Raw genomic sequence first — 137,005 nt, forward strand, 5'->3', positions numbered from 1 at the left:
TTTATTTTACAGTTGGAGAAACTGAGGTCCAGAAAGGGGAAGAGACTTACCCAGGCATAAGTTTTTCAAAAGTGTAATGACTCAGGATTAGAGTGATTGCAAATAATTTCTCAATCTAATGGTCTTTTGCTTTCACCATAATATTAATGGGCCATTCTTCTTAAAAAATGACTCACCAAGAGTAGGGCAGACTGACCAGCAGCTTTCAGGACAGCACTGAAGCCTTCCCACTCCAACCACAGCCAATTTATAACCAGTCTGTCCTACAGACCACTTAAGAGGAGCCATACCACATCAGGATGGGATAACTGAGTGCAGCCACCTGGCACTGCCCTCTAACCTGCCATTGACGGGGGGCAATCTGCCGCCTTGTCTAAGAACTCCCTTCTCTTTGCCTTCCTTCTCCATAGCCAGCCTGGAAAACTCAGGTTAAAAAGGATGACCCTAGAGATGAAACAAACAGAAGGAGCTAACTTAGAACACAACTTAGGCACCCTGAGTCCTGGTCCCTTACGAATTCTAAATTGCCATGCATTCCTTTGAATTTGAAATCAGGTGGAACAGAAAAAAGAAGTCATTTCTTTTTAGAAATGCCTTGCCTCTTTCTTCTTCTCTGGTGGCATCAAAGATGGTGAGTTTCATGAACAGGAGACAGGAGAAAGAAACAGAGGCTGTGTGTTGCCTGTAAAAACAGCTCTAACTCCTCTCTAATAAGCAAGGGAAATACTGGACCTTCTGATTTCCTGGATTGGTTGTTTCTCACCCCCAGGATGCAAAAAGTACCTAGATCTAAGCAGGTAGATCGAGCCTTTAGTTGGGCCCTTCCAACTCCCACTCAGTTGGGCAGGGAAGATTCAGGAATGATGCAGCCTCAGGCAGAAGCTAAAATTCAGGGCCCTTTGGGTCTCTGGTTTGGGTTGGGGAGGATTGGAAGGAGGTGACCAGATAAAGTGGGTGAAAAATTGTTAAACATGGAGGAAGGCAGGAAGCAAGGTGGCACTGTGATCCAGCAGTACTTCCCAGACTTTAGTTTGCCTGTAAGTTACTTGGGGATCAGCTAAATTGAGATTTTGATTCAGTAGATTTGGAGTGGGGCCTAAGAGTCTGCATTTCTAACTAGCCCACAGGTAGTGCTGATGCTGCTGGTCCATGGAGCAGCAAGTCTCTTAGAAAACTGGAGTCTCAGAGGCCCCTGAGTATTACAGACCAAGCCATGATTCCAGGAGGTGAATTCTCTCCAACGGAGCAGAGCCTGTATTTTTGGCATTGATGAAGTGTGCTCTCCTTTTGACCAAAGAAAGCTGAAAGGTGGGCAATTAGCAAGATCCTTCTGGTATTCTCCATCTTTGTAAACAATCTGCTATAGCTGAAAGAGCATTTTTAATTAGACCAAATTATCGTTTGTCCATAGAAATCAAAACCCCAGCTGAAATGTCTGTTTTATTTTGTTGGTGTAGAGATGGTTATGTGCTGTGATTTTAAAGAGGTTAAACACTGCCTATAGGCATATTTTATGGAGAAATAAACACACAGCCCAATGAGATGTATAGTGTGGTTTTACTATATTATATATTCACTTATTTATGGGGAAAATAAACACATAAGCCAACAAGCTGTATTATTACTTTAATATATTGAAATTATTTCATATGTATATATTTTATGAGGGAAAATAAACTAATAAGATACATGATATTATTATAATAACACATCTAATTGTTCTATATTAATTTATTTATGAAAGAAATAAGTGCAATTTAACATGGCGTAAGATTATTTAATGCAGGAGATGAATTCTATATTAAGACAGTTTAAGGGATTAAATTCCAGCTGAATAAGTTGTGTGTACTGCCCATACTGAAAGACCAGATTTTAAAAAAAACATGCAGGGGTCTGTTTAGTCCTGTATGTCACGACCTGTGTTGGCTCCTGGCTTTTCCTGACAGTTGTTGCCTTTGAGTGCCTGGTACTCCAAGTCCCCATCCTGCTGGTTCAGGGGAAAGTCTGGGAGGTCCGGGAATAAACTGCTTTTCAAGAACAGCAGCATCTGCTGGGGAGGTAGCCCTGCGGTGTCTGTTTCTGAGCCCGAGAAGTATTAAATAAACCTAAGGAGGATGGATGGCTTTCCAGGGCCCTTTAAATCTCCACGTTCCCCGGAACAAACCAGGAGGCAGGTGGAAAGATCGATCCTTGCCTCCCGCTTACTGGGTTTGCAAGAAACCTGCTAAGGTGAGGTGAGGGATAGGAAATAGTGCTGAGACGGCAAATGAAGTTGTTGGCAAAGACAGGAAGGTCTGCATTTGGAGAACGCTCTAGCCGGGCATCAAATCCCAGAGCGAAGGATCAAAAGTCAGATTTGGCGAGGCAGACCCAGCCAGAAAGATCCGCCATTCACCCTCTCCCATTCCCACCCCCTCGCGGACTATCTGTCCGGCTCGCATCCTCAGCATCCATTGGGCTGATTTTTCAAACAATACAACACAAAAACAAAAAAGGAACCCGTGAGACAGGGCTCCCTGTCTTCACAGGCATCGGGATGGTCCAAAAAGGTGAAGGTGGGTACGGGGATGGTCCCGGGGCTGGCCGCGCGCATCCTGAGGCGGCTGTCATGGCGGCCACAGTCTCTTCCCTCCCCTCCCTGCCTCCCGACCCCAGCGCCATTTTGAGCATCTTCCTGGCTTCCCTGTCTCTCTCTCGCTCTTCTCGCTCCTCCTTCGCTTTATACAAGCCAAGCGCCTCCCAACGCTGCCCGGGCCTCCAGGAGCTTGTCGCCCCGCAGCTCCTCGGACGCTCCTCCCAACCCCAGGAGCCTTAGGGTGACCCGAAGAGCATTAGTGCCCGCTCCCGCTACATTTTCCACACGGCCTCCTTTCTTGTCCACTTGGGAGGCCAGTGACCATCCCTGGGTACGGGACCCTGCTTCTCAAGAAAACTCCCAACCCTACCCCACTCCTTGGCCCTGCGCATGACCCCAGACCTCGAGTTCCCCAGGCGTCCGTCCTGCGTCCTGGAAAAAACTCCTCCATTCCACTTGGGGCACTGAGGCGAGAAGCCTAGGAAGCCCTAGGCACCCTCCCAATCTAGCTGAACCTCTACGCCTCCCATCACAACTCTGAAGCCGGTGCCTGAGATCTCTTCTTGCTCTCACTTCAGTTGGCAGCACACCCTCTTCCTCCAAGGGGCCCCTTTTGTAACACCCGGACCTACCCGGCTCAGGGCAGAGCCAGAGACAGAGAGAGGGCGGCCTGGCCTAGTGGGTGCGGGGAGGAAAGGGACTGGGTCCCAACACAAACACTATCTCGTTTCCGTATTATAAAGACATTTATTTAATCTATGAAAATAATGTACAATAAATACTTTCCCCTTTTCCTATTAGTAAAGAATTTTAATAAATAATCTACGGCTTAAAAAAAAAAAAGACAGAGGAAAATAGGTTCCTCTAGTTCTTAAGAAAGCACACCCCCGCTCCCCAGAGTTTAATTATTCCTGAGATTTCGTTGGAAAGACTCTACCAAACGGATTTTTTTATGTGTAATTTGTAAAAGACGCCCGTGTGTCCAATATTTTAGAGAAGAAAGGAGGTGGATTAAACGCTAATTCAATAATACCTGAATTTTAGCAAAACACATAAAGAAGTCCATACGACTTGGGGAGGGGGGTCCTTGGGTTTCCCCGCAGGCTGCTGAGGGGGGCCGGGGGTCGAGAGAAGGAAGTGGGTTATTAAGGGAACTGCAGGTCGATGGCACACAGCGTGCTGGTGAAGAAGTCCAGCTCTTCCTCGGAAAAGGGAACCGGGCTGTCCAGAGAGCCCTGCAGACTAGGGGAGAGGCCTCCGGACAGCTGGAGACAGGAATCGGCGGCGAAGAAGCTGAGGTCGGGCAAGAAAGGCGAATCCTGCCGCTCCGAGAAGGCGTCTTCTGGCAACGGCTCGGGCTCCCGTCCGCCGGCCCCGCGCAGCGCGCCGCCCGGGCTCCGCGCGTCTGCGCCCTCCACGCGAGCGGCCAAAGGCCGGGGGCCCGAGGCGCCCGGAGGCCCTTGCGCGACCTCGGGCGGGAGACAACAGGCTGCTCGCGAGGCCTGCAATGCGGAGGGGCGGCCCGGGCTAGCCACAGGCTCTTCGGCTGGCTCGCCGGTGTTCCGCAGCGCGCCGGGGCAGGCTGGCTCCCCGTCGGGCGGCTCTCGGTGCTGCGTCTGCCGCTTGTGCTTCATGCGCCGGTTCTGGAACCACACTTTCACCTGCCTCTCGGTGAGGTCCAACAAGGCCGCGATCTCCACGCGGCGCGGCCGGCACAGGTACTTGTTAAAGTGGAATTCCTTCTCCAGCTCCAGCAGCTGCGTGTTGGTGTAAGCGGTGCGCAGCCTGCGCGCCCCGCCGCCGGCGGCCTCCGGCAGTCCCGGCCCATCTGCGGGGAAAGCGGGCTGGGCGTCAACGCGGGCCGTGTCCTCAGCCCAACCTCAACTCGGCTGAAATAAAAGACTATCCCATCCTCCCAAAACAATGTCAGCGGCACCCCCAACCTGCCCGCCTACCAAAGCGGCTCGCTCCCACGGCTCTTGCCTTTTTTCTCGTCCCTCTCTCTCTCCGTCAGACCCGGCCAGAGTCAACGCGCAGCATTCAGAGAGCCGCCCACGGACCATGCAGGGGTTACGGAGCGGCTCCCCTTCGCCCCCAGAACCTCAGAGCCCCTCCCAGGTCCTCCGAGTGGATCCCTCATTTCAGCACTTTCCAACTCAGCCTGGGGAGAGGATTCATAAAGAAAGATTGTTCCTCACCTCTTCTCCTCCCTAGCCTCCAGCTCTCAAATTCCCCCTCTTCTTCTAGAGCTAGATTAAATGGGATAGAATCTTTTCCTGTCTCCAGATTCGACCCCATCCAACAATACTCCTCCACACAGCTAAATGTGAAACCTCAATCGAATCCTTTTCTCTTAGCAGAAAAAGATGCTCTTCCCCAACCAGCTTCCAAAATCTGCTGTAGGGAAAGGAAAAAACCCAAAATGCTGGCAGCGGCCAGGCCTGAACCAAAACGATCTTTTCTGCTTTCTCGTCCCTGGAATCGACGGGGGCAAGAAACCCCAACAGGCTCGACACCGTTTTCTACCTCCCCATCGCTCTTTCTCCCCCTTTTTTTCTAGCTGCCCCTCACCCAACCCCTATCACGCTTACCGACCTGCCGGCGATCCGACCCCGGAGGCCGGGACGGAGGAGGCGGCCGGGGGAGACGCGGCGGATTGGCTGGGTTTCTTGGCGGATTTCTTCTCTTTCATCCAGGGGAACTCGGGGGCCAGGGGGGCGGCGGGGAGCGGCGGCAGAGCGGGCCCATCTTCGGCTCGCTTTTGGCTCCCGGGTCTCTGAAGGGTGGAGGCGCCGGGCTGGAGGCTGGGGAAGGTTTGCTCGAAAGGAGGAGGAGGAGGAATTAATGTCGACTCCTTGATTGATGAAGTTTGAAATGTCTCCAAGACAGCGGGGAAGGAAGTCAGACACTCGGCGAGCGATGGCTGGCTGTTTATAAACCCAATCTCCCTCTCAAATTCAAAATTCATGGCTTTCAATGGTGGGGGAGGGGGCCTGCTGGGGGGGCGTCAGGAGGGAGGATCGGAAGGGACCCCCCCCTCCTGCCCCCCCCAGGTTTGTGTGATGCAGCGATTTTGGGAGGGGCAGATTTTGTTTTCTCTTTTTTTTTTTTTTTTAAATTTTGGGCCTTTATAATTGTATATTGCTGATAAATACAAGCGTATGGGGACTCTCTCTATTAAACCCAGGACTCCGGCGAAATTGCAGGGAATTCATGGTCACGGGACCCGCCTTGGCCAATCACTCGTCTGGGCCTGGTAGAAAACAGAGCATTATTTGCTTTAATTGATTCAAAAACTCTAGAGGACCATGACCTGGACACCATGAGCCCCCCAGTCCTACATGCCTGCTCCCCATGCCCTGCTTTCTCCAGAAAAGCTAAAGGAACCTTTTATTCATCCCCTTCAGAGGAGGGGAGGTTCTAGAACCCAGGAAACAAGAGAACCTAAGGGAGAAGTCTTCCTCTTTTTCAAATATTTTTAATACAGTAAAGCTTTCTTTATAAGGCCAGCAGCATTCCCTGCCCCCACCCCGGAAAAAAAAGAAAGCTGAGTGAGGATCTCAATATGGGAGGAAGAGGTAGTAGAAAGAGGTTTTCCCCTTTGGGAAAGGTCTGTGTTACAGTGCAATAAGGAAGAGAAGAGATTTACAATCATCAGCATCACTATACCCAACCCACCCCCCAAAAGCAACAGATAAATCTTAGAAAATCGACAAGCACTCCTAGGCTGACACAGAGGAGTGAGATAGACAGTGAGGAGCCCTTTTGGGCCTCTGGCCTGTGGAGCTGTGAAGTCTTCTCTGCCCAGCATTTGCAGCACTGCCCCTGCCCCTATGTCTACCTGCCTCCTTACCTGGAGGCATCAGCTCCTCTATGACACCCCAGCAGACAGGGTCTAAGATGCACATGCACCCTCTCAAGCCTCAAGCCTGTATCTGCATCTATATCCAGGAACAGGACCAAGGTAGCCCCCAGTTCGACTTAAAGTAACTCTCAAACCTCAGGTCAATGTATTGGAAGGGGGTACTCCCCCCCACAGGAATGCCCTTGCCATTTTCGTCATCCCCAACAAGACAGAATTCTCTGAACATGGAGGGGGCGCAAAAATAATGATCAGAGATGATATCTCATTTCTAGCCCCTGGGGAAATTGTTGTTTTTATTTCTTTTCAGAAGTTCAAGATAGTGCGAACTTTAGGGAGTGCTGTAATTTACTGGAGGGACTGACTGGGTACAAGACTCACGGCTCCAAGCAATCGTTGGAAAACTAGATCTCAAAGCAGAAAATGAAAAGTCGATCTGGGGTAAGATTTTTAAGTAAGTGGGTCAGAGGGACCGAGAGGAGATGAGGCGATCAATCTTAGCCCCCTGACAGCTCCCTCCGATGGCATCAAAGAATTTGTTTCTTTGGGAAAGCAGAGGGAACAGCCGAAATTCCCCATCCCTTTAAAAGGCCTGGAGGTGGGGGGTGTTAGCGAAAGAGAAAGGTGATTCTGGGAGAGCAGGGAAACAGATGGGAAATGGGGACAGAGGAAAGGCGCTGGGTTGGGTGGAAAGTTTTTCTGGAGAACTCCCACGACTCCGGCCTCCCCTCCCCCTCCTTGCTTGCTGCCGCGGAGCAAGGAGGAGAAGGCTGGTTAGCAGAGAAATGGCAACTACTCGGCCGGGAGCTGGAACTAGAAACTTTCTGTCAGTGTAACAGCCGCGTGGGTGGTGGTAAGTATTCATCCGTGTGGGTGGTGGTGGTGGGGGGGTGTGAGTGTTTAAAAAGGACACAGAAATCTGAGGAGAAGGGTGGGGGTGGAGGAGAGCCAGGAGGAAAAAGGGGGAGCTGGACGTGGGGGCTGCAGGGACAAGGGACGGCAGGCTCTGGAGGGCTCAGATCCAAGGGAGCTGCTCTGAAAAACTGGGCAGACTAGCCTGAGACGGTTGTGTCCAGCTCGGCTCCAAAGAAAGTAATTTTTGCCACTTGGAGGTGAGGACGGGGGTGGAAGTGGGGAGTAGGCACAGAAGAGTAGTTGTCTGCAGGATGTGCAGGGAGGCCTAAGAGGGGTCTCCCTCCGGCCCCCACCTTGAGAAGCCCTGGAAGTTTTTTCACAGCCTCTCCAGCTGGCTGCAGGGTTGAGCGATTCTCTCCGCAACAACTCCGGCTGTCCCTGCAGGAAATACGGCTCTCTCTAACCCTGCTGACAGATTTTACGGCCAGATTAGAGAACAGCAGAAAACTTGGGTGTTAAAAGGGGCCAAGAGAACCTTCCTTCCCAGAGTCGCCGCTTCCCCGCCCCCTTGTTGTGTTGTGAATCCTACTGTACAGATATTTTCCCCTCGACTTTGGCTGCTTAGCTAGGGGCGGAAATCTCTAAGAGAGAAGGGAGGGGGACACCAAGCCAAGGTGGCCCTGATTTTTCTTGTTTGCAATTCCAGTTTCAAGCCAAAGCTCTGTTTTCCAAACTCAAGTTAAACTTTCTGACTTGGCCTGCCTCTCTCCTGCTAGATAAATAATCAGTCCACTCTACATCTAGAGCCAAACATGGCGCTTCATCTAGTTACATCATTCAGAAAATGTTATTCAGGGAAGAGGAAGAGAGAGAGAAAGAAAGAAAAACCCTTGAGCGTTGTTATTTGATCCCAAACTTTACACGCTCTTATGCCTTTAAATTATAGCCTGACCCAATGCTAAATTGCTTGCTGCTTGGATGAGCCTAGTCCAGTTAAAATCCTACTTGGTGGTGGTGTGGGGGATGGGGTGAAGAATTCAGGTTGCTTTTTTATTGTTATTTATTGTTGCATAAAGACTATAATTACTAACCTTGGACTGCCAGGATACAACATAAAAATGAAAATCAGCCCTGGCTTTAAGGCTGAGGGCCTGGAACGATTCTCACCGACACGCCCCCCACCCCCCCTCCACCATCTCTACCACCAAATATATGCTCCTAATTAAGCAATGCGAGAGCATCGCTTACAATTAGAATTATGCAACTCTTCAGCAAGCAGCCATCGCTTCTCTTTCAACGAATTAGCTCCATATTTCAGCTTCCCTGTCTCCTAGCTCTTATCGGCTTCAGCGACGCGGCGGTGACATTTCATCTTTGACAGACCCTCTCTATCCTCGCTCCAATGTGATAAAACTTTTATGGAACCACGACTAAGAAATGAAGTTTTCCCAAGGATCGTGGAAACAGAGCGGCACATTAGCCTGGGGACCGTTTTATGTATACTTGGATCCATAGCTTCTCCCACCCTCCTCCTCTCCCCTTACCCTGGCAGGGGAAATCAAACAGGCCTCCTCTCCCTCTGCCCTGAGTTTTATTTAGTGATTTAATTTCACTTTAGTTTTAAGGTTTGACCTGAGAAGTCTAGGCCTCAGAATTTTTTTTTTAAGATTAATCATTTTCCTTTGTTTTCATTTTAGACCCAATGGTGGTTGGGCTTCGGGTCACGTGACGACTTCTTTGTAGCTCCGGAAGAGAACTGTGAAGTTTAGGTTGAAGAAGCAGTAATGGGCCAGATTTCTGTTGTTGTTGATGGGTTGGGGGGGGGGGTGGGGGGAGGGGGCAGCGAGGAGGCTGTGGCCAAAGCAGCAAAAAGACAAAAGGTCAATCAATGAGGAAAAACTGAGAGGCGAAGAAGCCAAACAGAAAAGACCTAGAGAGAGTCCCCTAGTCTCCCTTTGCCCCAAACTTGTTACTTAAATCTTAAGAAGTTGGCAGAATGTTCCAAGCTTGTGTGAGAAAAACCAAATAAACCTGAGACACAGATGGGCGAGGTAGGGCCCTGAGCAGGGGAGCATAAAAAGGCCAGGATAGGGTCTTCACCATTCTTCTTCCCTTGGGGAAATCTGGCAGTCAGAAGCCTGCTGCTCTGCTATCTAAATTGGACCACCAAGACAAGATAAAATTGATAACAGAAAGTTTATTCAAGAATTATATGACAGACAACCCTTTTAAGTAAGGAAAAAAAGTAACTACAGAAGAACAAAGAAAGTTCCAAGAGGGAATTAACTCTAATTCTACAAATTCAGGACTATACAGTGACAATTAGGAGCTGAGTTCATGCCTTTTAGAACTAATTACAATTGTTCATAAGTACAAGTTTAACATAAATCTATAGCTTTTTTCTAGAGTACAATAACTAAAATAGCTGGTTTTACATGACAGGGAACACAACGTCCTTTATAACAAGTAAATACTAAAAAAAAAAAGTACAATTTTTTCCTTTTTTCCTCATATAAATACATAATATGGTAGGGGGATAAATAATACAAAAAAAGAAAATATTTTAACAAGCTATAACCAATAAATATATATGAAAATGTTCACTAGAACACACGTTTTTTGAGCAATGCTGGACTCCTGCAGGCCCAGGCATCTCTCACAGTTGTTTTTATATCCATTAAAATGTAAACTCTAAGTGCAACAAAAGTGTCCTGTCCAGGGTTGAGCAAGGCACACAGGCCCAGCTGCAGCCCCCGCCTGGGACAGTTTGTCAAAATATACCCTGTTTTCACGTTAAGTCAAGAGAGCAACAGAAGAAAAGAAAAGTGTAGAACCTCGCTGTCACCGACTGCTTTCTATGAAGAGAGGGGGATGGACCTGGTGCTGAGATGGGAGACAGCGGAATGGGCAGACCTTTAGTCCAGCGGAATGGGCAGACCTTTAGTCCTGACAACTTGCCTGCCCTCACCTCCCAGCTTTGCCATAAAAGAAAATATATATATATATATTTATAATATAGACAGCTCTTTCAGGATCTCTCACCATCCCTGAGCCCTCTGAAGAGTGTAATTGATAGGGGTGGGGTATGTATATTAATGTCCTAGAGCAGAAAAATATGGGACTAGAAATGGAGTGCCCAATCAACCTTCTCCTATCATGGGAAGAAATCTGAGGATTCAGGAAAGTGGGAGGGGGACATGCTTTGTGCCCTTGGTTTTGAAATGTATTAAAAATTTTTTTTTAAAGGAGAATTGCCAGGAAAGAAAAATCAAGATTTGGGGGAATTAACCACATGGAAGGTAAGTTGGTTGGTTGGCTGGTGATGGCCTAGCCATCTTGTCTGTTTTTTAAAATGTGCTTCTTTGCCTGTTTCCCTATCTCCTCTTCCTCTACCCGACTCCCTAAGGTGGAATTCCAACTGGATATTGCTGGAGGCCTAGGGTTGATGGGGTCATCTCCAATCTGCTGTAGATTCCTTTCCAATGGGTTGGCAGGCAGACTAAACAAGAGCTGCAGGACTTAAAAAGCAACCTCTCAGGCCAGGGGGAGGGGAAGGAGCTCCAGGCCCTTTCTTCCCAGGAAGCCTGGCTGCCATCTCCCTGCCTCCTCTTTCAGACCTCCCGACTGCACCCAACTCCACAGCCCCCGCCCCCCCTGGGTCTTCTCCACCCCAAGACCTGCCCCTCAGCCGTCCCTCTCCCATCACAGGTGTGTTAACTTGGGCGCTTCTTGGATTCTACCCTGAGGAGGAGGCGCATGGTGAGAGGAGAGGTCTGTGTAGGTGGGGTGGGGGTCGCAGGGTCCGTGGTGCTGGCTGGGGGCCATAGGAGGCGCCCCGTTGTAGTCCAGGTTCCCCGAGGGGTGGTGGGAAAGGTGGTTGAGGCCGTAGAGGGAGGGGCCGGCAGGGGGCGGCAACGGATCCGCGTAGCCGCCCCCGCCCACGTACACGGGGCTGCCCTGCATGGTGGGCGTCCCGTAGGCGCCCCCGTTGGTTTGAAGGACGTGAGGCTCGTAATCGGGCGCCGGGGTCTGGGGATACTTCTGCGGGGCGCCGCAGCCTTTGAGGGGGGGCTGGTAGTTGGAGGGCAGCGCATAGGCATTCTGGTGGGCTTTGCCGAAGGCGGGCGGGGACGGGCTCTCATAGCTGGGGGTCATGGAATGCAAGGCGTTCATGAAGCCGGCCGTGGACTGCATGGGCTGCGAGGGGCTGCCGGCTGGAGAGGGGCCCCCCGAAGACGAGGCCAGGCCCTTGGCCTTCTGGTCCTTCTTGTATTTCATGCGCCGGTTCTGGAACCAGATCTTGATCTGTCGCTCGCTGAGGTTCAGCAGGTTGGCCATCTCCACGCGGCGCGGCCGGCACAGGTAGCGGTTGAAGTGGAACTCCTTCTCCAGCTCCACCAGCTGCGCGCTCGTGTACGCCGTCCGCGCCCGCTTGGAGGCCGCAGACCCCGGGGGGCTCTTGTCCCCTCCTCCGCCGCCGCCCCCGCTGCTGCCACTGCCGCCGCCTCCTCCGCCGCCGCTGCCGCAGCCCTCCGCTGGACCCGAGGGGGAGGGGTGGGAAGGGGAGAAAATGAAATAAAAGATAATTACTGAACACGCCGAAATTGAATGCATCGTTTCTTAATAAATCCAGGCCTGGACTCGGAGGCCCCGCCGCCCTCCCCTTTGCGTCCCCGCCTCCTCCTCTCCACCGCCCCCCGCCCCCACCCGCCGCATTAGCGGACACTCTATAATAGTGGCATTTATTAAGAGACCTGTTCTCCTCTCACTGCCCCAGCTTATGAAAATTTGATCATGTCACGCAGACAGAGCCGCATGGCCATTTATTTAGGGCTGGATTTTCTCGCACACGCTTTCTCCCCCCTTTTATCCCTAGTTCCAGGTGTAGAAGACACTCCTCCGCCCTCCACTACGCCCCGTCCTGTGGCCCAGACAGGTGCTTGAGGAGAGCCCCTGGGCGAGTCTGGACATTCTGGGCAGGGCACGGAAATGGGGGGGGGGGGGCAAAGAGGTTGCCATGCCTGGAGGCCAAGACCGCGGGCCGCCCGAGCGATTGTGATTAATACCCACAGTAGTAATACTTAATAACAATCAATCGTTGACGACTCTGCGTCTACTGGCAGCGACTCGTGACTCTGCGGCCTTGCAAAGGGCTGAGGCCGAGCACCTGGCCTTCTGGACCTCTCAGAAGTTCAGGTGGAGGGGGGCAGGACGGAGAGGGTGCTGGCGGGGTCAGGGGTCGCCAGGGGGGGGGGGGTACGGGAAATGCGCCGTAGCTACCGCCGCCGCCTGGGCGCCTAGGGGCTGGGTGCTAGAATAACAGTGACATTCCTGGCCGGGACAAAAGCTGACGACGACGAAGCCAGAGAGCCGGTACCTGTGCCAGGGGAGCTGTTTTTCAGCTTGGACGTTTGCCTCGACTCTTTCATCCAGGGGAATATCTGTTTGGTGAGGGTGGAGTTGGAGCCGGCACCGCACTTGGGGGGGCCGCTTTTGCTGGGACCGCCCCCGTTACTGCTGTTGCTAGTGGTACTGGTAGGTGCGGCGCTGGGCGGGGGCGAGCCGGGCGGGGCCGGCAGGGGCTCCGAGGCCAGGCCCGGCCTCATGCAGCTGCCGTTGAGTTCCTTGCCCTTGGCGTGCGGGGCGGCGTTGCCCAGGGACTGCAGCGAGCACGCTGAGCGCTGGTAGTCACTTTCCAGGTGCGTGGCGGCCTGGAAGGGGGGCTGAGGGGGACCGTCGTAGCCGAAGCCATTGCTGCCAGGGTATGAGGGGTAGCCTCCGAAGAGTGCGGCGGCGGTGTTGTCGTAATAGGTGGCTTTCTGCATCGCTGGGTGAGGCCCTGGTGGTGGGTGGCAACTTGCAAGGGCCAGATACCCTCACGACCGGACATTGGCACCCCTTGGGGTCACGTGGCACGCCGGACCCCCCCCCTTTCTGCCCCCCTCCTCCCGGGATCTGTTCGTAGCGGTTGACCTGCGGGGTGAGAGAAGAGACACGGGGAGAAGAGGACTGGGGCTCGAATCCATCTTAGGAACTGAAAAGGGAACTGACATCAATAGGGTTTTTCTTCTCCCCCACCCAACATCTTCACAGCAGATGCTGAGGCCACTTGCTTGGCCTGAAATGGATTTTTCTTATATCAGTGCTTTAATTTTAAAAGAAAAAGCCCACCAGTTTTCATCTTCACTTAAAAAAAATAAGGACTCCACTCCTTTGGGAACTCCCTGGATATAGAATCTTACTATGGCAAGGGCCATGGCTTCTCTCCTGCCTGCCTATTAGCCCCTGACCTCTCTTCTCTCTCCCTACACCCGCCCCCCAACTCTGGGATAGGGTGGCTCAAGGCGGGGGACTCCAAAATAAAGGCATCATCAACACCCTCCTCTGAGCTGAGAGGCCTCCTGCCTTTGCCTCCATCTAGGTCCCTTTCATCCAAGCAGAGTCTAACCTGGAGAAAAAAACTGAGGCTGAGGATCGCTGGAAGAGGCAGCAGGAAGAAGCAAGTTGAGCAGGGAACCTTCTGGTGTGAGGGAGCCTCTCCTTACCCTCCCATCTCAAGAAGCAGCACCCTGACCCAAAACTTCCTGAAGATTTTTAACCTCCAGAGCCAGTGGAACTGAGCCGCCTCCATGGCCTTTGCTGCAGGTACCGTCACCTCCAGTCTGAGTGTTTGCTAACCAAGTCTGGGATCCCACAGCCAGCGGCCCCCATGGGGCCCCCAAATGGAACAGGATTGTTTCTTTGGTGGGACTGGTTGGTGCTGTGACCATTTGGCTAGGTCTTCCCCCACTCTGTTTTTTTTCATCAGGCATAATTTTTTTTACCCACCCTTTCCTTGACAGTCTGCTTCCTTTGATTTTTCCAAAAGAAGAAAAGAAGAAAGAAACTGGGTAACTGCTGGACTTTTCTACAAAGAGATGGGAAAGTGCTTTCTAAAACAGAAATTTTTTTCCCCTAAGAAAAAAGAAAGTAAACAAAGCAATCTAAGCAATATTATCTGGGCTGGAAACTGGGTGCCCCTGTTTACTGAAGTTCTTTGAGGCCAAAAAAAAAAAAAAAATCATTAGTTTAATGCAGGCTTTTAAAAGTGTGCTGGAAAAATAAAGGTTCAAGCTGTCACAGGATTTTGTGTATTTCTTCCGAAACTTCTGACTACATCCCCCCAAGCTCACCAAATCTGTCTTCTCAACTCCTCACCATCACTTTTCATAGAATCTTTAGATTGACCCTCTCTTCTGACATATGAGTTTGGACTAGTTAAATCTCATTCAGCCCAGCTAGTCAACTCCAAAGAAAACTAAAAATAGGAAAATAAAAAGGGAGTCCAGGTGAAAGAAATCCCTCCCACACATAAATCCCCTTCTTAATGGCACAGATTTATACTCAAAAGGGAGCTGGGTAACTCTGAGTTCCGATTGGTTTCTGGGAAGAATTTGTTTCTGGGAAACACACAGGGGTCTGCAAAGCAGGAGGTCCTTCCAGGGAGGAGAACTGGAGTTCAATTGACCAGGCTGACCCAATCCCTTTATTATTATTACCATTAGCCTCTGATGATTTAACCAAAATTAGCCTCGGAGCAGCCCTGGTTGAAGGGGGAATTAATTAACAGGCATCAGTTGAGTTTGTTATTAATAGATAAGAGAATGAAATAAAAACGTTGGAGGGGGTTGGCTGGCTGGGCCCTGGCTTTATTTAGTCTAAATGATTGTTACAGCAGTAATGATGATGATGATGATGATAGTTATAATAAAACAATAATTTGACTAGACGCCTGGGGCCGAAATTCCTGTCGCTCCCCCTGCAATGAACTCGCAAACCATCACAGAAACGAGGCCAGGCGAGTGTGGGAAGCAAGAAGCTAGAGACGTGATAGGAAAGAATGGAGGCTCCACCGGCAGCCAGAAAGGGCCGGGAAGGTTTGTGGATGGAGTTAGTCCCTGGCTGCCGCTGTCGCCGCCGGGCTGTCTCGGCTGCTGCTGCCATGGTGCCTGGCGACAAGCTATGTTGGCCAAGGAGGAGAAGAGAAGCGTTCAGGACGCAGAAACGATTAGCAGCGGCAGGTTCCAAGCACACCCGGCCGAGGACCAGCCCTAGGGCGGCAGCAAGTTTGGGCGCTGAAGGTAACTAAATTAAAAGGCGCCTTAGCAACTCCACACCGGGACTTTGTCAGGCCCGGCCGGCCGGAGGGCGCACACAGAGGCCCGGCTGATGGGACAGTGAGAAGAAGGAGAGGTGCCCAGGGGATCCGAAACCTGGGGATCGAGGAAAAGCGGGGTGGGGTGCAGTTCTACCAAGCCAAACACGTCTATTTCCCTTGCCTCCATGTTGAAAAAATCCAGGCTCCATCTGGCTCCTCGGGAGAGAGAGAGGGAGGGAAGGAGACGGTGGCTCCCGGCTTCCCCCCAGGGTCTCACTGGAGAAGGGCGGTGAGCCACCCCAAGAAACCCACTTTTCCAAGCAACCCCCGCCCCCAAAAGCTTGGGAGAGTAACAATAGCTGGGAAGACCAGGGAGAGGGGCTAGGCCACCTTTCAGGACTTAAAAAAAAAAAAAAAAAAACATAGAAAGAAGAGAAATAGAACAAAAAAGGAAGAGAGAAAAAAGGTTAGGCTCTTCTTAGCAGCCGGGCGAAAATTCAGTCCAGATCTGGCTGCTGAAAGAAAAGAGAAGAGAAAAGGAAAGAAGCAGGAAGAGAGAGGGAGAGGGAGAGAGGGAGGGAGGGAGGGAGAGAGAGAGAGAGGGAGAGAGAGAGAGAGTCGCTGCGTGGAAGGAAGCTTAAAGCTTGTGAACTCTTCTTGAACCGAGATTGGAGTCATATGGGCCATAAATCATTGAGACATACTCTCCGCCATTCACAAACTGATAGCCTATTTCAGTCCAGCTTACCTTAGCCACCGACGAGGGGAGAACAGGCAGACATAATATATATTCACATCGAGCCCCAGCGCGAGCGGCAGGCGAGAAATCTCCCCTCCTTGAAGGCAAAGGAAAAAAAGACCACTGTTTAAAGCGGCGTCGCCCCCCTCCCCAATAGCCACCCCGGCTGGGGAGCCCGAGGGGCAGACCGGCTGGAGAAGCCGCTCGGCGTCCGCTTCAATTCACTCGGCTTAGGAGCGGGGGTGCGCAGGAGGGAGGGGGTAGGGGAGCGGGAAAAAAATAGAAGATCGAAAGGTGCTCGGGCGGCTCAGCTCGCCGAGAATCCAGCTCCAGGCTCCGGCACGGCCAAGCCGCCACAGTGCGGTTGCCCTATAAGACTGGTACGCCCTACTCTCCGTAACAATGGCCTCTGCTTTTGCACAGGGAAAAAAACCACACAGACACACACACTCACACACACACACACACACACACACACACAAGCTCACACACACCCCCACCTCTCCCCCTTTAGCAAGCTTAGATGCCTGATAAGGAAGGAAGGTGATGGTGGTAATGGGGGAGGGGGGCATTTTGAACGCCCCCCCCCCGTTTAAAAAAAAAGACTGAGAAAGGAAAGAAGGTAGAGCTTTTAAGTTTTGCTTTTGTTTTTTAAGGACAGGTAAATTTTTAAATTCAGATTTTGGTGGGGGAGGAAGAGGAGCGCAAAGACAAGGCAAAGCTGGTGGAGTTCACAGCTCCCCACCACCACTAGTAAACCCTTCTGTCTAAGCGGAGAAGTAGCTTAGCCTTGCGGGGGTTGGGGGATGGTTCCTGGGTGCCCCTCTGCATTCATTTGCAGTGGGAATACTAGGACTTTTTTTTTTTTTAAGTAGTTTCACTCTTGCGGGACTGACTGGTGGCTGAGTCTCAGCAGTCTCTGTTTCTTCTCTCCCCCACACCCTCTATTCCTCCTCTCTCCTGGCAAATCTCCTGGCCCAGTTTCCAACCTGGGGTGGGGGAACCAGACCTTTCTTTTCAAAAACCCCCTCCCATTTTTGAGAACAGACAACAAGCGGTGAGTGATTATTTCAAAAATCCAGACCATCTTGTAGGGGAGGGGGGTTGAGGAGAGGGTGACAAAAGGAAGACCTTGTGTTTAGCTTGAGTTCCAGACACTGCTGGCAATAGAGAGGCTGTAAGAACTTGACGAAGAAGTTTCTGTTAAGATTCTCACCTCCGGATAGGCAGAAGGGGCTAAGAGGTGATAAGGACATTTGTACTTCTAAGAAGATTCGAAGAACCAGCAAAATGCCTTAATTTTTAATGCACTGGCAAAAGAGATGGAAGATAGTTGTTTTTATTATTATTATTGTTCAGAACAAACAAATCTGTTTACTTCTCTTAGCTCTGCAAGATTTAGGGCTCTTGAAACAAGTGACGAAAACTACAAAAGCTCAAGTTGTCTTAGAGTGCATTTTAGAAGGGCAGGGAAAGGCTAGGAGGCCTGTAGGAGGAAGACAGGAGGCAAGAATGTAGGTGTCTGCAGATTTAGGGCGGGGGTGGGGAAGAGCCATTCCTGATGGAAGAAAAAGACAAAAAAAGCACCAGGACTTTTCCAAAAGCAGGAGTGTTTGCAACTTGGCAGAACTGCTGACTCCAGGCTTAGAGGATAAAATAGAAGTCCGGCAGTTTCTCTTTTCTACGAAGGCAGCTTGGAAAACTTGTTCTCTTAACTCTACATAGACAGAGCCAGCTACTACCCTGTGATGTCCTGGTTAGAATCCTTGGCTTTTGCTTTTTCCCATCTGGATGGACCAGGAGAGAAGGGACTGGGAGAACAAAGGTGAGAGATGGTTTCCAGCTATTGTCTCCCTTCCAGGAGAGGGTGGCGGTGTCTGGCAAAGCTTCCCTCACACCCCATAGCTCCCCACTCACTGGCTTTGCTTTGGGCTGAGAAAGGGTCCTACTGTCTACTCTCATCAGGTGTGGCCCCTGGCCTCCTCCAGTCCCCACTTCTTTCAAGCCCACTAAGTCAGGCTTACTTCGTGGGCTGGAATAGCCAGTTTCCTGGGGCCCTGATGAACTGGTGTGGAGAGGGGGACTCTGGCCTTCTTAACCTCCAGCAAGGAACCCATTGAAGAGTCTCCTATTGTGAGGTCCCTAGGATCCTAATGCCTGCCTAGAGAGTTGGTGGCTGAGGGTTGTGGGGAGGTGAAGATGGAAGGTGGAAGCCATTTTTCTATGTTTATTAGTATCAAGAAAAGAAAATACCCAAGCTGGACCCACTGCTGGGGCTCAAGCCAGGACCCTCAGAGAAAGCAGTTAAGGCTACAAAGAGTCTGTCCTGAGATCTCCAGACCCTGGTTAGAGACCTGTTGGATTGGACTTTATGTAGCTCTAGGCCTGGTGGGTCAGTGACTCACTCACCCAGGCTTCTAGAGGTTTAAGAGACCAGCACCTTTGGATCTTTTCCTCTCCCACATTAAAAAGTCAAGAATGTACCTCAGACCCTCCAACTCTTCTAGCTGTTACTGCCACTAGAGAGAGAGAGTCATTGTGAAGTTAAGAGGAGGATCTGGTCACTTGTGGGACCTGCACGGCTTCGCCACAATGAGTAAGAGAGAACCCAGGGACATCCAGTCAGTTGCGGGCCTGCAAGAGGATCAGCCTGGAGCTAAGCCAAGGGCAGAGGAGTTTTCCAAACACAGCAGTGGACCCCTCCCCACTCTGAGCCTGGATTCTTGTGGTCCCTTCTGGCTACACAAGGAGGTGGAGTACAGGGGAGTGGGAGCGGAAAAAGAGGACTGGGAGAAAGAAAGCTAACTTGGAGCAAATTTTGAGAGGACATGCACCCTCAAATGCAGTAGGAAATAGAGTAAGGACTTCTTAAGTAATTCTGAGAGCAAAGCCCCTTCCAAATGCTTGAGACACAATTAGATCCCAGTTTGGTTTCCTTCTGGACTTTATTATTCCTTTCCGGAGATTTCTGGTTGGCAGATAGCCTCTTTTGGGGGCTGGGAGGATGGGGGATGAATGGAAGAATGGCAGCTCCAGGGCACCCTTTTCCGAGGTACGTCTGCAGGCTAGAGACCTTCCAAATTTTAAGCGACAGAGTGGGGCAGTGAGGAGCCTGGGCAGGAAACTTGGGGTAGGAAACACCAGCGGGGCTGGAGGGAAGACTTTGAGGTCTGGAAGAGGAGGAGAGAGGGATTTATCATCCCTGATAGTGAAGTCATAATTTAGGGGGAGACTAGAGAGAGGAGGGAACAATCTCTCCCTGGATTTGAGCGGAAAAACTTGGGCAACTTACCGTGTTTGTGTCTGTGTGTGTCTGTGTATGTGTGTGTGAGAGAGAGAAAGAGAGAAATTTTTTTTTTAATTTAAGAGAAAGATTAAGACACAGAAACCTTAGAAATTAATAATAAAGGCAAAAATCAGAGAAAATGCCCCCCCCCCTTCATAGACATTCTTTCCTGTTTCCCCAGAGCTAGACCACTCACTCCTCCACTCCTAATCCATACCCAGTACCAGGACACTGGGCCCTTAAAATCCCCTTGAGCAATCACGGGGAGGGGGGCATCCTTGGAGGCCACTGGAGATGTCTGTTTCCCTCTGTGCCCAAAAAAACATTAAAGAACAAACGAAAATTCTCCTCTCAATAAGGGCAAACTGGCTGGTTCCTTTAAAATCGATTTCTGGTATCAGCCGTGGGATGACCAAGGGATTTTCCCCACCCCCTGCCCCAGCCTAGCGCCCAGCTCAGCCAGCCCCAAATTTGACTTGCCCACCAGGCTCCCTGAGAAGCCAGGACCTGGGAGTGGGGCTGGGGGTGGTGAGGCGTTTAGCAATCTCTTTCTGGCCCTGTCTGGGTTCCGGGTCCCACACTCTTCCAGATTCACTGTCCAACTCTGTGGCCTCAGAGAGTCGTGAAAAGTACACACGCACACGCGCACACACACACCCCTGAATCTCCATCTCTTTTAAATATGAATGAAATCTCAAAGATGGGGGCTATAAAATGGGAAATGCTTCTGCAAATCGCTCTTGGTATTTGGATCCTGAACTCCCACCTTTCTAAGATGCCTGAGCCAGTGGGAACAAAGGGGCAGAGGAAGGAAGATTTCCCGCCTGGGTGGAGGCTGGTGTAGACCCAGCTCAGTAGAAGCCAAGATCCAAAGAAGAAAAAGGCCGCCGAGACTGAAGTAAATTGAAGTAAATTCCGAGTTGAACTCTCCCCTAACCCCAGGCGTGAGGGCAAGAAAAAGAGGAAGACAAAGCAAGGCTCCCACCAGGGTTTGCAAAGTCTGCTCAGTGAGCAAGGAGGCCAAGCCAGTGGCCCTATGCTGTGGACCAAGGCGGTGAGCAGCGCCCAGTTGAGTTTGAGCTCCACTGTATCAGGGGTCCCGCCTCACCCAGAAGCTCTGTCCCGGCCTGACAAACCCCACCCCTGTGGATGTCGAGACAAAAGGTGGGCAAGGCAAGAGGGAAAAGGGCAAATCTTGGACAGCTGGGGGCCTGGGGTCAGGGGTGGGTTGGGGGGTTTGGAAGGGGATTGCTGGGGAAGGAAGAGAGAAGCTGACGAGGGAGGTACACGGCCCAGGGAGTTGCTGCAAGGGACTGACTGCGCAGGTCTCTCCTGACAGATCAGATGCCTCTCTCCCACTGACCTCTGTTTAGCAGACAATAACTCACGGGATTAATGACCAATCAGTAGAAGGCCTCCCGAGCTGCCTCCAAATATAAAACTCCAAAGTCAGAATGGGATAGGCCCAGAATCTGGGCCTGCTGGCCCTTTCGTTTTTTTCTTTCTCTCAAATAGGGTTTGGGGTGAGACTTTAAGAAGTCTCCGGCAAAAACAGACTCTTTCCTCTCAGGATTATCTGGCCAGGAGCTCTGATTTCCAGAATCCCCCCAAAATGAATTTGTTTCTCCTCTCTTCCCACTTCTTCCACCAGAATTCATATCCCTGACAACACTTCCTAAAGGCAGTCTGGAAGCCGCCCCTCCTCTGCTAGCCTCCCCATAGCCCTGATCCTACAAGAAATCTCCCTTCTCACATCCAGGCCACTTCTGAGAAGCCCCCACCTCTTTTGAATTTTATCTTTTTTTCCCTCAGTTGGGAGAAGAAATGGAAAATAAGAGCAAGAAGACAGGGATCATCCACCTTGCAGGACTTCTGTCCTGGCTTCCCTGGGAGGAGATCTGGTGTAATGCCATGGCCCCCTGTGTCCAAAGGCTCAGGGGGGCAAAGTGAGGCTGGGAGTGGTGATGGTGGTCTCCTGTCTCAGATCTAAATTCTGAAACCATAATTTGGTCCCTGGCCTGATGCTGGAGGGACTTCAAAAGCTGTTCCCAACAACTCCAGCCTCAGCTCCGAATCTTGGCAGAGAAAGTGCTCTGCTCTTTGAGGCTGAGCCCCTCCTTCCCTAGCTCCCCTCCAAATGCCAATCATGGCCCAACCCAGCCAGCTAGCCCCACCCACTGCGTTCTATCTCCAGTGCTCTAGGCTTGGGCTTCTCCTCTGCTGAGAATAAGGACACCTTCAGGAGGAGGAATAGTCCAGATTCCAGTGGATTTCCTCGAGTCAGTCTGAATAACCATGCACTTCTCTGGACATATACAAACTTCATGTATACTGCAAATATGCATACACATAGTGACTTCTATACTCAGATGCCCACAGAACCCCAGAAGCAACAAAAAGGAGTTGCTCCCAAGCACTAGAGAGTTACTCAAGGTCAGAATTGGGAAGAACTCAGGGAGTGTCCTGTCCAATGCTGCCACGGCCAAAGACAGAGAAACTGAGGTCCAGAGCCAGGAAGTGGCTTGCCTAAAGTCGTACATAAAGGATAGGTTTGGGAGTCAGGAGGCTTGGATTCTAGGTGGTCCAGATTGGCTGTGTAATCTGAAGCAGAGACTTCACTGGGCCTCAGTTTTCCCCATCCCTAAAGCCAGATCACATGTGTGGAGGGGAGGGCTTGGGCTAAATGATCTTCCCTTTTGAGCTGACAGTTTGTGGTTCTCTGTGTACTGATGTAAAAGTGAGTGACAATAAGCAATCATAAACTGATTTCAGATAATAATGGGTACCATCTCATCCAAAATCAGACTATTTCCTCTTGGAATTTAAATGCTTACACCCCCACAACTGAGTGCCAACCCAACTCCTGAACCCTCAGAGGCTAGTGCACTGGTTTTTACTGCCCTTCTGTGTCAAGGGTGGGTTATTCTCCACCTTCATCACCAAATCAAAAGTACTATTTTCAGACATAGCAACCTGAGCAGTAAATAATTAATTTGTGTAATTAGAGGAGGAAGGCTTCAACCTGGCAATTTTTAACCAGGAGTCAATGCACCCATTGTACCAGCCTGGCCTTCTCACCCGACCCCCAACTCTACCCACACACCTACCAGCTTCCCCAACTGCCTTCCCCCACTGGGAGACCAGCATTCCCAGGACTGCCAGCCAGGGTTCATGGAGTCAGACAGTTCCCTCCCCAACAATGTTCCATTCTCTGCCTTCTTCCCTACAGAAATTGGTCTGCCTGCAGCTGCCCCTCGAAGCTAGCTTTCCCGACCCCCTAAAGCTGTGCTGGGCTCCAGGTACAGGCTCTCTGCTCTTGGGACACATGTAATCCACCTCCCAGCTCAAAATGCCCCAACAATGCAGCGAGTTTGCATTTCAAGAAACTCCCATTAATATCAATTTACTTCACTGAAACCTCGGGTTCTTCATCAAGTTGATGATTTATGATAAAATCAATTAAATTACAGCCACTTAGGGCCCAGCCGCTTCCTCTCAGATTTCATTGGTGCGGGGCCCAAGTGTCTGGTGGAAAAATGCAAGTTTAGCTGGAGGCGAGGAAAGATAATTCTGCGGCTGAGAAAATTTAATGCAAAACAATTTCCAGGCAAAGCCCGGTGTCTGGACAGAAATGCAAGAGCCACCGGTTGGCTGGCCTGCGGAAATAACTATCTGGGGGTCAAAATATTTTTCTCCCACCCCCATCATCCTGCATGGCTCCTTTCCCCTGGTCCCCTTTGTGCTCACCCGTCCCCTCCCAAAGAGAGATTTTGGGGGAATTTGAGCAGTACTAGTGGAACCCCCACCAGCCTCAAACCACCAACAGCCCCTACCACTTCAGGCCTTTTTCTCCCACCCCCTTCCCAACCCAGCTGTGCTCACTAATTCCTTAGTCTTGCATGGCAAAGTTAAAGGTTCAAAGTGAAGATCAGGCAGCGTGGGCAGATGACACAGAGGGGCCAGGGACCAGGCCAAGTGGGCACTGCTGCTTGTGGCTGTGGGAGGAAAGAAAGCACAGACTGCAGCAGCACTCCCCCACGGCGAGGGTACGAGGCAACAGAGAATGTCCAGAGCAACCAGGTCCTGCGTACCCAGACCTGAGAACACCAGGTCCCCATGCAGCTGCCGATGTGCTCACTTGTAAAGCAATGCTATACCCGACAAACCCCGACCCGAATGAATACACATGTGCACTCACACAAAACACACCTACGTGTGTGTGCTTGCACACTCTCCTTACATCCTGCCCCTGCAAAGAGACAGCTCCCACCATTTCCCCACATCTGGAAAAATAAATCCCAGTGAATCAACCTGGCATCGCCTTCCACTCCAAAGACAGAGGCTTCTCCGGCCTCTGTTCTGTTTGGTTTTTGGTTTCCAGAGGAGGCAGGGAGTAAACACAGCTTCTCTGAAGCCATAAATCACCCCGTCTCCTACCTTCTCAGTTTAACACCCGTCCTTAGCGCAGCCCCTTGTAGTTTCAGCTTCAAATAACCCGCGAGGTGCTAGTAGGCTCTGACCATGGTGGCAGCTGGACTTTGGGAGCAGGACCCAGCCGCTCCCCCCTCCCCCCAGCAGCTGCCCCTCACATTTGCCGCACAACCCGGAGCTCCCAATTCCCCTGGAAAACTCCCCGCAGCTTCCACCGCCCTTCCTGAGCCCCAGCGCTCCCCAGGCCCTAGCCGGGTCCTGTCCACACCCCGCATTCCTGCACACCGACCCGCACCCTACGCCCGCCCTCACTGCCTCTTCAACTCGCCCCCATGTCTGTCTCGCACCGATCCGACTGTCCTCCCAGACCGGGGCGCGGGGATCTCGGGCACCCCGCTCTCACCCCGAGCCCGGCCCGGAGCCCGCACCTACCTGTGCGGTTCTGCTAGGGCGCGGGCAGAGGCAGGCGGCTGGCCGGGCCTGGGACCCGGGGCGCCAGCGGGGGCTGAGCGGCCGGCAGCATCCCGGCCCCACCGGCCGACGCGGGGAGAGGCCCGGAAGCACTCCCCCAGCCCGCCTGCCGCGGCCGCCGCTTTGTTCGGCACTCGAGGCGGCGCGCGGCCGGCCGCGTGGGGCTGCGGGAGGCTGGCGGGCCCGGCGCGGAGCGGGGTCGAGGCTTCGAGGCGTGAGATGGCCGAGCGGCCGGGGGAGAGGAGCGGCGACTGCTGGGGCGCGGGGAATCGGGGGCGCCATGGCGGAAGGCGGGCGCGCAGCGGCTCTTCAATGTCACCGGCGAAATGGGTTCCATATGTCCGGCCCGGCGGAGGAGGGAGGGGAAGGGAGAGCATTCTGAGCAGGACAGGACGGGAGCATGGGGGGCGCGACGGGGGAGCCCAGCGGCGGCCAGGGGAGGGACTGGAGAGGCGAGCAAGGTTTTCCATTTTCCCTGGAGTTGTCTAAGCTGCTTAGGCTGGTGGCAACTTTCCACTTTTCCTTTTCTTTCCAGAAAGATGGAGAAAGATCAGCGAGGGTAGCATCCATGTGTTCTGGCCAGGGCTTCAAGGGAGAAGATGTGGATTGGAGGTGAAAGGGAAAGTTCTCAGGCTGCTGGAAGATCAACTTCTCCCTGCCCCTGAAGAGGGAAAGAAGAGACCAAACGCAGGAGGGGGAAAGAGGCCAAGGAAGGAGTCCCAGGGTCCTGGTGTGAGAGACTGACAACAACCGGCAGCCCACCCCAGGGTGGGATTCTCTTTGGGAAGATTCCAATCTTTAAGTTACTGAAGATGGTGGTGGAAGAGGAGTTTGAAGTGCCCAAGACATCTTGGCCATTCTCAACACCAGTTCCTACCCCAGCTGCTTCACACCTGATTTAGCACCCCCAGGGCCTACTCTAGAGACGCTGCTTCTGGGATGGCCTCGGCTTTGGGCAGCTGCCTGTGAGAAGGCACAGAGCCTGGAGGAGCTTCCAGACCCTACAGTCCTTTCCTCAATGCCGCCCACCCCAAGGGGATGGGCTCTTTCTCTGCATGTCTATCTCTATTTGTTTTTCTCCTCTCTCCCTCCTCCCTCCCTCTCTTTCTCCCTCTCTCTGCCTTTTCTAACCATCTCTGTGGTCTCTGTCCCTTTCTCACAGTCTTTTTGTCTTCTTACACTCTGCTTCTCTCTTTGTGTTTAGTGAATTTGAATGGGGCTTTGCTAAGGACTTCAACTTCAGAGTATCTCCAGAAATCACTTCTGGACTCGATTAGGCTGCCCCTCTGGGTAATGTGAAGCCCTTGGTCTCAGGGCCCTGTCCTCTTGGGGGTAGGGGGGTACTCATCCTTCTGCCATGGAGACATCTACAGAGAAGGGGGCCAAAGTGAGTGGTTTCCTTTCCACTTCCCTTTTCACTTAACTCCTGTGTATGTACCTATCCAAATTGGGGGGTGCCTTCTGCCAGGACAGCCTCCCTGCCCCTCTGAGTGGCCTTTGTCTTCATTCTCCCTGTCATCCTCTCCTTGGGCTCTGCCTTGACCTCCCTCCTCTGAAAGGGAAACTGCTGCTGCTTCTCTCTCTGGAACCCTCTCTTTTTTCCTTCTAACTTTCTTTCCTCATCTTTCTAACTCCTCTGCTCATTAAAGCACTGGCAGCCCAGCTTCTTAAAAGGCACAGGAATAAACACTATAATTATACACACAAAAGTGGACTCCAGCAGAGTCTGGGGAGAAGGTAAGAGTCAGCAGCTTTCCTAAAGCCCCTTCTATCAAATACATTCTGCCCCATCTCCTGAACAGCACAAAAGCCAATGGGGTGTGTGTGTGTGTGTGTGTGTCTGTGTGTGTGTGTGTCTGTGTGCAGAACTGTAAGAAGCAGGGCACTTCATAGCTACATGAACCAAATGTTTAAAAAACAACAAACCTGCTGATCTGGAGGGTAGGCCTATATGCCTGGATGGAGGGCATCAGGCCTCACACAAGGAGATTTAGCAAGGGGCCAGAGACTGACTAAAAAATAATGGTAGAGAGGGATGTTCTCCCTGCTTTTGTCTCCCAGGGAAGAGAAGAGGAGGGGGTATCCCCAGGGCCAGAAGAGACAAAGACATGAAGGGGGCAGAAAGAATGGAGAGGAAAAGCGGGGGGGGGGGGGGCCGTGGTGGATATCAGGCCTCCATTGTGACAGGGGGCGACACAGAAAGGGGAGTTGGAAGAACAGAGGCAAGGGCCTGTGAGGTTGGCTCCCAGCTCTCCTCTGGCCTGTCCCAGGGAGCAAACCCTTCAGCCTTCTTCTGCTATTCCCCACCCTCCAAAACAGGCTGAGCTCAGAAGCTACCAACACCCAACTGTTCCCTTCCCCCTGGCTCAGGGATTCTAAGACTTCAGCCTCAATCCTGAAGCACTGGATTGAGGATGAACTCGCCCCCATCACTTCCCAGGTGAGGGAGAAGGAAATAGTTGCTTCCCACACTTAGGGGTGGGGGGCTTCTCCAACACCAAGGATGGGGGGCCTGAAGCCCCCTATCCCTCAGGCCTCTCTGCTGCTCCTCCAGTCCTTCACACCTCCCCATGCTCTCCAGCCCTGTCAAAGCTGCCCTTGAATCCAGTCTCTCCCCAGCTCCTTTTAGCGAGGCCAGGTAACGCCCCGACCCATCCCAGCCAAGGTCTTGGCCTTCTCCTTCTCTTTCTCACTGAACCCTTTTCAACCCAGACTCCCAAATTGGGAGGCCTCACCTACCACCCACCCCAAACGCTGTCTGTTCACAAGGACAGGGCTCAGTACCCACTTGGACCAAAGCGTGGGAGTGAGTTCCTAGGTGGACTAGGGCCTAAGCAGCCACTCCAAAGCACAGCTGATGCCATGAATAATTAACACCTGGGCGCGGCATCACTCTAATTTTCCTGCTCAAAGGTTTACACTAGCAGGCAGAGTTAAGTATCACAGATAATAGTGGCTATAAAGTCAGTTGGCCGGGCTCCAGCCAGGGAAGGAGATGCTAGCAGCCCCAATGGGACTTGGCCAAGGTTCTGTCCCTCTGCCTCTCCTCCATAACAACTTTGGGGGGGGGGGCAGTGCATAACATCCCTAAAAGCCACCTCTGGCTTTGCTCTCAACCGGCAGACCCCTCCCCAGTGGGGAGGTACTGTGACCTCTTCCCCTCCCAATCTGTACCCCATTTGCTCCCTCTTTGGATGGGGACTATGGAGAGGAACACACCCTGTGTCCTGAAATGCTCTCCAACTTTCTGAGACCACCTAGAAACATTTCTCTTCTAGAAAAACTTAAGATAACTTTTCCCTCCTTTAGCCCTCAACACACAGTCCCTCACCGCTGAGGAAACTTTCTTTGTTTCAGGAGGTGGAAGGAAGGCTACTAGGGTGTGAATTCACTTCCTTGTTTTGTTAGATAGAAGGGTGGGGAGCCAAAGCTTTCAGCTTCCCTCCCTGCCCTTCAGCCTCTGCCTCCATTGTCTTCCCCAGCTTGGGTAGCTCCTATTCCACCCTCAACTCTCTGTCACACAGGTCAGTCCTATAGGTTAAGCTTGAACACTATAACCAAATCCCTCCAGCCCCTTCCAGTTGCAGAGGACTTCTTTTTGGTCCCCATGGATTGCAAACATCTTTGCCTTCAACTTCAGTAATTTCTTCTCCTGCCTCCACCTCTCTTTCCCCCAGGCTTCTTCTGCCTTCAGAGTTGGGTTCTTTACCCCTGGCAGCGTCGGAGCAGCCAAACTCCTGGAGGGGAACCGCTGAAAAATGAAGCTCTGTCTGCTGCTGCAGGAATGTTGGCTGTTATCAGGCTCACAAATATAATTTTTATATTAGGTCGTGGTCTTTGACTGGGTTTATATGCCAATGAGGCATTTCTAGTTTACCAAATTTATACAAATCTCACCTTAATTGATAATCACAGATGCTGTAATTTAAGACCTCCAGCTATAGAGCTTTCATATTAACTGCTGATATATTACTGTAAATCGTCTGAAATAACCAACTCCTGGGAGCAGAGCAGAGAGAGAGGAAGTGCCTCCGAGAGTGACTCTTTCCCGGCCGCAGAAATAGCCCAGCTTCCACATCATTTTCTGTGAGAAATGATTTATCAAAGACATGGCCATAAACAACACAACTCGCTCACAAACACACGCAGACGCGCACGCACGCACACACACACACACACACACATACACACACACACAATGGCTGGCATGCCGGCCGAGAAGCTGACACCCATATTGCTATAAATCAAGAAAAAGGTTGGAGGAGAGGGAGAGGGAGAGAGAGAGAGAGAGAAGAGGAATATTCCTAAAATCTCTATGCAATGCCTCAATGGGTACAAACACACAGAGCACCATGTGAAGAGAAATGGCAGGAAATGAAGATGGCTATTTGTCACATTTTACGACAATAACATTAATAACAAACAATAAATTTACATGGACATATAAGACGCGGTAGGTAGTGAGAAATCCCTTCTACTTACAATACCCCAGCCCGCGGTGTGGCTCCGGCTGCGGGGCTGTTTTATTGCTGCCTCCCTCTCTTTTTCTCTCTCTCTCCCTCTCTCTCCCCCTCTCTTTTTTTTTCTCGGGGTACAGGCTTGTTTTTCAAAGGACAGTTGAATTGCACGTCAGAAACAGGGAGACCGAGCCTGTGATTTTCCTGACGAATACATATCTATTCTGCAACCTCGGCATTAATTATTTAATGAACCACGTGACCAGGAGGGGGAAGGGGGTCTTTCGATTTCAGGCTCAAAGGACCACTATGACCTTCCCCTTCAGGAGGAGAAATTTTCCTGCGAAATAGGTTCCCCCCAACCCACCAATGGAATAGTAGCCAGTTCTCTTTCCCACATTCATATCTGTATCTGCTGTTTCTACACTTCCTAACCAGCATCCCCCCAAGACACACACTTACCCACAGCCCACCTCTCCTCTCTCCCTTCTCCTCCTGCTTCTGCTTAGTTTGTGAAGGTGCAGAAATAGTCTGCAGGGGCGTCTCGGGGGGTGGGGTGGGATGGGCACAGAGTCCTTCTCCAAGCCCCTGGATTTCTCAGCATCCAGTTCCTCTCTCTACATCCTTTAACATTAACATTCTCCCCAACTCTATTTTACCCTTACTCCTAGGATATTTTAGTGGGGCATACTCCCCCTCTTCCTTAAATGACCAACAAAATTTCTAAAGGGACCAGCTTCAAAAGAAACATTTCATAGATCCAGATTATATGTGTATAAAGAAGGGGGTTTCTGGCTTTGATTCTCTTTTTTAAAAAATCTTTTGTGGTACCTTTTGAAAGGGCAGAAAGGGGACAGGGTGAAGAGATGACTTGGGAGCTTCCAGAGTTGAGAGTAACCACAAGGGGGACTTTTTTTCCTTGTGTTGTTACTGTTAGAGGGAACCAAATTCTATTGAGAATACGCTCTAGAGACAAAGACCTGGAGTAAGAAGATTCCTACACAAAAGAAGTGGGCGCTTAATCTCTGGATACTTATGTCACACCCTGCCTCAGTCACTCCCCACCCACAACACACCAGTGAAGATAGCTAGAGGTTTGAACTGGAGGGGAGGAGAGGGAAGAAAGAGGCTTTGAAGTTGGCCTGACAGCCCAGTTCCTATTTTCCAGGTGTTAGTACCCGGCCCCCCAGCTTCCAATCAGCACACAATGGAGACAGATCAATAGGAAAAAGATGAGGGGTTTCATATTGAAGGGTTAAACACCAGTGCTGATAGAAGAAATCCATCCTCTCTGCCTAGAGAGAGAAACACACACAGACTTCTTCATCTCAGATATAAACAAAACAAAACATCCCTCCAAACCTTCACATACAGCTTGGCGCCAGAAGGAGCAGACCAGATATGACCAGAGTCCCAGAATCGAATCGGAGTCTTTGGCCACGGTGTGGGATGGGGTTGCAAAGGGAAGCAGAGAAGACATTCCTGAAGGAGCCCCTCGTCCAGCCCACACTTCCAGCCTTATCTTCAGCAGCTCTGGGGCAGCCGCAGGGGCCGGCGGACAGGGAAGAACAGATGTGGTTTGGGACGGGGGCAGGGGGCCGAGGAGCCGCCAGCGGTTTGTCTGGAGGGGTCTCAACCAAAAGCAACTCGAGGGGGAGAAAGTTGAGGACCCAGGTGCCCTCACCACCCCTGAAGAAACCGCCAACCCAGGTGGTGTCTGGGTCCAGCGGGAGCGGCGGCGCGGGCCCCCGGCCGAGCACTGGGCCGGCCTGGTCCCCTAAGAATACCGCTCTCAACGCTCGGGTGGGGCGCCGAAGGGCCCGGGCTCTGTAGGGGGGTGATCGGCTTTGATTGTGCAGATACAAAACCCAGACTGGTATTGAATTCAGCCCGGCGCCCGGCTCCAGCGAGGGCAACTCCCTGCAAGGTCCTGGCCAGAGAAATCCATTAAAACTGCCCTCCCCCCAAGAAAAGCAGGCCACTAAAGTCTAAAAGAAAAATAGAGGGCGGGGGCGAGGGTAGCAGAGAAGAGAGGAGAGAATATGCGGGAGCATGGGAAGACACCAATCTCAAAACTGGTAAATTCATTTTAAGAACGAGCTAAAGAAAAGCCGGTGACACGGAGGCACGCCGGGCAGGTTCTGTTCAAATGCCCACACTCTTTTCGGATCCTGGGAATGTCCATGTTCAAATAAACAAGCGCTGGGGCGCAAGCAGAGAGCTTTCTTGCTGCCGATAAAGCGAACGTTTATACTGTGAGAAAGGCGAGATTGATTTACGAATCTGAACGCGCCGGTTTTATGGCCGATCACAAATCCGTCAGCGCTCAACTCACGCTGGGAAACTTCCCAACTCCGCTTTCGAACCAGACCCCCCTCCCGGGGCCGCCGCTTCCATGGGAGACCCACCACGGGCGCTGGGGCGGCCCCAGCGGCGGCGGCACAGGCTAGTCGGGCAACCCCACTTTGCCCAGGCGGGTGCAAAGAGGAGGGAGCGTGGGGAGGGCCGACGAACTGGATGAAGAGAGGTCCAAAGGTTCGGAGGATAGAGGTGGCCGCTAGAATTGTAGAAGGTGAGCCCAAGGGGCTGGGGAGCCTGCCGGCAGCACTCATCTCTACAGAGGTTGGGGGTCTGGCAGCGAGGGTGGTGGGAAAGTCCCTCAGGTCCCGTTTGAAGGAACCCCAGCCTTCTCTTCTCCTTTGGTGGACCTGTAATCCTCACATGGCAGAAAGTAGGTTGTAAAGACCCAGGTGACTAGATCTTTGTCACCTGAGCCTATAGAGGGCTCACAACTGGTTATCTGCTCTGAGGAGTTATAGGTGCACATCTCCCCTGAGTCCCAAATATTTTCATTTCAGGAGTCCAGCTTGCCTTTCTGCTGGCTCCCTTTTCTTACCAAGGCCACCAGCCCCTGCACTTGTTAAGCCACCCAGGGACAAAGGAGAGGCTGCCAACCAACACCAGGCCAGTTATTGCTTGTTTGAGACAGTCCCCAAGACACAGGAGACCATTTACAAAATGCAAACCAACATCCCACATATATCCCAGCAAGGTTCTGTTTCTCCTAGTCTTAACTCAAGGGAACATTTCCTCTTCCCAGCTGGAGTCTGTCTGTCTCTCTCTTTGTCTCTATCCCCTCCTAAGAGGATGGCTGCTGGTATAGATTTTTTAAGATACAGCAAGTAGAATTCAGATTTGGAAAGGCTCTCTGTTGAGTTCACATCTTAGCAAATGCTCCATGCATCTCTTAAAAGTTGTTGGAAACTTTGGTTAACGTGGCACAGCTGTCCCTGAAAATGATCAGACAGCCTACACTGACCCTTCTCCCATCTCTCTTGCTCCTTTGGTGGGGAGGTACTCTGTGGGCACTGTGAGTAGCTAGGATGGGATTGGAGAATGGGGAAGTGGGTGACAGTGATTATAGAAATAGCTTTCTAAACAAAGGGACTTCAGAAAATGGGTCAAGAATCTGTGGATTTGGAGAACAGACCTCAAGAGACAGTAACCACAACGAGGGCCCTCTCTCTCCTTAGGACCCAGGGGCTTGTTCCTCTAGCCCTCTGAAGCCCCTGGACCTCTCATATCTGTCTCCTTTTGTCTTTCTTCCCTCAGCCCCTCCAAAGGGACAAGAAAGGAGGAGGGGTGAACTGGACATGGATGGGGGGGCTGAATCTGCCTGAGGAAAGGAGCTCTGCACAGAAAGAGAAACCAGCACCCTACTTCCCTCCCCCAGCTGAGCTATTTTTTTGTGTGTGTGCATTTTCTCTTCAATGGACTGTAATAGAAAAATAATCCAGAAACTTCAAGATAGGAAAAGAAACAAAAAAAAAACGGTTGGAGTCTAATGGGGGGTGGAGATGGGACATGCAACGGCCCAAGGACCCCTCGCTGCAGAGGTGTGACTTTCCCTTCTGGGCAGGAGGCAAGAGCCAACACAATGTCCAGTCTCAGAGAGGTCAAGGGGCTTCCGAGGTCATTTTGTGGTTCTAATACTGAGCTAATCGCCTAGAAAACGTGGCCTCTCCATGAACTCTCTCTCCTGCCGGCCTCCTACTTCCAAACCCTCAGTGAGTCCCAAGGAAAAAAGGCCAGCACATTCTGGTCTGAGGCAGAGCCTACTGGCTCCTTCACCCTTAGAAGCAGGGCCCCTGAGCGAGGAACAGAGCCCCCAAACCACGAGAGCAAAAGGAAAGCAAACTAAACTCTGAGCCTTCAGGAAAAAGGGAGGGGGCAGAGTCGAAGAGAAAGATTCTGGCGTCAACGAACCTTGCCTGCAAACAGAACAGTTTCCTGCTCCAGAGAGTGGCAAATATTTGTCTAGAACCCCAAGCTAGACACACAAAAAAACTGAAGACATCCACCTATACCCATTCCGAGGTTGGGGCATTTCATCCAAAAGCTGCCTTCCATTTTTCCAGGAGGTAGCAGTGACAACAACTCACCGGTAAACAGACCTGTGGGATACCAGCCCCCAGGGTAGACAAGCAGAGTTATGGAACCCACAGGCCACATGTGCACCTCAACTCAGTACATACACACACACACATTCTGGGGCTCCCCAGGCCCTGCTGCATTTTCTAAAACCAGAAAGCACTTCTGAACTGCCTCCCTATCTTTTCTGGGGGCTTTCTGGGGCCCTAACACCTCAGTCCCAGTCAGTTCAAACACTCTCCAGGTGTCAGTCCCTGACCCAAGCATCTGTCATCATAAAAGGCATCAAAACCGGACCAAGAATCCACCATAAAAACCCTGTGAAGATAGTTGAAAAAGAAAAAGAAGGAGGCGAGAGAGTATTTCTTCTTTCCCTTGTAAAAAGAGCTCATAAAACGATTAAAAAAAAAAAAAGCCAACCCAGGCGGGGGCTTTGTTACCTTTGCGCCTCTCGCCTCCTCTCGCCTGAACTCCACGGATCCCATTCATGACGAACAGCTTCTTCCAAACTGAGAGAAAAAAGTTTTCAACTTTATGGTTCCAAATTTTTTCCCCCTTGCAGATCCGGGAGTGGCGGCTAACACTTTTTTCCCCCAACAGCCGGTCTGCGGAGATTTGCTGTTGAATAATAACAAAGGAGAGAGGATACGTATTTAAAGAAAAGAAGTGATTAATGGTTTTCTGTATAATTCTCACATTTTTCTTAGCTCTTGTCTACACAGAATGGCTGTGAACTTTAAGCTCCATAGAAATCTTTTTTTTATTCTATTCATACCTTCCTAAGAGCAGCTTTGATTTGGTTCTATAGAGACATTCCTGGGGGGGGAGGTGGAATATGCTTTTTAGGAACTATTTTCCCCCTCTAGAAGGGAAGGCCGGCTGCATCCCTGGGCAGCTAAACATCACACCAGCGATTCTACTGAAAACAAAGCTCCGCTCTCAACCTCCAGGTCCAGGCGATTTGCTATGAGTCTCCCAGCAGCATTGAAACAGGCGGTTCAAACACCCCTTCCCGTGCGGTGGACCCCAGGCCAGTCTGTCCCGGGGCCCTACCCAGCCTCAAACACCCGGGAGCTGCACACCGGAGAAATGCTAAAGAAGTAACAGTAAAACGCGCTGGTGGAATTGGCTATTTTTATTTTCTGAAGGCAGATAGGACTGTAAAACGACTTTGAATTGCATTTGCTCTCCAGAGCCCTGAAATTTTGGGGGGCAAGATGGCTGTACCTGGGGCCACCATAGGACCAGAGTCCAAGACCAGAGCCTTAGAACTTCTCTTGGGCTTGACCCCAAAGTGGCCCAAGCCTCCCCAGAGCTTCTGAGGGTCACTTGCACCCTCTTCCCTTTCCCCCATTCCATTCTAGGGGTGACTGGGACCTCAGAGACATAAAGCTATTTGGTCCCCAGTCATACTTTCGATACTTTCTATGAGAAAGAAAATGAAAATTAATACAGGAGCAGGGCTTCACAAAAGAGGCCATTTGTCTTCTTGATTATCTATTTGCTTGTCAGAGTTTGAGCTATGGCACCGGCTAGCTCCTTTGTAATATAAAAATACTCTGAAAACCTGCAAACACCCAGAAACATCTGTGCAAAAAATTAGACTCATTAAAGCCTTAAACACCTCAGAGGAAAAGGATACCTTCTAACGGGGAGGAAAGAGGCCAGCCGGGCAGAATCCTCCCTCGCAACTTTAATAAGCAAAGAGCCGTCTGTCTAGAAAGAGACAGCTTTAACCGCATTTTATTTGCTTATGACAAATAAATCACGATATGAAAGCTTTTGCCATACTTAAGCCTCTTGTGTCCTACAATGAAACATTTTCTCCCCATTAGGGATTGGAGTCAGCCCTCCCAGTCCTTTCAATCCATTTTTGGACTAGAGGGAAAAAATTTAAAACCCCAAACAAAACACACCCACCCCAAAAGGAAAACACACCAGCTACCACAATTTGCAGTCCTCTGAGAAATTCCCATTGGATCCTTTGAAAAAATTCCTCAACCACATAAATGTGAGGCTGAATGGACTGGGGTACTTAAAATATACACTGGGTGGCATTGGTCTGCATCTTTACATCAAGATTTTAACAAAAACACGCCGTGCTGATCACAAGAAACCAAACATTTATTTCTATTGTCACTCTGTACATGACACACATTTTCACACCAACGAAGGGTTCTAGACTCAAGCAGCCCCAGGACTAGGAAGGGGCCTGGTTTGGAATGTCAGAAAGAGAATAGGAGAGAGGACAGACGCACATAACATAAAATAATAATAATAATAATTAATAATCATCATCATCATCAATGCAACAATGATAAACTATGGGAGAGGTCTCTGTAACCTTATCTCCCAGATGGGAAGGGCATTTTATTGCCTAGTTTCACATTCACTTTCAATCTAGGAGAAAAGGCCTCCACTGCACAACTCTAGATTGGGGAGAGGGTTGTGTCCAGCTCCCAGAAGGCAACTGGCCTTTCACCCCGCCAGGCATGGCTTGACCTTCCAAAGGAGGGCCCTCCCGGTCTCTGGGTCCTCTTTTTCTCTCGGACTCAATTACCCTGCCCTGCTCCTGCGCAGCCGAGGCACCCTACGTCCACCTGTCCCCAGCCTGTCCTCCCTACCCCGGTCCCAAGGTGGAAGGGGGGTGAACGGGCATGGAGGGGGAAGGAGGTTGTGTGCGCGTGTTTGTTACCGTGGCCAAAACACTGTGCTATCTGGCAGTCAGAGGATGCTTTCGCTGGGTTTCAGGAATGAGGGACAAAGAAAGAAAATCCAGACTGTCTTCCAAGAGCGGCAGCAGCAGAGGCGGCGGCGGCCGAGCCGGGCCTCATTTGTTAGCCGGGTGTCGAGGTAATGGTCGCCACCGAGGCCCGTCCTCTCCTCGGCAGAGTAAACAAGACAGATGGGCCTGGGCCTGGCGTGATTAAAGATGAAACGTGGATCCATCTTCGCCAAAGCTGAAAATGAGGAGTGCAGCCTCCTCCTATTTCTCTTTCTGTCTTTTTCTTTCTTCCTTCTTCTTTTTTTTTTTTTTAAGGAAGAAAGCAAGAGACTTGAACCTTGCTTCTGGGGGTCCTCGCCCGGCTCCCTATTGTCATTTCTATAAATAAAGCTTCCCCTCCCCCCTCCTCCGCATTTATTCGTGTAAATAGACAAAGTGGGGGGAGGGCAGGTAGGCTTTTTCGGGCCCATGCCCCAGGGTCCCCTCCCTCGTCTCCCCCAACCACCCGCGAGCTCGCAACCCACCCCCGCCCCGAGGTTCGCGGCTCCCGCAAGGGGGGCACTAGAGCGCGAGGGGGCCTCCGTTGGGCCGGCCAGGGGGCCCTCCGGCTGAGCCTGCGGTGCCGCCCGAGCGGATCTTGGTGTTGGGCAACTTGTGGTCTTTTTTCCACTTCATGCGCCGGTTCTGGAACCAAATCTTGATCTGGCGCTCTGAGAGGCAGAGCGCGTGGGCGATCTCCACCCTCCGGCGCCGTGTCAGGTAGCGGTTGTAGTGAAATTCCTTCTCCAGCTCCAAGACCTGCTGGCGAGTGTAGGCGGTCCGAGAGCGCTTGGGCTCCCCGCCGGCGTAATTGGGGTTGACTGGACACACACAGAGAGAGGGAGAAAGAGAAAGTTTTATTGCCCCGAAAGGGAGGAGGGGAGCCCTTTCCTCCAGCTAACGCAATGTCTCCCTCCCTCTCCCGCCACCTCTTCTTCCTCCAGAGGGGGTGGGGACGAAGGAGAAAGCGGGACTCCAGGAGGAGAAAGAGACCTCTAAGTTTTGGACGACTGTGCGGTCACGACGTTGTTGGTTGGGGAGGGGGCAGGGAGGAGTGAGGAATCTTCACAAGGTTTTAATCGCTCATCTCTCCCCCTACTTGGCCTGGGGCCCGGGATGGGAGAATGAAGGGTGAAAGAGGGAGGGGGGCTTCCCTAAACCTTTCTGTTAGTTCCCACCCTCAGTGTTCCGATTCCAAGTAGTGCTGCCCCCAGTAAAAACTTTTGCCCACTAGCCAAGAAGCCAGACTAGAGGAAAGAAAGGAAAAAATAAATACTGGGAGTTGACTCAACTCTCCGCTTAAATACAGATTACCTCCTCCCCCTTCTCCTCCCCCACCTCTCACACCCCTCCCCAATTTCCAACTTCACTGAGACTGCATCTCCCTGGCGAAAAAGTCGCTGGTGAGAACGGCAGAGGATGGGGAACCTACTTCAAAGGCGCGGGGCCCAGCAGGCCATAAAAATTTATGGGGGATGTAATTATGTGGCTCTGAAAACAGGCGACCGTAAATCTCCGGCAATGGCGAGTTTATAGCGGGGACAATTGGTTTCCCCTAGCTCCCCCCACCCCCATGCCTTGAGGTCCCTTTGGTGTAAAGCGCCGGGGGTGGGAGGGGGAAGGGGTGCCCACGCACTCACCCGTGCTCACGTGAACTTTGCGCATCCAGGGGTAGACGACGGGCTCTTTGCACGCGGAGTGGGACGGGCTGGGGTGCAGGGGGTTCTGGGCGCAGGGAGGCGGCGGGGGGCTGCTGCTGACCGCCTCACAGCGCTGGCCGGGCTCCGGGAGGAGGGCCCCGGACGGCGGCTGTGCGGGAGCCCGAGGGGACAGCCCGGGCGGTGGCGGGGGCGGCGGGGGCGGCGGCTGAGGCGGCGGGGGCCCAGGGTCCCGGCAGGCCGCGTAACGCTGCACGGTGCACGCCGAGCGCCGCCCGAAGCCCGCCTCCGGCTGGAAGCTGCTCTCTCGCCTCTGGCCGCCGGCGTAGTACCCCGGCGAGTGGTCGCTGGGTAGGTAATCGCTCTGTGAATATTCCTCGCACGGAGGGAACTTGGGGTCGACATAGTTTGAGTTGATCAAAAAAGAACTCATAGCCATTAATTTCTGGGAATTGTCCACAAAATATACTAAAATTTATTCCGACCCCTGACTCGTTTTCCTGTTTCCGAAAGCCCTCCTACTTACTGTCAAGTGAACAAAGTTAGGGGCCCACGTGATCCTCGGAGCCAATGGCCGCCCCGCCTGCGATTCCCGGATAAGGAAATCTGCTCACCCGGACCCTACTCCAGCCAAAGAGGTTTATTTCCCCTTCTTCTCCACCCCCGCTCCCTACCCACCCAACACCAGGATTTACATAGGGCTCCTGCGGGGCCACCGCCTCCTCGCCTCGCCTCGCCTCTCCGGGATCGCGGAAAGGGAGGGAGAGAGAGAGAGTGAGCAGGTTGCCACCCGAGGGCCTGTTGGGGCGCTGGGCGGAGCGCAATCCCTGGATCCCCTCAGAAGTTGGGGCTCTGAATGTGGCCCCTCCCGTCCTGCCTCCCTCCCCCAGGCCTCCCTTAGGGTCTTAGCCCCTCTTATCGATGGGGGTATGGAGCATCTGCACCCAGCGTCTAAGCAGGGGAGTTAAGTGAGGGGCGGACTAGGGGCTCCGCCTGGAGAGGAGAACCCACACACAGGGGAACGAGGCATCAAGCGTGGGCCTTTTCTCTGCAGCCGCACGGGGAGGGGTAGTGAGTGAAAGAAGAGGCGTCGGAGCAACCAGGCGGGTGTACGGAGGGACTTGTCAGAGATGAATGGAACCACGGGCGGATCGATAGGAAATTCATGCACTAATTCGGGGAGACCTCGCCTTCCAAATCGCATTTAGCTGCGCTATTAGTTTGGCTGTGTCAGTCAGTCCGTCTGTTCCCTTCTCCTCTCCACTCCTCCCCTTATCCCACGCGGCCCAAGCCGGGAGAAACGAGTTGGTTTCCCACACGGAACATGAACACTGGAGTAAAAAACCTCCAACTTCTGAGAGCACGTTGAATAGCAATTTGCTAATTCCAGAAACACCGGAGCAAGCCTAACCGCAGCGGCGAGATGTTCTAATTGCCGTTAATGCCGCGCCTCAGCAGCGAGCAGAAATCTCACATCCTTGTGATGCTAAGGATAGGAGCCTGGGTGATCCCCACACAATAACACCCTTTGGTAATCGCGTGCTTCCAGGGCATCTTGTTCTGCACCCAAACGGAAAGGCGACCTCTGCATCCGTTTGAAAAGTGAATTTCCTTTCCCTTCGCACACTGAAGACAATAGTCATTTTTACCAGATTTTCAGTGAAGCCTCCCTGAACCCAAAATAGGGAATAGCTGGACCAAAGGGAAAGGACAAAATAAAAACATCAGCAACAACATTAACCTTTTAAGATAAGTGAAAAAGGACTAAGGCTCCCAAGGGCAGGCATGGGTAGATTTCAGGTAGATGATTCCTCCATCTCTAACCAGTTGAGGGAGAAAAAGAAAAAGGAAGAAAGAAAAAGGAGTCTTCGTATCACCGGATGGTCCTCATTTAGGAAAAAAAATTTTGTCTTCAGAAAAAAAAATGAGCGGAGTGTTTATGTCAACTACATATTCCCCTAGATACGAATTTGTGATCACAAAATTCCTTACACAAATTCGGATCTACAGGGTATATACAGAAGACAGACAGATCTTCTTGGCCCAGAAATTTTCCAGTCCTCCTATTTTCCGCGCATCCTTCGTTTGGGGTATGGTTTCAGTGCTTTGATTTTCTTTTTCCCCCTAGTTTTGAGCTCTGGGAGCAGGAAAAGGCACTGTGTGTCCATTCCTGGGATTACAAGGTTTTCAACCCTCTTCCTCTTCTATTAGAGAGAAACAGAAACAGCAGGTCCCGCAAAGGGACGCGAACCTTGGGGCTGCTGTGCATCTCCGCGGCAGTGCATGAATTATGAGATGTAAACATTAGCTAAGCACAAAAGGAGGAAGGGTCATCCTGAGGCTGCGGCATAGTCAGAATCAGGCCCTTCTGGGTGCCCTCCAGCCCCTCCCCTCCCCCAGGACTTTTTTTTTTTTTTTTTAAGAAAAACAAAACCCCAATCGGCAACTCCGTGTTCTTCTGCAGCCTTTAGTTTGTGATCAAACGAAAATCTAGATATTTTCCAAGGGGCCTCTCAGCAAAGGGAAGAGGGATAGGCGGCTGGGTGTGAAGAGGGTGTCATAAAAGTCCTTTTGGAAAAATTCAATGGTAAAAAGAGAAACAGCTGTAAAGAAAAATGCTGGGAGACCAAGCAGATGGGGCCCCAGATATTTAATGATGGGCAATTCCATTTACAACCTGAGAAAAAGATCAAAGGCGTTTCATTTCCGAATAGAGGGTGAGGAGGAACCGTAAAAGATGCAGCCAGATGATATTTGGCCCCTCCCAACCTCCCATACCTCCTGGGGCCAGGAAAGGGGGATGATAGCTGAAGTGTGAGGAGGAGTCCCATTTCCCCCACCTCCCTAGCTCCTGGCAGGCTCTCTCCATCTAAACTTGCTTATTCAGCCACCTGCTAGGGTTGCTGGCAATGGGACCTAAATGGGGATCTGGGAAACCTGGGGGATCTGGAGTTTCGAAGGGACTTCCTGAGGCTGCCAGTAACCTCCAAATTTACTAAGCTGGGAGACTGGGGATGGAGCTGAGGGAATGGCATCCTAGACTGTGAAAGCTAAGGGCCTTCAGAGGGTGATGGGAAGGGTGCACAGAACCTTTTCTCCACCCAGACTCCTCACTCATCGCTCCAGGTCTGAGGAATATTTGCACCCCTAGTGATATAATAAAAAATTCTTTAATAAATACATCAACCAAACAAAAAACAACCCTCTAACCACCACACTCTAAAGGTCTGTGCCCATACCCAGCCCTGGGACCCTTGCATGTGGGTAGGAGGAGTTTTCACCTACTAGCCACTGAGTCCAGAGACTCTGATTTTTTATCCCAAATCTAGCTTGCCAGGTTTGGCTTCTAAGCTTGATTTCTAACACTAACACCTATATTTGAAAAATCACACACACACAATAATATTGCAATTATTTTTGCCAAGAGAGGGTCCAGTAAGTAATATCATACCTCCATTTGGGCACTCGGGAAGACTGGCACCTGGCCCTGGACCCACAGACAAAATGTGTGGATAGATGCACCACTAGCCCCCCAGCGTCAAGCAAGGACCTTTCCTAGTCTTGTCAAAGGCCATTTTAGTCAGGGGACCATTCCAACTGGCCAGACCACTTCCCCTACCCCATACCTCCTGTCCTTCTCAACTCGCCACCCTAAAACCTGTCCAACTCATACGCTTTTCAGAATCGGGAGAGGGCCTCTGTGCTGCTCTACACTTTCTTAAGAGATGGAGTCCAGGTGCCCCCAAGCACCCCAAGAGGGAGGGTGGGAAGCAGAGCCTGTGGGGTTGATCCTGGGGACAGAGAGCAGAGATTTTTCTCCTCTGTGCGCTTCGAGCCGCCACCTGCCCATCCCACCGAGGGGTCGCACTGCCCACCCCAGCCAGTCCCGCCGCGAGGTGTGGAGGACTGGGTTTATCAGCGACTTTCGAGACGAGGTTGGCCAGAGCAGGAGGCTGCCTCTCCCCTCCACTCGCGAAGAGCACTAACATCAATACGCATACTAAAAATAAGAAAGAAAAAGCCAAGGCTCCGCGCGCTTTAAGAGCCACCTCCCCCGCTCTCCCGGTGGCTCCCTGGCCCGCCGGCCGCCTTCTCCCGGCAGCCACAGGTTGCCGCAGTGACCTCTCGCTGCTCAGGCCCTCCGCCGTCCCGGGCGTGTCCAGCGCGCGCCACCACCGCTACCTTTTGTCGGCGGGGAGGGAGGGACAGAGCGAAGGAGGGAGTTCGCAGGCCGGGGAGGCGAGCCCCCGGGCGGCCCGCGTGGCAGCGGCCCGGAGGAGCGCCAGGCCCGGAGGGGCGCGGGCGGGAGTACTCACCGGGCCGCTCCCCGCGCCCTCCCGGCCGCCGGCCCGCTCGCGGGCCCGCGCGGCCCCCGACAAGCTCGCTCTCGTCCACTATTGTGTGTTCGGAAAACCGAACCGCCGCGGCGGGCAGAGGAGCTCCGGGGCCCCCTTGGTGGCCGGAACAAGACTTTTTTTTTTTTTTTTGGTGTGTTGTTTTTGAAGTGCAAGTTTTCGTATTAATCTCATACTTTGGCAGTCTTTGTTAAACAGCTAGGCGCGTCACCAGGCTCTCGAACATTTTAATAATTTTTAGACGCCGTGACCTGAGGTTCACCCCCTCTCGGGCCTCCCCCACGAGCAGGCAGTTACTATAATACGCTAGCGCAGTTCGCTGGGTCATATTGAATTTTGCGCAGGTCATTACTTGGGAGAAAAATGACAGAGCAAGGAATTTGATTCAGCTCATCCTCTCTAGCTCTACTTTTTGCCAGAACCTTCCCATCCCTTCCCCCAACTCCTACCCGCCAAAGTCCCACTAGAATAGGGACTCAGCCGGTCCACCCCCCCTTTGATATTCCATCAATATTTTTTGTCAGCTTTCCTTCTGGGGGCAAAGAGAGTGGGTAGAACTCTACAGGGGTTCACTTTGCAGCCCGTGATGGAGACCAGCACCTGGAGAAGTGGAAATGTGGGGATCTGGGTCCTAGAGAGCAGACTTGAGCCAGAACCCCTATAAATGGCCGCATTGACAGGGCCTGTATTCCCACTCAACTGCACACTCTGCTTTGTTCTGCCCCTCAGTGCCAGAGAGATCCCCATTTCGGCCTGAACTGAAAGCTCTCCTGGTGCTGAGATCTGGTCCACAGGCCAGCATGTTTGGGGAAGATAGAATCCTGAGAGAAGAAGGGCTGGGCTGCACTGGTCCAACCTGGGGACTTGGCTTTCAGATGCTTTAATTCTCCTTTAAAAATCAAACAGTATCCTCCCCACCTCCATTTTTATTTAGAATTACTTCTCATCTATACTATAAGTCTTTGCCTACCCCCAGCACCACCACCAGGAGGTTCAGGAACAAATCAAAGAGGTGCTTAAAATACTCAGATTTTCTTTGGTTTATCCCTCCAGAACAGGACTAGAAATTGGTGGCATGCCAGCAACACATTTCAACACATTTCAACCAGCAGACATAGATCAGGTGATTACCCCTCCACCCAGCTCGAGTCTCAGGCCACTGTCTCCAAAGGGGTATCCCCCTAGTTTGGGGAGGTTGGGACTAAGCATCCCAAGGCACCCAGCTTGGCTTGGGATGGCAGAAGTCTCCCATTCCCCATTGTGAGGCCCCACCAAGCCCAGGACCCATTCTACTCCACAAAACTATCAACTTGCTACACTCTGTCCTGCAGTGGAGGGGAAGAGACTGAGGAAGAACAGATAGAAATAGATTCTCGAGTTCAGGCTTTGACCTCTACTTCCTCTGGAACCCAGGAATTCCCTCCTGGCCTGACTCCCCAGAAAAATCTGCCTGAAGGCCAAGTAGAAAGGAGGACCCATACCCAATTGGTTTAATTAAAAAACAAAACAAAACAAAACTGGGGTCAAATTGATTTGTTATCTTTTCTGGCCATGTTTCAAAAGGCATTGATATGAAAACTCTCAAATTATCTTTTTTTCTGGCAGGACAATCACCCAGAGAGCACCTCCAATATTAAATGCTTAGAAGAGAACGATGACATCTCATAATGCAACAAACAGTCATTTAAAGATCCAAAATAAGCATATGTCCTGGTGTTATAATTACAGTGTCTCTAAGCGTTATACTTATGAGCTAAGCCTAATGCATAGATTCAAAGTTCATTTCAGGTCGCCAGTTAGAAAGATCTCTGTGAGGCCATTCAGTATTTTTCCTTCTCATTTTCCCTCCCTCCTTGAAACAGGAAGAGAGGCATTCTGGAAGAACACAGAAGTGTAGGTTTGGGAGAGAGTGAGAGAATTAAGGTAACCTTCTTTCAATATCCAACTGTTTAAACTCAAGCACTTTGCAAGGAGGGATAGGAGTTTTTAAACTCCCTCTAGTCCTGGCCCATGGTTACTGGACTCCAACTGCCTGGACCCCACCTGAAGGTTAGGAATCCCTGAAAAACTAGCCTGCCTGGAGGGAGAAGGAGCTGGGGGATCCAGCTATTTTGCCCCTTTAGAGGAAGCCTGGTGGGGCTGGTGTGGGTGGGAATCAGGATGCCTTGGAAGGCTTCCTTGGCCCCACCAAACGTCCTACAAGGACGTGTGGGTAATTGGATTTTTAAAATGTGTGCGGCTGGGTAGGTTTTAATTAAATTTTATATGGCGACTCAAAGGTTATCTTTAGGAAAGAAGATTGCGTAGAGGATTGGCCATGCCCAGAGCGCTTTCTTTTGTGCATCTCCCTAGCCCACGAGAGCCAGTGTGGGGAGGAGGACTTCTTCCCTCCGTTCTCCTTCCCCAGATATCTGCCTCTCCGCTCTCAGCGCCGCTACCCCACTCCCCGAGCCCACGAGTCTTCCTTACCTCGAGCATCCCCAGCTCGCTCTCTTCTCTCTTCACACACACACAGCCTCCTCCCCTCTCCCACCCCTCTCCCACCCCGCCCCCGCCGCGGCCGGCTCACGCACGCTTTAAACTTTTGACCCTCCAACTTCGCGACCCCTCCGGCAATAACACTGGCCTCACCGCCCAGGGTCTCATTCTGCCGCTCCGGGTGCAGAAACCCAAGCGCAAACCATTTTCCCTGCCCTTCCCCCGTCGCCCCCTCCCCCCGGACCCCCCCCCCCCCCGTACTACCCCCACTAAGGGCCTTAGACCTGGGAAAAAGGAGTCAATCTTTTTCCATTATTAAATAACTCCTCCTCGGGAAAAGATGCCAACTGCACTTCCGACTTTTTTTCACCACTTCCCGCATTTTCACCATCTCTCATGTTAGATGCCTGGAAGAGATTCTGACGACCCACCCCTCTCCATTCTTGTGTCCCCCAGAGTGGGGGCGCCGTGGCCGTTGCCAGGCGAAAGGACATACGGCAGCCATAGAGTGGGCTGACCGAGAAGGGTGTTTCTGGGCCGAGGAGTGGAGAGAGCTTGGAGGAAGGGTTCCTTGGGACCGAAGGGGGCCCAGGCCCCAGAAGGCTGGAGAGAGAGCTCAGGGTCCAGGCTCTGCAAGACCCAGCGGGCCCCGGGCCACCTTGCCGGACCGCTCGCTGGCGCCTGGAAGGCTCCAGCCTGGCTGTGAACTTGGTCTAAGGCGGACTCTGCTGGCAGCTCGGGGACGTTACAGCCTCTGCCTCAGCTAACGCAGCGGCCGCGCAGCGACCTGCCCTCTTTCGCTTTCCTTTGCTCCCAAATATCACCTCCCAAGCCCCCAACTCCCACAGAGAAGGATTTTGTTCCTCCTTCCCTAGGGACCCTTGGGGATCTGTAAACAGAAAAGAGAGAGTTAAGGGACATATTCGGAGAAAAAGAGACTAGGACAACCAGAAGCTCCGATATATCGGGTTTATGCTCCATCGTGTCCCCAAGGCCCCAAAAGGAGATGTTTCCATATGCAAGGACTTTCCCCCTTCTGCTCCCCTAAACGCTCCTTTTTCAGGCTGAATCCACACTCCCCTCCACCGGGACTTCTGGGTCATCTCTTGACTAGGCAAGCGGTGTTGGGGCCTTCGAAGTACCTTCCTCTCTAGACACATTCGTCCCTACCCTACTCGGCTCCGGCTCCGGGGGTCAGGGATGGTCAGCCGCTGCGTTCAGAGGCCGCAGCGGGGCCGCAGCTAGAGAGGCTCAGACCAGAGCGTGGCTGTGCAGCGGGGGCCGGGGGGTGGGGGTGAGGGGAAGCTAGAGGAGGCCAAGAGGAGATTTAGGGAGAGAACAGATAGGGCAGAGGACGCCTGAAACATCGAAGGAGAAAGAAGCGGGAAAGAGATTAAAACTTGGGAACGTGCTGATCTATTCGGGGTCCGACAGGTCCAGAATGGCCCGAAGTCCAATCCTCTCCAGTCTCCTGAATCCCCCACTTTTTCTTGAAGCCGAAATCTAGGTCTCAGTAAATTCGCCAAAAGGAGGAAAAAATCGGCCTAAACCTGTAGGAGCGCTGAAGGTGACGGCGGTGCGGCCGGCGGCGCTAATGTATGCGGCAGCGGCTCGGAGCCCCAAGTAGGCCGGCGCTCGGCCCGTCTGCTGACCTCTGCGTGATCCCGGACTCTATGAATTATTGATGAGATATGAGCGTTGATTTCCCCTTTCAGGATGCAAACTCCATTATATTGTTAAAATGGCGATTTAATCGTTGAGAATAGCTTTGGTGTGGGTTTTTTCCCCCAACTCATTTGCGCCTCCTTCCTTTTCATTTAATTCTCTTAATTAAATCCTTTAACAGATTTTAATCCCTTTTTGGAGGGAGGGATAGGAGGAAGGAGAAGGCCATCACTACCACCACCAACAAACACTAAACACAACCCGGAAAGCCATAAAAAGCTTCTACCTTGGGAAAGTTGAAAGGAAGGTGGGGAGGGGATGTTAACCCCTCTAAAAATGTCCTGCTGGAAACAACCACCATCGGAGTGCTGGGGCAAGCTAACTCTGAAGTGTTTGGGCCTGGGAAGTGTTTAATTCCACCCTGAAGAAGTGTGTAGTCCGACTGTGAAGAGTAAGTCAGACTTACCCTTCTTGCTAAGTCAAGGGACATGCAGCTTGGGGAAGACAAGTGTTTCTTGTGGGGAAGTGATTCTCCAATCTGAGCCCCAGGGCAAGAATTACTGATAAATGTCCGTTTTCCTTAAAGGCCCCCAATTTCTCCCCTCCCCCATCCCAAACAGCTTGGTTTCCAGGCGGTGTCTGGGTTAATTAATATGGATGTGTAACAGCGCTGCAGCAATCGATAAATCCCGCTGTGGGCAGATCCCAGCCTCGAAATCTGATTATTCCGAGAAACTCCAAAAAATGGAGACAGTGACCAGTGGGCTCTGCTCTAAAAGAGGGGAAGTGTTCTTGCTAGCCCTGTTCTCCTTGCTTGGATGGGCTGATCCCAAGCTGTGAAACCCATACAGGCAATTGCCTTCTCTGCTCTGTCCCAAAAGGGACTGAGTTCGGGGGACTGTGCTGAGCGGTCTGCTTCTCCCTCATTTGGAATCCTTGGCGTCCACCTCAGCATTCAAACCCCAGGATAAAGGAGCCATCCTAAGAGAGGAGCTTACTCTTGGATCCCGCCCCCCCACCCCCCCCCACCAGACCCCAGTGAATACTTGTCACAGCCAGGGAAGAGTTAAGTGTCCCTGCAGCAGTTACAGAGAGGAAGCCGCCAATGAAATATGGGCGCTTGGAACTCCAGGCCCGGCTGGCTTTCCTGTTTACACTTCTTTATACTTCCTCCCACACCACAGCCTCAGAGAAACAAAACAAAAATAATAATAAAAAATAACCAAGTAAAACAAAAAATTAAATTGTCTATTGAGTGGTGGTCAAGCTGGCCTCAGAGGGAAAAGGGAATCTATAGCCTTACCCTCCGACTGCCAGTCTTCTCTATCCTGCCCCAGATGGAAGGTACCACAAATGGGCATGAGGATTTCGCTAGTAAGTTCCAGCCTGTGGCTCAAAAAGGTTGGGGCCTGAATGCAGTCAGGGAGAGGAAAGAGAGGAACAGCTTTCTTGGAGAGTGTCTTGGGGAAGGCTGGAGAGCAAGACATGGCCTGGGGCAGAGAGAGCTCCTTTGCACGAGAAATCCCTGGGAAGCTCTCATCTTCTCCCCCAACAGATCCTTCCTGGGGTTCAGGGAAGACAGTTACCCAGAGAACCTGAAGTGGGGAAGAGGAAAGCCCAGCTAGGATGGGATCTTCCCCAGATAGGATCTGCTCAGAGCAAGAGGAGATCCTCCAAGAGTTTTGGCTAAAGTGGCAGAAGTGGGCACCCCCTCCAGAGCTGCCCTTTGCCATTCCGGAAAATCTCTCTAGATATGCCGAACAGATGTCCCTGGGCTGCTGGACCTATACATTCTTTATCAGAATTTGCAGAACTGATGTGGAAGGGGGCCAAAAAATCTTTAGCGGCAGGCCTGGTGGTCTGGGGTTTCTGAGAGGGTGGCTGGTGGCATCAGAGTGAGACCAAGGGCACCATAGGAATGGAGTCCCCTCATCAGATTCTGTGCCCACTACACTCTTCCTTTGCATCTTATTTAACTCATTTGCCTTGTCCAGAGTGGAAACCTGTGAAAGTCATGCCTCCGGATTTTACTAGTATTTTAAATGGTGCTTGATGTCCTCTGGGAACTGAGCAGAATCTCCTTTCCATGGGACACAGATGCCCCAACATTCCGGGAGAGATGTGTCTTCACACCAAGGGGAGGACACCTTTGCACTCAAAGCCTCTGTCCTCTGTCCTCTTTGCACTCAAAGCCCATGAAGGGTGACCAGTAAATTAGGCCTGATCTGAGAGCTCAGGGAATAGGGAGCAGCTGCAGGAGAAAGCAGAGATGGGGAGAGAGTGTAGATGTTCTTTAATGTGAAAAGGGGAGGCTCTTGTGACCCTCTCCTGGTCCCAAAGATCAGAAACCCCTTAAGTTGTCACAGATCCAATTCCAGAGACAACAGGAGTTGGTGAGCTATATCTAGAGATGGCAAAAGCAGGCATGAGAGGATGGTTGATCCGCATGTGTCTTAAAAAATGGAGAGGTCGATTTGGTGAGGAAGAGGCCTCTAGCTTTCAGAAAGAGGTGACTTATCCTTAGAAAATAACGGGCCCTCTGGGGGTCAAATAATGCAATCCTTCTGGTTTGTGGTGCCACAAAACAAAGGGCCTCTAGGCTCTGGTAGGGAGAGAAGAAGAAAGGAGAGGAAAGAGAACACCTTTCCCATGTTCTCTCCCAGCTCCTGAGACCCTTTTACTCTCCCGACAGTTGGGAACCTGTGTTCTTCAGCAACTTTTATTTTTGGAGGGATCGCTAGGGATCTGCTTAAACACACAGATCCTCTAGACATAAAAAGAAGCTCTCCCCTTCTCCCCACTCCTGGCCAGGAATTAGGTTTTGGATTTGAGGGAAATGCCCTCCTCTGTCTGCTCCCCACTGGGACCTCATGACCCTACATAGAGTCAAGTCAGCAGGTTGGCTTGGGACCAAAAATCTGAAGTTGGGTGCAAAGGCAGGCAGGCGCAGCGCACCCCATTCCAGATAGCCCTGATGAAGGCATGGAGAACTCAGGTACCCCCTTTCATGGGTTCAAAGATCTAAAAGCCAGAGAGTGCGCCAGTGCAAGGCAGCCCACAGCAGCTGCTTAGCCTTCCCCAGGCTTTTTCTCAGCTCAGATGTATCCAGATAAAAGTGCCTAGCGGCGCGCCCCCACACACCCCTGACAAATGAATGTCATAAAGTTTCTTTCCTAGGGGTGGGGAGGCGTCTGTTTGAAGATGGCCAGTAGTGGAGTGCCCCCCGCAACATGGGGCCCTCCTATCAGCAGTACACACCCCTCCTTTTTGCCCCCTAAATTTCCAAGAGGACTGAAGGAACCCACACAAGCCTTTTGCCCACAAAAAGTCAGGCACTCCTGCAAATAAAACCAGACACCCAACGACTGCGGAGGCCTTATCACACTGAACTAGATGCCCCACTTCAGACACCCAGCTGGTCAGAACTTGGTGCAAAACCAGGCTAAATTTCTCCCACTTATTACCCTATAGCCCTGCTGGAGGCACGGTTTCCTTCCCCTAGTTTCAAGCCCCACAATTTCAAGGGGAAAAGCGAAAGCTGGAAGCAACTTACTGCGGGAGAGCTGGGCCTGGGCTGCCGCCACACCACCGCCTTCTGGGCCCGGAGAGCGCTCACCTACCTCTGCCCCCTTCCCCACCACAGCGAGCAGTTAAAGTGTCACTTAACATTCTGGAGAATGTGAAATATACCGCGCGGTGTCAACTCCCCAAAACCATAAAACTAACTTTATGGACCTCACGTGACTTTCTCGAGCCAGTGAGGGGTATCTGTCTGACTTCTCCGCGATTTTTACGATCTAACTTCAAGATAAAACCCCTATCCATTTGACATCTAAATGTCATAGCGACTTTTGGGATAGTTTGCTATGGACAAAGGGGGACAAAGTCAAGGGGGAAGGGGGAAAGAGGGACCAATAGAGCCTCCAAGACCCTCGGCTGCCTCCTCACCAGCTCCCCCTCCCCCCCAGCCTTGTAAGAAGTTGGGCCAAGCTGGAAGGGACGGACTGGGTAAGTGTCCAGACTTGACTCTTGTACTCAGGGTGGAGGCTGACTTGGATGGAAGAGGACTGGGCCCGGGCCCTGGGCCAGTTCGGCTGAAGGGGAAACCAAGGGCCTTCTAGGAGGGACCCCAGCTCCTAATCAAGAGGGCAGGTCAGTTGGGCCCCTGGAGAGAGGAAGCCCTTGATAAATGTAGAGAAGACTGAGGGTAAGAGGAAACCTTTGAAATTAAGCTGATTTTTTTTGGAGGGGGTGGGGGTTGCCTACTGGGTAACAGGGTTGAGTTGGGATTTAGACTAGGGGACCAGGGGGCTGGGCAGGCCTGTATCTCTTCCAAGACCAGGAGCCTCCTGCTTAGGGCTTAGGCCCAAATTACTTTTCCTGAAGAGGTTTCCAGAGACTTTTCCGGCCAGCTGGTGGAAGGCCAGGGTGGAGTCCAGCTCAGCCTTTCCCTTGTCCCTTGCTCCAGCTTCAGGTGGGATTTCTGGGCCTCTCAGTCCCCCAGGCACGAAAGCCTGTCCCCTGGCCCAAGTACCGCTGGACTAAGCAGAGACTTAGGAGGATGAGAGGGGCTGCTGGGGAGCATCCTACTCTCCCTTCCCCACACCCCAGATCTATCAAGAATGGTCTAGGGTGTGCCTGGTGATGGGAGAAGCAGGTCCCCAGAGAAAAGACAAGTGGAAGGGCAGTGGAGGAGGGGAGACATTTATTTGACTTCAAGGAAAGCTACAAACAAATACCAAAAGCGAATCACTGAGACAGGCCCGGCAAAGACAGATTTCACACGTAGCACAGCATCCACTCGCTCACTACAAATGGTCTTGGAATCGAAATGGGTAGGGAAGAGGGGATAGGTCTGACCCAGACTATCCCCATATTTACAAGCTTTGGGCCCTCTATACCAGACCCATGGATTCACAGAGAAATACACAAGACATTTTACACTGAGGATTATTTTTGTTTTCTGAGGCTCCCAGGCCAGGCCTTGTGGGGCCTACCCAGGCGGCAGGAACTTAAATCTCACTATGTACCTTCCCTCTTTTCAACATCACCTCTTTGGTCCCCCTTAGCTCCCTCCCACCTCAGGACCAAGCCTTAGGAAACTTGGGCCTGGGAGTGGGGAGAGAGGAGGAAGAGGAAGGAGGAAAGAGACACAGTCATGGACTCCCGGTCTCCGAGGCCAGCTCAGCTGGGCCCGGCGCTGCGGCACTATCCCACCTCAACTGCTGCCCCTTTTAGAGAAGTTTCCAGCTGAAACTCAAAATACAGCGATCATCCTTTTATAAATAAGTTATAACACAGATGGGGAGGGGAAAGTTCACATTAAACATGCGAGTTTCTTTTTTTCCTGGGGGAAGGAGTGCAACCACAGACACGAACATTCAGAAACACTGGCGGATTGGGGGTGAACGCAGAGGAGTGGGGAGTATGGAGGGAAAATAATAATTATCATTATTATTACAATAATAACAAGATTAACCAGTCCAGGAGAGAGGGAGCCACAGGAAGACCTAAGACCAAACGAAAAATCGTAACACAAGGCCCGGGCTGAGGCAGGCTCGTGGGAACCGGTTCCCAGCGGGCGGCGGCAGCGCGAGGAGGCTTGGAGGGGCCAGGGCTGGGGGCGGCATGAACTCTTGGGCCGCCCGGGCTCCTCCCGGCGGGCTCAGGGCTGGAAGGCGCTGCCGGCTGTAGCCAGGCTCATACTTTTCAGTTTGTTGTCTTTCTTCCACTTCATGCGCCGGTTCTGGAACCAGATCTTGATCTGGCGCTCGGACAGGCAGAGCGCGTGGGCGATCTCGATGCGCCGCCGCCGCGTCAGGTAGCGGTTGAAGTGGAACTCCTTTTCCAGCTCCAGGGTCTGGTAGCGGGTGTACGCGGTTCGGGCCCTTTTCCCGTCCGGCCCGGTCATGTCTGGAGCAGACAGAGCAGAGCGGCGAGGCCGCGTTATTCTGGTTAAGGGAGGGGGCACTGGGTAGGAGGGGGGCGTGGAGCAGGACCCAGGCGTCCCCGGCACCCAGCTCACCGCAGCTCCGATCCTCCCCACTCCAGATGCCCGCATCCGAGCTTGCTTTCTGATGCCCCCTTCTCCTACAGCCCCCACTTCTGCCCGCAGCGAATGCGCCCGGCTTTGTCTCTTGCTCCCTCCCTGTGCCTCACCCTTCTCTGGGCTCAGGCGGCCGCTCACCCCGGGAGGGAGGAGAACGGTTGCACTTTTGCCCTGGAAAGCTCGTTTTACTGCTCGCCCCTCCTCTGCTAAAAGCAGTCTCAAAATTTCGGGGGCAAGCAGGACCCTTCCCCATGTTACATAAACCCCATCCTTCATCCTAAAGCTAGTACAGCTGGGCAAATAAAACCTAAGGCGAATCTGTGAACAAATTATTAAAAATACTCCTCTTCAACCCCCCAGCTAAGCCCTCTTTTGGCTCTGTCCCCCCGAGCTGTGAGGACCCTCTTAGAGTCTTCTCCCCCTCCGAAAAAGAGAAATCTATATTTGAGGAAAAGCCAAGCTCTCCTCGCCGACTCCCCCCACCCCCAAACGCGGAGAAGGAAAAGCCGAGAAGACAAAAAGGGGAGCGAGAGCGAGAATTACCATGGCTGATGTGAAGCTTCCTCATCCAGGGGAATATCTGCGGAGTCTGCCCCTCGGGCGCGGCTGTGGAGGTGGCCATGGGCTCTGGCTGCGCCCGAGCTAGGCTTGGGCTGCTTAGCTGGCTCGCTGCTTCCTCAGGCTCCGAGGACGCGCTGGCCTCGTCTATTTCGGTGAAATTGGCGCTGGAGCTGGCCGGGGTCGCCTGGTCGGAGGGGGACGAAGCAGAGGGCTTGGCGCCGTGGCTGTCGCCGTTGGTGCAGGGCAAGGACTCGGGCGAGGACAGGGAGCAGCTCGACGCCGCTTGCCTGAAGCGGGGCTCCTGGGCGGGCGCAGGGAAGGCGCGCGAGCTCTCGCCCACCGCCCCAAAGTGGCTGGAGGAGGCCGAGGAGCGGTTGACGCTGAGGTCCATCCCATTGTAATTGTAGCCGTAAGAGCCGGTGTGCATGGCAGCGGGATCCCTGTAAGAGCCGCTCAGAGAGCTGCCACTGCCATAATTTAGCAACTGATAGTCCGGGCCATTTGGATAACGCCCCGAGAAGGAGTTTACAAAGTACGAGCTCATTTGGGTGATTTTGGAGGGCTTGATTTGTGGATCGTGGTCGTTATAACCCTGTGCTTCACGATTTATGATGTATTAATGAATTATAGCGATGCACTGTACTTCGTTTTGCTATGTATGCGGCCAAATATGGGGGGGGGTTGGAAGGGGGATGGGGGGGCGTTAGGGAATCACGTGCTTTTGTTGACCAGTCGTAAATTCTCGCTGATGACCTCAAGAGGTAATTCATGCTCTATGGTTACAAATAATGACGATCCGAGAATCGTTAGGGCCGATTCAATGCGAGCCTCCGAGAGAGGGGGAAAAAGGAGAAGGGGGAGAAACAGGGAGAAGGTTGGTGGCGGCCTCTGAGCAGAGCGCGCCACCTCCCGGCGAACGGCGGGAGCGCGGGCAGCCGACCGGCATGGCGGCGACGACTGCCTCCCTGCTGGCTCCGTGCAACCGCCGGGCTAGAAAGAAACCCGGCCTAGGCTCACACGAAGGGTTGAGTCTTTTAGAAGAGAAACCCGATTAAGCCTTTACCCACTTTCTCGTAAGTGGAGTTTGTCTATCGTTCGGTACTTCTCCCTGTCGTCGTCGTTATTATTATTATTTTTTTAACTGAAGATGACCAAAGCTTGATTTGCTCTTCCTTTACTCGGGCCTTGCAAGTCTCCGAGTTGGGGGCAAGAAATGGGGGAGAGGTTGGAAGATGTGTGTGAAAAACAATTATTGCAAAGGGTTTCCCCTGTGAGCCCGGCCTGGTCTGCTTCCTGACCCGGCTGCAGTGGTCCATCCACAGCATCCAGGCCAAGCCCGTGGGGCAAAGCCAAGGGTTCGAAGGAGAAACTTTAGCTTCTCCGGGTCCCCTGAGAACTTTGAAATACTCTTCCTCATCCTTAGCCCAGGACGGAAGGATGGCAGAACAGGATAGGGACCCCAAAAGAAGAGCCTAGCTGGGGCCAAGTGGCTTAGATGGGAGAAAAACGGTAGAGGCCACCGCATCAGGAACTCGGGTTTGGCTATAAATGTGGGCCTGAGATTCTGGGATCAAGGAAGAATCCTTCCGCTTTCTCACCAACTGCCTGCTATTGCCTTGGGAATCCCTACTTGAGACCCCTTGCTGGCATCTGGGTAGTTTCAGAATTTGCAGGGCGGCTCACGCCTTCCCGGGAAAGGAGTTCGGAGGACCAGCAGCGCCTTGCTGAGCGCGCTTGGCGGCCAGAGACCGCCACAGCTGGGCCCCCTCTGCCGGATGGCTATTTTCTTTAAAAATAAAAAAAGGGAAAGAGAGGGAGGAGGAAGAAAGGAAAACAGTCTCCTCATCTTGTCGCCTGGGTGAGGGTGAGGGTGGCGGTGGGGGTGGGGGTGGGGGGGATGGAGTGGGGACAGAATGGGTCCGTTATAGTTGATGGGATGTGACCAAACTGCCCCATCACCTGGCTTCCTGCCCTCAGGTCTCCAAAGAGCAGGGGAAAGTCTTGCCCTTCGCCCAGGCGCCTGCCGGCGGCTTCACATCCCCCTACTTGTCGCTGATCCGCTACTTGAGGCAGGAAGGGACGCCTGGAGACTGCAGCTGTGGGCAGGGAGACAGACACCCGGTGGCCCCAATTTAGGCCAGGAGCCGAGGGCCAAGGCCGGCGGAAATCAGGCCATGTGGGCAGGCCAGAGATCACCGGCCTCAGGGATCCTGCGGACATAACCCAGCGCTGAGGCACAGAGACCAGCCTGGTTCAGTCTCTGCAGGAGCTCCCGGCTAGGGGGCCTCGGTGGCGTTCCCTCCTGCCACGGACAAACGAAGAAAAGCTAGAGAATAATAAGGGAACGACTCTTCTCCGTCCCCCAGTTCTGCACCAGAAGAGGCCGTTGTGAGCCTCAGCACCGGCGAGGCGCGGCGTTGGAGCCTGGGCCGGACCGCTGCAGCCTTTATCTCAACTGTAACTTCCGAGTCGCGTCTGGCCCTCTGGGGCCGACCAGAGCTCCGGCCTTCGCTGCAGAGTTTCCGGCACCGGGACGCAGGGGTGGCGGTGGGGAAGGGGGAGTGGCAGGGCAGGAGCAGAGGTGACTGAGCAGCGAGGTTTTACGTCTTTATTATTATTATCATTATTAATAATATTAATATTATTACCGAAGTATTTCACGTCCAGAACTAAGACACGACTACAAACACAACACATAGAAAATTAATAAAATAGAACTTTGTTTTCTTCTGAGGCTCCTCTTCTTACTTCTAGGTAGTATGTGCTCCTTCCAGTGGCTTTGGGGAGGGGCTGGGAGAGAGGTCTGGGGTCAGGGAGTCTTCGAGGCCCCCGCTGAGGGGACTGCGAATCTACCATTGAACCGTGCACGGGCGACATGGACGAAATGAGACGCGACACGGACAAGAGCATTTTGCTCTGCTTCCAGGAAACATCAAGTGAGTCCGGTCCTCAGTTCTCACGCGGGAGCCTGTTCGGGCGGAGGCGGTTGTGCGGGCATGGAGGCTGCGCTGGGGTGCCGGCTGGGCTCAGGCAGCACGGCCTCCCAGCGCCCAGGGAGCGCTCTGCGGGCGGGGGCGTCCAGGAGAGCGCGGGGCCCCGCCTGTCGCGCTCTGGAGAGCAGGTCCCCAGGCTCCCCCGCCCGCAGAGCCTTTCCCGGAGCTCTTCGCTGCCCTCCGTTCCCCGCAGGCCTCTCCCTCGCGTCCCCCCGCCCCCTGCCAGCGCCTTCATTCGGCCGGTTTTTCTTCTTCCTCCTCGGCACTGAGCTGAGACGCGCTGAGCAGTTTGCTCTCCTTTTTCCACTTCATGCGCCGGTTCTGGAACCAGATCTTGATCTGCCGTTCCGTCAGGCATAGGGCGTGCGCGATCTCAATGCGCCGCCGCCGCGTCAGGTAGCGATTGTAGTGAAACTCCTTCTCCAGCTCCAGCGTCTGGTAGCGCGTGTAGGTCTGGCGGCCGCGGCGGCCGCTGGGCCCAAAGGATGAACCTGTTACGCAGAGAGGAGATGCTGAGGCCTGGGGTTACCAAGGCCAGAACCCCCCCTCCCCCATTCGACCCTCAAACGGGGACTCTAGCCTGTCCCGGGATGCCCTCCACTCTCCCTGGTTCCTTGCCCCCCTCCCCTTTCCTCACTCCTCCAGCGCCCCCTCCAGATTCCCTCCAGGTCTCCTAGGCTTTTGCCTTCTGTCTAGATTCTTGGTGGGGGGGTGGGAGGAGCAGTTTTAAATCCCACCTGAGCCTAGGGGGAGGGGCTGGAGAAGCACTGGCCAGGTGTGTCTCTTCCTAGACGCATCTTTTTTTTCCCATCTGGCTCCCCCACCACCCCGTGATAGATTCCGGCCCTTAATCTGTAATGACGTGGATCGATCCATAGTCAGCATTAAGGGCTCCTCACTTTCGTGTCCCGTTAATGGACATCAATTTGGGATTTAAGACCGACAAATAATCCAACCCGAGACCCCGGCGCCTGCTTCTCCCTCTCTCCGACTCCGCCCGCTCCCTCTCATTCTTCCCCTTATTCTCCCCCCCCCTCCTCTGACTACCACCCCTTTCCGGGTGCCTCCTCTTTCCCCAGCCCCCGACCCCCAGGGAAAACCAGTCCGGGACAGACTCAACTCTCCCTCGCCAGCGTCACGCCGCCCCCCTTCCCATGACGTACTCCGTTTTTAATGAACAGTCTTGGGGTGGGGGACCGGGCCAGAGCTGGGGGCGCCAGGGAGAGCCCAACCAGTGGCTGCGCGGGCTCTGCCTGCCTCCCTGACCCGGATCTCGGCTGCGGCCTGGCCCTCGCAGAGAACCCACTCGCTCCCCCTGGCTCGGAGTGCATCTGGGACTTTGCAAACTTTGCAACTCTTGAGGGCGTGAGGGCAGCGCGGGAGATCGAGGCAGGCGCCCAATCTTCCCTAAGCTCCAACCCGAGATGCTTTCTCCGTGGAAAAATTGGGGCTCTCTAGTTCTGACTCGGGGAGGGGGGAGCCCGCGGGGGTCGCGGCGGTCGCAGCAAGTCTCACTCACTGTTGCATGAATTCATCCGCTGCATCCAGGGGTAGACCGGGGTGGAGCACTTCTGCTCCTCGGCCTCGCCGAACACGCTCTTGTCCTGCGCACAGTCGGACTTCCGCGGCTCCGGGTGGAACGCGGGCGGCTCGTCGGCGCCCGAGAGCGCGCAGGCCGACTCCTTCTCGCGGTAGAAGGCCGGCGCCGGCCCGTAGTCGCAGGGCGCCGCCCGGCCGTAGCCGCCGCCGGCCGGCGGGTAATAGGAGGAAGAGGCAAAGCCCTTGTCTTGGCCGGGCCCGGGCCCGTAGGGCGCGGGGTAGTGCCTCAGAGGGTCCGCATACCCCGACGAGTAGAGAGGGAGCTGGCCCAGGAAGGACTCCTGCCCGCTGGCCAGAGTGACGGGGAAGGTGGAGTTCACGAAATAGGAACTCATTGGGAGGGGAGGCGCGCGCGGCCGCTGCTGCTCCGCCGGGTTTATGATTTGTTGTGTTTTATAGTCCGAGCGCCGCGCCTATTAGTAGTATATCTGAGATTGGGTTTTAGCTGAGGGGGGATGGCGAGGTGCCAGTGAGGGCCAGAAGGAAATACAACCATCTGATCCAACACTGACCAATGGCAGAGGCAGGAATTGTCAAATAGCACCCAGGAGGAGCGCAGCCCGCGCGAGGGACCCGCGCACAAACCTATCAACCTTTTTTCCTCCTTCTCCTTCTGCTTTCTCTCTCTCTCTCTCTCCCCAACAGCACAACGCGTCCCGTTCCACCTACGTAGGATCTGCGAAAGAGGCGTCTGTGCCTTTGAGGGAGGAGGGAGCACTTGGATTGAGACCACCCCATCCTCCAGTGATTAAATAAATATATCCCTCCCCTCCCCACGCAGAATAGGAAAAAGTTAATTGTGTTTTCAGAAAAGTTAACCCCTGACTTGCTTGAGCCCCATTCCCTCAAGGGAAGGTGGATAAATATCTCGGAATCTGGAATCTCAGTCTCCCTAGAAGAGAACTAAAGGAGAAGGCTGGTTTCTCGGGTTTTGTGTTGGTAGGAGGAGAGAAGAGTTCTCCGCTGATTAGCATCGCTTTCAGAAATCGAGAAGCAAAAGAAGAAGAAACCGTCTCCTTCCCAGGTTTTGAAAACCGTTTTTCCTGTTTCTCAGACCTACTCCATCTCCTCCAAGCCTGGGCTTATTATTCGTGCCTCTTTACAGCTCTTGTAGTCTGAGAGGCAGGCCAGAGGACCCAGAAGACTGGGAATTGGGAGGAGGGTCTGAGCCTAAAAGCTTCTCCCTTTTGCTATGCGGCTAGGCTAGGAGCTTCTTGGAAGGCTACCGCTGCGGCTGCCCAAGATATCTTGCCTGCTTCTAGTATGTATTGCTTGCTCTTGGCACAGGAAGGGGCACTGGGAAGAAGGGGATAGGGAGAAGAGGGGTGAGAGGATTGTCTGATCCCTATCCTGCCTGAAACCCTCCCTCCACCCCACTTCCTACCCCAAAAGACATTAGAATATCCTGGGCTACAAATTCTTAGGTATCAAAGGTGCCTCAGTAAGTACAGGAAAGAAAATTTTTCCTCCTCCAGTTTCAGGTCTTCAAACCTTCCTGATTTTGGAGACAATGATAAACCACTGGGAAGAGAGGAGCCATCGCTCCTTTCCCAGGTCTCTCCAGAAGCTGACAGTTCTTTTTTAATTAATTCTTTCTCAAGACGGTTTTTGTTTCGTTTTATAAAGGGGAGGGTTGGGTCCTCCTGGGGCCGCAGCAGGCAGCTTACCACTATCATTCCGTATCCCCTCTACAGATGCTCACTACCCTTCTGTCTCTCAGCATCTCTACAATCCCTCCCACCTCTCATATATGTATCACCAGCCTGCTGCCTACAAGCTTTGGTGTGAGAGAGTGTGTACATCTCTGACTCTTATTTTAGGAAAATGAGCATTGGAACCAGACTGGAAGACTGAACCACAGTGCATTTTCAACATTCTAATGTGCATAAAGGATGACAAGCTTTGGACCTGGGGCCAGGAATGGGCCAGAATGTGGGACAAAACCTGATGATGAAGGGACCAGGCTGACCCTTCTCTGACTTGTTCTTTGGACTCCTTTTTGTAGGCCAAATCTGCCCACTGAAGATGGCACAAGACACTAGGAAAAGTGGTAAAGGATTGAGGTTAGTGACCAGGGATGGAACTTGGTTGTTGCAAAGTGGCCCACAAGGCTCCCTAAACTTAGGACAACTTCTCCGCTGTGCCTTCATGGTTAAGTGGCTATTCCTGGTTGTCCCATCAACCACTTCCTAGCCCCTCTTTGGAGGGGAGGGTTGTCAAGATTTTAAAAAATAAACTGTAGCCTCCTAATGATGCAGTCATAAGTGCTCAAATCCAGCTGTGATTAGGCCCACTCCTGGAAAGGAATGGAGAACATTTGGGCTGGAGGAGCAAGGTGGAGAGAGTGCCTTGTGTACCTCCCTCCTCCTTGCTACTGAGGCTGGGCCTTGGGCCTCAGCCCTCCCTTCCTCCTTTCTGGTCACAGTGTCCTCAAACTAGGACTGTTTGGTATGGCCTTTCCCATGAAGCCTGGATAACATAAGATTCAGTAAGGGAGAAGACTTCCCCTATGATAGAAGCACAAAAACAATTGCCTTATCCTTAGAGTCATAGCCCCAAATTAACCTCACCTCTGCAGGTTGCCTGTCGTGAGATGGAGCCGCAAAGGCAGGGCCTGGGCGCCTGGAGTCGGGCATGAAAGGAAATAGCGCCTCATCGCTCTTATCTAAGCCCAGAGGTATTTATGAGCGTTTATTCGTCTGATCCGTTTGTTTGGGAGAAAGAGCAGGCAGGCAGGGCTGGGCCAGAGGCTGCCTGACTTCTGGAGTCAGATCTCTATGAATCTGTCTGTGGTTGCATCCACCGTCGTCGGTCTGTCTCCAGGAGGGAACATATAAATACACAGTGGGCACAGCCATCTGCTGGTCTGGGATGTCTCTCCCTGCTCAAGGAGGAGGTGTGTGTACAGAGAGGTGGATGTAAATGTGTTTTAAGTCTTGCCTACACAACAGAAGGATTGTATAGAAATCCCATTGGCAGGACTTATAACTGTGATTTCCTGAGCTGTGAATCTGTGGTCCTGTGGACGTACACACATTCCAGCTCCCCGGTAAATGTCGAAGTTCTGTTCAGCTCCAGAGTAGAATTCTCCTGCACTGGTAATCTCAGGGAGGATATTTGCCAGTAGGTGTTTGGAGGGGAGGGGTATTAAGACATTGTCCAGGCTTCCCACTTCCTCTTAGCTGCAAAGCTCTCTCCCACTCCCAGCTCTTAAGAGTTGTGGGCAACTTCCCCCACCCCAATCTCAACTCTGATTGGGGTGGGGTGAATTCAAACATCTCAACCCAATTCTTCCTCTAGATTCCACGATTCTCCGGGTTTGGGGAACATATATGTTCCCAGAGGAGCAGTGTGGCCTCTCCCAATCTTTGAGAGCAATTTACAGGGAACACTGCCTTAAAATTGACTCCTCCAAAGCAAGGTACAAAGACATTTCCATTATGCAAATGAATGGCATCTTCTCTGTTGGAGAGGGGAGCAGTGGCCCTCAGCTCCCTCTCCCCAGGCCCATGGGCACCCTAAGAGCCCTTAAAGGTTTCAACCCTCTGTACAGCTGCCTTCCCCTCTCCATCTGTCCTTCCGATTGTCGGCAAGAAAAACCTCCGAGGGGCCCAGGACTTTCAGGGAGCACTCCCCTGGGGGCTCCTGCACTGGGCCGGGCCTTCCAGCCGCCAGAAAGTCACTCTCTGATGAACAGCTGAAAGGGCTGCTCCTGCGAGGCAGACTCGCAAGGCGCCAGAGCCTCGGGCCGCAGAGACCCCGCGTTTGCTCCTAGTACCGCTGGGCCCCTCGACTTCGGCAGCTCCTCCAGCTCCAGACCCCGCAACACCTAGGCCTGCCTGGCACCAGAGGCAATTTCCTGGAACCCCTCGCCCAGGAACTGGGGCCACAGCACCTTGAAAGGAGCGGCCAAAGCTTCCTCCTGCGGCTTGAAAGCCCGAGCTAATCAGTAACCCGTGAGACGGGCCAATATTCAAACTCGGCGGCAGCGGCGCGTACCCTCGCCCTCGCCACCCCCTCCTGGGAAAGCAGTCGGCTTCAGCGGGTGTGAGGAGTAGGGCAGGAACGGAAATTACAATGGTTTGCTTCCTTAATGATTGATCCCCTCTCCCCGCTTTTTCCCAAAGCATGTTTGTGTCGATTTCGCTTGAAATGATTGGGAATGGGGAAGGGGACACACACTCACTTGCAGACACCAACAATTTCCAGAAAGCTCGGTTCAGTTCTTTCACCATACACTCAACCGGCCAAGGAACTGGCAAGACCCACCAGTCAACCCGGAGAACACAGACTCGGTTTGTCTTTTGACAACCGAGTGGAACTGCCCGGACCGGCGCCTCCCCTGCAGAACTCCTCCCTTGGCCGAAAAGAAAACCAAATAAACCTTGAACAGCCTTGGCCTCGGATGGATCTCTCTAGCGGCCCTGGTGATCCCCTCCTGAGTTTGTCGGGGACATTGGGGAGAGGGCTCTCGACTCTGATCCCCCAACCCTTTGATTCAGGGCCCCGTGCCCGCCAGATGCAGTATTAGTCCTTTTAAAATATGCCCTAGAAAAAAGCCGCTTCCCCCAGCCAGCCGCCAGGTTTGGAGCTGGGATGGGCCTGACAAGAGAGAGGGATCCTCGTTTTCCAATCCACATGTGGGCAAGCTGGAACCAAGATCCAGCGGAAGGTGATAATCTGGCCCGAAAGTCTCCAGAATCCCGCCGAACCTGAGCGGCTGAGGGCTCCGAGCGTGGGGCCGGGTTCAGGCAGCGTCGCCGGGCTTGCGGCGCCGAAGCCGCATGTCTCCAAACCGACGGTAGATGGCAGCAAACCGCATAATTTGGGTCAGAGCGAACTGTCTAAGGGATGATTTATACCCCGGCAAGACTACAGGAGAAAAAGACCTTTAGTCTGGGTAGGTTTGGGGAATTTTTCCTTTGAGAATAGGCTCCGAGTGCCGCGGGTGCTGGCCGAGAACTTCTCTGACTTCGCAGCCGAGGGGTCCCTTCAGGCACCCATACTGGGCCTGCTTCGAGGGCATCTACCTGTGCCACCAGGGGCCCCCTCCCGCGCCACAAGTGGCTTTCTCTCTTCTCAGCTCAGTTTTGAGAAGGCCAATATTCCCCTATGCGCATCCAGACCCTGCAATCCCTGGGCCACCAGAGACCCGAGATTGAAATCTCTGCATCTGGTCCTTAAAAAGAGGAAAGCAATCACCTATTTCTGCAAACCAAACTAAATCACAGTCTCTCCTGCTCTCCGAGCCCTAAGTCCCTTATCTCTCAGCTGGCAGCTTCCCCAGAACCCCTCTCTATTTTTAAGTTTTCACCTAGGGACTGGCGCCTTCTTCAACCCCACCAGCTACTTTAGGAATCTAGGCTTCCCGCTCCACGGTTCTTCTCCCGGCTCCCCCCACCCCCTACCCCCCACCCCCTACCCCCTACCCCCTACCCCCTACCCCAGGCCTGGCTGAGGAATGGAATCAGGCGCCTGAGGGACAAGACTAGCTGTCTGAGCTCATTGCCAGGCAGCTTTCTAGTCCAGGCACTATCAAATCCCCTAATGGGAATTTCTTTTAATTTTCTTCTCTTTATTTTTCTTTTTTGTTTCCATACCTAAAACAACAACGTTTTAAACAGCTTCTTCACGATCACATTTGGATCCAGGAAAGTTTGAAACGTTTCCACATCAGACACACATGGCAATTTTCTCCTCCACAGAAATCCACACATCCCATATCAATAAAACACAAGGTACAGAACCAGTATTACACAGAAACCAACACGCTGTAACCTACCGCGTTAAAAAACACAAAATTGTCTCCTTGCAGAGCGAGCCTCCCTCCTACGGGAGTGGCCAAAGAGCTGAGCATTTTCAGGCAGGCTTCTTGGGAGGAGGGGGTTTCCCTCAATTTGGGTGCCTCCAACCACAGCCCTTTAATTTCAGAAATGTTTCCGAAGGGAGATAATGAGTACTTCTCCGTGAATTGTTCTTTCTGTATCTCTCTAGCCGCCTGCTCGCCCTTGCTGGCCTCAACGGAGATTCCAGGCCCTCCAGAGACCAGGACGTCTCTCAGCGCCACCGCCCCTCGTGCCAACGGTGCCGGAAAGCCACGGATACCCGTACCCGCACCGGGCAAGAGAACTGCGCCGGGGCAATTGGGGGAGGCCGGAACAAGGGAGAGATGGTGGGAGGGGGAGGGGGCGCAAACCCACAGAGGCCGTAGCAACCGGCTTTATGCAGGCACCTCAAGTCCAGACACCCCCTATCTTTTCTTTCGCAGCCCTCTAGCTTAAACGTCTTCTCTCAGCTTAAAAATGCCACTTAGAGCTCGCCTCCCGTGGCCCCTTTCGGTTCCTCCGACCGTCTTCCCTGCCTTGCTTCTCCTCCAGGAAGCAACCATCCCTCTCTCAGCCACCGAATTTCCTAGGAAGCCTCTCCCTGCAGCGCCCAGAGGTGGGGTTCAGCCCTGTCTTGGAAGAGGGGGGAGAGAGACAAACCCAAGCCCCACCCCCTACAAAACCGGTGCAAAAGAATAAGAAGAAAATTGTAGAATCTCCCTTACCTTTGCAGACCTTGGGGTTTCTTTCCTCCGATTGAAAGGGGTGGGAGAAAGGGGGGCGGGGAAGAGCGTTCGGTTTCTTCTTCATCTTCCAGATAATATTGTCCCAACCTGAGAGCCGTTGCTTCCCCTTCTCTGACTTGGGAGAGAGGGTGTTTCGCTTTTCCGATATTTGCATAGAAAATGGAGTAAGTTCTGGCTTTGAAAAATGGTATCAGGCTGCAGTCCTGGGCAGATTGTCCATTTACTCTCCATGATGACTAAAATCCCAGATCAGCAAGCAAATTAACTTAGAAATTAAAATTATTTTTGGTTCTCTCTTTTGTGTAATTCCCACCCCTCCTTCTCTCTCTCTCTCTCTCCCGCTCTCTCTTCTTTTCTCTCCCCCTCGGTTTTCCTCTCTCTCTTTTGCTTTATCGAGCTGATACTGAAGTATAAAAATATCAAGAGGCTGGAGCCCTGAAGGACGACAGTGCTCCGACCTAGGTGTGGTGTCCAAAAGAATGCTGCATTATAACCACCAGGGAAATGATAAAAAGTTCATGTTCACGATCGCCCGGCCACATGACCGGCGCTGGCCAATCGCTGGATTCAACCACTCATAAACTTCTATCACAAAGTTGTAAATTTTCATAAAACAACAAGGAATTTATTGCATTTCTTCATGGCTGCTCCACCAGCAACCCTTTTCTCAGTCGCCATCTTCTTTTCTTCTCCTTCTCGATTTTTGGGGAAACCCCAATCTGAGAAGGTGTGAGTTTTGGGGTGTGGGGAATCAGATAGAGGAGGCACAAGCATCCATCTGGGAAGGGGGATCTTTTTGGAACCTCCCTATTCTCACTGGAGCTCTGTCCTTCTTTTCTAGTAAAAATTCACCCCAAAACCTCCACACAGGGTCTTTTCTAAGGCAATTTGGGGGTGAGTTGGGAGCAACAGCCAATGTCCAGAGCTGCCACTAGCCTCAGGGCAAAATGAAAGCGTCAAAGCCCCCTTTCCCCCTCTGAATGCCCCCCTCACTCCCAGCCCTATAGATGGCAGGACCCCACCTGTGAGGGCTTGTAGCATTGCGGGTGTGGGGGCCGTAGATTCCCCTAGGGCCTAGCTTTTGTCCCAAGAAAGGTGGCCCTAATGGAGGCCAAGGCAGACACTCTGGCCACCGAATGATTGCCTCTGCATCCCAGGAATTGGAGGAGAGCAAAGCCGGACCCAGACACTTGGCTCTCTCGCCCAAATGTGCACTTGCCCAGGTTCCCAAGGACAACTCCCCATGCTCTCTGCCGGGGGAGGGGGTGGTCTGCGGTCCTTAATGTGGGTACCACAGGTTTAGGAGCCTTTTGCTTACAAATTTAGAGTAAACAGATTCTCCTAAACCTTGCTTCCTTCCAATCCTCTTACCCTTTCAGTGCCCGACGCCTGTTTTTTAAATTTAAATAAGCCAGGATTTATAATCGAATAAATACTAAAAATCAGCTCCGAAGGTCTAGACGGCATCCTCCGGTATTTCTCAATCAAGGGGATGTTTTGGAGCCAAACAACCCAAATTCACCCCGGGTTTCCCAGGTCCTCTGATATACGCCGGTATTTTGAATTGAGCTACTAGTGCCCAAATTCAGGAAAGGAAATAACCTCCCTCGCAAAATGTTCTTCTTTTTCTCTTTCTCTGTACCCCGGAGAAGATTTCCAGGTTGCCGGCAGCGCGGACAGCGGGCAGAAAAGCGCGGAGGCAGCCGGCGGAGCCCGGGAGGCCCGGCGGCCGGGCGGCCGGGCTCAGAGCGGCCGGGATGCGGCCACAGCATCCGGCTAACTCGCACTGCTCGGCCTCTCGCTCCCGGCGCTCATTTTTTTCTCCCCCAATTTTAAGTTTTATTTGGGTCCGTGGATCAATTTAAAATGAGGTAAATTAAATGAAAGTAAAATAAATTGAAATAAAATAACCGAATAGCTCTTGCAGAAAATATTTGCGGGCTGAGCGGAAAGCCGGGAGCATCTCGAGGTTGGAGGCCTGTCTGGGCGGCCGGGAGGTTTCTGCTCGCCCGCCCGGCCTGTGCCCAACGCTGCCTGCCCACCCACTCGCCGGCCGGAGAAGGAGTGGATTTGGGTGGTCACCTTCCCTTTCCTTCTGCTCTTCCTTAGCTTGGGGACTAGAACTTTGGATTTCAGCTCTGTATGTTTGTGCCCCGTGGCGGTGCCGAGCCACAGCCTGGTGTGAAGGCTTAGATGAGGAAAGGTCTGTGGAACTCTGGGGTTTGGTTTGGCTTGGTTTTGTGAATGTGTGTGACTGAGCATGTGGACTCAAGGACGCGTTTACTAGGGGGCAAATGTGAGTCTGTGTGTTTATAAGCCAATGTGTGAGTGTTACCCTGGTATGTATAAATGTGTCTGTGAGTGAGTGTGAATGTAGGTTTACTTGTGTGAGTGAATGTGAATACATGTGTTCTGGAAAGGGTTTAGGATGTGTGAATGCTTGTATATTTATTTGTGAACATAATGAATATGGGTGTTTGTGACTCTGTATGACAAGGTATATATTTATGTGCAATGTCAGCCTGTAACTAAGAGTGATTGTGTGCATTTGTGTGTCAATATGTGTAAAAAAAGGGGGGGGGCTACATATGTGTGGTATCTGGCCAGAGCAAGGAACCCAAGGAAAAAGAGAGCAGATACCAGCGCATTAAGAAATGAGCCGCAGCAGAAGCTGGGCCCCGGTATGCATGAGTATCTCTCACCTACTCCCAGCCTTAGAGACACAGAAAATAGGACATATGTTTATTTTTAATTTTTTATTTCTCCATCTTTCAGATATACATAGAATGGAAAGAGGATCACAGGGCTGGCAGGAGCAAGGAGCAGTGGGCAGACCAGTTGCACAGAGGGTACACTTGAGCTAGTTGGTGGGTCCTTGGGGCTCCCTAAGGCCCCATCAGTGCCACTACTGGGAAGGCAGGGTGCTCAGGAAGACACGGAACCACACACAGTCCAGACCCACAGATCACAAAGACAGCATCAAAGAGGGGGCTTACAAAACAACAAGATTTTACCAAAGACCTTACAATTATAGACATAAAAAAGGGGAAGGCAAATTCCAGAAAGCTACAGAACAGGTAGATGATGTCCTTTCCATATAGTACAAAACAAACCTGACGGACTTTCCTATAGGTAGTATTTTTTTCAGTGTTAAGAAACCAAAATTTCACCTTCTCTTCTTAAAAAAAAAAAATTAACTGCTTTCCATTTAAATAGTTTTGTTTTTTGCTTTTTTTCCCTCTCTATTTGACTTGAGTTTCCTGGTTCAGTTCCCAAAGCTGAGCTTCTCTCACTTTCTCTCCCTTTCTCTTCTCTCTTCCTCTCCCCTTTCTCTGTCCCTCACTCTTCCTCATCCTCCTCCATCTCGGCCTTGTCCTGGCTGGCGGCCCCGGGGCCTGAGGTCTTGTTCTCTTTTTTCCACTTCATGCGGCGGTTCTGGAACCAAATCTTGATCTGTCTTTCTGTGAGGCAGAGCGCGTGCGCGATCTCGATCCGCCGCCGCCTCGTCAGGTAGCGATTGTAGTGAAACTCCTTCTCCAGCTCCAGGGTCTGATAGCGGGTGTAGGTCTGGCGTCCTCGCTTGCGGTCGGTCCCTGCTCAGAGTATTTACGGGAGAAAAGTCAGTGCGTGCAGAATAAGCCATAACAAGGAAAACCATGCAAGTGACCCTGGAGTGCGACTCTAGGCCTGCCCTGAGGGCTTTTCGCAAAAAGAAAAGGAGACAAACCGCCTTACAGGTCCAGTCTACCCCCTCCCCCATCCTGTTATGGAATGAGGAGGAGGTGAGAATTTGCAGATTTCCTTCGCGCAGTGGAGTTGGTCTGAGAGCAGTTGCCCTCTGCTATTTTCCAATGAGTGGCTGAGGTTCAGGCTGTCCTGCCTGCCCACCTGCCCAGACAACTCAGCCCTCCAAAGCAATCTTTGGGCCTCTGGGAAGGCACAGGAGGAGAGGAGAGACAGCAGCCTGGTTTGGGGTGGAACACTCAGTACCTGGCTGGTGGGGGCAGATGGGCAGGGGAGAGCTTCCCAGGTTAGGCCCCAAACCCTGAGGAAGCTGGAGGGAGGTTGTGCTGGGGGAGGTGCTGGTGCCAGCCCTCCTAGGAAGGAGACAGTGGGAGGAGGGGTTGGGGGCCTAATTTCAAGTCAGATAAAAGCCAAGCTGAAATGTTTATGAGCAGAAAAATTTGGGCTTTAATAAATCAGCTGGAAAGGCAGTTGAATTATGGAGCAGGTAATGGGAACTGTGACCACTAATACTGATGGAATAAGAGCTGGGCTTCTCTTGGCCCTCAACCCTGGCTGGACTGGGAGCCTCTGACCACATATCTTGGGTTTCCTGGATCTTGAGAGAGGCCTTAGAGTCCAGGGCAACACAAAGTCAGGAGACCCCCACAGTGCCTCTGGTCTCTTGGGGTTTCTGCAGTAGCTGCCTCAGCGGCCTGCACTCTCTAACTCTTGATTTGACTTCTTGGAGTCCTTGTTTCTCCCCCAAGAGGACATCCATCCTTCTGGAAGGACACTGGAAAACTTGTTGGCCAGTTCTCCAGGGGTGCTAGGAAGGGCACCTGAAGAAGTCAGCTGGGCTCCCCATGAGGCCTCTGCTCCATTCTCTAGTTCTCCTGCCTCCCCCTTCCCAAGTTCACTGGGGAGTAAGAAGCCTCTCTCTTTTGGCCTCCGCCCCCTTCTCTCCACCTGCCTCTGTGTCCCTGACTGAATCCTCATCTCTTCTCACACCCCCTCCTCCCGCAAGGCCTCTAGAGCCCACCTCTAATTGTCCAGAAGGGAATAATGGGGGAGCGGGTTGGCTGGGAGGAAAGAGGGAGGGGAGAACTGCTCAGAGCTACAGCCCCCTCCCCCAGACCTCATCCAAGCTGGGGCTGAAGGGACACACCCAGAGATGAGATCCCCGCCGGGGGAAGGGGGGGGGGACCCTAATGGCTATTCTCTGCAAACCCCAGCCTTCCTCCACAAGACAAACGGCCTCGTCTCCAGCCCGTGCCGGCGCGGCTGATAAATATTTAAAGCTAAAAGGCCAGGAGGAAGAGTGGGGGGTGGGCTGGGGGCTCAGAGCGCCGCGGCGTCGGCGAAGAGGGATCCGCCAGGGAAGCAGAGCGAGCCTGAGAGCACCAAGCAAAATTGGGAGGGGGGCGGCGCGCCGTGTCGCGGCTCGGGGGGGGGCCGCGTCCCCAGGGCCGATCTCCTACCAGGAGCACTCTGGACGCGAAGAAGGGCGGTTGGCCGGGAAGGGGGCGCCTTCCGGGATATGTGCCCGGGCCACTGCGGCTCGGGATGGCTCGGTGCGCGGCGTTACCTGAGCTTCGCATCCAGGGGTAGATCCGGAAGTTACTCTCGGCCGCCAAGTCCGAGTCCCTCTGCTCCTTGGCGCCCGCCGCCTTGGCAGAGTCGCCGGGACACACCCCGGAGAGGTTCTGCTCAAAGGGCGCGCAGTGCATGTTGAAGGAACTCGGCTCGAGCCCGTAGCCGGCCGCGTAGACGCCGGCTGCGCTCTGGCCCGCCATGCCCCCCCCGCCGGGGTACAAGCCCTGCATCGAGGCGGCGAAGGAAGCGCCCGAACCGGCTCCATAGCCCGGGCGCTGGGGGTTGGAAGCAAACGCACAAGAAGTTTGTTCGGGGAAGGCTCCGGTAGCGAAAACCGAACTTGCGGCAGGATATTTAGAAAATAAAGCATTCGCATAATACAATGAACTCATAATTTGGCCGGATGATTTGTAGGCAGGGACGTTTTAGTGTCGGTTTTACGAGATTCCTTGATATATTACAGAATTAGAGTCCAGATTTACACCAAAAAGGACCCCCTTTTTCCTCTCTGGACCACGTGACCCCGCCCACGTGACGTCCCCTCAGCCAATGGCCGAGCAGCCTCCCCACGGCTCCCGGTAATGTGGAAAAAATTGTGTGGCGTTGGATTTATAAAATATGATCAATAATGAATGGGAAAGCCAGGCCCTATGGATTGGGGCTGGGGGGCTCCAGGGCCGCTGTCGACCCCCGTGGGCTGGAGGCAGCTTGCAGGCGAGATTTGGAGGAGGAAGGGATTGAGTGGAAGGGAAAACAAATAACCTGAGAGGGATCCGAGTTGTCACCCACCCCCGCCCCATCCTCCCCAGCCCGTTACCCAGCCAGAAACAAACGCAGAGATTGCACACAACCGGTGGGTGGGGGCGGGCAGGCCAGGTCTTTATTAATCTGGAGTGATTCAGCCTGCCTGGCCCTTTGGGGAAACTTGGTCCGGACTTGGTCCGTTTCTCCTGAGGTGAGGCGCGAGGTGAGCCTGGCCTCACGCTTTCTCTGTGTGCGGCCCAGACAGAACGGGCAGGGATGCAGCGAGGTTTCGTGGGTGCTCCCAGCGGTGCGGGATCCAGCCCCAGGGGCGTTGGATGCTGCAGTTTCTGATGGCTTTAAAAAAAAAAAAAAAGGTTTGAAAATAAAAAAAAAAGGAAGAAGGTGGGGTGGGTGGGAAGAGAAAGGAAGGAGGAGGGTGGCCCGGTATGCTGCTCTGGTTCTGGGAGGCGGATGCCTCAGTCGAGCGTGGCTGCTGGAGAAGCAGAGCGAGAAAAGGAAGGAAGGCAGCGAACCACCACCTCGGCGCTGGGCGAAGGTAGCCAAGTCCCAGAAAGGGAGAGGCAGGGAAGAGCATCTCCCTTCTCCTTCTCCCCCCACCAGAGTACGAGAAAAATACAAATATAAGTCAGTTTAGCAGCTCGGTACTGAACCTCTACCCTTGCACACACAGACACACACACACACAGACACACACACACACACACACACGAGAGAGAACACGCAAAAACAAAGGGGGAGGTGCGGGGGTGGTGTGGGACAAAGTCAACAGCCCACGCGCATCTCTCCAGCGTGGCCTGGGCGCGAGGGTCTCCGGGGCCCGCAGCCTCGGAACGCGAAGGGAGGGGGTTTCTCTCGGCTCCCCTCCCTCGTTTCTCTCTCCTCCAATCGCGCGCAGCCGCCTCCCTCACCCCCTGCGCCCCTGGGCCAAGGGACTGCACCACCTGCCTCCAGCCTCCGCCCCCTCCTCTGCGCTGCCGGGCCTGGCGGGCTCTAGAGCCGATAGACCGGCTCCCCCCGCAAATCTGCAAGGCACTGGGAGCAAATGAGGAGAGCGGGTCGGGCCAGTCTCGGGTTCTCGCTTGTAAACTTTATTGTAACTCTTCCGCCCTTTTCAGGCGCAGACAACAGAACAAAGTATAGAGGAACAACAAAATATATAATTAGCCCTCCCTCCCCCCAATAAAGCAATTCACGGATACAGGATACATTCTCTTCACAGTAAACCTAAGAACACTTTTAACAATTGCCCACAGCGCGCATGCTAACTAAAGTAACCTCTTTTGAGAAACACTTAAGACGAAATTGTCAAACCAAAGCGGCGGGCGCGGGGGGGGGAGGGTGGAGGAAAAGAGAGAAGCCAGAGAGAAAGCCAGCGAGCTAGGAAGGACAGCGTGAGGGGGGGTGGGGGGGTGGGAGGGGAAATGAGGACAAGGCGAGAGAGAGAGAGAAAGAGAGAGAAAAGAGAGGGAGGGAGACAGAAAGAATTACGGCGTGAATAGGCAGTTTCATGTTGTTGGGAGAACTTAGCAGAAATCGGTACCTCGGTCATTACAAAGAAGCACGTTCAAAGGAAAAAAAGACCATTGCACAAGGAGGCTTTTTACATGGGGCGGGGGCGTGGGGGGGGGGGTGCTCAGCCAGGCCGCAGCCGCTTACCCTCGCAGGGCGAGGGAGTCCATGCTTAGAATCCTTTTCTTTCCCCCTGGCCCCCAAGAGAAGGGAAGGAGATCCACGGTAGCTCACACACAGAAGCTATTACGAGATACTACCACTAGCGGGGACTGGCGCGGCGGGGACGCTGCGGTGGGAGGCCAGGCTCCGGGCCCCGCTCGCGGGGCCAGAGCTCTCTCGGGCGGGGGCGGGCGACGGTGGCGCGGTCGGGGGACCGGCGGCCGCAGGGCGGCCGCGGCCCTGGCAGTCCCAGCTGGAGCCTACTTCTTGTCGCCCTTCTGCGCGTCTCCCTCGTCCGCCGCCTCCGGGGCCCGCTCCAGCTTCTGTTTCTCCAGCTCCTCCTGCTCGCATTTGCTGCTGGGGAACTTGTCTTTGTTGTTCTCTTTTTTCCACTTCATCCTCCGGTTCTGGAACCAAATTTTGACCTGTCTCTCTGTCAGTCCCAGTGCATGCGATACCTCGATCCGCCGCTTGCGAGTCAGATAGGGATTAAATAGGAACTCCTTCTCCAGCTCCAGGGTCTGGTAGCGGCTGTAGGTCTGTCGGCCTCGCCTGCGTCCGGCGGCTGCTGGGAATAGGGGAAAGGGCGAGACAGAGGAGAAGGGAGGGGAGGGTGGGGGAGGGGGCAGAGACGGAGAAGGTTGGAAGATTCGTGAACCAGCCTAGGAGACCAGTATATTAAGGGCAGGGGACCTTCTACCCCGCGCAGGGGCGGGAGCGCTGGGAGGCCGCGGTCAGTGGAGGGGGGGGGGGTGGTGAGGGGGATCAGACACCACTGAATCTAACGGAACCAGAAAGGGGTCCCCCCTCCCCTGGTAAGCAGCTCCAGAGAGTTGGGCGGGGGTGGTTGAATCTATTAAAAGTGCCATAAACTTTAGAAGGAAGGATGTGAAGGAGGGGGAAAAATAAGAATAAAAAAAGCCGGGATGGGGACGAATGGACCCACCTTGAAAAGCCCCCAGAGCCTCTGCCCCAGAAGAAAAGTTTCTTCAGGGTAATTAAACTATAAAGCAATTGAGAAGTGCAAAAGTTGAGCGCCCCCACTCCCGCCACCCTTTCTCCACTACCCCCCATAAAACAGTAAAAGGGGAAAAAGGAGGGGAAGAAGAAAAGTCAGGCAGGGTGAGGGGTTTATGGATTCAGGAAATGTCGCTTAGCGACCTCCTTCGAGGGAAACAAAAAGAAGAAAAGGAAGGAAAGGGAGGAAGGAAGGAAAGAAGGGGGAGGCTATCTGAAACGGAGCGAGCACGTCTTCCAGGAGCTGGGGACACCGCTGCCCGGCCTGCCCGGCCCCCTGCCCGTCCTGGGCCCCGGGTCTCCCTTCCTCCCCCGCCCCCCCGCCGGCCCCCGACGCGAGCTCACCTTGCGGGCGCATCCAGGGGAAGAGCTGTGTGGGCGACGGGCTCTGCTCGGACCCCTCGGCCTCCTCTCCCAGGCCGCTGGCGGCGGTGAGCTTGCAGTCGGCGTACTGCACCAGGTCTGGATCCTGCGCACCGAACAGGCTCTGCCGCTGCAGCGGGTCGTAGCCGTAGAAGTTGCCCGGGTCCCCGTGGCAAGCCACAGCGCACGGGTTCTGCTGGTAGGGAGCCGTGGACAGCGAAGACGGCCCGTGGTAGAACTCCTGGATTTGCGACGGGTGCTGGAAGCTACCGCCGCTGCTGGGACCGTACACCACGGTGGGTCGGCCGCCCAGGTCCTGGGCGAAGCCGCAGTCATAATAATTGGGGCGCAGGGACTCCCCGGTTTTGTATTTGGAGAACAGTGAGTTGACGAAATAAGAGCTCATTTTATTGAATTTTGAGGCGGCGGCGGCGGCGGCGGCTGTAGTTGGGGGCTGTTGGGGAGGGGGTGGGGAGGGGGAAAGGGAGGGAGAGAGAGAGAAAAAAACGCGGATTCGCCGGCTCCTAGTCACCCTCGCCAGGAAAGGAGACGGGAAGGGAGGAGGTGGGGGAAAGAAAAGAAAGAAAAGGCGAAGAAGATCTCGAAGCCACCACACTTTTTGTGATTTCCAGGAATAGAAAAGGACAGCGAAGCCTCCAAAAGTCTAAGCTTGCATGGCAGCCGCGGCTCGCTCGCCCTCCCCCCACCCCCCACCCCCCACACAAAAATATACCGCCACTTAAAGAGGTCCTCGCTTTACATTTCGAAGAAGGGATGCCAGTTCATAAACAGTTTTCGGTGATTTACTTCCCTGCAAATGAGTTGTTTCATATTTTGCACTGTCTTTTCATGATCATTTGCATCCATTAGAGACCCCGCATCCTATTGGCTTCTCCGTACTCCTCCCGGACAGAACGCAGAGCGAGGGTGAGAGCGAGGGAGAGCGAGCGAGAGAGAGAGCGAGAGCAGAGAGCGCCAGGGAGTGAGGAGACAGCGGAAAAAAAAAGGAGGGGAAGAAAAAAAAAACACCCAGGGAGAGAGAGGGGGAGAGGGGGAGAGAGGGGGGAAGGAGAGGGGGGGAGAGAGAGAATGAATACGGATTAAATCTGTTTAACTACCTACATTAATGAGATATCTCTTGCCTCACAACAAATCAAATACCTTCGCAGACCACCCCCAAAGACTGATGTGGGGGAGTCACGGAAAAAAACACGCACACACATACACAACGCGCCAGGCGTAGGCACGCTGTTAATTTCGCGATTTTAACGAGGCAGTTGGAGTCTTTTTAAATGTCAGGGTCGCTTCGGAAAAATGTAAAAGAACACGGTTTAATTGCGCCGAGTTTTAAAAGGTCCTATAAATGTAATTGGTATTTTAATACAAGTTATCAAATCATACAGCTTCCTCTCCTAAACATATTTTCAAACAAACGAGGTAGTCATATTTAAAGCTTTAATGATCAATTTCCTTATTATTGATAAAGGTTTAACTATCGTGTGGAGGGAATTGGCTGGGTAACCGGCCCCCCAAAAAACGGCTGTAAACTCTTTAACAAACTATAAAACGCAATAAAGCCGAGTCTGTTGTTGTTTATGCCGCAGCGCATAAAAGCTGTTAGCATTTTACGAGTTCTTTCCTCTACAGCTATAAAACTGCAGCTTCGATCGCCCCCGCCGCCCGACTGCAGCACGGTGGGGGTGACAAAGCCGAAATGAGAATGATTATGAGGGTTTTTTTTCGGCGCAAACGGTGACTTTTCTGAGATTTTCCGCCTCCTTCAGCTGTGGGAGCACCTGCCCCCACTCCCTCTCTGGAGCCCCCAAAGTAGCCCTCTCTGCCCCACCCAGGCCACTCACCAACTTTCCTTCGTTAAACAAACAAGGTTTTTCTTTGGAGAAGGGATCCAGGAGGGCTTGAGGAGGCATCCCGAGGAAGAGCTGAAACTTTCTGGTTAATGGGCAGTGGAGAAATCCTGAACAAAGCTCACCCTGCAACTCAATCTGTAGTTTAACACAGCCTTGGGTGGCCTGAGAAGGGGGTGCTAGAATGAGGAGGGGGTCTCTAGAAGGCACTGGGGCCCAGTAAGCAAGCCTTTAGGAGACCAACTCTGTGTGATGGGAGAGGGGTCTGATGCCACCCGCAGGATAACACCAGCTGGGCTGCCCTAGTCCTGCACCCAGGCCTTGGGACCCAGTAACCAAGCCCAACTGGCTCCCAACCTTTTCAGGCCAGTTCACTACGCCTTCCACATCACCACTAGGTGAGAGGGCACCAACGGGCCAGCAGCACATCAGAGGGAGGGGAGAGCAACTGAGGCTGCCTTCCCGGTGTCTGGCCTTGGTGCCCACAGTCTTGTGCCTTCCTTCCTCTGCCCTGGGCAGTGACTGCAGAGGGTGTGTGGGGAGGGGCACCTTTTAGCCTTCACTGTCCTTTCAGCCACTGTCACTGCCTCACCTGACCTTGGGGTGGAGGGATTTGGATACAGCAAGGCCAGAGTTCCCCATGTTCTCTCCTTTCCCCTTGGGCGCCTCTAGTTAAACCTGGCTCTCCCTCCAGATCTAAGGACCTAGGGCCTGAAACACAGAGTGCAGAACCCAGCTGACTGGGTGCCACCCTGTCTTGCCAGTTGCCTTTGCCGGCCTACGGCCTAGTGACAGTGGCGGCCAAGCTTTAGAAGGCCCCAAACTGAGAATCGGAACCAATGGCTTCCTGAAGAGGCTCCTTGACCAACGAAAGGAAAGAAGGAAGGAAGGGAGACAGAGAAAGACATTTTCTAGCAACAAAGGTGGAGGCTTTACAAATACATTCAGTCTATTGTTTATTCATGAGAGAGTGGCTTGCTTTTGGAGGGGTGTTTTGGGGGGTTCCACTCATCTTCCCCTTTGTAAAAATGAAACCTATTACCTCTTCTAAGGGGAAGGTACCACTGGGGCCACTTGATCCTTCAAAAGTGAATCTGAAGACTGGAGAGGGGCTGATAGGGAAAGGGAGAAAGGAGAAAAGGAGAAAGGAGAAAAGGAGAGGAGCAAATCAGGGTCTTGAATGTTTAGTGCCTGGCTGATAGGTGGTGAGGCAGCGGGAGGCAGAGTTAAGTTGTTGCCGAAGCGAACATTTTTATCAAGTGCAGGGGATTTTATGGTCATGATTTGAGGACTCACCGGTGAGGTAGAAATTCAATGGCTTGTTCTAAATCATCCCTACACCGTGCCAGAAATTCCTGATGGAAGGAAAATGTTTCTATTATAAGAAAAAACAAGAAAGAGCGAGGAGATAATTTATAAACACCCAACGGAGCGCAGATTTATTAGAGAAACTCAAGTTGAGAAACTCCGCTTTCCGCTTCGCACCCGGTCCAGGGGGAGGAGAGGCGAGGCTGCAGAGTGGCTAATTTTAAGGAGAAGGGGGGCATCTATTTCTCGCGCAGGTTTGTCCGAAATGGGGAACAAGGATCGGGCCGGGCCGGTTGGGGAGGAAATGGGAGATTTGGAATCTAAGGGGCTATGGGCAGGGGCTGACAGCGCGCGGGTCACCGAACGACAAACGCCTGGAGTCCAGGCCTCCAGCTGCTAACTTGAGAAGGGACTGGTGCTCTCCAGGTCTGCCTGAGGCCGGGGCCAGAGCGCACGGAGCCGGAGCTCTCACCTGGAAACCACGGGACGCGGGGAGAACCGAGCCCGTGCTTCCTGCACTGCGCCTGTCCCCACAGCCACGCAGAAAACGCACTCTTTTCTGGCGGCCCAACTTGGCCCAGAACTACTCAGGAAAAACCCGAGCCTTTCGCACCTCGCCGTCCTGGGGAGCCCCTGCCCCAGCCTGGATCGCCCGGAGCCGCCCCGCCCAGCCCCGGCCACATACAAAGGCTCTGGAGCCTCGGTCCTTGCCGAGCCGCAACGCCGGCTCTGGGCACCTCCGAATCCCCGCCAAAGCCACGGATCCGTTCCCCCTATAGTGCCCTTATCCCCCACCCGGCCTGGCTCACCCGGTTCCCTCTCCCGCCGATCTTGCAGCAGCCTGGGGCGGCTTTCTCTCCATCCGACCCGCTTCTGCCCGCTCGCCCTCTCACCTGACCTGCTCACCCGTATCCGCAGGCATTCTTCTCGCCCCCATCCCGGAAAATCTCATTTTTCTGAACCAATCCTCCTCTTTTATTTGGATTCACTGGTTCTATAGTTACTATTATTCCCCATTTTCATGCATTTGTTGTCCCACGGAACATAGAAACTGGGTGAGAAGCCCTGAGCCCTCCTTCTGGGGGAAATAAAAAAAATGATCATTTGAGGAGAGGAGGTCAATCAACATCACTATATCTTAAATCTATAAAATGGGGGAAACGGCCATAATGAACCCTATTTTTATTCTGGGCAAATAATTCATGACTTTTGGTAGCGCTCAATTCATAGATTTCAGGGCCGACCGAGGTGCGAGGTGCATCAGCAGCGCCCGAAGCCGCCGCACCGGGGATTTTTCACGTGGAGCAAGGATGCCATCTAGCGGCCGTGTTGAGGAAAGGCGCCGCCGCCACCTCTCTCTCCTGCCTCTCCGAGAACCTGCCACCGTGCCAACAACCCCGAGAAACTTTCAATATTAACCTAAAAGGAGAGGAAAATGAGAGCGTGCGAAGGGGAAGGCGTCGGAAATCAGGAAATGGTTCATGAAATTGTGCAGTTGTTAGAGATTTAAAAAAGAGAGAGAGGAACAAAAAGAGAGAGATGGTGGGAAGGGAAAAATAAGTCAACTTTTCTCTCTCTCACCCCCCACCTCAAGCCCTTAATTTCGGGCGGTGACGGCCGAGCAGTGCGCCTAGTATGGCCCCTAAAAGGGGGAGCCGAACACTTTTCAAACCCAACACGATTGTTTCAAATTCTGAGGGAAAACAATTGGGCTTTCTGTGGGGGGAGAGGAGGCCCGAGAGGGTGGGACAGGACTAAAAGGATCAAGAGGCTGCTCGCGCCCAGACGTCTGGCCCCGCCGGACCTGCGTGCGTGTGTGTGTGTGTGTGCCCGCGCGCGTGTGCAGGGGGCTTCTCTTTATGACGCCCGATTGCGGGAGGGGGGGCGCTTACGAGGAACAAAGACTAGAGTCTCAATTGCGTTCTGTGAAGCGTTTGTGACAACAAAGTGTTCTTCCCTCGCCCCTCCCTCCTCGCCCCTCTTTGCCCCCTGGGGCCACCCGGAAACCCCGCGCCCCGCGCTCCGGGCGGGTGTGGGTGGGGGCGGCTGAGCCAGGCCCACCCAATCGCCCGCCAGGCCGGGAGCCCAGGCCCAGCTGTGGCTCTCTCAGCTCCGGAAAGTTTCCCCTCACTGTTTGCTTTGCTGCTGTTTAGTTTCTTAACCTTCAGAAATTTATACGCTATAAACTTTTATAGCGGTCATATTCTTTTATTGCTGCGCACACGGCATTGAATTCCTCTCCCGGCTTCTCTCTGGCTCGCACTCTCCCGGTCCCCCTCTCTGAATCTCTCTCTTTTATTACAGCAGATTTCCCCATCTCCGGCTTCCGAGCCTCTGCATCTTCGTCTTTGTTTGTCTTTAAAGAAGCCACCCGAGGCTGGGGACCCAGACGCCGCCGCCGGAGGCTTCCCGGGGCGCCCTCGCCCCCCTACCCGGCAGCACTCCGTTCAGTTCCTGCCTCTCTTTTTGCGTTTTCCTTTTGGCGGAATCTGGCCTTCTCAGCTCCGTCTCAGCTCAGGCTGGCTCCTGGGAGCCCAGGATGGGGAGGGAGCCTAGTCTACGCAAGTTCTAAAGGCAGATTCACTTGATATACCGACTGGAACCCTCGGAGGAGAACGCGGGTTGGGGCCCCGGCGTACCAGGAGCTTCGCGTTCTCCTGCCTCCGGCTGTCTCTCCGATCTTGCGTTCGCTGGAGAGGGGTAGGCCTGGCCTTTTCGCTTCCAGGCCGGTTTCACAAGGGCCAGGCTTTGTCCCCACCTCTATCCCAACCTCAGGGTCTCCGCGGACTGCAGCACCGTTGGGTGGGCCCGGTGGGAGTCTCCGGCAGGAGTCCGGTGCCCAAGAGCCAGCCCGGCAGAAACGGAATCCCAGCGCCTGGATGAGAACCGCCTGGCGGCCGACAACAGCGCTCCTCATCTGAGGCTTTGGTGGTGGACGCCGCAGTCTGAGGGACAGAAAGGTGCCTTTTGAAACCGAATTTAGTTTTGGGGTCCGACTGGGGAAGGGATTCCCACCCCCGCCCCGCCTCAACCATTTCTGTTCGACACACAACTGTCTCTCCCAGCCTGAAAGAGCTGCCTCCCCAGGCCCCACTCCCACCAAACTCCACCCGCATTCCACCAAGGCTGCGACCCCGAGGCTCAGATTGGAGCCTCAGACTCCAGGTGGGGATTGAAAACCTAGGGTTCACTCTTTTTGAGGGGTGGAAGAAAGGACAGCCTGGCCTTGTGGAGGCCTCTATTTGCATCCTGTCCCTCTGCTGCAGGGAATAGCAGAAAGAAGTTACTGCTCTCTTCACTTGTGTGACATTTTAAAGTGACCAAACCAAGATGCCTTTCTCAGCCAGCTGAGAGGACCTGCTTCCAGGCATGGCAGGGCAACCTTGCCTTTCCTCTGGCTCTGGAAGTGGTGGGGAAGTCTCCAGCATAACTTAAGAGGAAGGTCTCATTGCTCCCTGCAGACCCAGACCCTATCTCTCATCTTTCTTTCCTTTTCTTCCCCTCCAGTCTCCCAGCCCTCCTGTTGGAAGGTTCTTCTCAGTTTAAACAGAGGTCCTGGGTCCACACCAGCTCTCAGCTCCTGCAGGAAGCCCACCCTACAAAGTCTAAGGAGAAATCTCTTGGGCACAGGACTTTTCTCTTTTTTTCCAAGCCACCCTCTTGGAACTAGCACCTCTACTTCTGGTCAGGTGAGGAGAGCCAACACAGAATGACACACGAGAGGCTTATTGTCTAGAGTGATATATATTTTTTGTTCTTTTTCTTGTTTCTTTTTCTTCCAAAACAATCAGAGCTCTAAGCCCTTCACCCTCCCCTCTCCCACCCACAACCCTCCCTTGTAAGTGACAACTGAAAACAGGCGAGACGATCACCCCCAAAGAAATCACAAAACACAGCACAATTTCACGACTGCCACCGACGAAGCAAAAAAAGTTCTACTGGAATGTCCCCTTGCAGGGTCGGGATTAGCAGGAGCCAGAGTCTATGAATTGAGGGCGGTTGGAAAGGGGGGGAAGCAGGGGGAAGAAAGGAAGCAGAGAGTAAGCCCTAGTCTAACGCTTAGGTGCGATTTCGGCCTCTTTCCTTAGCAAGCGGGACTGCTCCCCAGAAGCGTGCGCGCGCAGGTCGCCATCCAGGCGGGTCTCAGCGCTTCTGCGCTGAAGCGGCAGCTGCCAAGCCCAAGGCTCCTCCGCAGGGGTCGGACTGGGCAGGACTGGAGGAATAAGTCAAGCTCCGCAAGCCCAGAGTTTTTGCTCCTCCCTGTCCTCCACGACTTGCTCTGGAGAGAAGCCCAGGAATCGATGCACAATAAATTCTCCATCGGGTTCTCCTGACCTGCTTTCCCGCCTAAGGAGGAGTAGAGCTAGCAGAGGATGGAGGGTGGAGAGGGGGGTTCTACAGGGGTGACTTGACTCGCTGGTGCAAGGTGGACTGGCCGAACAGAGTTGATTTCAGAGCTGGGGAGGATGCAGAAGAATGCAGCAGGGCCGGTGTCAAGCAAGAGAAGCCACAGTCTCTGTCAAGCAGGGCACAGATGAACAGGAGGATGACATTGTCAAGGCTTATGACCCACGATCTGACCTCCTTTTGTTGGAAGGATAGGAAAACAACATGCAGAATTAAACATTTCCTGCAGCAAAACGTGTGTATGTGGACTACTTTCATAAAACCTAAGAGACTCTCATAAGACCACCACTGCCTTTCCTTGCCCTTTCTAGCCCACCAGCTGGGGAACTGAGTTTATCCCATTTGGCCTTGAGTCCATGCCTGGGGACAGTTAAGGAGTCCATGGGGGTGGTGTTGTGATGCTGGGCCCCTTGAACTGCAGCGCCTCATTCAGGAATGTGTCTCGAGACATCTTCTTGGTGTGTTTTGCATTAGGGGTAGACCCTGGACTTTTCTGATGGTCTAGGGGCTATTCTGCCAGATGTGGGGTGTGATGGCACTTGGGGTGTCACTTGAGTGTTGACTGTGGGCTTTTCCCATTGTTACTGTGGGCTCCAGGCTTTATGCAGGCGGGCATCTGTTGGGCTGTGTGCAGTTGGAGTGTCCCCGGGTGACTTTGGGATAGGTGTGTGGGAAGGAACAGGCAGGTTGGAAGTGAGGAACTGGGGTTGCCCAGAAAAATTAGGAGGGTTACTAGGGACTCTACTAGGGGTTGTCTTTCCTTGTGGCCCATCACCTTCTTAGGAATCAACTACATCTACCTTCTAAATCAATAAAAACTCCTCCTGAGACCCAGGGAGAAGAGAAGGACAGGTGAGGGCAAAGGAAAGGAGAGAGCCTCTAGATACAGGAAAGGACTTTGAAGAGAAAGATCCCCTTCCCCATTCACTTGAATACATCCCAGACAGCACTGGCTGTGCAGCCATCACTTATAAATAAGTGTGAGATGGAGAAGGGGTAGGGGGGGCTAGAGGAATCTTTACTCTTTGCCCTGTTCCTTATTCATTTTCTTCATTTTCATCCGCCGGTTCTGAAACCAGATTTTGACTTGTCTCTCACTCAGATTGAGGAGTCTGGCCACTTCGTGCCTACGGTCCCTGGTGAGGTACATATTGAACAGAAACTCCTTCTCTAGCTCCAGCGTCTGGTATTTGGTGTAGGGACAGCGCTTTTTCCGGGAAGAGCGAGCGTGCAGCCAGTTGGCGGAGGGGTTGGCTGAAAGAGAAGCAGCGATAGAATCAAAGAAAGGAAAGGGGGTGAAGGGCCCCTGTGTTCTCCTTCCAAGAGGGTGCCCCTTTGGTCTCTACTCCCCATTTTGCATTAGAGAAAGGGCCACCTGGGCCTTCAGCTCCCAGAAAGGGTCTCAGAGATGGGCCAGGAGTTGCTATAGATACTTCCAGGTGGGAAATTTGGGGACAGGATAGAGCCAAACCTGTGCCAGGCATCCCACAACTTCCCAAGCTTTCCCTGTCCCAGGCCCTCTCTCAGTCTCTTTCTCGGCTTGGGTCAGAACTGGTTAGGATTCAGGTCAGAGCCCAGCCTGGCTGAAGCCCCCTCCCCCACCAGCTCTACAAGACTAACTAGAGGTGGCTGGCTGACTGAAGAGTACTAGCTCTAAGTCTGAGAGGTAAGAGAAAGACTGAGCTGGGGGAGAGGAGAGTGGCTTCTGCCCAGCCAAACTGAGGGACCTCCTGGCCCTCCAGTCCAGTGCACCCTCCTGTCTTAATCACAAGCTTGGGTCTCTTGGCCACATGGCAGCAGGCATATGTGTCTATGTGATATCTCGCTGCCCCCCCCCAACACCACACACCACAAATATGGTTTGCATTTAGAGACGCAAACATTCAGCACACTCCAATTCACATGCAACCCAATTACAACCATTTATCACCTCCAGCCTGTGGACAAGAGAGCGCTGGGGGCTCACAGATAACTTATGGTTGCAATAGTCTCCGTTTCCGCTCCTGCTCATCTCGCAGTTTGGTTAAAGCAAGTTCAGGGAAATTGGGATGCAAGATTGCTCCAGTCCCAAGGTGGGGAGCCATGGATCATGTGGGGGTAACAGAAGTCCATCACAGCACACCTAAATCCAACTGGCTCCACCCGGTGAGAGGGAACAGAGAAAGGGGTGATTGAGGGGAAGTGGGGGATAAAAAGGAAACAAAAATATATGCAGGCTTCTCTTCTCCTTACCCCTAAACTCAGAAAAGTTGCCAAATAAAGCAGAGTTAATTAAAAATAGCAGCCACCCTCTGCTAGATTCCTTCATCTCAAATGAAAAGCACTGAATTTTTTTTTAAAGTAATAATAATCTGGTTCATCCTACACTAAGTACCCTGTCTTACCAATTTGCAGTGCTATTTCCTTAATGTGATTGCCTGGGATGAGACCCGCAGTCACATTAAATATGAAAGAGGAAAAAAAAACTGTTAATAATTGATCCTAGCCAAACTACTGCCTTGCAATAATGGACTTTCCAGGCAGAGTTTGAGGGCCTGGGGTGGGGGGCCTGCTTGGGTGTGAGCAGGAAGGCTTTGGGAAGAGCCGTGTTACCCAAACGTCAGCTCTTGTGATCCTACCTGGCAGGTTGGAAGGGGTGACCTGAGGGAGTAGGGCAACTCTCTTCCCTCCAGCAGGCAATAAACCCCAAAGGACCCGTGGGTCACTCTGTTGGTGGGAAATCCGGCAGGGCAAGCAGAGACTTAAAAAATCTGACCCTCACTCTTGAAAAAGAGTAAGGGGTGAGGACTTGTCCCCACCAGCCTGCAGGTTATTGTTTGGGGCCTGAGGTCCGACCAACTTGCCCTTCTCAGCCTTAAAAAACGAAAAATCCGAGACTTTCTGATCCCCTTAGGGAGCAGCACCTCCTGGAAATTAGTCAGACTGGGGTTCCTAGAGGGGGTGCATTTGGAGGGGTGGGAGACGGTGAGAAACTATCTTCCGAGGATAAGGTTCTCCGCCTCTCCGCAAGCCTCTCTTCCCCCCACCCTTCCTCTCCCCAGGGTCCTTTTGGGATCTCTCTCCACGCCGCGGGTCGGCCCTGAAGTTCGGAAGCGATTCCTCGACTCCCCGCGAGGCGGACAGCTCCGGCTGGAGCTAGGGAGCCCTGCGGAGAGCAGCGGGAACCGCAGGAAAGGAAGCCGCAACCCGGGCGAGGATGCCAAAGGAGGGGAGGGGGCGACCGGAGGAAAGGCTCCTGGGGAGGGGCCGGTGCATCCCGGGAGCGGGCTCAGTCTCTGGGTCCTGGGCTTCCCCCGCCCCTCCCGGCGCCGGCTGCGGACCCTGAGCGGCTACTGAGCGAGATCTGCTAGGAACAATCCTCCGCCAAGCTGTTGCATCGCAAATAAAATCCTAATGAGCCCCCTCCCACTTCCCCTTGGCCGACTTTTACGGTGTGCGCGTGGCGCGGGGAGCCCTGCCAGCCGTGCAGGGCCCGGCTTCCCGGCGCGCTCCCGCCCTGGCCCGCGCGGGCTCTCGGCCTCTCTGGCTGCCTCCCCGGCCCCGCCAGCTCCTCTTCCAGCCGGCGGTTATCGGCCTCTTCCCGGGCTTTCGGAAGGCCTCCGGGGGCGTGGGGGAAGAGAGGCCGAGAGAACGGCGAGCTGGTCCCTGAGCCCCGGGTTCCCGCTGGACTTGACGGAGTGGGGCGGCGCGCCTCCAGCGGCCTCAGTCTCCCTTTCTGGAGCACCCAGCTGCCTCCCTTCCTTCCTCCGTCTTCCCTCCGCCCTCGCCTTGCTCTCTGGCCATCGCCGCGGTTTCCCTTCACATTGTCCGCAGTTTATTGCCTCTCCCCTCCCCTCCCCCTCGCCTGGCCTTCGGCCTGGGTATTTCCTCACTTTTTATAACTTACTTTGATCCGGCCTCTCTTTGTCCTCGCTTCCTTCGCAAATTTTATTGTCCCCGTAGCCGGGTCTTTGATTAGACAGGACGGCCTCCCTGCCCGCCGAAGTTTCCAAACTGTACTCGGGCGTGCCCTGCTTGAGCAGCTCCCCAGGCGCGCCCAGCAGCGGCTCCGCCTTCACAGCCGCCTGGCCCTGCCCCGGAGCAGCTTCGCCGCGCGGCGCCGGCTCCAGCCAGGTGCGGAGGTACCTGCTCTCGGCCGGCGGGACGCCCTGGGGCTGGATGTAGGGGTGGTAGACGGACGGCAGGCTTCCGGACGCGTGCGGGCTCAGCGGCGCCCAGGATGCGCCGAACACTGGCGCTTTGGGCTGGAAGCTGCACGAGGGGAACTCCAGGTGCTCCGCGTGGCCCGGCTGCCGGGGGCTCGCGTACTGGCCGGAAGGAAACTTGGCTGGAGGCGCGTCCTCACTCTCGTGACTTATGATCGAGTCGACATAATAGCTGCTAAGCGTCCCAGAAATGGACATTCTCAGACATTATCCGGGCGCTCGCAGGGGGAAGGGAAACGCTCGCGCGCGGCGCTCAAGCAGGGAGAGGTGGCACCCGGACCGGTGTGAGGGCTTTCGGACGCGACCCCCCCAGCCCCCCACCCTCCCACCCCCACCCCCTGCTCAACTTCTCAGCCAACAAAGTACAGTGGAGCAGCCCGGCTCAGCGCTCCTTGCAAAATGATTGGTCAAAGTTTTTCCGACTGCCTGATAAAGCGTCAGCTCCGACATAAATCAATCGGGCGAGGGGGCTGCGCTCTCGCTGTCATACGTCCGCACCGCATTCCATATCGAGGATGGATTGTTTTATGCTGATGCAATGTGCTATCACGTCAGGGCTCCGGCGGCCACGTAACCTCAGCCCAAGCTGCCGTCCGCCCGCCCCCCACCCCCCCACCCCCGCTTTTGCAGGAAGGGGGGCAGTTCTCGACGTGGGGCGGCGGGGGCGGAGGAGAGGCGGAGGGAAAGCAGCGGGCTGCCTCGGGAGGGACGCTGGCTGTGGAGCCCTCTCCCCGGGCGGGTCCGAGAGGGAGCGCAGGACACAGGGAGGGAGAGAGCTGCAGCCAGGGGAGCGGCCCGAGAGGCCCGGGGCATAATTAAAGAAAGAGGAGGTGGTCCCGGCCAAACACACCTCCACTCCACCCCTCCGGCCCTCGTTTCCTCTTCCCAGTCCCTTGACGCAATATGTTTATTAAACAATAGCGCGGCGGCAAGCCACTGGAGATGAAGGAAAGGGGATGGGGGAGAGTTGGGGTTATATAGGAGGGGACTCTGTAACTAGTTTGGGACGTTTGTAGGCCTGGGACTTTCTCCTGACCCCTCAGCAGCTGAGGGAGGAGAGAAGGGAATAAAAGTGCCTGAGTGTCCAAAGATACTGTCCTAAAATCTAGCTGTCTTGAAATTAGAGCCCATATGAGGATAAAGGGATTCATCAGGCAGGCCCTGGAAAGTTGAGCCTCTGAAAGAGTCTAGTACAACTAGTCAAAGCTCCTTTAAATTTCTTGGGCCTCTCTGGCCTTGGTCAGAGGAAAGGGAGGTGCACAGCCATCTCTCCTTTCCTCCACTGAACACCAGACCCTTAACACTGCCCATGGGGGAGCCGAACGGGAGAAAGGGTTAAGGGAAGTTCCCTAAGGCGTCAGCAGAGCAGAGCTGTGAGAAGGGGTTCAGAGTTATCTCCCCTTCTTCCCAGTGGGGAAGGAGGTGAGTCCGGGAGTTTTCGCCTCTCCTGACCGCTCTTCCCCAGCATTGCCCGCTCCGAAGGATTTCCAAACACCCTGTATTGGGCACCAGCATAGACTGGGAACCTGCGGGGTCAGTCTCCCGCTCACCCGCCGCTTTTCCTCCTGCAGACTCTTGCAAGGAGCTACCAAATAGCCCACTTGATTGGTATCTACTCAGCGGCCCTCCGCCGGGACTCCCCCGGGGCCACCGGCTGGCTTTCTGGCCCATCTCCAGCCGTCGCTCCTCCGGCTTCTGCCCTCGCTGCTGTTGCTTCTGGTGGTGTGGACGCTCAGGGAGGGGCGGCCCCTGGACAGACCCGCTTCTCTCAGGTCAGGCTTCAGGCAGGCTGGGGCCGATTTTCTTAGCATTCTCCGACCCTGGGCCCTGATAAGACAGGCTGTCCCAGTCCTGTCGTTTTAATAAAAGCGGGACCATTCTAATTTGCGGTTTTATCTTTTTGGCCATGCACCCTTCTGCCATGCAGAAGGCTGCGGATCACCTCCACACACGCACAGACACACTCCCGCCCGCTTTTCTTTCCAAATGAAGCCATCTCGTGTCATTACGTGTGAAATACGAGGGCAAAGCGCCATATTTCTTCACATTATGGCGATTTCAAAATGATTTTTTAAAGATCAATGCCGGCGCCCAGTCGGCCCCCTCCTTTTCCACCCCAGCTCTCTGAGGGCGACAGCCCAGCAGATCCGGAACCAAACAGCGTGAAGATCTGCTTTTTCCATGGGACCCAAGTGGGAAAAGAGAAATTCGATGCAAATTCTTCTAAGTAGCGTTTGGACGCTGGGGAAAGTCGAGGGAGCTCCCCAGACTCGCTATCGAAAAAGCTGGGCACAGGGCGAATGAATCACAGTTATGGAAAAGCACCTGTTCTCCATTTGCCAGACCTATGCCTATGCCGTCTGCTGTTGGCTTTACCTGTAATACAGATACTCTTTAGGGGGAAAAAAAAAAGAAAGAAAAAAACTCCTCTCCTACTATAAATAATGGTGTTATGAAGCATGGCGGGCTGAGTATATGACTTTTCGTAATATATAAATTAGGGCCCCAAAGGACATGAGGGCTGTGGCCAGGGACTTTTTTATTTATGACAAAGCTACAGCGCACTGGGCTCTTCTTAAGACCCAGGCTGTGCAGACGCTGGGCTCCCGCCCTTCTGGTTGCCATTCTGTCTCTGGCTTTGCGGCTGCCTCTCTTTGTGACAAGAGAGAAGTTGAGAGAGTCACTTAGTTTAGGGAAGAAGTTTGAGGAAGAAGAACATTTAGGCTCATGACCTGTGCCCTACAAGGGTGGGGTGTCCCCACAGACAGGTTTGTGGACTGCTGTCTGTCTGGTGAGTTGCCCCTAACCCCTGGTGGCTCCGGGGTGCTGGGTGAAGAGGGGACTCAGACCTCTTTTCTGAGACCAAAACTTAGCTTTTGCTCACAAACAAGCTGGAGGGTGGGAATAATTCCAAAGTGACAGGTTTTGGAGGTCTTGTCATCTTCTCAGGAGAGGTGACTCTGGAGGAAAGAGAATGAACCAGCACTCAAGCCCTGGAGTCTGCACCCCAACTCGTCTCCTCCAAGTGGGGATCCAGATACACCAAGCAGTAAGTCCCACTTCAGCCAGGCTTTCTAGAAAGCACTGCTGCTCCAAACTGGAGCTCAATTTCAGCTTAGGCTTCCTCTCAGTCAGCTGAGAGGAAGCTCCTTGTCTGGGTGCTCTGAGGGCCTGTGAACCGCTCCCAAAACCTTGTTTTCTCTCCCAGACAATGATACCCACCATGAAGAAGAGAAGCAAATAGGATTGTGGCCCCTGGAGCCCAGCATCTAGTGCCGCTGAATAGAGGGTTGCTTGAGTGGGGGTCACTTCGCCCTGAGAGACCAAACTGCTCCCCACCTCCCCCCAACCCTAAAGAGAAAGAAGGAAAACCCTCTCGAAGCCTCTTGCCATTTCCTGCACCCGAGCTGTGCCTGAACACAGCTGGGGCCAGTAGCTGATAGTTCCGGGAAGGGCAGGCAGGGAAGAGCTGCAGCTTCTGCCCACAGTGGGGCCCAGAACAGCCAAGAACCAAGAAGGAGGCCGAGGTGAGAAGATGAGAGGCCAACCCTGGCCAGGACCAGCCGGTGAGTGCCTGTGGTTTAAGGGCTGTTTTAGAGGGGCCCTTCACTCTGAGATAGAGAGAAAATCTAGACAGAGGGAAGGAAATAAAAGCAAGGAGAAAAACAAAAAAGAAAAACAGTAAGTGGAAAAGGGGGAACGTTTTTTAATCAATAAGCTAAGCTGAAATCTATGCATGCATATTTGAATAGATCTGTTTCCTGTACCTATATTTCAAATCAATATTTCCATATGGGGAACCCAGTGTGCAAATGTGCTGTGCTCTATGCTGTGTACAGAATATACAATAAATAAATCTGCCCAACTATAATACTATATGTGCTTGGGCATTTGTATATAAGATCTAATGGTGCATATGTAGATGTGTGTATGATACGGGTTTGCAATTCTGCTCACATAAAAAGATCTATAACCCCAAAGCTTGTGTGTACATTTTTATAACCATCACACACTTATAGACAGGGCAAAAGCTTGAGTATTTGTGTACTCGAATTGTGGCGATAAGACATTAGCTGATTCAGAAGCTTCACTATATTCAAGCAAAATATCCACAATACAACTCCATTCTGAAATATTTCTCTGAGAGGTGAAGGAAATGCCTCAACTTGGCCCAGGGCAGGTTGTGAAATTTTGTGACTTTTCTGTCTGACCATGACATCCTTTATTGCATCTCTTACCCAAAAACCACAGGGAGAGTGTACATCCTGTGATACTTATTTCATGGTAGTGATGGACACGGGGATGAAGGCACAGTTCTTTGTGCACAAGTGTGTCTCACACAAGTGTGAATCTGACCAGTGGTCAGAGATGAGTTGAAATGTGAAAGCTCTCAAGTAACTGTAGAGGTCACACAAAAGCACTATTGTGTACAATGAAATTAGGAAAGTCCCCATGGCACCTGGAGTTTATTTCTTCTGACCCACGATCAGAGTCCAGCCCCACTGTTGGAAAGAATGAGGTGTGGGAACACTTGTTCCAGGGGGTGAAATCAAGATTCCCCAGAACCTTCACCCTTTACACACAACAGCCTCCAAAAGGAGCTGCATCCAATCTGCAAACATGGGTTCAACCCTTAGTGCTTCCACACCCTCCAAGTGGGGATTTTAATTGTAAAGTAACGAAATCTTCTCCCAAACCTCCCTCCAGGTTGTCAGAGGTGAAAAGAAGAACAGACAAAGAGGTCAGTTGCCCAATCACATCCCGGGAATTTCTAACCAGCTACCAGTCACCAGGAATATGGGAGGCCATAGGGTGGCTGACTCTTTGGGAGCCCTTATCCAGGAGGCCAAACGGGGTGGGCGGCAGGCGGGGCGGAAAGGAGCTGAGCAGGTAGAAGGTTATTACGGAATTGCTTCCATAAAACCTGTGGCTGTTGTAAAACTCTCTGCTTTCCAAAGACTTTATTTCCTCCTTTCTCTCTAACATCCCCCTTTTTTCTTTTTACAGCACTGTTCCTGGGAGGGGGTGGCCAAGGGACACCAAGGGATGGAAGACAGTCAGGCTCTTGAGTGGCTGGGCAGGTTCCCGAGAGGCTGAGGAAAAGGAAGGTAAGGCAACAAGACTCTCCAGACCTTCTTCACCCAAACCCGAGGAGGAGGAGGAAATGTCAGGATAGTGGGCTGCATTTCCTCCCAGGCTGAGGGTGGGTCTCCCAAGGACCTCCTCCACCCTAGCAGGGGCCCCTTATTCAGAGACACCCTTCGCCCTCCAAGTCAGCCCCGGCGCCAGAGCCCCATCCGGTCCGGTCGGGCCTCTTCCCCAGACCCTCTTCCGCCATTCCTCTGCCTCAAGCAGGAGGAAAAAAGTTTGGGAACAAAAGTTAGCTTATGCTTTGGACCGTCCCCCTCCTTCCACCAGCACTTGTAGTCACTCCTTTCCTGGGCAGAGAGCCAGCAGCCTGGAGAAGGCTGGGGTCAAAGAGGGTATCACAGCTTTGCCCCTGCCCCCTCCCCATCTCCTGTCACTCCATCAGTCTGGGCTGAACTGTCCAATAGTCTGGGGTCCCCACTAGCCTGCAAGACAGGCCCCTCTGGGTGGGGGTGGCCCTCTAGACTTGGGATACCCACAGCCCAGCCCAAGGGTCTACAGGGGAACCCTGGCCACTCAGTGCAAAGAGGCCAGCTGAGGGCCGGGGAAAGGAGGACTGTTTTGGACCCACCTCTGTCTCACTAGGGGGAGGGTAGAAAGGACCCTGGGAGCCTGGAGGCTGAGACTGCAAGAGATCCTGATGTTTCCCTTTCAGAATAGGATAGGCTGAGCCCTATTCAAGGACACCTGAAGCCTCCTGTGGAAGTGGAGCCCTGTCCACCCGGCAAAAGGTTACAGAGACCTCAAGGTCATCCTGTAAATCTGTTGAAATCAAGTGCTTGCCAAGTTGGGGAGACTTTCTTTGGAAAGTCTGAATGTAGCCCAAGCAGTTAGCTTGAAGCCCTGACTCAAATCCTTCTGGCTCTATAGAACAGCCCAGAAAGGTGCCTTTGGAGAGTGGAACGCTCTTCAGTGCCTATTCCCCTCCCAACACACGTGTAAATGAATGCATAAGTGGGAAGACACCCTAGGGCAGCCCAGATCTCCTCTCTGGGGAACATTCTTGCTGCTCCTGGATTAGGGACATCATACCTCTTCACGTGTTGCAAGGGTGAGACTAGTTCTGAGTCTGCTTCCCCACCCATCCTCCACTCCTCCAGCTAAGCGAGGAGCAGTAACTGCCGTGAGTCGGGTGGTTTAATGTCGTTGTGTTCAGAAATCCAGGCCCAACAACATGAAACTACCTAATTCACTCAGCAGTTCCAGTTCACGCTCCAGGTCAAGGGCTCACTGGGGGCAGGCCCCTGCAGCCATTTTTGTGGGCCCAAAGGGCTGGCCAGCTAACTTCCTTTTTCTCCACCTCTTCCCAAACAGAACACAGCTGCTAGTAAACAACAAGTCCAGAGAACTGGAGGCAGGACTCCAGGCAAAACCTCTGGAGCAGGTTCTGGCAGCTCAGATTCCAGGAACTTTTGTTCCCTCTCAGGGGCTCTAGTCAGAGGGGACCCTGGGCCCAGCCTGGGCAGGGCTGTGCCGATATACCTGCTTGGTCACTGCCTCTCAGACTCTGTCGCTGAAGCTGGAGGTCTCCACAGCCAAAAAAATTTCTCTCAACTTCAAACTGCTATCATGGTATGTATGCAGTCACCATCTGTCTAGCGCCTATCCTCCAGGGTCACCCAGGGTAGTAGCTCTAAGAAGCTGAATCTTCAAGCCCTACATCAGACCCCAACTTTGAAACGGGCACAGACAAGAGTGGAGAAAAACTGACAATCGGAGCGGGAGCGGAAAAGCAGAGCATGAGAGAGTCTCAGGAAGACTAGGGCGCAAACACTACAGCCCAGAACTGGAAAGGCAAGGGGGTTGACCTGAGCAGCCTCCAGGAAGTTACCCTGCCCGTCTCCGCAGAGGCAGAGCAGTCCCAGGTAAAACAACCCATTCTGAATTCACAGATGAAACCGGGATACTCGCTCCTTCCTTCTGGACCTTCAGCCTGGACCCTTCTCTCCCCGGTCCCCACCGATGTTCCCTGCTGCCACTTCCGTCCCTCCGGACCCCGCACCCTCACAGGTGCCCGGGCGCACACGCTGCAATCGGCGGCGGCCGAGCGGCGGACTTACCTGGGCGGCGGCGGTGGCGGGAGCGGCCGTCGGAAGGGGCGGCAGGCGCGGAGCCAGGGGTCCTGTCCCGCCCGGCCGGGCTCCCTCCCGGCCTCGTCCGGGAGGCCAGGGTCCCAGCGGCCACGTGTCAGACGAGGAAGTCCGAGGGGGCGCAGGAGTCTGCGGGGCCGCCCGCTCCCCCTCCCGGGTATAAATCTTGGGGACCGGAAATACAATAAAACTTCACCGTGTTGATGAACTTCAAATGGTTTACATCCCCTCCTGTCCTGAAAAGAAAGACGGCCGAGGGCGGGTTAAAGGAAGGGGAAACAAATTTACGAGCCGCGGAAGCACCCGCTCGGCCCCTTTCTTTCGCCGGGCGGGCGATGTCCGCGTGGAGAGAAGCGGTCTGGCCTCGGACTTGGCCCGCGGTCCCCGCCGCCCCGCTCGGCGTTCACGGAGTCTGGAGGCCACCTCCCCCCGGAAAACGCCCCGAGGCCTCTGCTCGCCTCCCCGCTCCTCGCGAGCAGAGTTAGGCGCCGGGCCTCCTGGTTACGGCTCTGACTGCCAGCCACGGCCTGACCTCGGTTCTTTGCATCTTTCCGCCGAAAGCGGGTTTTTTCCCCTTTTTTCCCTCTAGCCGCCAGATCTTTGCCCTGCTCATCCCTGTTTATTGCCAGGAACTTGCTGGAAAGGAGGAGAAGAGAGTCAGAAGGTCTGAGGGGCTGAGTCGGGCAAGGGCACCCAGAGGAGAAACCGAGGGGCCGGTCTTCGCCGGAGTGGCAGTGACGGCCAGCGGCTAATAGTGTCCCAAATCATCTTCTCTCTGCTTTCCTAAAATACTCAAAATCAAACAAAAATGACCACTACCCAGCCCGCCACTAATCCTCCCCACAGTTCTTTTCTGCCCTGGTCCATTTTTCTGTTTTGTTTTGTTTTTACAAACTTCGTAGAATCCAGATTTGGAAGGGCAGTTCGGCCGTGTAACCAAAACTGAGAAAAAATCCCTTTCACCTTGGGCTCCAGATAACTGGGAGTGAAGTTACTGATTTCTTGCTCACTTTGTCTGATGAAGGGGTCTGGTTAAGTGCGCTTCAGGGTGGGAGAGCAAAGGAATTCCAGCGTGCCTCACTAGTTATTCACAAAACAAAACAAGAGAAAACAACCAAGGATTCGGGTCTAACAGGCTCTGGGGAGGTTTGTGTACAGGACTGAGGCCCGGCTGCAGACGGAGGTGGGGGTCTGGTGCACTGATGCTCACCTTCTGGCTCAGACACACAGGTATGGCCCTGCATGACTCATGAACTCCACCACCTACCCCTCCAGGAAAAGGCCCCAAAGCATTACTGGGGATTTTTAAAAAATGGATTAAAAGTGGCATGGACAGGAAAAATATGAGGCTGTGGCTTACAGTTTTCAAATTTTCTGAAAGGCCAACTCTGCTTCAGGCAGTCCCACTCTGCTTTAGCTGGCAAGGGTTGGGGAATGCCCTCTGGCCCCTTCCCCTTCACCAAGAAGAAGGAAGAAGCTGGGAGCTCATTAACAGCTGGAAGACAGGAAGTAACTTGTTTCTATCCCAACATCCATATTCCAGGATATGCATGGGGCGCCCCTCCAGCATGCGCCCCATTTCCCTCTTTTCACTCCTCATCTTGCTGTACATTTTTCCCCCCCACTAAACAGTCACTCCTTCTATCAGGATTTGCCTCTGAGAGTTATTAGTGACAGAAGAAGAGCAGACCAGAGGGCGGCAGTTTCCACACCGTTCTAGAATGCCGTTGCCCACCCCCGCCCTCCTAGGCTGTGGGGTGAGGGCGGGCAGAGACGGGTCAGTGAGCTGGCCCCCTGCCCATTGCTGACCTCAGTCTCTGGGGAATCTGGAAAAACGGAAGAGACTACAGCCTTAGAATGACATACCTGAGCACACACTAATTTTGCACACACTTTTTGGGGGGCTTTCTGGTTTCCCTTTACCCCATCCCAGGAACCCAGGCCTTGGATTTCAGTTTAAAAATTAAACTCTGCATGGGGCCTCCAGCACCTGAAACCATAGATGCTGGGCAGCCTTTTTCATCCCGAGGTCACCTGGCCCCAGAGTCAACTTTCAAATGCTCACCACAGATACGCAGCAACAGGGGAGCTGGTGCCAACAAGCAACCTCCTGAAAGTCTCTCATACACTAGTTGATGGTATGAGTGAGTAAAGGCCACTTAGGCAATGTTTCTTTTCACCCTCAACATTTTTTCCAAAAGCACTTCCATTTCCAAGTTCTTCTGAAAATTGAAAATGTAGATGATCAAGCTGTTAGATTTGGGGGAGGCTTTTTCCTACTGCAGTCCCTCCTGGAAGACAAAGCAGAGTTCTAGCATAATTGGTGGAGAATGGACAATTTGGATGGCGAGATGAGACAGTGAAGACGAGATGCCCAACACCGGATCCTCAAAGGAACAGAAATTGCGACACCACCGCCCCCTCCCATTTAGTGAGAATTACAAGAATAAATATTTTTGGGCCTTCCAGGTCCGCGTCCCTTCCTAGGGTTCATTAAGCGGGGGCTGTCTCAGACAAGTCAAAGGTGCCAGAGGCCGTGCTCCTGAAACCCGAGCTGAATTCGCTCCCTGCCCACCCCAATTTCTGGGTCGGCTGCGGAAGCAGCTCTGAGGTCGCTGGCGGATGGGGCTGTGGCCGCCGCCGACCTCTAGGCGGCGGCCTGGTGCTGAGTCCGCGCTGAAGAAGATCCTCCTCCCGCAGCTTTGTGTCCCGCGCCGGGTGAAGGGGCCTGCAGACGCACTGGGCTTGGCCTGGAGCTGGCCGCCGGCGTGTCGCCTTTGGCGCCCTCTGCCAAGCAAAAGAAACACGATTAAACGAGTGAGGGCTGGGAAAGGAATCCACAGCTAATCATGGCTCCATCCGCTCCCAACCCCCTACCCCATCCCCGACTCTAGGGAGCCTTCCACAGCCCAAATCTTCTTTGATCTCTCCGGAAGCCGGCTCAGGGGCAGCGCCAGAAGCTTTAACCCGCTCCCATAACTTGCAAAAGAAGTCATTGAGACCCGAAGAAATTAAGTGGTTAACCTCAAATCAGAGCAGCTATTTAGAATGGCGAAGGAGGGTTGGAGGACATGTCCTCTACTCCGAATGTAACGTTTTTATTCCAAACTATGATGGCCCCAGCAAAAATGTCTTTCTTGTAAGCAAAGTTCATCTCCAGAATAACAGACTTTGGAAGTTGTCTATATTGGAAGTTTGGTATTTCCTGGATTTAAGATTTGGGGGGACACATAGGGAATTGGAGACAGACATAGGAGTGACTCAGCTAGGATCAGGAGCCAAGACAGGTCCTGCCCCTTCTCTTCTAGGACTGGTCAGCTCAAAGCTGCTGTCACCTCCCTAGCTGTGTCTGACCATGGGCAAGTGCTTTAGGCTTTCGAAGGCCTGGATGAAAATGACCTACTAGACAGGGATATTGTAAGGTCCGATCACGTTGTAAAAGAGACCCCATGATTAAGAGAAGATGCTTGATATAAGACTGTCCCATAAGCCCCCAAAAGAGGGGCTCTTAGAGTAGGCAGTTGGGCCACTCTCCTTGGCTTGAATGGGACCAGTTATAGGGGGTAAGGGAAAAGAGGGGCTTCCCTCATAGCTCAGTTGGTAAAGAATCTGCCTGCAATGCAGGAGACCCTGGTTCGATTCCTGGGCCAGGAAGATTTGCTGGAGAAGGGATAGGCTACCCACTTCAGTATTCTTGGGCTTCTCTTGTGGCTCAGCTGGTAAAGAATCTGCCTGCAATGCAGGAGACCTGGGTTTGATCCCTGGGTTGGGAAGATCCTTTGGAGAAGGGAAAGGCTATCCATTCCAGTACTCTGGCCTGGAGAATTCCATAGACTGTGTAGTCCATGGGGTCACAAAGAGTCAGACCGACTGAGCGACTTTCACTTACGCTTAAGGGAAAAGAGGCCTGTTCAGGACTCAGTCCCTCTGAGCCTGAGTTCAGAGACATCCAGAAACCTGAGAAGAGGAGGTTGGGAGGAACTGGGGTTGCTCTCTCCCAAAGCAGAGATATCATTTTATACTGCAGAACCCTCTAAGAGAAGATTCTCCAAAGTTAGTCTTCGGACAGAATTCCCAGAGACTCCCCTGTGGGAAAGGGAGGGAAGAAGAGAGGCAAGGTGGCCATTGGGGCCACAGCAGCAAAGGGCACGCGCTACCATGGAGGAGACTGCTGGATGCAGTGCCTGCCCAGGTCTGGGCCCCAGGGGACACTGCTCTCCCAGACAGGCAGGGGTTCTTGCGGACGCCTAATTACTGAGCACACATCTGGAGCAGCTGCGCCCCACTCAGCCTCGGGCACATTATTCTGCTCCAAATTCTACTTTCATTCCCGAGGCTGAGTCATAAAAGACTCTAGAGGCAGGATAAAGTCGGGTCTGTGTGTGTCAGCATTCCTGTGTGTGTGAGTGTGTGTGTCTGAGTCTGTGCGGGTAGCGTCTGCGAATCTCACTTGTGATTGCCCAATCGATTTGCAAAAGTTGGGGGGGAATGGAGCAACATCAGGCGAATTCAACTGCGAACATACTGTGGGCCTCATTATCCGCCCATTTCAAGGGGAAGCATTTGGGGCTTGGAATTAGCCAGTTAATTGCAGCACTTCTTTGTTCATTTTAGGGCAGGAGGAACTGCGTTCTATGAAAATATTCCAAGTTTCAAAAACTTTTAAGATCTTTTCATTGTCATTGTTCTTTATTTCCATCCTCATTATGCCACTTGAGCATTCAGATCTGCCAGTATCACATCAACATTATTTTACACACACACACACACACACACACACACACACACACATGCTTCATGCCTGGAAAAGTAACTCAGTTTCTTTGCATCAGCAAAATCTGGAAGTCTTAACTCTGGATTGTTGTAAGGTTTAATTAATGGACAACATGTCTAGGATTTAGCACAATGCCTAATGAACAAAGAGTAAAGAGGAACTGTTAATAACAGAAGGAGCAGAAAAGAGGTGGAGGAGAGAGGAACCAGAGAAAGAGGAGGAAGTCTGCTTTGTTCTCAGAGAACCAGTCTAGATTGGAAGGTGTGCGTCTCAGCCTGTATATGTATAATGTATTCTTTTGACTTACAGCCATGTCCATAAAAGTGAGGCCCCTTGAACCCCTTGGCCTGTAACTACCTCTTCAATAAGGAACAGAGAATTGGGGCAATTATCTGGCTCATTTCAGGTTCAAACTCTCTTTAGCCTGAAGTATCTGGATCTGGTGGGGGAAAGGTCTGGGGAGTGGTGGTATATTCTAATCTGACTTCTCAATGAGCCTTTTCCCATTGCTGCAGTAAGCAAGAGCCTGCCCTAGAGAACGGGTAGAAAAGAAACAGACGGCCCAGAAAGCTGAAATTAAAACAGAACATCTGAGAAATGCTTGAGAAAAACCAGGTCTTGCTTGTTTCCTGGGCAGCTATGACGCCTTGGAGCTCCCTGATGAACCAGCCTCAGAGGCTCCCCAGACAAGCCACAGACATTTGCCTGGTGGGAACTTTCATTCCATGTTCAACAAACATTTCCTGAGTGCCCACTGTGTGCCTAGCTCTGGCTGAGCTCTGGGGCTCCAGTGGGAGTTGCCCCCCACCAGTTAGCCTTGCTGATTTGCAGCCATCAGGAAGTCTCTGCTCCCAGAAACTAGTCCAGAGGCCTGGGAAGGGGGACAACCCTGCTGGGCAAAAACTTCTGGCCAATGACAGCATTGCCTTTTCAGAGCCAAAGTCCCCATGCAGGGGAGGAGCCAGATGGTCTGGGCATCCCCCTCCCATTGTCTGTCAGAAAGAGGCCAACTCCATGGTGGGGATGGCCTTGTGGGGGGAGGGGTGGGGCAGAGGGGCATGAAGAGGGGAGGAGAGATGACTACAGGCTCCTGACCCTCAGTCGGAAGTTTTTAAGAACACCAATTAGCTTTTTTAATTAGTAAAGGAGAGAACAAACAGGCATATATTTCTTCTGCTCTGATTAAAAGCATTTAGGTCAGGTGTTCACAGCCAGAATTATTCAGTTTAAGTTGTCCCAAGCAGAAAATGGTTTATTTTTTCTTTTATTTTCAGGCAGGGGTCTGAATACTATTAGCCAACCATTGGCTTCTTGTTCCAGCCCAGAACTGCTTGGGCTGGTAGGTGGTGGTTGTGCCCGCTCAGAAAGGGGCAACCAGGAGTGGGTTGGGATCTTTCCTGCCCACAGTCACATTTGCTTGAAATGTGTAGGCAGTTGAGGGGTGGAATGTGTGTGCAAAGGGAGGGTTCAATAAAGTCAATAATTTCCAGTTGCCTTAATTTGTCTGAACATCATCCAAGAATAAGGAAGTTTCTTTACCTCCCAGACCCCAAAGAAACCTGATTTTTCTTCTGGGAGGTATGGTTTGGTCAACTGAAAGGAGTGAAGAGAAGGCCAGGAAGCTTTTACTATTAGTAGACTGGAGAGAAAGAATAAAGTCTAAACAAGTCTCAAACATCGAGTGAGTTTAGATGAAACTAGGAGATCTCTGAGGCTTGTCGGGGGCCACCTGCTGCTTGGCTCCTACTAAGGGTTACAAAAATATTTGGGAGCAAATGTCTTCCCCTTTTCGCTCAGTGTCTAGTATCCACCACCGCCTCCTCCCCACTCCCTACCAGCCCCAACCTGGTCTTCTAACCTTGGCTGTCTCTAGCCCCACAAAGAGTTGGGATATCCAACAAAACTGAATAGGTAGATCAGTAAGGGACACAAAAGAACATTTGCTGAGCTCACAGACAGCATTATCTAGGGGGTTGTTGTCAAACAGCCTTCCCTTCCCAGGAGTTCCCGCATGTTTCTTATTCCCTGGGAGGCTGCTCAAGCCTGGTATCCCTCCAGCAGTTGGTCCCACTGTTGGGGGGGGGTCCAAGATATGCTTTGCCCCAGCACCCCACCAAAGTTTCTCCACACTTTCTCAAGCATACAGATCCAGTGAGGGAAGAAAGACCAGCTATACTGGGAACCCAGACCCCGCCAGTAGTGGTGGGGAGAGAAGCACTGCTGCACCGGTGTTCTTAAAGGTGAAGGCTGGCCTGGCAGCCACAGGGGGAAGTGAAGATCTGAGTTAGCTGACCGTATTTGGTCTCAGTATTTTCCAGACACTAGCTTCTTTGATCTAAATAGGAGTTCATAACCTGGGGTCCAAAGGGTCTGAAACCCTCTGAAATTGTGGGGTTTGGTGAGTACCGTGTCGGTGTGTTTTTTCCCTGTGGGGAGAAGGAAAGCAACAGCTTTTTTTTTTTTTTTTAGATTTTAAAGTATGGGCAACTGATTCCCCAAATGCTAGGAACTTTTTATTCACTTGTGCTTGTGCTAAATCGCTCAGTCATGTCCAACTCTTCGTGATCCATTGGACTTTAGCCCACCGGGCTCCTCTGTCCAAGGAATTTTTCAGGCAAGAGTACTGGAGTGGCTTGCCATTTCCTTCACTATTCACATACAAGTACCACAAATACAATGCTGAGGGAGGCGGTGAAATAGACTTGAGTATCTGACAAGATAAATTAAAGGAGCTGGCAAACAATTTTGTGTACCAAGGTCACATGGATAGCCTTCCACAAGAGGTACCTGCTCACAGGGGTTGAGAATCCCAGGACTGAGACAGGCAGCCCACAACACCCAGCCCCCACCTCTTGTGTGCTCCCTTGCCCACGTAGAAGGATGTGCAAGGTCTGTGTGTCTATAATAAAAAAGAAATGGAGCTGTACTCCTCTGGAGCCTGGATCTTCAACCATATGCTGCCTTGTCCATACCGAAAGAGATCCGAAAGTTTCAGGATCTGTTTTCCCTTCACAAACGCCCGCCTCTTGGAGGGATGGGGTCCGGGAGGGGAATATTGCCGGATCTCCAGCTCCCTCAGCTTCAGTCAGGCCTATAGTGCCCCGTCTGAGACTGGGGAGCCGACACCGCCAGCCGCTAGCCGGGGCCACTCGCCATGACCTTAAAGTTCTCTTGGTCCAGGCTGGACGCGGAGAAGGGCGCGAGATTCAGCAGGACAGGTAGACAGAAGCAGACACAAAGAAAGGGGCCTCGTCTCCTGTATTGTAAGCGGATTTCTTAGTGTCTGAGCCATCAGGGAAGGGCCAGAGGGAAGATGGAGACTCACAAAGAGTGAAGTGAAGCAGACGGGCAGGAAAGCGGGAGCTGGAGCGCGGCGCGCAGGTGGAGAGGCCGAAACCCGCGTGCTGAGAAGGACCCAGAGGGGCCTCGGAGGCGGCCGGGCGCGTCTTCCTCCCATCTCTACAGGGAGGTTAATGAGCGGCCCCTCGTTCTAAACCGCCTCTTACAACTCCTAGATCTCCTTAAGGCTCTGATTAATTAATCAGCCGGCTCGAGAGGAGAGAGGTGCCCCTCCTCTGGGACCCGGCAGGTTTCGCCAGTTCGTTTATTAGTTGTGGTGAGGAAGGGCAGGAGAGGGGAAATCCCGGGCCAGGAAATGGGGGCAAGTGGCACGGGCGGCCGGGAGGGAGCAAATGGACTGTTCCTGAGGGGCGGCTGAGCGCGGGGACCCAGAGACTAGGACCCACGCCCTCTCGGAGCAGGAGAGCGAGAACACCCCTCTCCCTCGGAAAGGGCGCCCCGCCCCAGCCTCCAGGGCGAGTCGCTCCCTGAGATGGAGGCTGGACGGAGCCCCCATCCCACCGCGTCTCCTCTCCTTAGACCGCGGAGGTTGTGCACCTACAGGCCCTTGGCGTTGCGGCGTCCCGGGGAAGAGGGGGTCACCTTGTAATTGCGACCTCCCTTCGCTCCGAAAATGCCATTTCCGGACGCTTCTGCCGGGTTTGAAAGCCTTATTTCTAATCCTTCAGCCAGGCTCCCGCCTCCAGAGGGCCGAGGCTCGGTGCTAGACTCTCCCAGCGGCGCCAACCTGCGGATGGGCGGTCGGCGATGGGGCTGGAGGCGCGCGGAATCCCGAGGTGCCCCGACCCTCCTCCGGACGCCAACTCTGCGGCTCCGGCTCGGCCGCCTCCCGGCCTGGCGACCTTCCTGCCCTTCTGCCCACAACCAGGCCAGCGCCCGGCACTGAGAGCTCCACCCCGCGCGCAGCCGGGAGGCGAAAGTGCTGATCCCCAGCCGAGCACCGCGGGATGCGCGCCGTCGGGGGCCGCCGCGCTGGCCCAGCGCCAGGGAGCCTAGATAGGACTTGGTGTGTTCCGCACAATCCCAAATACGTCCGGAGTCGGGATCTAGGTGCGTAACGGGGGCAAATCCTTCCGCCACGACTTCTCCAGCCGCCCCAGTGCCCAGGAGACGTGGTCCCACTGCAGTGAGCACTCTCTCCCTGGAGCCGCGGCAACTTGTGGAGCCTCATTCCCCCTGGTTCACATCAGAGCTCAGGATCCCGGATCACCGGGGCCAAGGAGCTAACGGACTGACGAAGAGGTAAGAGGTTTAACGAGTAGAAATTTGGACCCTCTTCCTTTTTATTGTTTCAAAGGACAGGGTCCCTGGATATTGACTCCTCGCTCCAGAACAGTTTCGGGCATTCTGACCAGTCCTTTCGAGTCCAATGGGGCGGGGGCTTCCACCGTAGGTTAAGGAGGAACTTTCCGGGATAGTAGAGGCTCAGGAGTTCATGGTTATTTTTCTCATTATTGTTACTCATTATTATCCAGTTAATTTGGGATTAAGCCCTCACCTCCACTCCTGCCGAGACAGCCTTGCACAGTAGCCCGGAATGAAAAGGGGGTGACTCAGAGCCGCCCCAAGATGAGATGGGATGGGGGCGCTTTGGCCTTAATTATCCCTGCAAGGTAGAGGCTGTTTTCCTATAACTAGGGCTGAGGTGGGGACAGAAGGAGGAAGAATGGAAAGTGGGCTGAGGGCAGCCACTTTGGCATCTTCCTAAGAAAGCCCCACTGCTCTTCGTCCTACTCCTTACAGACAGCGGTGAGAGAGGAGCACTAACCTGGGTACTTTGACAGGAGGTGGATGGACCTGGTAAGCACCCAGTTATCAGCTAAATAGAAAAAAGTGAAGACCTAACTGACCATATTTGGTCTCAGAATTTTCCAGATACTAAGTTCTCTGATGAGTCCAAACAGGAGTTGTTAACCTGATGGTCAAGGACTCTGAAATTCCCTGAAATTGTGGGATTTCATGGCTCTGCAAGAAAGCCTTCATCATCTCCTGAGAAGCTCTGGGAGGAAAAGAAGCAGGGGGGGTGGCACGGGGAAAGGAGGCCAGAGGCCCCACCTGCCGTCTAGTGTCCTAGACACTGAGCTCTGGACACCCGTCCATATACTGCCAAAACGGAGCATGCAAATTTGCCAGTCAGCCATGGCGGCAGATTTTCTTCACTGCTTTCAGGACAAGTCGGGGTGCCTAAGCAGATTACAAATCTGGATGTTTTCCTTTCAGTTATTCTTGATTTGGGAGCTCTGGAGCCCTTAGGGCAGTAAAGCAGGAGAAGAACCTGTCCCCTGATCTCACCTCCACCTGGTAAACAGTCCAGCATCCCCTGCCGGCTGGGTCAGGGGTCAAACCTGCCCCACCAAGTCTCTGTCTGTGTCAGGCTTGGCCCCTCAACCCTGTCAGCTCTGAGGGCTCATTTCTCTGTGAGCCCAGGTCTGCTCCCTCCACACCTGGCCACCTGAATAAATAACTACAGCAATTTTTCTTCTTCTTCCTATTTTTTGAAAACTGCAGAAGCCCCAAATCCTTAGCTCCTCTTAAGGAAGATGGTGCTTTTGGATCTTGGGATGAGGGGCATTGTGGAATCAAATTAACCTCTAAAGCACTGCAGGGCAGGGTCTCCTATGAGGACTCGGTGCTTCAGATCAGTTCTGGGTGCTGCTTGGATGGGTCAAATAGTCCCTCTGAGTTCAGAAAACCTATGGATTCCTCTGTCTTTCTATGTTTGAGAAGAAAAAGACAAAACCCAAGAGTAAGAGAGTGATGAGGGAGGAGAAAATGAGGGAGAGATTCCAACAGATTAAAATAATCAACTTCTCTTTCTAATCCCACAGCATCGGAAGCCTGATGCTTGTTTTAATCAGTCCAGGAAGAGAAGCTGGAGGCAGGGTGGGTGAAAGACTAAGTTGTCAGCTGACTGAACCGTGGGGTCAGTGCCTCTGAGGCAGTGAGAAGGCAGAACCATCCCCTGGGGATGGTAGGGGTAGGGGTCTGGGTCTCCTCAACTGCAGTGTGGAAGAGTGTGGGGCTCCTAAAGGTCTCCAAGGTCTCCTGTGGTGCCTTGCCTGGGGTCTAGTAAAGTCTTTCCTTGCATTTCCTCTGGGGCACACTGCTTGTTTGTGGGGTATGTGTGTATAGAGGTAGTGGCTCTAAACCCTGGCAGATGGCTAAGAGCAACTGCCTCCCTGGGAGCCCAGGGCGATATGATTGATAGTAGAAAGAGGCTTCATTTTTCTAGGCTGGGGGAGTGAGGAGGCCTCTCTGGACTTGGAGCCAAGTGCTCCAGAGTCTAGGGAAATGGAGGAGCTGCAGCTCCAAAGGGGGATTTAGAGGACAGGTCTTATCAGGAAAAGCCCTGAACTCCCTACTGACTACTGTGTTATAAAGGAGTTTCCACCAAACTCCCTTCCTCCAAGAATCCGGACTTTCTCTAAGGGAACAACTCCTCACCATTATGGGTCTTTGTGCTTCTACTAATACTAGAAAGTACGATTCTGTGTCATATGTTTCCACATTTAACATACATGGAATATGAGAAATACTGTGTACCATTCTTTTTTTAAGGGGAGTGTATATAGGTGAAAATATGAATTTCCTGTCTGCTACCTTTATTGCTGAGCACAGTTGGGAAAACATAATTTCCTGTCTCTTTTGCATGTTTTCATGAATCCTCTATCCTCAACCTTTACAGGACAGCTTAAGATTCTGAGAGGCACAGCTGCCCTGACCCAGGATTGCTCTCTGACTCCTAAGAGTTACCAATTCCTAGAAGACCTTGAAATACCTACCATGCAGCCCCTTTATGCCTGCTTCTCTCTACATGCCTTTTTCAGAGGCGAGTAATTTTGTATTGGCCCAGTCCACACAGATTGAGATCCCTTCTCTGACTTCTGCCCCCTCCCATAAACAAGCCCCTGGACAAAAATGCACACGCATCATTTTGTGAGTGTGAATTTCTAGTAAGATGGCGGCGCCTGGCATCCCTTCAGATTCAGACACAGGCTCTCCCAGGCAGAAGGCCCTGGGAGCCTCCGCACAGTCCGGAGGGCAACGAAATCTTGGTCCCCTCCCTACGTGGAAAGAGAGTCTGAAGCAAGACTCTCCCCAAACATTCTCCCTTCATCCCTTCTAGGGGGCTGCTGGAGTGAGAGCGAGTCTGCATCTTGGGGGCCTGGAGGCTCCCATCCGAAAGCAGCGTTTCAGGCCAATTTCTAATTTCTGTGGAGAAAGAATAACCACTGTCCCTTTCCAAGCGACCCCCACCCACAAGACCGGTGGGGGCCGCGGGTCCCTGACTCTGTCTCCCTCCTCTTGGTATCCGGGACTCTGAACCAGGAGACCCCGCGGAGAGGGCCCAAGGCTGCCCTCAGCACCCGGTAGCGGGGAGCCAGCGGCGCGCGGGAAGGATGGGAGGCGATTCTCTGCCCCCTTACACACACCTTCGCCTGGAGAGCGAGTCCGGTGGGAGCCAGCGGGGGTTGGAGAGCAGGCGTTGTGGGTACGCCCCAGACCCCACCCGGGAGGCTGGATAGGCCCAGAGCTCAAGGTGAGCTGGTGCCCCCGGTTATCTACACCCGCCGCGGCCTCTCGGCGCTCGAAGTGCGGCCGGGGTGGGGGGAGGGGGCTGCCCATCCCCAGAGAGCTCTTTGCGCCGCCGCTCGGAGCTGCGTGGTCCCGGCCCCCGGCGGCCGGTGGGAGGCGGGGAGCGTCTACCTACCTCTCCGGACCGCGCTGTACTCCGCGAGTCTTCCAGGGCTGCAGGAACCCGGGACGTGGGCACGACCGAGCCTGGGGACGGAGGTGACGGCGCCGGGGCCTGGGGTGAGGCTGCTGCCGGTCGCCGCTCCGTCCCCCTCCCTGGGAGGCCGCCGGGAGCAGAGTCTAGGTCTGGGGCGGCGGCGCCGACGGCGCGGGGGCGCGAAGGGACCGGTGCGCCCTGGTTCCCCTGGCGCCAGCGAGCGTTGGGGGGGGGGGGGGGGGCGAGGACGGGGCCGGGGCGGCGGGTCCGCGCGGGTGCCACCTTCCTCCGCATCCGCCCGGGCCGGGTTCCCGCCGGTCTCACCTGCCCCTCCCTGGGGCGCCGTCGGATCGCAGCGCGGCGGTTCCCAGAATGGGCCTTGCCTGCTTCTGGAAGGGCAGGGCCGCAGAGGAAAGGCGCCGAGATGGCCGGCAGAGAAAAGAGGGTGTGAGAGAGAGTGTGTGTGTGTGTGTGTGTGTGTGTGTGGAGAGAGATAGGGAGGCAAAGGCGAGGTGGGGGTGGGGTGGGGTGGGGAGCGTATTACAGACTGTAGGGAAGAGAGTTCGAGGAAAGCTTCCCAGAGAAGCGGTCAGATGCAGAAATAGACAAAAGAAGTGGGAGAAAGCAGAGTCGGGGGGGACAGAAAGGAGCCCCGGGCTTCTGAAGTGAGCGACAAGTTGTCTTCAGGAGTTGGGAATGTGAGCGGGAGGGGCGAGGCCGGAGGAGTCTGAGAAGAGGAGGGGGCGCCCTGACCTCGGCAGGAGGCGACAGACACAGGCGGAGGACCCCTCCTCCGACCCCACCCCCACCTCACCCAGTCCCTCGCCAGGTTGCAGCCCTTCTCTCGCTGCTGCGGCACCCGGGGCGACTTCCCGCGCTGCCCTCCTGCGACGTCGTCCGCCTGGGGGTCGGCACCAGACTGAGTGTTGCCCTTCTACCTGCCTTCTTTCTTCAGTTCCCTGGGCCTTAAATGGGACCTTCCCCCATAGAATGAACGGGACTGGTGAGGCCAGAGGGAACGACCTTGGCCAAGGTCAAAGGAAGAGCTTGTAAGTTTCACTTTACATACCAGCCCTTAGGACTCCTTTGTGTTTAGTTCTTTCGGGTTGCTGAAGCGCGTTCCTGAAACCACAGGCTCTTTTTATTTTTCTATCAGACCCCAATAGAGGTTTCAACTTAACCTATTACCTGTGAAAACTGACACAATTTGAGTTCTAACCTTCCTAACTCCCAATTGGTTGGTCTCCAGGAACTGCCCTGTTTGCCAGGCCTCAGACTAAGCCTTCCTCCACAGCCAGCATGGAGCTGGTTAGTTAGTGTTAGTCGCTCAGTCATGTCTGACTCGGCGACCCCAAGGACTGTAGCCTGCCAGCCTTCTCTGTCTGTGAAATTCTCCAGGCAGAAATACTGGAATGGATTGCCATTCCCTTCTCCAGGGGATCTTCCCAATCCAGGGATTGAACCCTGGTCTCCTGCATTATAAGCAGATTCTTTACCCTCTGAACCACCAGGGAAGCATGAGGCTGGGGAACCAGTCAGAATCCAGCCTGTTCTGCAGATGGTTGGTGGTGGGGGGCGGGTATGATGTGTCTCAGATCTGAGTTCTAGGCCTGGCCACCCACCCCACTTTTTATTCAGTTTGTTTCCCTGTAAAATGGGGGAGCAGGCGAGAGGAATTGTTTTGCCTCTGCCTTTCCACTGGTTCACAGGTTCTGGTTAGCTTACACTGAAAAGGCATGCAAATGATGATTTTATTCTGAAGCCACTTAAATATGCATATAGAAATATGACAACATTTAAGTTTGCTCAGTGAATGAGTCTATTTTTATGTACTTTTATTGATAATGCAGCAAAACTGCTAATGTTAAGTGTGTGGCTCCATGTATTTTGCGTATGTATGCGTGTACCTAAATCAAGATATTTTCAACCTTCCCTTATAACATTGTAGTCAATAACCCTCAGAAGGAACCATAATTCCATCTTCTATCACCTTAGATAAGTTTTGTCTGTCATTGAACTTCATATATATGAAGTCATGATATGTAATTTTTCATGTTTGGCTTCATCTGCTTAATATTATGTGTGTGAGATTGATCCATGTCACTGTGTTACAGTGGCTCATTCTTTTTTATTGCCTTATTCCACTTAATGCCATATTCCATTATTTGAATATATACCAATATATTTATTTATTCTTTTCTTTGTGGACATTTCAGTTGTTTCCAGTACTATAAAAAAGCCACTATGAATATGAGCATTTGTGTCCATGTGTTTTTTGATGGACACTTACAGTTAAGAGACTCAGGAGTGGAAATGCTGGGTCATAGGGAAGGGGTATGTTTATCTTCGATAGAAACTGACAGTTTTCCAAAGTGGTTAACTAATGTATACACCCACCAGCAATGTATGAGAGATCCATATCCCTTCCAATACCTGGCATTATCTGTATTGTTTGTTTTAGTTATTATGGGGATATATAATGATGTTGTGATGTATGTATGTGTGTGCATGCATTTTTAAAAAGTGGTAAAATAAATAACTTTTATAAAATTTATAACATAAAATATCCACTGATCAACAGCTCCCCCTTCCACCATCCTACTCTCTGTTTCTATGAGTTTGAGTTCTTTAGATAGCTCACGTACATAGAGTCATACATACAGTATTTGTTTTTTTATGACTGCCTCATTTAATATCTTCAGGGTTCATCTGTGTTGCGACATGTGACAGGATTTCCTTAGTTTTTAAAGCTGAGTAATATCCCATTGTATGTATATACCACATTTTCTTTACTCATTCATCTGGTGATGGACATCTGGGTTTCTTTTATCTTTCCACTATTGCAATTAATGCTGCCATGAACATGTGTGCAAATCCCTCTTTAAGATCCTACTTTTCAATTCTCTTGTGTATATACTCAGAAATGGGATTGCTGGATAGTTCTATTTATAATTTTTTGAGGAACTTCTATACTGTTTTCCATAGGGGCTGCACCATTTTTACAGTGCATGGGACATTAATTTTTCCACATCCTCAACACTTGTTATTTCCTGGTTTATTTTAAATAGCTTTCATTCTAATGGGTAAGAGGTGATTTTAATGTGCATTTCTTTGAAGGTAGTGAGGTTGAGCACTTTTTCATATGTTTATATGCAGTTTGGATATCTGTTTCTGTGTCTTTTCATTAACGAATTCATTCATTCACACAGAGAGAATCAAGTCAAAGGGCCAACAGCTCTGAACTCCTCACCATGTAAGGAAAGCCATTCTGGACATGCTAGCCATCATGGAGCTCCAGCCAACACCTTGGGAAGCAGAGGGATTCCCTCAGCACCCCCACAGAACCATGAGAAATAATCAGTTTAAGTCATTACATTTACCATGGTTTGTTTTTCAGCAGCAGATAATTGAAATAAGGTTTGTTTATTTTTTTAAAAGATTCATTCAGAAAACATTAACTGCTAAGCACTGAGAAGTAGAGTGATGACTACGATTTAGGCAGATCCTGTAGTCGGAGCCACACATTCCAGAGGGGAAAACAGAGAGGAGGCCAGAAGCCATCATACAAAGTGTCATAAAACAGGCCCCAGGACCCTGCAAAGAGCCCTGACCTGAGTAAGGGGCAGGAGAGGGCAGTCTTCTGTTCATTTAAAATATATTTACTCTTGGACTTCCCCAGTGGTCCAGCGGTTAAGAATCCACTTGCAGGGGACATGGGTTCAATCCTTGGTCTGGGAAGATTCCACATGCTGTGGGGCAACTAAGCTCATGCACCACAACTCTAGAGCCCATGAGGCACAACTGCTGAGCCTGTGCGTTGCAGCTAGAAAAAGCCTGAGTGCAACAGCAAAGACCCAACACAGCCAAAAATAGAAATAAATACATAATAAAACTTAAAAATATATATCTACTCTTAACAGATACATACTACTATATATAAAATAAACAATATAAAATAGATAAGGAAGGACCTATATAGCACTCAATATGCCAGCAAATTTGGAGAACTTAGCAGTGGCCACAGGACTGGAAAAGGTCAGTTTTCATTCCAATCCCAAAGAAAGACAATGCCAAAGAATGCTCAAACTACTGCACAATTGCACTCATCTCACACGCTAGTAAAGTAATGCTCAAAATTCTCCAAGCCAGGCTTCAGCAATATGTGAACCGTGAACTTCCTGATATTCAAGCTGGTTTTAGAAAAGGCAGAGGAACCAGAGATCAAATTGCCAACATCCACTGGATCATAGAAAAAGCAAGAGAGTTCCAGAAAAACATCTATTTCTGCTTTATTGACTATGCCAAAGCCTTTGACTGTGTGGATCACAATAAACTGTGGAAAATTCTGAAAGAGATGGGAATACCAGACCATCTGATCTGCCTCTTGAGAAATTTGTATGCAGATCAGGAAGCAGCAGTTAGAACTGGGCATGGAACAACAGACTGGTTCCAAATAGGAAAAGGAGTTCATCAAGGCTGTATACTGTCACCCTGTTTATTTAACTTCTATGCAGAGTACATCATGAGAAACGCTGGACTGGAAGAAGCACAAGCTGGAATCAAGATTGCCAGGAGAAATATCAATAACCTCAGATATGCAGATGACATCACCCTTATGGCAGAAAGTGAAGAGGAACTCAAAAGCCTCTTGATGAAAGTGAAAGAGGAGAAAGTGAAAAAGTTGGCTTAAAGCTCAACATTCAGAAAACGAAGATCATGGCATCCAGTCCCACCACTTCATGGGAAATAGATGGGGAAACAGTGGAAACAGTGTCAGACTTTATTTTTCTGGGCTCCAAAATCACTACAGATGGTGACTGCAGCCATGAAATTAAAAGACGCTTACTCCTTGGAAGGAAAAGTTATGACCAACCTAGATAGCATATTCAAAAGCAGAGACATTACTTTGCCAACAAAGGTCCATCTAGTCAAGGCTATGGTTTTTCCTGTGGTCATGTATGGATGTGAGAGTTGGACTGTGAAGAAGGCTGAGCGCCAAAGAATTGATGCTTTTGAATTGTGGTGTTGGAGAAGACTCTTGAGAGTCCCCTGGACTGCAAGGAGATCCAACCAGTCCATTCTGAAGGAGATCAGCCCTGGGATTTCTTTGGAGGGAATGATGCTAAAGCTGAAACTCCAGTACTTTGGCCACCTCATGCGAAGAGTTGACTCATTGGAAAAGACTCTGAAGCTGGGAGGGATTGGGGGCAGGAGGAGAAGGGGACGACAGAGGATGAGATGGCTGGATGGCATCACTGACTCGATGGACGTGAGTCTGAGTGAACTCCGGGAGTTGGTGATGGACAGGGAGGCCTGGCGTGCTGCGATTCATGGGGTGGCAAAGAGTGGGACATGACTGAGTGACTGATCTGATCTGATATAGCACAGGGAACTATATACCATGTCTTGTAATAACCTATAATGGAGAAGAATATGAAAAAGTATATATATGTCTGAATCACTGTGCTGTACACCTGAAACTAACACAACATTGTAAATCAACTATACCTCCATCAGAAAAACATATTTACTCTTCAGCCCAGATTTATGAGTCAAACACTGCACTTTTTTAAAGTTTATGTATGTGTTTTAAAATATTCTTCACTTGTTTTTCCCCAAATTATATAAATTGGGAGTTTATAATAATACAAACTAATGTTGTATTTTTCCATACTTTTCTCTGTTGCTTTTACAAACATAAATACACACACAGAACTTTTCTTTATTTATTTGTCTGTTTTTAATGAGATACAAACACACACACACACACACATATATAACTTTTCAGCCAACTTGCTTTTAGGAGATGGTCAAAGAGTATGTGTATTTCAATAGCTGTTACCAGTCAACTTTCTTTAAAAGCTACATTAACTCTCATTTCCACCAATAGTGTTTTTATCCTTTATCATATGTGCCAATGTGATAGAGAAAAGTTATCTCCTTTATTTCATTTGCTGTAACTGAATATTGGAGAGGCTGTCCATCTTTTCTCATATCTATTGACCATTTGGATGTGCTTTTTGTGTATTTTCTTTTTTAAAACTTTTTTAAAATTGTCAGTTATCAGCATTGCAACTATTTCCCCAATTTATTGTCAATTTCATTTATGGTATTTTTTTCATATGTTTTAAAAAATAAGGTCAAAGATGCATATCTTTTAAAAAGAGAAGTTGAAGTATCTGGCTTTATTTAGAGAGTTCTCTGCACTCCACCAGGTGTTCATGTAGACACCTGTATTAGTTTTCTATTACTACCATAAAAAGCTTCTCACTAAGTTGTCATCTTACAATATGTAGTAGGTCATAAGTCACACACAGAGGTTTCACCAAGCTGAAATCAAGGCATTGTGAATGCTGCATTCCTTTCTGGAGGCTCTAGGGAGAATCTGTTTCCTTGCTCATTTGAGTTGTTGGCAGAATTTACTTTCTTGCACTACAGGACCTCCATTTCCTTGTTGGTTGTCCACGGAGGGATGTTCTCAGCTTCTAGAGGTCAACCACATTCCTTGCCTCTCTCCTTTCTTCATCTTCAAAGCCATCCCTGGCCTGTGAGGTCTTTCTAATGTTCACATTTTTTCCCCCTTCTTCTCTGATCTTCATCTCTCTAATTCAACCAAGAAAGATTCTTCAGTTTTCAAGATCTGTGTGATTGGTCCTATCTGGATAATACAGAATAATTTCCCTCAAGGACCTCAAGGTCCTTAATCATATCTCTGAAGTCCTTTTGCTGTGTGAGATAACATATTTATAGGTTCCAGGAATTAGGGTATAGACATCTTTGAGGGGTCATTATTCTTTCTACCACAATATCTAAATGTTATTTTTCTTTATTTTTTAAATATACCTGAGATTTATTTGTACATATGGTGTGAGAGTACAAGCTTGTTTATAGGTTTGATCATCTTTTCATGAAATTATTGGCTCTTCTGTAAATTTCCTATTTAAAACCTAAGCTCATCTTAAGCGTTAACCTAATGTCATTTCATTGTCATTTAGTGAAAGCTCTTCGTTTCGGGTAAATATTAATCTTCAGCCTTTTATCTGTCTATCATGATAAAAATAGCCTTTTGTGAACAGAAATAGGCACAGTTTCTAACCTCATGAAACTTACATTCAGGGGGAACATAGATGTTAAATTTAGAAGTGAACATTTAATTACAGAGTCACATAAAGTGCTTGAAAAAGAACAAGCCAGGCTCTATGATAGAGAATTTGGAAGAAATTCATGGGAGTTATCTGTAAGGTTCACAGAAATGGTCTTATAATGACATGATATTCCAACTAAGACCTGAAAGACAGGTGAAGAGTTATCTAGTAGAAGCATAGAAGACAAGGGTGTTCCTGGCAACTCTCTTCTCATCTCCACCATCCTGTGTGCAGCTGAATTTGCTCCTCGTCATGCCTTTTCACAAGACTTTCAGGATCAAGTGATTCCTGGTCGTGAAACAGAAGAATCATCAATCCATTCGTCAATGGATTCAAATGAAAAGGGTAATAAAATCAGGTACAACTCCAAGAGAAGACATAGGAGAAGAACAAGGCTGGATCTATAAGGAACCTAGCCTATGAAGTCGCACACGGAGTCAAGGTTACTTGCCTTTTACCATATCACTCTGAGAACATCACTACTGTCTGAACAGTTGGCTGTGTTTCCCTGGAAGATGATTTTTCTCTTTCTGTTCGTGTTTCTTCTTCGCTAGTGTGTTGGTTTAGAAATAAATCCAGGGATTGGTGGAAAATAGTGTTCCTAGCAGAGACAGTAGTGCAAAGATCCTGAGATAGTGTATAAGGCTAATTAAAGACTAATTTTCTATAAATCTGAAGCTATTTTTATAACAGGCCATTTGTATAGATTAAAGAGATTCAGGTTCATAGAAAGTGGGACTTTTTTCCCTTCAGTATTTTTTTCAGCTTTATGGAAGTATACTTTATATATAATAAATTTTACCAGTTTAGAGTTTATAATCCAGTGATTTTTAATAAATGTTTATAGTCCTGTAACTATTTCTATCCCCACAGAAATTTCCTGATGTCCTTTTGCAGCCTGCTTCCCACCCATCCCCAAGCAACTGTTGAACTATAATCTTGTCACTATTAACTTGATTTTTGTAGACTTTCATCTAAGTGTAATTATTCAGAAAGTAGTATTTTTGTCCAGCTTTTGTCATTTAGCATGCGAACTTTGATATTTTTTTCATATTATATGTTTCAGTAATTGGTTTCCTTTGACACTGAGTGTATTTATTCCTTCTTATAGGTATATAACATTTATTTATCAATTTACTAAGTGTTGGACATTGGGGTTGTTTCCAGTTTGGCACTGTTATAAACGAAGTTGCCATAAACATTAACTACAAATCTTCATGTGGATAGGTGTCTTCACTTCTCTTAGTAAAATCCCTAGGAGTGGGATTGCTGGGTTATATAGTTGGTGTATATTTCACTTGCATTCTGTGACCTTGTTAATATCTCTTATTTGCTATAGTGGGAGTCTTTAAAGTAGATTTCTTAGAATTTTCAACATAGATGATCTGTGAATAAAGACAGTTTTATTTGTTTCCAATCTATATGCTTTTTATTTCTCTTGCCTGTTTCACTGCATAGGACCAACAATTCAGTGTTAGTGGTGAGAGCAGATAACCTTGTCTTGCCCTGATCTCATGGAGAAACATTCATTCTTCCAGTATTAGGTACACTGACAGGTATAAGTTTTTTTAGTTGCTCCTTATCAAATTGAGGAATTTCCCTTTTGTTCTTAGTTTGCTGAGAGTTTTTGTAATGAATGCATGGTAAATTTCATTAAGTAGTTTTTATGTCTGTATCTTTTTTAGTTTTTTTGATATAGTGAATTGAATTACATTGGGGTGTGTGTGTGTGTGTGTGTGTGCGCCGCACTGTGTGGCTTGTGGGACTTAAGTTCCCAGACCAGGGATTGAACCCCGGCCCTCAGCAGTGAGAGTTTGGAGTCCTAACCACTGGACCACCAAGGAATTCCCTATATTTACTTTTCAAATGTTAAACTAACTTTGCATTTTCAGGATGAACCCCACTTGATCTTGGTATATCAGCCTTTTTATTTACTATTGCATTCAATTTGCTTAAATGTTAAGCCTTTTTATATCTAAGATTATTGATTTGTAGTTTTTGTCTGATTCAGTTTTTAAATTTTTTTCTCTCATTTGGGTATCAAGGTAATGCTGGCCTCATAAAATAAGTTGGAAGAATTGCCTCCTCTTGTATTTTCTAGAAAAGTTTGTGTAGAATTGTGTAAATACTCTTTCCAAAATGTTTGGTAGAATTCACCACTGAGGCCATCTAGACCTGTAGTTTTCTTTGTGGGATTTTTTTTTTAAGCACAAGTTCCATTTCTTTATGAACAGAAGACTATTCAGGTTATATATTCCTTCTTGAGCAAGCTTTGAAAGTTTGTGTCTTTTAGGGAATTTTAAAGGAATTCTATGTTGTTGAATGTACTGGCATAAAGTTGGTTCTAATATTCCCAGAGGGTGAGATGGTTGGATGGCATCACTCAATGGACATGAGTTTGAGCAAACTCCAGGAGACAATGAAGACCAGGGAAGACTGGTGTGCTGCAGTTCATGGGGTTGCAAAGAGTCAGACACGACTTAGCAACTGAACAACAATATTCCCTAATGTTCTTTGAATGGCTATAGGATCTGTAGGTGTTTCCTCATTCATTTCCAATCATGGTAATTTATGTCATCTCAGGTTTTTTTTTCTTTTCCTAACCAGTCTGCCTACTGCCTAGAGGTTGATCAGTTACATTAATCTTTTTTAAAAGTGTTTAGTTTCATTGATTTTTCTCTATTGTTTATGTGTGTGTATGTGTGCTCAGTCGTGTCTGACTGTGACCCCATGGACTGTAGCCTGCCAGGCTCCTCTGTCCATGGAATTTTTCAGGCAAGAATACTGAAGCAGGTTGCCATTTCCTACTCCAGGGAATCTTCCCAACCCAGGGATGGAATCAGAATCTTTTGCATCTCCTGCACTGACAAGTGGATTCCTTACCACTAGCAACACCTGGGAAGCCCTTCTATAGTTTATACATTTTCTTTCATTGATTTCCACTCTTTATTATTTCCTTCTGCTTACTATGGGTTTAATTTGTTCTTCTATTTTTTTCTAATTTCTGAGGTACAAGTTTAGAGTATTGCTGACAGACCTTTCTTCTTCCTTTTAAAAAATAATTTATAATTTATTTATATTAATTTTATTTATATTTATTTTTGGCTGTGCTGGGTCTTCATTACTGCGTGTGGGCTTTTCTCCAGTTGCAGTGGGCAGGCTTACTCTTTCTTGCGGTGTGCAGGCTTTTCACTGTGATGGTTTCTCTTGTTGTGGAGCATAGACTCTAGTGCATGAGAGTGCTTCAGTAATTGCAGCATGTAAGGCTCAGGAGTTGTAGCACACAGGCTTAGTTACTCCCCAGAATGTAGGATCTTCCCAGACCAGGGATTGAACCTGTGTCCCCTACATTGACATGCAGATTCTTAACCACAGGACCACCAGGGAAGTCCAGGACCTTTCTTCTTTTCTAAGGTAAGAATTTAATGCTATTACTTTCCTTTAAGCACTGCCTTAGCTACATCTACTGCATTATGATAAATTATACTATTAAATTTCATTCAGGTCAAGATATTTTCTAATTTCCTTTGTCATTTCCTTCTCATAAGATCTGTGAGTTATGCTTAATTTCCAGAAATTTTGATGACTTGTCATCTCTGTTGTTGCTGATTTTTGGTTTAATTCTGTTTTGGTCAGAGGACATACTTTGGAAATTTGAATCCTGGAAAATCCCATGGATGAAGGAGCCTGGTAGGCTGCAGTCCATGGGGTCACCAGAGTCGGACACAACTGAGTGACTTCACTTTCACTTTTCACTTTCATGCATTGGAGAAGGAAATGGCAACCCACTCCAGTGTTCTTGCCTGGAGAGTCCCAGGGATGGGGAAGCCTGATGGGCTGCAGTCTATGGGGTCGCACAGAGTCGGACACGACTGAAGTGACTTAGCAGCAAACATATTAAGAATTACTTTTTTGGTCAGATTATGAGCCAATAATCATATGAAAAGATGACCAAGTCATTATCATACCTGGACCCTCTTAAAATTCACCCCCAATGTTTGACTCATAACTAAAATGTGTCATTTCATTTAATTAAATTTGAACTTGTTTAAGTTGGTCATTATGGTGCTCTATGAGGCTTACAATCAGAAGCCAGTAATGGAGGTGAAAGTTCTGTTGAATGCCTTGTCCAAGATTTCAGTACTGTGTATTTTTAGAAGTGAAATGAATGTCTAGGTCATTCTCACTGTCAGGAACTCAGAAGGGGATAAAGAGTCTCTTGGTGAGGCCTTGTATTGTGGCTCTAGTATGTACAGTGACATGTCTGACTTTGATTTGTTTTGAGGCATCTGTGAAGCCAGAACATTCCCAGAGTTCTTTATCCCAAAAGAGGTGACCTTGAATAAAGAGTTATTGTTGCTGCCATTGGTTGGACCAAATGGCTAGACCACTGACTATGGCCTAAATGTCTGAAAAAATGTGCAGAAGGGACCAATTGGTGGCTGAGACATCCTTTATTGCTAAGAGAACTGCCAACATTTGGCAAACTGTGTGGACCCTCAGGTCCTACTCTTTATCAGAGATGTCTGGTGAGGAATGGAGGCAGAGAGAGAAAGCAGACTTCATCAGGGGTGATGGTGGCCCTGTCATCCTCCAAGCATACTAACTGTTCACTCAGCTGATCCTCAGGGGCTGCCCAAGTGACCAGGGGATATGGGGGAAGGATGACCTCCTCCAGCACTGTGGTGGCCACCCTCCTTCAGGAGGGATTTGCTGCAGGACCAGGTTTGGCTCTGTCCTCTAGATACCATTTTCATTTTATCTAGGAGACATCAACAACCATGCCAAGTTTGTGGATGATTTATTATGTACCAATAGATAGCTAGACTAGTCTTGAAGCAGTTGATCAAATGTATAGTTCAATATATGATCAATGATTGTAATAGTGTAACTCTAGAAGGCAATGGCAACCCACTCCAGTACTCTTGCCTGGAAAATCCCATGGGCGGAGGAGCCTGGTAGGCCACAGTCCATGGGGTCACGAAGAGTTGGACACGACTGAGCGTCTTCACTTTCATGCACTGGAGAAGGAAATGGCAACCCACTCCAGTGTTCTTGCCTGGAGAATCCCAGGGACAGGGGAGCCTGGTGGGCTTCCATCTCTGGGGTCGCACAGAGTCGGACACGACTGAAGCGACGCAGCAGCAACTTAGCAGCAATAGATAGCTAGAAGAAATAAGGGCCAATGTTTATTGAGTACTAAGCACTACACCATTTTGACTCTTTTATGGCTGTGATTTTTTTTCTATTTTTAAATTCACTTTGTTTCTGTGATCCAGGAAAAGGTCAGGCATTCTCTGCTTAGAGTGGTGAAGGGCAAGGTCTTTGTAGACAGACGGACAGGCCAAAGCTTGACTCTTGGCTCTGCCTGTACTCACTGTCTTAACTTAGGCACCTTAATCTTTCCTTAACTTGGGAACTCAGCTGGTAAGTCTTTGAGACAAGTTCATGAGATAATGTATGGAGGTAGTTTACCATAGTGGCTGTCATGTAGTGAGACTTCAGTTAAGTGTTAATGATAATTTTACTACCCAGTTTGCATCTCAGCTGTTCACTCACTGTGGACCAACCTGAACCTCAGTTTCTTCCTCTGCTATGTGAGGATAATAATAAGCATTTCAGAGTTGTTCTGAGACATAATCCAGTGTCTCACACTACAACACATTTACTCTCAGTGTAACAGAGCAGTACAAACACCAAAGACCCGCCTCCAAATGCATTGTCATAGGACCGCCAACACTCCGGAACTCAAACATTTCTGTAATGTAGCAGCTCCTACAATACAGTTCAGCACACATTCTTGTCTACGCAGTTCATCTGCATCCCAGACATCATGTTTGTGGTCTCAGCCCTGCATGCTGGGTCGGGGGTGGTATTTCTTTTGCATAACAGTGGTTGAAAGCTTGCTGTCCTGGAGTCAAATCCTAGGTCTTCCTCTTATTAGCTGTGTGAACTGAGATAAGTTATTTAACTTCTCCAAAAGTCAAATACAAATTAAGGCTAGTTAATGTCTATCATTTCTCAATGTAACTCCAACCTCTGAGGTTTAGAGGAAAAAACAATATGGGATAAGCAAATTAGATTTTTAAAATAAACTTACTGTTTTAATCACAGTTTCTGTCACAAAAAGAAATCTTAATTCTTGGCTCCAAAAAAGGGAGAGGGATGGGTATAGCATGAGGAATTTAATTTAGACCTGAGATGACATTCTCAGCAGCATGGGTCACTCAAAGAAAAGTAATGACCAAGAGGAGGGAAAAGAGGCGGAAGCCACATTAGTAGGATCTCAAAACAAAAGGCAGCTTCACCTAGATGAAATGATTTGAGTATAGTCTTGGGCAGGCAGAAAAGATAGCTAGATCAGTGGTTTCCAAATGTTTCTGATCAGTCCTGTAGGTATATATTTTATATATATATATAGTACATAAAGTACAATTGTACGTAAAGTACAATTCTCTCAAGTAAACAGGAGAAATTTGACTAGAATTATCTTTGGATTGCCTGGAGTTATTGCTTCTCTTTGACAGTAAGCTGAAAAATGAAGTATGGTTATGCAGTATATTTATAGTGTGTGTGTGGATATATATTATGTGTGTAACACTTAGAGAGAGGAAGAGAGAGTATGTACTGGGTCTTTGTGAAGTCTAATGTTGAACTGATCTATTGTATTTCAGTTTTTAAAGTGCTGGTCAAAAAAAAATTAAAAAAAATAAAGTGCTGGTCACAGTCCACTAAATTTTTTGCACCACTCATCTATGAGCCATGACTCACAATTTGAAAACCCTAGACTAGATGATTTCTTTCTATCCATTTTAATATGAGCCCAAGAGAGGCTTATTCTCACTCCATATTTGATGTTTCAACATAAATCTTATGGATTTACATAAAGTACAATTCTCTCAAGTAAACAGGAGAAATTTGACTTGAATTATTTTCGGATTGCCTGGGGTTATCGCTTCTCTTTGACAGTAAACCAAAAAAATGAAGCATGGTTATGAAGTCTAATGGCTTGGGTTGAATTCTGGCTCTGCCTCTAGCTGGCCATCTCACCTGCCTCAGTTTCTTCATCTGTATAACAGAAATAATAATAAATAATAGTAAAAGTAGTAGTAGCAGCGGTAGTACCTGCCTCCTGAGTAACCAGGTAAGACAACACAGGCTTGGGACATAGTAAATGCCCCCAAATATTGGCAATTGTATTATTTATTATTTTTGAATATTCGGTGTTGTTGTCCTGCAGCGGAGACCTGAAGACAGCTTAGCCATAAGCAGCACTAAACTAAGGAAAGAAACTGTAGGCAGTAAATTGGACCTGCCTTACCCTGGACAGACACTAGAGGGTGCTCCACGCTCAGAAAGCCACTTATTTCCAGGCCCAAAGGCCGCTGCCAGTGATGGCTTGCATGAAGCTGACTTTGCCTTTGAGTCTGGTGATTAACTGTGAAGGAGCTGCTGCATTGGTTCTAAAACAAAGAACTTTGGAGGAAATAGGAGGCACAGCAGTCAGTTGTATCAGGCAGAAATTTAGCTCCCTCAAAATTTCACCAATTGGCTTTTAGCTGGGCTGTGACTTTCTGGAAGACTAGGGCAGCATCTTACTCAACCACAAGCCCCAGGGTCTAACACACATAGCGTCTGAAATATTATGAGCACTTTGTAAATATCAGGGCTTCTCTCCTGGCTCAGATGGTAGAGAATCCACCTGCAAAGCAGGAGCCCTGAGTTTGATCCCTGGGTCAGGAAAATCCCCTGGAGAAGGGAATGGCTACCCACTCCAGTATTCTGCTTGGAGAATTCCTTGGACAGAGGAGCTGGTGGGCTACAGTACATGGGGTTGCAAAGAGTCATACACAACTGACTAACACTTTCACACTTTGTAAATATTTGTGAAAAGGCACCATCCGAGACCTGAAAGTGAAAGTGAAGTCGCTCAGAGTAATTATAATTACAAATTGGCAAGTGCTGGTATGTATGACCACTGAGCATTATGAAAGCCTCCAGAAGGCTGTGATTGGGGCAGGTTAGCTGGAATAGCTTCCTTAAATTCGGGAGTCCTGGTCCTCTCTAGAGTACAAAGAAATTCTCTTCCACATTTGGCTTTTGATATTCAAAAACAGCTTTGTGCTTCATTTCCTTCACGTCCTTCATGTGGAGTGATTTCCAGGTTTCTTAACCAGTTGATCACTCCCTGCAGAATTGTAAGAAGCAAATAATAGTTTAGGCTCTACTGGGTTCAATAACCTCCTGCTATTCTATACGTCATTTAATTATATCTGTATCTCATTTAATTTTCACAACAATCCTATGAGACTAAGGTTATTATCCACGCTCTACAGATTAGGATATGGCAGGATTTCATAACTAGCCCAGGTTCACACTATTAGGGAGTGGCAGGGCCAGTGTTTGAACCCTGATAATCTAGCTTCAAAAGATGTTTCCTCAGGGAATTCCCTGGTGGCCTGCTGGTTAAGACTTGGCACTTTCACTGCTGTGGGCCTGGCTTTGATCCCTGGTCAAGGAACTAAGATCCCACAAGCAGCATGGTGTGGCCAAAAAAAAAAAAAATGTTCTTTACACTGTGAATCAACTATATTACAATTTTAAAATTTTAAAGATGCTTGTTAAAAATTTCACATAAAAGAATAACAACAATAGCTAACAGTATCTAGGGTGCCACGTACTCTTCCAAGTGGTTTACATTCGCCAACTCATTTAAGTAATTTATTCATCACATATATTCAGCTGTCACCGTTTTGTTAGTACAAAAATCTTAATACAGAAAAGTAAAGAGAATAATATGATAAACAGCATGCACTTATCACTTGGAATGAAAAAATAGTTAGTGCTAATAGTGTCTAGCCAAAGCAATCTTGAAAAATAATGAAGTTGGATGGCTTACACTTCCCAATTTCAAAAGCTACAGTAATCAAGGCAATGTGGGCCTGGCAAAGGGATAGATGTATAGATCAATGGACTAGAATTGAGAGTCCAGAAATAAACCCATATACCTAAGGTCAAGGTGTCCAGACCATTCAATGAAGAAAGATCCTTTTTTTTAACAATGGTGCTGGAATGAGTGGATATCCATTTGTTCAAAGTGCAAAGGAATGAATTTGGATCCCTAAATTCCCCATTCTTTCTATAAAAATTAGCTCAAAATAGGTCCAAAACCTAAACATAAGCGCTAAAGTATAAAATGCTTAGGAGATACAGGTGTAAATCTTTTTGATTAGGCAGTGGTTTCTAGATATTACACCAAAAGCACAAGAAGAAAAAAATAAACTGGGCTTAATCAAAATTTAAAACTTGTGTGGATTGAGGCACTATCAAGAAAGTTAAAAGACAAGCCACAGCATGGAAAAAAATATTTGCTAATCATAGCTCTGATAAGGGTCTTGTATCCAGAATATATGAAGAGCTCTTACAATGTAACAATGAAAAGACAAATAACCCAATTTAAGATTGGGCAAATGATTAGATAGACATTTCTCCATAGAAGATATACAAATGGCCAATAAGCATATGAAAAGACATTATCATTAATCATCAGGGAAAGGCAAATCACTACAACAGTGAGATACTACTTCAAACCCAGAAGCATGGCTCTAATCCAAAAGACAGTAAACGGTTAGCAAGGATGCAGGGAAACTGGAACCCTCATGTATTGCTAGTGGGAACACAAAATGGTAGAACTACTGTGGAAACCAGTTTAACATGGTCTCAGGTGGGTGCTATAAGACCCAGGGATTCCACTCCTAGGCGTATGCCTCAGAGACTGAAAACATAAGATTTATATAAAAATTTGTATATAAATGTTCATAGCAGCATGATTCATAATAGCCAGAAAGTGGGAACAACTCACATGTCAATCAACTGATGACTAGATAAATGCAATATGGAATATCATGCCAAGGGATATATACTTCTACTATGAAAAGGAATAAAGTGCAGATACATATACCACATGGATGAACCTTGAAAGAAGTAAAAGAATGCTGTCCCAGAAGCCAGATGCCATGTATTGTGTGATTTTGTTATATTAAATGACCAGATAGGTAAATCCATTGAGATTTGTGATTTCCAGGGGTGAAAGAGAGGCAGCACCGGGGAGTGACTGCTAATGGACACAGGATTTCTTTAGGGGGATGATGAAAATGTTTTTAAATTAGATAGTGGTGATGGTTGAACAACCTTGTGAATATACTGAAAATCACTGAATTTTACCTTTAAAAGTGGTGGATTTTATGGTATGTAAATTATATCTGAATAAGAAAAAAAGAGAAAAGTTTATATTCTCATCTCTAGCTCAGTTGTACTCAAACATTCTGGTCACAAACCCCCTCTATATTCTTAACAACTATTGCGGGCCCCCAAGAGCTTTTGTTTATGGGTTTTGTTTTCAGTTTTTATGTGTTTATGTTAAATACCCATTGACATTCACCATTAAAACTGAGAAATTTTTAAATATCTGTGAATTCATCTAAAGTAGCATTAATAAACCATATACATGTTACCACGAGTAATGGTTTTTGAAAAATATATTTTCTGAACCAAAAAAATTAGCAAGAAGAGTGGCATTGTTTTTGCATTTTGGCAAATCTCTTTAATATCTAGCTTAACATAAACCAGACAGATTCTCATATCTGTTTCTGCGCTCAATCTGTTTTAATATGTTGTTTGGGTTGAAATACATGGAAAAAGCCCTCCAGTTTCACAGATATGTAGTTAGGAGGAGGAGTATTTTATAGCCTTTTAAATAATTGTAGCTATTTTTCTTAGATATCACACCCAAACTGGTCAAGCGGTAGTTTCTTGGAGGTCAGTTGCAGTGTGGAATCTGAAATCATATCAACAAACTTTTCATTCTGTTACATTAAAATGCTGACACATTTCATGATTCAATACCAAAATTTCACATTCATTGATATCAACACCAAGCTCATTAGAAAAGTCTAGGTTTGAGGAAGCTATAAGCTCTGGGTGGTAGATCTAAGTTTTCCAAAATATCAATATTTGTTTTAAAACTTGAATCTCATAATTAGCAATGAAAGCTGTTTTCCTTAAAAGGGAAAGCTTACTTTCTTTAAAAAAAAAAAAAAAAAAAAATCGGGGCTTTCCTGGTGGCTCAGTGGTAAAGAATCTGCCTCCCAATGCAGGAGACACAGGTTTGATCCCTGATCTGGGAAGATCCCACGTGCTGAAACTAAGCCTGTGCACCACAACTACTGAGCCTGTGCTCTAGAGCCCAGGAGCCACAACTCCTGAAGCCCACGTGCGCCAGAGCCCGTGTGCTCTGCAGCAAGAGAAGCCACTGCAGAGCGGCCCTCCCACTGCAACTAGAGTGTAGCTCCCCCTTCCCACAACTAGGGAAAAGTCCGTGCAACAGTGAAGACCCAGCAGGGCCAAAAGTAAAATGCAGGTAAATAAAACTATTTTAAATATCTATCAATACCCAGGTCTGGATTAGCATAGATTTCTCTTTCTGTCAGTCACTCTTTCAGGGAAAAATGGTGTTCCTTTTTTTAAAAGCAGCTAGGTTAGCTCACAGACTGGAACACGTGCTTTTCCTCAAGACAACCACTGTCCTTCTATGTGCAGAAGAACAACTACTTATTTCTGTATTCAGGGGATTGAGTTTTAATAAACCTACTCATTTTTATTGCTTCATCAGGCACATCCTTAAATGAAACTGGCTTTTGTTTTGTCTTGTTCTTACTGTCAGTTTGTGGTGGTGAAGAATGCATGACTTCCTGTATAATTTGGTGCCATGGCAGCTTTACCATCATTGTAAGTGATGTCGATGTCAGTGTGGGGAGAAGACAGATTATGCCTCACTGTTTGACTTCGTGAGCCCCCTGGAAGTGTCTAGAGTCCCCCAGGAGTCTTCAGACTAGACTTTGTGAACCACTGCTCTTGTTCATTCTTTCATTCAAACATTTTAATGGAACACTTGGTATGTGCTAGGCCCTAGGGCCACAGAAGGACACAAGCCAAGGCCTTGCATTCTCATGGGGAGACCCATAAATAAACAAGAAAGTTTCAGGTGATGGTAACACAAACATGAAAGAGTATCATTGAGGAAGGGGACAATACTAGACAAATGAAGGAAGACCTCTCTGGGGTGACATTTGAGTGGTGACCTAATTGGTTACGAGTGTCTGGGTGTCCTTGTCAGAATGCAGTGCTCAAGGGGCAGAAGACGTAGCACTTGCATTGCTCTAATCCTACAGAATAAAGCCATCGCCCCTCTGCGTCTGCACATCACACTTTACTAAGAAAGCATCCCATCCAAGACACTGGGTTGGAAAGGATCAAAAACCTGTGTTCTGATCCCATCTTTTTCTTTTGCCAGGGATCAAACCCATCCTCCTGCAGTAGAAGCTGGAAGCACGGAGTCAACCCCTGGACCACCAGGGAAGTCTGCTGTTCCCATCTTCATCAAACTCTTCTCTTCACCTCTTTGAGCTTCAAAGTCCTTACTTGAAAATAGCATGGTAGTAACTCCCCAGCCCACCTTATTACCATATGGTGGTAGTAGTTGTTTAGTTGCTAAATTGTGTCTGACTCTTTGCGACCCCATGGACTGCAGCCTACCAGGCTCCTCTGTCCATGGGATTTTCCAGGCGAGAGTACTGGAGTGGGTTGCCAGTGCCATTTCCTCTCCAGGGGATCTTCCCAACACAGGGATCAAACCCAAGTCTCTTGGATTTCCTGCTTGGCAGGAAATCTTCCCGGGCTTTCCTGGGAAGCCACACCTTATAGTAAGAGTGGAATTCAAATGACCTAAGAATGTGCTGGACAGTCCTTTATCCAGTGTATTGAATAAATGTGTTACCTACTCAGTCAGACTCAGTTACCTTCACCGGCAAGGAGCGGGGCTGCAGGCTCTAACCCTGAGCACAGGTCAGCTCAGTCAGCTCCTCCCCCAGTGGCCTCTCCTTTTTCACAGGAATCTTAGTTGAGTCATATCTCTTCTGTTCCAAATGGGGACTTTAAAAAAAAATACTTACTTTTATTCATTTGTTTGGCTGCACTGGGTCTTAGTTGTGGCATGAGAACATAGCTGTGGCATGTGGAATCTAGTTTCCTGACCAGGGATTGAACCGGAATGCCCTGCATTGGGAGCGAGGAGTCTTAACCACTGGACCACCAGGGAAGTTCCCAAATGAGGATTCTTTTTTTGGAGAGAATCTGATAAAAGGCCTGACTTCAATCCTAATTTTTGAAAACATCTCATTCCTTTCTACAGGCTCTCCCATTCTTCTTCCTTTCCTAGCTTGTTGAAATCTTATAAAATTTTGCCTCCTAAGTCAGTAGATTTGTATTGCTAACAAGCCTGTCTTCTATGTTTTTATTCAAGTTATGGAATAAAATGCCAAGCCTTGCATAGGACACTTAAGACCCTCCCCAGCAACACACACACACACACACACACACACACACACACACACCCCTCATCCTCCAGTTTGCTACTGAGCTGGTGTTATGTTGTTTTACCAACTTCACATTATTATGTGGCCGTATGTCATATCTCTGGGCTTCCCCAGTGAAGCAGTGGTAAAGAGAGGTAAAGAGCTCCTGCAGGAGACATAGGAGATGCGAGTTCGATCCCTGTATCAGGAAGGTCCCCTGGAGGAGGGCAGGGAAACCCACTCCAGTATTCTTGTCTGGAGAATCCCATGGACAGAGGACCCTGGTGGGCTACCGTCCATAGGATCACAAAGAGTTGGACACGACTGAAGTGACCTAGCACGCATGCACGTGTCTTATCTCCAGCTGGTTCCCTGGCTGTGTATGATATTTGGCTGCCTTGCAAACAAGGTCTCCTGTAGATTGCTCTCCCAAGGGCTTCTCTTAGATTAAAAAATGCATGTGACTCTATTAAGATACGCTATTTACCTGGGTTCTTAGAGTGTTTAACTCACTTCATTTTGCACAGAGCGAATGGAGGTGCGGAGCCACATAGGGACTAAAAGCTGAGAATTCTAAAACTTCTTACTCATTGTGTAGCCGTTCGGGCCAACGAAAGCGGAGAGCCGGGAGGCAGAGGGTGGGATGGAGTGGGGAGGAGCCGGAGAGCCCACCTGACGACCTGCAGGCCTGAGCAGCAGTCAGTACGCTCGCTCCGCAGGGTTAACCTCTTCCGGCCCGCACCGGGGGCCGCGCGGGTGATGCCTGGAGGGGGACAAGAAGCGGCTGCCACCAGTGTCCCTCAGACGAAGAGCAAGTAGGGTTTGGCCCAGAGGCTCGGGTTCGTCCCAGGGGCGTCCTAGGCTCAGACGCCCGGCGTCTTAAGCGGGGCGCGCCGGTCTACTCCAAGACCCCAAACCGAATGGGGAGCTACGCGGCAAAGTGAGGCTCCGAGGAGGCCCGCGGTGGCGGTTCTTTCCCAAGGCAGGGAAAATCCTTAGCTCTGACCCCTTCTGGTCAAAAGCTGAGTGAGCGACGGGGGCGATGCGACGTTACCTAGGGGACCCAGGCCGGCACAGAGGTCCCCAGGTGCCGCCGCTTCTTCAGGCTTCTGCGTTGTTCTGAGAAAGGCGGCGTGGTCCCCGGGGCTTCTGCCTGTGCAGTGGGCGCCCTTCAGTTCAGTTCAGTCAGTCGCTCGGTCGTGTCAGACTTTTTGCGACCCATGGACTGCAGTACGCCAGGCCTCCCTGTCCAGCGCCCTTCGGGTGGGTCCAACCGCAGGCTCCGGGAGCTGAGCCGCTGGCCTCCGTCCCTTGGGCGGCCGGCAGGGGGCGGTGTTTGGCCACAGGTGAGCAGATCCAGCCGGACACTGAATGTAGTTCCTTTGGTTGGGTCTTGCCGCTACCGGTCTGTCTGGGTTCTTGCCTACACATACCCCACATCTCTCCTGGTTCTCTCAGCCTGCCCCCCACCCCCCAGTAAAGATGCCTGCACCCCTCCAGAAACGTATTAATACAACACTCGTTCCACGGATAATTCTTGTTGGTCTCATGTCAGATAGTGGTCTAAATTAGAAAGAGGAGGTGGCCTGGTTCAAGTTCCTGAACTGCCAATTGTCATCTGTGTGACTATGGACAAATTACTTTATGGGTCAAGTTTCTCATCCTCAAAACAGACTAATAACAAAAGAGATGGGAATCCCAGACCACCTGACTTGCCTCCTGAGAAACCTGTATGCAGGTCAGGAAGCAACAGTTAGAACTGGACATGGAACAACAGACTGGTTCCAAATAGGAAAAGGAGTACGTCAAGGCTGGATATTGTCACCCTGCTTATTTAACTTATATGCAGAGTATATCATGAGAAACGCTGGACTGGAAGAAGCACAAGCTGGAATCAAGATTGCCGGGAGAAATATCAATAACCTCAGATATGCAGATGACACCACCCTTATGGCAGAAAGTGAAGAGGAACTAAAGAGCCTCCTGATGAAAGTGAAAGAGGAGAGTGAAAAAGTTGGCTTAAAGCTCAACATTCAGAAAACTAAGATCATGGCATCTGGTCCCATCACTTCGTGGGAAATAGTTGTGAAAACAGTGTCAGACTTTATTTTTTTGGGCTCCAAAATCACTGCAGATGGTGACTGCAGCCATGAAATTAAAAGACACTTACTTCTTGGAAGGAAAGTTATGACCAACCTAGATCAGATCAGATCAGTCGCTCAGTCGTGTCCCACTCTTTGCGACCCCATGAATCGCAGCACGCCAGGCCTCCCTGTCCATCACCAACTCCCAGAGTTCACTCAGACTCACGTCCATCGAGTCAGTGATGCCATCCAGCCATCTCATCCTCTGTCGTCCCCTTCTCCTCCTGCCCCCAATCCCTCCCAGCATCAGAGTCTTTTCCAATGAGTCAACTCTTCACATGAGGTGGCCAAAGTACTGGAGTTTCAGCTTTAGCATCATTCCTTCCAAAGAAATCCCAGGGCTAATCTCCTTCAGAATGGACTGGTTGGATCTCCTTGCAGTCCAAGGGACTCTCAAGAGTCTTCTCCAACATCACAGTTCAAAAGCATCAATTCTTTGGCGCTCAGCCTTCTTCACAGTCCAACTCTCACATCCATACATGACCACTGGAAAAACCATAGCCTTGACTAGATGAACCTTTGTTGGCAAAGTAATGTCTCTGCTTTTGAATATGCTATCTAGGTTGGTCATAACTTTCCTTCCAAGGCGTAAGCATCTTTTAATTTCATGGCTGCAGTCACCATCTGTAGTGATTTTGGAGCCCAGAAAAATAAAGTCTGACACCAACCTAGATAGCATATTCAAAAGCAGAGATATTACTTTGCCAACAAAGGTCCATCGAGTCAAGGCTATGGTTTTTCCAGTGGTCTTGTATGGATGTGAGAGTTGGACTGTGAAGAAAGCTGAGTGCCGAAGAATTGATGCTTTTGAACTATGGTGTTGGAGAAGACTCTTGAGAGTCCCTTGAACTGCAAGGAGATCCAACCAGTCCATTCTAAAGGAGATCAGTCCTGGGTGTGCATTGGAGGGACTGATGCTGAAGCTGAAACTCCAATACTTTGGCCACCTCATGTGAAGAGTTGACTCACTGGGAAAGATCCTGATGCTGGGAGGGATTGGGGGCAGGAGGAGAAGGGGATGACAGAGGATGAGATGGCTGGATGGCATCTCCGACTCGATGGACATGAGTTTGGGTAAACTCTGGGAGTTGGTGATGGACAGGGAGGCCTGGTGTGCTGTGATTCATGGGGTCACAAAGAGTCAGACACGACGGAGCGACTGAACTGAACTGAATATCTGTCGTGCAATCTGCCAATGTTGTTGTTGTTCAGTCACTAAGTTGTGTCCGACTCTTTGCGACCCCATGGACTGCAGGATACCAGGCTTCCCTGCCCTTCACCATCTCCCAGAGCTTGCTCAAGCTCATGTCCATTGAATTTGGTGATGCCATCCGACCATCTTGTCTTCTGTCATCCCCTTCTTCTCCTGCCTTCAGTCTTTTCCAGCATCAGGGTCTTTTCTAATGAGTCAGCTGTTCGCATCAGGTAGCCAAAGTATTGGAGCTTCTGCTTCAGCATCAGTCCTTCCAACGAATTCTAAACATTGATTTCCTTTAGGATTGACTAGTTTGATCTCCTTGCAGGCCAAGGGACTCTCAAGAGTCTTCTCCAGCATCACAATTCAAAAGCATCAATTCTTCAGCATTCAGCCTTCTTTATGATCCACTTCTCACATCCATACATGACTACTGGAAAAATCATAGCTTGGACTGTACAGACCTTTGTTGACAAAGTAGTATCTCTGCTTTTTAATATGCTGTCCAGGTTTGTCTTAGCTTTTCTTCCAAGGAGCAAACATCTTTAAATTTCATGGCTGCAATCACCATCTGCAGTGATTTTGGAGCCCAAGAAAATGTAAAGTCTGTCACTGCTTTCATTGTTTCCCTGTCTATTTGCCATGAAGTGATGGGATCAGATGCCATCATGCTCTTCGTTTTTTGAATGTTGAGTTTTAACCCAGCTTTTTCACTCTCCTCTTTCACTTTCATCAAGAGGCATTAGTTCCTCTTCACTTTCTGCCAGAAGGGTGGTGACATCTGCCTATCTGAGGTTATTGATATTTCTCCCAGCAGTCTTGATTCCAGCTTGTGCTTCATCCAGCCTGGCATTTTGCATGATGTACTCTGCATATAAGTTAAATAAGCACGGTGACAGTATAGAGCCTTGATATACTCCTTTTCCAATTTGGAACCAGTCCATTGTTTCATGTCCAGTTCTAACTGCTGCTTCTTGACCTGCATACAAGGTTTCTCAGGAGACAAGTAAGGTGGTCTGGTATTCCCATCTCTCTGCACAAGGCTTTGGCGTAGTCAATAAAGCAGAAGTAGATGTTTTTCTGGAAATCTCTTGCTTTTTCTGTGATCCAATGGATGTTGGCAATTTGATCTCTGGTTCCTCTGCCTTTTCTAAATCCAGCTTGAACATGTGAAAGTTCATGGTTCACGTGCTGTTGAAGCCTGACTTGGAGAATTTTGAGCATTACTTTGCTAGTGTGTGAAATGAGTGCAATCTTTAACATTCTTTGGCATTGCCTTTCTTTGGGATTAGAATAAAAACTGATCTTTTCCAGTTCTGTGGCCACTGATGAGTTTTCCAAATTTGCTGGCATATCGAGTGCAGCACTTTCACAGCATCATCTTTTAGGATTTGAAATAGTTCATCTGGAATCCCATCACTTCCACTAGCTTTGTTCGTAGTGATGCTTCCTAAGGCCCACTTGACTTCACATTCCAGGATGTCTGGCTCTAGGTGAGTGATCACACCATGTGGTTATCTGGGTCATTAAGATCTTTTTTGTATAGTTCTTCTGTGTATTCTTGCAACCTCTTCTTAATATCTTCTGCTTCTGTTAGGTCCATACCATTTCTGTCCTTTATTGTGCTCATCTTTGCATGTAATGTTTCCTCAGTAGCTCTAATTTTCTTGAAGAGATCTCTAGTCTTTCCCATTCTATTGTTTTCCTGTATTTATTTGCATTGTTCACTGAGGAAGGCTTTCTTATCTCTCCTTGCTATTCTTTGGAACTCTGCATTCAGATGGGTAATATCTTTCCTTTTCTCCTTTGCCTTTTGCCTCTCTTTTTTCTCAGCTATTTGTAAAGCCCCCTCAGACAACTATTTTGCCTTTTTGCATTTCTTTTTCTTGCCATATGCTATGTATATTATCAGCTCGGGGATTAAGATGAGAAACTGTGATTCTGCGAGGAAGCTACAGGAATAGCAGAGCCGACATTTGAACCCAAAGCTGGCCCTTTCTACCATGTTACCCTGCCTTGCAGGGCTATGATGAGGATTCAAATGTGAAAATGTTATTATTATTTTCTTCTGACAGTTTGGCCTGAATCCTGGTGGGTTTTCTCTCTTACTAACAAGGGAAGTAGGGAAATGCCGGGGTCCAGCCCCAGCTGATCCAGGGTATTCGAAGGAGATACGGCGTAGGCCAGGGTCAGGAAACAACTGCTTAATTAAACGTTAATTAAGGATATAAAGAATAATAGAATGAGGATAGCTCAGGAAAATTCAGTGGAGAAAAGAGGCTGAGTAGCTTGTAGCTTACGCGGGAGACCAATAAAACTTCAAGACAAGAAGTTTGCACCACTTACGTAGGCCGCAGGCGTCCTTCCATTCTCCTGAAGGAGAGGAGACACTGAGGCCTCCCCAGTTGGATCTTAGAAGCCCAGGCATAATTAGCAAGCATGGCGGGTTCCGCGCTCCAGATGGAGACTCAGCCAGAATTTGAGAGAGAGAGCGACATGGGGAGACCAAGTTTCGGTGAACAAGGCCCGCACTTTATTTTCCAAAGTAGTTTTTATACCTTAAGTTGTGCATAGAGGATAATGGGGGAAGGGGTGGAGTCATGCAAGGACAGCAGTTCCTGGTCCTAATCGAAGCCAGGCTTTTAAACTTATAATATGCAAAAGTTCGGGTGAATTACATCATCTTCTGGCCCGGAGGCCTGTTAACATTTTAAGAAACTTATTTTTCTCTAAAGGTGATTATTCCAAAGTCAGGCACCAGCCTCCAAAAAAGCATTGGACAAAGCTGCATTTTACATTTCTATACACCCATTATATCAATCAATACACTGCCAAGGACACAGTAGGTAAGGAGTATGGAGACTTAGCAGCAAACATTGGCCCAACAAGTGAAAAACTCTTCACCAATACAATTTCTAATCAATCTTTTAACTACTCAAAGGAATCTGTGTTTAGGCAGTTTAGAACATCTCCTGCCTCTCACAGTTGGGAGGCTCTGAACAATCACATGTGGCCGGAAAAACCTATTCAGGCAGGCTAGAGGATTTCCAAAGGAGTTTGTAGGCTAAACACTGTCACACCCAGGAATTATTAACTGGAGCTGTAAGCTAATTCTTTTTTCAGAGAGAGGTAGTGGGGGACAGCCCCCCATAAAGTCAGAGGTGTAGGTGAAAGCACAAAGCAGAAAGTAGGCAGACTCTGGTTTTGGGGGTAGATGCTCGAGAATTTCCAGGGGGACTCCTGAGGCTCGATCCCGCCTTTGCGTATGCCGAGCCTCCTTCCTCATGACCTTTGCCATGGGCGGAGCTCCTGCTCCTGGCAGTGATAGAATTCCAGTTGAGCTATTCCAGATCCTGAAAGATGATGCTGTGGAAAGTGCTGCACTCAAAATGCTATATGCACTCAATATGCAATATGCCGGCTCCCGGCAGGGAAAGGCATTTTTCAAGTGTTAGACATGTCCCAGCCCACTAGAATACGAGTTCCAGAAGGATAGGGTCCTCATCGGTCTTGCTCACTCCTCTGAGTCTGTTCTCAACATACTTCCTGATGCATAGTAAATGCACAATAAATGTGAAGGAATATAAAAAGTTGTATACTTCCCACATTCATTCCAAGACGGATCCTGACATGGAGCCATTTTTCACACCAACTATTCAATTACCAGGTAAGTGACACTAATTACTAGCTCTAATGGCCACTGTCTAATTTAATTAAAGAGAAATATTGGATCTCCTGAAACTCCTGTCATCCTCCCATTATCTAAGTCACGGGGATTCAATAAGTCTTCTTATTAGTGTGTTCACAAGAGAAATTAAGTGAATCAGCTTAATGATTCACCTCAGTGACTTACGACACTGAGAACAGGTGTGGGGAAATGACACGTGATAAACTGAAGTCTCTGAGAAAATGTGGTGGGCTTGAGGCTCCCAGTGTCCCAGGAATACTCTCCCAGATGGCTCCAGGCTTTGCGCCACCCTCCACCCTCAGCCTGGTCTCCATCCTCAGTCTGCTTCAACAGTCTACTTGCCTGGCCCAAAGCATTTTCGAGGAACTTCATGCTCTTGGTGCTGATCAGGCCCTTAGGCCTCAAGTACCAAATCCTAGGACAGATCTGTGAATACTGACCAACAAGATGGCAACGGCAAGTGGGGAGAGCAGAGGCAGACTTCATTCCAAAATCAGGCACGGGGGACTTCACTGATCTTAGTCCAGTGGTTACAAATCTGCCTTCCAGTGTAAGGGATGCAGGTTCAATTCCTGGTTGGGGAACTAAGATCCCACGTACCACAGGACAACTGAGCCCGTGTGCTGCAACTACGGAGCCCAGGCACCTCAAGTAGAGAGCCCATGTGCCAATCCTGCCTGCTGCAACCAAGAACCCCTCTCATTATGCAGCCCAAAATACATATTTTTGGCTGAATTTGGCTGAAAATACATTAAAATAAATATTTTAAAAATATAAACAAATAGTCACAGGCTCTGAGAAGGAAATTGGAAAGTAAAACAAGTTGTTTACACTGACTCTATTAAATTTCATTAAAAAAAAAGAAAAACAGGGACTTCCCTCGTGGTCCAGTGATTGGGAATCAGCCTTCCAATATTTGGGACATGAGTTCAATCCCTGGTCAGGGAACTAAGATCCCACATGCTGTGAGGCAACTAAGGCCATGCATGCCAGCAACTAAGACCTGATGCAGCCAAAAATTAATACAAAGAAATAAATTTTAAACAACGTAGAATAATCAAAATCCGTAGGACTTTCTGGCAGTGATATAGTAGAAAGAACAAAGACCTGGATTTGAGTTATGAATCAAATTAGCCTCTCACCTCCATTTATCTCAGCTTTAAATGAAGGCATGTGATATATAATCAGAAATATATATTTGGTCTTCTGGCACAAAGCTCCTAAAGCTTTTGGAATGTCCTGTAATGAGAGCAAGAAAGAGACTATTTATTATGTTAATGAGGTGACTTTTGGTCCTCACTCCAGGATGGGGCTGATTGCCAACAGAGCCAACCATTGGATTAGAGGTTTGGACTTTTCAGTCCCATCCCCCAACCTCTAGGAAAGGGAGAGGGGTTTGAGATTGAGTTCAATCAGCAGTACTGAATCGCTCTTGCCTATGTAATGAAGGCCGCCATAAAAACCCCAAAAAGACTGGGTTCAGAGAGCTTCCGGGTTGGTGACAATGTGGAGATGTGAGAATGGCATGTTCAGAGTGCTGTGCCCTTTCCCCATGCTGTCCTCTGGCTGTTCCTGAGTTATATCCTTTTGTAATAAACCTGTGATCTAGTAGGTAAAATGCTTCTTTGAGTTCTGTGAGCCACTCTCAAAAGTTAATCGAACACAAAGAGAGAGTCATGTAAACCACTGATTAATAAACTGTGGGTCAGAGACACAGGTGATAACCTGGGTTTTCAACTCTTCTCTGAGTTGTGGAGGATCCCAGTGTGAACCCCGAACTGTGGAATCTCTTGCTGTCTCCAAGTTCAGTTCAGTTCAGTCACTCAGTTGTGTCCAACTCTTTGCAACCTCATGGACTGCAGCACACCAGGCTTTGCTGTCCATCACCAACTCCCAGAACTTGCTCAAACTCATGTCCATGGAATCAGTGATGCCATCCAACCATCTCATCCTCTATTGTTCCCTTTTCCTCTTGCCCTCAATCTTTCCCAGCATCAGGGTCTTTTCCAATGAGTCAGTTCTTTGCATCAGGTGGCCAAAGTATTGGAGTTTCAGCTTCAGCATCAGTCCTTCCAATGAATATTCAGGACTGATTTCCTTTAGGATGGACTGGTTGGATCTCCTTGCAGTCCAAGGGGCTCCAAGTACAGAGTGTCAGAATTCAGTAGAATGCTAGATCACCCAGCTGGTATACTGAGAATTGCTTGGTTGTATGGGGGAAATTCCACACACACAATTGGGATTGGGTTCAGAATTCAAAACAGGGCAGTATTTTCTCCCTACTTCTCTGAACTTCCTTTTATTTCAATCGTTAAGTCTTCTTCTTTTGCTCTCTGCTTAACCTTTGGTAGATTCCATCCCCAGCCTTCTTTCTTCCCCTACACCCTCTCTTTGCAAAGTGTTGCTGTTATTCAGTCTCCAAGTCATGCCTCACTCTTTGTGACCCTATGGATTTTAGTGAGACAGGCTTCCCTGTCCTTCACTATCTCCCGGAGTTTGCCCAGATTCATGTCCATTGAGTTGGTGTCCAACCATTTCACCCTCTGACACTCCCTTCTCCTCCTGCCTTCAGTCTTTACCAGCTCAGAGTCTTTTCCAATGAGTTGGCTCTTCACACCACGTGGCCAAAGTATTGGAGCTCCAGCTTCAGCATCAGTCTTTCTAATGAATATTCAGAGTTGATTTCCTTTAGAATTGACTAGTTTGATCTCCTTGCAGTCCAAGGGACTCTCAAGAGTCTTCTCCAGCACCACAGTTCGAAAGCATCAATTCTTTGGTACTCAGCCTTCTTTATGGTCCAACTCTTCCATCCATCCATGGCTACTGGAAAAACCATGTGTGTGAGAGTCACTCAGTCGTGTCTGACTCTTTGCGACCCCATGGCCTGTAGTCAGCCATGGGATCTCCCAGGCAAGAATACTGGAGTGGGTTGCCATTTCCTTCTCCAGGGGATCTTCTCCACTCAGGGATTGAACCTGGGTCTTCTACATTGTAGACAGATTCTTTACCATCTGAACCACCAGGAAAGCCCAGATAAACCATAGCTTTGACTATACAGACCTTTGAAGGCAAAGTGATGTTTCTACCTTTTAATATGCTGTCTAGGTTTGTCACAGCTTTCCTTCCAAAGAGCGAGCATCTTTTAATTTCTTTGCTGCAGTCATCATCCTCAGTCATTTTGGAACCCAAGAAAATAAAATCTGTCACTGTTTCCACTTTTTCCCTTTCTGTTTGCCATGAAGTGATGGGACTGAAGCCATGATCTGTTTTTTGAATGTTGAGTTTTAACCCAGCTTTTTCACTCTCCTCTTTCACCCTCAAGAGGCTCTTTAGTTCCGCTTCATTTTCTGTCATTAGAGTGGTATCATCTACATATCTGAGGTTGTTGATTGTTCTCCCAGCAATCTTGATTCCGGCTTGTAATTCATCCAGCCTGGCATTTCACATGATGTAGTCTGCATATAAGTTAAATAAGCAAGGTGACAATATACAGCCTTGATGTACTCCTTTCCCAATTTGGGACCAGTCTGTGATTCCATGTTGCATGTGATTCTAACTGTTGCTTCTTGACCTGCATACAGGTTTCTTAGGAGGAAGTCTCATTCATTCTTGGATCTAATCGATACCTATATGAGGTGATTCCAAGATTTATTACCAGTCCTGTCTTCAATATTAAAAAAAAAACTTGAAAAAGAAGTTTGGGCCATGCCTCCATCTTTGACCAATCAACTGTACTTGACTGGTGGTGTCTATGAACAGAACAACTATTAGCATCACAGAGGTGGAGTAGGCAAAGGAGGCTTACCAGGGGAAGTCTCGAGTAGACTGCTGGACAGACAACACTTACAGCTACCAGTTGAGGATCTTCTGATTCAAATCCTCCTATTGGTATTTCCTCATCTTCCCCTAGAAACCTGAATATCCTCCTGTTCTTCTAACCTCAGTGAATGGAGCCACCACTCACCAAGTCACCCCAGATACAGCTCTGAGTGTCATTCTAGAATTCTCCTTCTCTATCACCAACCCCAATACCTCTAATCACTCACCAAGTCTGATTGTACCTTCTGAATATTTCACTTCTCCCTCCTCCTACCACTTTCTGAGCTCAGGCCCTCCTCCTCCATCTGACCTACTGCAGTAATTTCTTAGTTGGTCGATGCTCCTAGTCTTGCCCCCTACTCATTCAACTCTCCTTATTGATAGCCTTTGTTTTCCTGAATGAAATAGATTATTTTCTGATTACACTAAAAGTGTATGGGGACTTACCTGGTGGTTACTTACTTACTCCAGTGGTTAAGACTTTGCCTTCCAGTATAAGAGTTACGGGTTCGATTCCTGATTGGGGAGTTAAAATCTCACATGCCTCTCGGCCAAAAAACCAAAACATAAAAAAGAGGCAATATTGTAACAAATTCAATAAAAACTTTAGAAATGGTCCACATAAAAAAAAAACTTAAAAA

General features: G+C 50.6%; 9 protein-coding genes and 2 long non-coding RNA genes across 27 annotated transcripts; 2 read left to right on the forward strand and 9 right to left on the reverse strand.

Moving 5' to 3' along the window:
- Nucleotides 1-1,611: 1,611 nt before the first annotated feature.
- HOXB2 (homeobox B2) lies at nt 1,612-5,650 on the reverse strand. The gene is made up of 2 exons (XM_006049715.3): nt 5,171-5,650; nt 1,612-4,403 (listed from the first exon to the last, which is right to left on the reverse strand). Exons 1-2 carry the CDS (start codon nt 5,541-5,543, stop codon nt 3,721-3,723), a joined length of 1,056 nt encoding a protein of 351 aa, XP_006049777.3. The 5' UTR covers nt 5,544-5,650; the 3' UTR covers nt 1,612-3,720.
- On the forward strand, nt 4,156-14,411 carry LOC102401897. Of its 6 annotated transcripts, XR_003107826.2 has the most exons (7): nt 4,156-4,293; nt 6,748-6,878; nt 7,198-7,290; nt 8,990-9,061; nt 10,539-10,591; nt 11,001-11,051; nt 11,590-11,728. It is a non-coding gene; the product is annotated as an uncharacterized LOC102401897 (long non-coding RNA). The 6 variants fall into 6 exon arrangements; XR_003107837.3 differs by lacking the exons at nt 4,156-4,293; nt 6,748-6,878; nt 11,001-11,051; nt 11,590-11,728 and adding exons at nt 13,714-13,937; nt 14,135-14,411 and having other exon boundaries at nt 6,887-7,290; nt 8,990-9,073; XR_006549498.2 differs by lacking the exons at nt 4,156-4,293; nt 6,748-6,878; nt 11,001-11,051; nt 11,590-11,728 and adding exons at nt 13,714-13,937; nt 14,135-14,411 and having other exon boundaries at nt 6,887-7,290.
- HOXB3 (homeobox B3) lies at nt 9,470-36,079 on the reverse strand. Of its 2 annotated transcripts, XM_006049716.3 has the most exons (5): nt 35,940-36,079; nt 33,685-33,862; nt 16,178-16,265; nt 12,670-13,265; nt 9,470-11,827 (listed from the first exon to the last, which is right to left on the reverse strand). In XM_006049716.3, the coding sequence occupies exons 4-5, from the start codon at nt 13,115-13,117 to the stop codon at nt 10,995-10,997; spliced, it is 1,281 nt and encodes a 426-aa protein (XP_006049778.1). In that variant the 5' UTR covers nt 13,118-13,265; nt 16,178-16,265; nt 33,685-33,862; nt 35,940-36,079; the 3' UTR covers nt 9,470-10,994. The 2 variants fall into 2 exon arrangements, with proteins under 2 accessions (XP_006049778.1, XP_025136062.1); XM_025280277.3 differs by lacking the exons at nt 33,685-33,862; nt 35,940-36,079 and adding an exon at nt 24,318-33,588.
- HOXB4 (homeobox B4) lies at nt 35,348-40,054 on the reverse strand. Its single transcript, XM_006049718.3, has 2 exons — nt 37,649-40,054; nt 35,348-36,829 (listed from the first exon to the last, which is right to left on the reverse strand). Exons 1-2 carry the CDS (start codon nt 38,103-38,105, stop codon nt 36,531-36,533), a joined length of 756 nt encoding a protein of 251 aa, XP_006049780.1. The 5' UTR covers nt 38,106-40,054; the 3' UTR covers nt 35,348-36,530.
- Nucleotides 40,055-50,852: 10,798 nt separating this feature from the next.
- HOXB5 (homeobox B5) lies at nt 50,853-55,220 on the reverse strand. The gene is made up of 2 exons (XM_006049714.3): nt 52,757-55,220; nt 50,853-52,077 (listed from the first exon to the last, which is right to left on the reverse strand). The coding sequence occupies exons 1-2, from the start codon at nt 53,316-53,318 to the stop codon at nt 51,830-51,832; spliced, it is 810 nt and encodes a 269-aa protein (XP_006049776.1). The 5' UTR covers nt 53,319-55,220; the 3' UTR covers nt 50,853-51,829.
- Nucleotides 55,221-55,368: 148 nt separating this feature from the next.
- Nucleotides 55,369-64,439, reverse strand: HOXB6 (homeobox B6). Its single transcript, XM_006049713.3, has 2 exons — nt 57,287-64,439; nt 55,369-56,258 (listed from the first exon to the last, which is right to left on the reverse strand). Exons 1-2 carry the CDS (start codon nt 57,699-57,701, stop codon nt 55,999-56,001), a joined length of 675 nt encoding a protein of 224 aa, XP_006049775.2. The 5' UTR covers nt 57,702-64,439; the 3' UTR covers nt 55,369-55,998.
- A 2,239-nt stretch (nt 64,440-66,678) lies between these two features.
- Nucleotides 66,679-69,810, reverse strand: HOXB7 (homeobox B7). Of its 2 annotated transcripts, none has more exons than XM_006049712.3 (2): nt 69,249-69,784; nt 66,679-67,530 (listed from the first exon to the last, which is right to left on the reverse strand). In XM_006049712.3, exons 1-2 carry the CDS (start codon nt 69,646-69,648, stop codon nt 67,277-67,279), a joined length of 654 nt encoding a protein of 217 aa, XP_006049774.1. In that variant the 5' UTR covers nt 69,649-69,784; the 3' UTR covers nt 66,679-67,276. The 2 variants fall into 2 exon arrangements, with proteins under 2 accessions (XP_006049774.1, XP_044795005.1); XM_044939070.1 differs by having other exon boundaries at nt 67,391-67,530; nt 69,142-69,810.
- Nucleotides 69,811-71,088: 1,278 nt separating this feature from the next.
- Nucleotides 71,089-84,675, reverse strand: HOXB8 (homeobox B8). Of its 3 annotated transcripts, XM_044939065.1 has the most exons (4): nt 84,539-84,675; nt 76,234-76,292; nt 73,055-73,526; nt 71,089-72,260 (listed from the first exon to the last, which is right to left on the reverse strand). In XM_044939065.1, the coding sequence occupies exons 3-4, from the start codon at nt 73,476-73,478 to the stop codon at nt 71,953-71,955; spliced, it is 732 nt and encodes a 243-aa protein (XP_044795000.1). In that variant the 5' UTR covers nt 73,479-73,526; nt 76,234-76,292; nt 84,539-84,675; the 3' UTR covers nt 71,089-71,952. The 3 variants fall into 3 exon arrangements, with proteins under 3 accessions (XP_044795000.1, XP_044795001.1, XP_044794999.1); XM_044939066.1 differs by lacking the exon at nt 76,234-76,292 and having other exon boundaries at nt 71,089-72,257; nt 73,055-73,974; nt 84,539-84,667; XM_044939064.1 differs by lacking the exon at nt 76,234-76,292 and having other exon boundaries at nt 73,055-73,974; nt 84,539-84,667.
- Nucleotides 76,300-106,309, reverse strand: LOC102400068 (predicted GPI-anchored protein 58). Of its 7 annotated transcripts, none has more exons than XR_006549503.2 (5): nt 105,286-106,309; nt 104,941-105,011; nt 94,741-94,882; nt 92,066-94,317; nt 87,382-87,817 (listed from the first exon to the last, which is right to left on the reverse strand). XR_006549503.2 is itself a non-coding variant. In XM_044939067.1 (4 exons), exons 2-4 carry the CDS (start codon nt 94,218-94,220, stop codon nt 78,803-78,805), a joined length of 714 nt encoding a protein of 237 aa, XP_044795002.1. In that variant the 5' UTR covers nt 94,221-94,882; nt 104,941-105,242; the 3' UTR covers nt 76,300-78,802. The 7 variants fall into 7 exon arrangements, 3 of the variants coding, with proteins under 3 accessions (XP_044795002.1, XP_044795004.1, XP_044795003.1); XR_006549502.2 differs by having other exon boundaries at nt 92,066-92,326; nt 94,161-94,882; nt 105,286-106,300; XM_044939067.1 differs by lacking the exons at nt 87,382-87,817; nt 105,286-106,309 and adding an exon at nt 76,300-79,190 and having other exon boundaries at nt 92,066-92,331; nt 94,161-94,882; nt 104,941-105,242.
- On the reverse strand, nt 80,190-85,166 carry HOXB9 (homeobox B9). The gene is made up of 2 exons (XM_006049705.3): nt 84,539-85,166; nt 80,190-81,906 (listed from the first exon to the last, which is right to left on the reverse strand). Exons 1-2 carry the CDS (start codon nt 85,053-85,055, stop codon nt 81,671-81,673), a joined length of 753 nt encoding a protein of 250 aa, XP_006049767.1. The 5' UTR covers nt 85,056-85,166; the 3' UTR covers nt 80,190-81,670.
- On the forward strand, nt 87,817-92,050 carry LOC112583693. Of its 2 annotated transcripts, none has more exons than XR_006549504.1 (4): nt 87,817-88,423; nt 89,565-89,598; nt 89,865-91,577; nt 91,898-92,050. It is a non-coding gene; the product is annotated as an uncharacterized LOC112583693 (long non-coding RNA). The 2 variants fall into 2 exon arrangements; XR_003107841.2 differs by having other exon boundaries at nt 89,865-89,965; nt 90,661-92,046.
- Nucleotides 106,310-137,005: the final 30,696 nt, after the last annotated feature.

This window comes from Bubalus bubalis, chromosome 3 (assembly GCF_019923935.1).
Source record: "Bubalus bubalis isolate 160015118507 breed Murrah chromosome 3, NDDB_SH_1, whole genome shotgun sequence".
Lineage (NCBI taxonomy): Eukaryota > Metazoa > Chordata > Mammalia > Artiodactyla > Bovidae > Bubalus > Bubalus bubalis.

Excerpts from the sequence above, each read along its gene's own strand:
- HOXB8 (XM_044939065.1), bottom strand. The coding sequence starts at position 73,478 with ATGAGCTCTTATTTCGTCAACTCACTGTTCTCCAAATACAAAACCGGG. Across the intron at positions 72,261-73,054 it reads CCCCTGGATGCGCCCGCAAG|CAGCCGCCGGACGCAGGCGA; the intron begins GTGAGCTCGCGT and ends CCCTATTCCCAG.
- HOXB7 (XM_006049712.3), bottom strand. The coding sequence starts at position 69,648 with ATGAGTTCATTGTATTATGCGAATGCTTTATTTTCTAAATATCCTGCC. Across the intron at positions 67,531-69,248 it reads CCCCTGGATGCGAAGCTCAG|GGACCGACCGCAAGCGAGGA; the intron begins GTAACGCCGCGC and ends TACTCTGAGCAG.
- HOXB5 (XM_006049714.3), bottom strand. The coding sequence starts at position 53,318 with ATGAGCTCGTACTTTGTAAACTCCTTCTCGGGGCGTTATCCAAATGGC. Across the intron at positions 52,078-52,756 it reads GAAGCTTCACATCAGCCATG|ACATGACCGGGCCGGACGGG; the intron begins GTAATTCTCGCT and ends TGTCTGCTCCAG.
- HOXB6 (XM_006049713.3), bottom strand. The coding sequence starts at position 57,701 with ATGAGTTCCTATTTCGTGAACTCCACCTTCCCCGTCACTCTGGCCAGC. Across the intron at positions 56,259-57,286 it reads GCGGATGAATTCATGCAACA|GTTCATCCTTTGGGCCCAGC; the intron begins GTGAGTGAGACT and ends TCTGCGTAACAG.
- LOC102400068 (XM_044939067.1), bottom strand. The coding sequence starts at position 94,220 with ATGAGAGACTTTCAGGAGGTTGCTTGTTGGCACCAGCTCCCCTGTTGC. Across the intron at positions 92,332-94,160 it reads CCTGTTGCTGCGTATCTGTG|GACAGGAGGGGATGTAAACC; the intron begins GTGAGCATTTGA and ends CTTTCTTTTCAG. Across the intron at positions 79,191-92,065 it reads CCGCCACCGCCGCCGCCCAG|ACTGCGGCGTCCACCACCAA; the intron begins GTAAGTCCGCCG and ends TCTGTCCCTCAG.
- HOXB2 (XM_006049715.3), bottom strand. The coding sequence starts at position 5,543 with ATGAATTTTGAATTTGAGAGGGAGATTGGGTTTATAAACAGCCAGCCA. Across the intron at positions 4,404-5,170 it reads CGGGGTCGGATCGCCGGCAG|ATGGGCCGGGACTGCCGGAG; the intron begins GTCGGTAAGCGT and ends CTTTCCCCGCAG.
- HOXB3 (XM_006049716.3), bottom strand. The coding sequence starts at position 13,117 with ATGCAGAAAGCCACCTATTACGACAACACCGCCGCCGCACTCTTCGGA. Across the intron at positions 11,828-12,669 it reads AAACAGCTCCCCTGGCACAG|CGGAGGGCTGCGGCAGCGGC; the intron begins GTACCGGCTCTC and ends CCTCGGGTCCAG.
- HOXB9 (XM_006049705.3), bottom strand. The coding sequence starts at position 85,055 with ATGTCCATTTCTGGGACGCTTAGCAGCTATTATGTCGACTCGATCATA. Across the intron at positions 81,907-84,538 it reads CAAAGAGAGGCCGGATCAAA|CCAACCCCTCCGCCAACTGG; the intron begins GTAAGTTATAAA and ends CTTCTCTTTCAG.
- HOXB4 (XM_006049718.3), bottom strand. The coding sequence starts at position 38,105 with ATGGCTATGAGTTCTTTTTTGATCAACTCAAACTATGTCGACCCCAAG. Across the intron at positions 36,830-37,648 it reads CAAAGTTCACGTGAGCACGG|TCAACCCCAATTACGCCGGC; the intron begins GTGAGTGCGTGG and ends GTGTGTGTCCAG.